The 144179-nt window shown below is 40.6% G+C and overlaps 5 protein-coding genes and 1 long non-coding RNA gene across 8 annotated transcripts; 2 read left to right on the top strand and 4 right to left on the bottom strand.

Annotated features, from left to right (window-relative positions):
* The first annotated feature begins 29081 nt into the window (after positions 1-29081).
* Positions 29082-68593, top strand: atp2b1a (ATPase plasma membrane Ca2+ transporting 1a). 3 transcript variants are annotated; one of them, XM_056424443.1, is made up of 22 exons: positions 29082-29172; positions 37643-38144; positions 47317-47514; positions 47817-48074; positions 48217-48342; positions 49718-49867; positions 50427-50465; positions 52379-52519; positions 53005-53219; positions 53964-54206; positions 54287-54528; positions 55113-55350; positions 56434-56613; positions 56699-56786; positions 56914-57020; positions 58326-58517; positions 59384-59597; positions 59712-59923; positions 60088-60195; positions 61399-61587; positions 62203-62292; positions 65443-68593. In XM_056424443.1, exons 2-22 carry the CDS (start codon positions 37952-37954, stop codon positions 65821-65823), a joined length of 3804 nt encoding a protein of 1267 aa, XP_056280418.1. In that variant the 5' UTR covers positions 29082-29172; positions 37643-37951; the 3' UTR covers positions 65824-68593. The 3 variants fall into 3 exon arrangements, with proteins under 3 accessions (XP_056280418.1, XP_056280419.1, XP_056280420.1); XM_056424444.1 differs by lacking the exon at positions 62203-62292; XM_056424445.1 differs by lacking the exons at positions 62203-62292; positions 65443-68593 and adding an exon at positions 63626-63681.
* A 957-nt stretch (positions 68594-69550) lies between these two features.
* mest (mesoderm specific transcript) lies at positions 69551-76183 on the top strand. Its single transcript, XM_056424733.1, has 12 exons — positions 69551-69771; positions 72171-72360; positions 72615-72694; positions 72798-72875; positions 73337-73473; positions 73570-73628; positions 73702-73742; positions 73851-73921; positions 74035-74136; positions 74242-74318; positions 74739-74802; positions 75605-76183. Exons 2-12 carry the CDS (start codon positions 72207-72209, stop codon positions 75720-75722), a joined length of 981 nt encoding a protein of 326 aa, XP_056280708.1. The 5' UTR covers positions 69551-69771; positions 72171-72206; the 3' UTR covers positions 75723-76183.
* An 18-nt stretch (positions 76184-76201) lies between these two features.
* On the bottom strand, positions 76202-84770 carry copg2 (COPI coat complex subunit gamma 2). The gene is made up of 24 exons (XM_056424729.1): positions 84661-84770; positions 84049-84101; positions 83854-83934; positions 83249-83320; positions 83042-83121; positions 82268-82343; positions 82029-82121; positions 81793-81879; positions 81464-81621; positions 81136-81269; positions 80953-81020; positions 80489-80677; positions 80167-80262; positions 79559-79802; positions 79319-79394; positions 79064-79167; positions 78787-78912; positions 78616-78684; positions 78281-78462; positions 77737-77866; positions 77472-77569; positions 77165-77303; positions 76898-76996; positions 76202-76552 (listed from the first exon to the last, which is right to left on the bottom strand). The coding sequence occupies exons 1-24, from the start codon at positions 84695-84697 to the stop codon at positions 76422-76424; spliced, it is 2622 nt and encodes an 873-aa protein (XP_056280704.1). The 5' UTR covers positions 84698-84770; the 3' UTR covers positions 76202-76421.
* Positions 84771-86883: 2113 nt separating this feature from the next.
* Positions 86884-87333, bottom strand: ucn3l (urocortin 3, like). The gene has a single exon (XM_056424734.1). The coding sequence runs from the start codon at positions 87331-87333 to the stop codon at positions 86884-86886; it is 450 nt and encodes a 149-aa protein (XP_056280709.1).
* A 3909-nt stretch (positions 87334-91242) lies between these two features.
* On the bottom strand, positions 91243-111987 carry col7a1l (collagen type VII alpha 1-like). The gene is made up of 40 exons (XM_056425473.1): positions 111923-111987; positions 111801-111836; positions 111566-111700; positions 111171-111260; positions 110089-110289; positions 109593-109700; positions 108860-108904; positions 108359-108436; positions 107975-108031; positions 107651-107752; positions 106829-106879; positions 105403-105456; positions 105272-105325; positions 105140-105178; positions 104838-105041; positions 103471-103497; positions 103273-103332; positions 102618-102743; positions 102417-102488; positions 101713-101748; positions 101482-101541; positions 101237-101281; positions 101096-101131; positions 100170-100205; positions 99927-99983; positions 99249-99320; positions 98978-99049; positions 98090-98125; positions 97911-97991; positions 97784-97837; positions 97612-97665; positions 97450-97512; positions 97313-97375; positions 96485-96601; positions 95289-95366; positions 95024-95077; positions 94887-94935; positions 93880-94056; positions 92695-92766; positions 91243-91855 (listed from the first exon to the last, which is right to left on the bottom strand). The coding sequence occupies exons 1-40, from the start codon at positions 111971-111973 to the stop codon at positions 91650-91652; spliced, it is 3108 nt and encodes a 1035-aa protein (XP_056281448.1). The 5' UTR covers positions 111974-111987; the 3' UTR covers positions 91243-91649.
* Positions 111988-122250: 10263 nt separating this feature from the next.
* On the bottom strand, positions 122251-122985 carry LOC130200440 (uncharacterized). The gene is made up of 3 exons (XR_008833015.1): positions 122928-122985; positions 122726-122797; positions 122251-122299 (listed from the first exon to the last, which is right to left on the bottom strand). It is a non-coding gene; the product is annotated as an uncharacterized LOC130200440 (long non-coding RNA).
* Between the last annotated feature and the right edge of the window lie 21194 nt (positions 122986-144179).

Genomic DNA, 144179 nt, shown 5'->3' with positions numbered 1-144179 from the left:
CTCATTCTGCAGGGCTACTTTAGGAAAGCAGTTTTTTTCTTTTTTTACAAAGTAAATTTAACTAGTAGCTGGCACGTTGTTGGATTAGTGCAACTGCAGAATCAGCATCAATTCTCACCAAGTGTTATGCAAATCCATAGTAAAGGGAAGTGATGCAACAGAAACAGAAAATGATTACGCAACGTAGAAAAATGCTATGATTGTTCACAATGAAAATGTTAACATGCCGAGGTTGACCATAAGCAGGGAGGCTAACGTTTGCCACGATCACCGTCTTAATTAAAGCATAATGTTGACATTGGATTCTGAGCACTGACCTAAAGTACGGATGAGGCTTGTGTGAATCCCCAGTAGTTATGCTTGTATTTGGTCCGACACCAATGTATTTGGCCTCGTATTTTCTCCTGATGATGGTGTTACAAAGCCATAACATCATAGATGATAAATCCTGTGGAGTGTGTGTCTGTGGAGCAGATATCATGGTTATCCATTTAATAACTAGAACGGGCACTCGGTAGAGCGCATACCTTCGCATATCACAAGATTGGGCATTGAATTATGAACATTTTGGCATTCGTTGCATGCCAATTGGATATAAACTGATCGCTCTGGTAAAAAGAAGATTTTGACCTTTTCATGACCTTGACATTGACCTTTGACCCGATCGATCCCAAAATCTAATCAAATGGTCTCCGGATAATAACCAATCGTCCCACCAAATGTCATGCGATTCGGTTTAATACTTTTTTACTTATGCGAATAACACGCACGCCACAGTCACACTCGCCGAGGTATTTCCGTTTGACGTTTGGACTAAAGTGGTGGACTGACCGGCTGATCGGCGGAAAGACCAGCTGACATTAGCTCAAAGCCGCACCACTAATGCACTTACTAAATAACAATTAGATGGTTCGGTCCGTCAATAGCTGGGCCTCCACTCTGACGTAATCTCCTCCACATCCTCAACACATCCTTTGGTGTTTGATGACTAAATGCAAAGCCCCAACCTGTGCCATGAGACTATTAAACAGCACAGTGCACTGTGTTCCTGGGCCCCTTGGATTGTTTTAGATCATCTATTTTAAACTTTGTGTGGTCGTATGTGAACCGGATAAGAGAGGCATGACTAGTGGAGAGTAGGCCAATGTGACGTTGTGGAAGAAGACTGCTTTAGTAATAATAGAGGGTCCTCAAATACCCAACCCCTCTCCAAGAAGGACCGCTTTGCCCCCAAGAACTAGCTGCACTAAAAGGTTATGTGCGTTTGTTTGTTTGTGTGTGCTGCCTTGGATTCAATCGCTTACCATTCGTCAAACGTATAGTTGCTGATGTCAGCGTGTTTTGTGTTGCATTTCTCCTCGAATATTCGGCAGACAATAAACATCTAAAGTTGGGAGTGTTTTCCGAAATCTAGCCTTCCCAGTACGGCGTGTGACTCTTTCCCGTGCATTATCGGCACTTCCTGTCATTAGCAGGAAGTCTGGATGTGATTGAAATAGATGGACACTGGAGTGCTATTGACATAGACAGAGACAGTAAGGTCATTATTGCTTTGCCCAGAGGAGAAAGACCTCTCCCAGGTCTCTTAAGTGCTTCTCCTTCTACTTTACCATCATCTGAATCCTCTTGTCCCTGCCGGCTGTGAGGAAGACGGGCTCCATCAAAATGAGAGCGGTATCGAGACGCGTCAAAGTCACGGCAGTAGATGCCTGTCATCGTTCGAGAGGTCTGATAGGTCGGTGTCACGGAGAATCACATTCACTGTGCCTGTCAAAGTGGATGTGAGCAGGTTATCTTTAGGAAACATCATCTGCCAGGATTCCTATGTCCAAGACTCCGAGGAAGGCCGCAATTAGTTTCAAAAAGTTTTTAAGCTCCTCCCACTCCGTCATTTTAGCAGGGGCATTCGCACTCGTGCTTGCTGCATGCTGCTGGAGTTTCATAACTTGAACATTGACATACAGACACAGTGTTTGACCCCACAGTCGTCATGCTTGACTGTGTTTGCACTCGCAGGCTAGCTGTGTGCTCACATACCATAATTAGCATTATGAGTTATTTATAGCCAGCTGTGGAATTAGCTGTGGTATTGCCAGGCAGCCTCAGGGCTGATTAAGCCACTTGCCAATCAATTATTTATGGCTTCCTGGAGAAGAGTTGCTTGTCCTCTTTTGTATGCAGCACCATGGCAACACAACAGGAAGCAGAAAGCCTGTGGAGAGGAAGTAGACCCTGTGATAGAATCCGCTGTGCCATCCCCCCCTCTGCACCGTCTCCCCTTCTCGCTCACATTCACACCCAACGCTCTAATCTAAACCATGCTTTTATTAGGAGCCCTCTATGAACTCCCTAAACTCAATATAAGGTGTTCATGTTCAGTATTTGAGGGGGAATAAATAAACTGGATTATTCCCAGTTGGCAAAATGGAATAACTGAAAGGCCTGTTTTTTTAAACGAAATCAGGTAAACTACACAGTTAATGAGGTTCTCAGGGTCACAGGAACTTCTATTTCACACTCTTAATTGTTTTGGGAGTGAAATGAAGCAGTGTCTTCCAAGCATTTGTTTTCTGTGTTATTCTGGCTTCAACAACAGAATATCTGCCATTGCAAAATTGTTAATCTATGTGAATTTCTTTCCTGTCATATTATGGTTGCCACATCCTCCCTATGAGTAAGGGTGAATCACTGGCTTGTCAAACTGGCAGCCAAAAGCAGCTGAGTATTTAATTTTTTTTTTGTAGTTTAGGGTACAGCAAAGGCTGCAAAATCAATCCCGGTTGAGAAATTCCCCTTCTGAAATGACATAAAAAAAAAAAAACTTTAACCTTTTCTTACCATTATTGGTATCCTCACTCTTCTCTTGTTTTCAGTTCCTCTCCACGTGTCTCACTTTCCTTACGACCACACGAACATTCACTCCCGCAGATCAAGGCAGAAACATCCACCAGTCGGTAAAATAGCTGTGCTTAACTAATCTAATCTAATCGAAATGAACGCAAGTCATGTGATGAAGTCCACCCTCCGCACGTCAGCGAGGGCAGAGCGTCTCTTTGAGGCCAATTTCAATCAGTCTGTCTCACTCCTACACAGCTAGTTGGCTTCTGGCTGTGTGGGAGGCCCACAGGACATCGCCATGGGCTGTATCTTCACAGATCTGCCACCCAAATGTCATCTCAAATATTCTGCAGTTGTTCCTTACTCACTGTTCACTTCCTCATTATGAATGTCGTGAGCAAACTAAATCTGTGCAAAGTTCCCCAAACAACAAACAGAAAAAAAACACATGCACACAATCTTATATTACATTTATTATATTACAGTGGATTATTACCTTCGCATTGAAAATGCGGAAGGTTATGTTTTGATCGGCGTGTATTTATTTATTTATTTGTATGCGTGTTACTCGCATAACACAAAAAGTATTAAACCGAATTGCATGAAATTTGGTGGGATGATTGGTTATTATCCGGGAACCATTTGATTAGATTTTGGGATCGATCGGGTCAAAGGTCAAGGTCAAGGTCATGAAAAGGTCAAAATCTTCTTTTTACCATAGCACGGTCAATTTTTATCCAATTGGCATGCAACTAATGCCAACATGTTCATAATTCAATGCGCAATCTTGTGATATGCGAAGGTATGCGCTCTACCGAGTGCCCGTTCTAGTATTATATATTATTGTATGTGCAGGACTATTTTTGCTCTATCTAAAGGAGAAAATGAAACATTAGCTAATCAGCTGCTGCTGTGGCTTCATATTCATTTTTTATATCCCAAAATATTCTTTTAAATATAAAACGTAAATTTATAAAAAATGGGATGACCCAAAGACAACCCGAAGGCCCGATTCCTCCTGTCGTTCAACGGAAGTAAACTTCTTCTTTGCAATGTGAAACACATTGTCATCGCATACTCCCATGTGTATTTTTTCTCACTTCCTGACTCCTTTTCTCACTTTCTTTCTCACATTTTTCCTCACGAAGCAGTATATTCTTTGACACAGTTGCCTTGCGAGGACATCTATTTGCCCATGGACTCATCAATCCCAGCATGCCTGGCTGGTCGCCCAGCTCTTCTTCCTAGCTGCTGTCTACTCGTTTGCTGACAGTCATCACTTTCTCATTCCCAGTGTTGAGGGAGAGGAGCTGATATACAGATGAACATGTACTTCCCGTGCGATGACACGGACATCCATTAATCAATTTAAAACACATTGATATTGTTTGTCTCAAAACTCAATCACAATAGGTTTGTCTGTTAAATGCAGCACACGTATACACGTCTTGATGCATGATCAGGATTTCTTTTTAAAGCACTCAAGAATAATAAAAAAGCTCTTTGTCTATATACCTATCAATCAGAAGAAAGAGCGCTTTATCTCTAAGGAGGAATTAATAAATAATGTGGTTTCAAATTGCGGTTCAAGATGAAACAATATACCGTATCTGAACGACTGAACATGAGTCAATGTTATTTTCAACAACACAGTTCAGTGTTTTTTCTTGTGTTGACTGTGTGTTCATGTATACCCTTTTTGTGATAAATATTGTAAAATGAGGGACGTTTTTGATGTAATCTGACATATGCGCAGCCAACTGTTGCTCAGGCCTCTTTCCCATTGCTCCCCTTGAGCCAGCATAACCAATGTACAGGAGGCATGCACCTGTTAGTCCTGTATAAGTAAGTAAGTAAGTAATTTATTTTCCATAGGTACATGCATAACATGTACATACTGACAGACATTAACAACAACAAAAATGTACGAATGGAGGACCGTCCAAAGACCGAGGTCTGTCGGCTCCTCTGAGATGAGGAGTTGGACGGCCCCGCCCCGAACCCTTTAGCCCCGCCCCTCCCAACTACTACAGGCACACAGATAGTACACACACATATGGATCAAAACATAAAATGTCGTACAAGCAACAACAACAACAACTACAATGGGCACTCGGTAGAGCGCATACCTTCGCATATCACGCATTGAATTATAAAAATGTTGTCATTATTTGCATGCCAATTGGATAAAAATTGACCATGCTATGGTAAAAAGAAGATTTTGACCTATCCATGACCTTGACCTTTGACCCGATTGATCCCAAAATCTAATCAAATGGTGCCCGGATAATAACCAATCATCCCACCAAATTTCATGCGATTCGGTTTAAAACCTTTTTTGTTATGCGAATAACACGCATACAAATAAATACACGGCGATCAAAACATAACCTTCCGCATTTTCAATGCGAAGGTAACAAAAACAACAAAAAAACCAGAACAGGAAAAAGAAAAAGAAAACAAAAAGAAAACGAAAAAGAAAGAGACATAGTAAAAATAATAATAAAGGCAAATGTGCACTACTGATAACTTAGAAGAAGAAAAAAATATCACAAACATCAAATTACGCATATACATTTTATTTTAAATATCTTTCCTCTATTGTACTGTGCCGCCAGGCTGTATATTAATAATAATAACTTTTAAAGTGAAGTGAGATGGCGTTTAAGGCGAGAACCAAATGCCTTGGTGGGATGTGTGTCACGGGGCTCTGCAGCTGCTCTGTTTACTTGTTGTATTTGTTATATTTAGGACCTTGCGAGTCCTGTTTGCTTGTCTTGTTATTTCTATTTCTTCCTGCGTTCTCCGGATCGTTGTTTCATCGTATTGTTTTATACAGGCGTATTTGACAGCAGGTTTTGTTATAACACATTTTCTTTAAAGACAACTTAGAAAAGGGTTTCACGTTTTGAAAATACTGCTTATTTCATGTGTTTATTTTTTGTTGACTGATAATTGCAGCACTAATACACATAAACACTGTCAGTACACAGAAATTCTCAGGCTTGTTTTTATTAAACCCTCGCACACACCCACAGCATTATTACCCATCTGTCTATTTTGTATTTTTTAAAAAATATTTGCATAATCTCATTTCTGTGATTAAGCAGTCACTAAAGTATTAACTTCAATTTAAACGGATTTACTTTCTTGTTTATTAGAGGTTTAACAGCCTATATAGCATTTAATTTGTATAACATTTAGTTTTTCCCCAATGACACATAAGTGTCTCGCAGAGCTCCACTGGCCATTTCGAGCAATTTAGCTTCCATTAATTACAGATCAATAACCACCAGAACAGCTTTAAAAGAGGCCTGCAAGCACAAACACACACACACACACCTACACACAAACACACACACAAACACACACATAATAGGAACAGAATATATCGGCAGTCATTATCCGAGCCTAGTTGGCCTGGTTCTCATTACCTGGAGAGCATGCATGTAGACCTACATCTCTCTCTCTCTCTCTCTCTCTCTCTCTCTCTCTCTCTGTCTCGTGCTTATGGTTCTCACTAATTTGAGACTTGGTTAAACATGTGGCAAATGCACGATGTCAGCACAGTGGCTTGTAAAAGGTCTTCTGAATTCCCAGATCAGCATCACCGGTCATGCACACAAGGAGGAAGAAGAAGAAGAAATGTATTCCATATTATCTATGCTGTGTTTTCTATTTCAGAAGCCACAATATGATTATATTTGTGTGTGCGTGTGTGCTTTTTTCTCTTCCGCCCTGAGGCACTATGAATCTATCGGCTACTGTTGATAGTGATTTCTTTTTAACCCGACATTAGATGGTCATGCACACACACACACACACACACACACACACACACACACATCTATTAACCCTAACTTGTTGACCGTACAGGTTTGTTTAACCTGAACAACCCACCCGCCTCAGACATATGCTCGTACATGCAAAGTCACACTCCGATACAAACCACAGACAGATACTACCACACATGTAATGTATGTAAATGTACAACGGCCAAGACAACACACACACACACACACACACACACATCTTGTAATGCATTTGAGGTGGAAAGTGAGTGGCCCTGTTCATTGCCTTGGAAACGGCAGGCTGGCCGTTGGAGGTAGTAGCTCTGATGTTATCAGGACCAGGGTCAGTTCAGGACAGACCCTGCAGACCTACTGTACACACACCCAAACACACACCATCATGCTGTCTGGACATCGGCGTTCTCTATGGATGGAAAAAAGGGTTTCAGTCAGAACATTAGAATTTTCCTATAAAGTGTGTGAATTCTTGCTGCAACTTGCTGCAAAAGCCAGAATGGAGATGGATCTCACAAATCTATAAAGGAATATTTAAAGTGCTTCTTCTATTAGTTCCCCTGCAAATACCTAATTTAAACTCGCACATTAACCTTAGGGTGTTGCCTTAGGGTCATTTTGACCCAAATCAATATTACACCCTCCCCCCGCCTTAGGATTAATTTGACCCCATTCAATGTTTAATGTCGGTGTTCTTTCGGTAGTCAACAAACAAACATAAAGTGCCTCACACTTAAACTTGGAAAACAATATTAATTCTAATAATTTTCTGGAGGTTTTAATTGCTGGCGTCAAATTGAACCCAAAGGGTAAAATATGTTAGTAAATATAAAGGTAACAGGAGGGTGTAATATTGATTCGGGTCAAAATGACCCTAAGGCAACACAAGGGTTAAAACATTAAGCGAACTAAAACTTATTTATTAATTGAAGCAAATCCTTTCGTGGATTTCCCAAAATATTTGAAAAATATGAAATATGTGAATGTAAATTGCATTCATAGACAAAGCAACTTATTTATGAAGTTGTTCTTCTTTTCAAAGCAGATTGTTAATTCCCCATCCACACTTTTTTAGAAACATGAAACTACGAAACTGATGTCTTCCATAGAGTGGGTGTTATGTTAATCAGGTGATTCATTTAAATGAAATCTGCAACTATGTTGATAATTGATTAATTGTGCAGGACATCTTCAAGCAAAATGTAAAAAAAATAATACAGCTTCTGAAATGTGCTGGTTTTCTTAATCTACCTTGAACAAAATATTTTTACTGGTTTTGGACTATTGCTCGGATGAATCGATGTCAGGTTGGGGTCTCGCTATTTCAGATCCGAAGATGGAGTTGTCATTTTTGCATCTATTGCGCAACACACATTGTCTTTTGAGATCTGCATCATATCTGTAGTACCTCCACTTCCTGCTATAAGAAAACATCTTAAAAAATGTGTTGAGACGATGAGTGAAATACACACACGCACACTCACATTATCATTAATTCCACAACTCGGGTAGAAAAAAAAAAGAATGTTTATTTCACATCTTTGGACGTCTTTTTGTCAGTCTGTCAACCTGAGAGATGAAGACGGTTGAAGTGGAAGAAAAGTGTCTTCCGCATTATTACCCCATGTTACACCTCCACCTCCAACTCCACCTCCTCCAGCTGCACCGTCTTCTCGCCAGTTCTCAACTCACCATCGGGGTCAATTCACATCCGATTCACTCAATTCAGAATACAAACCGGAACTTGTGTTTATTTACTCTTTCTTTCTCTCCCTCCCCCCCTTATTAGTGGCATTCTCCTCATTATTGTACAAAGTGTCCATCACTTCTGCGCCGCAACTAGGTGAATGGTTATTGTTCAGAAAATGGCATCTGTACTGTTAGGTTGTAATAGTTTATTTTGATAACATCTGCAGAGGTCTTATGTTTTAAATTAATACATATAGAAAGATATTATAATAGAAATATTAGGGAGAATATTGATATTGTTATTTATGTATTATGAAGCATAGGGGTACTGTTTACTCTATGCAAATGTAAATGGCAAGAATCAATGTATGTTGCATGAGAGTGACTGTATGTTCGTATTATAGATTGACGAGGCCGGTTGAATTCCGTGAAGTGACTTACAATAACAAGGGACTTTTATTGTGAAAGTTACTTTAATGCGGACAATAACAAGACAGGACTCTTATTGTGAAAATACTTGTTTAGCGACTTGACCGGAAGTGACGTTTTGACCGGGGCCAGGGACATTGAGTATGAAACTCTGTGAATGAGAGAAATCGGGTCTCTTCTACAGGTATCCCCGAGGCCGCAAGGCGGAGGGGGCGGAGGCGCCGGGAGCCGAGGAAGAGCGCCTTGAATGTTTGTTTTACACTTCCTGCCATTAAATATTGATAACTTAATTCACGCGCGTCCGGAAGCCTGTTTTCCATCATCTGCGAAGTGCCCGGTTTCAGAACTACTTTACAGTACCTTGTGCAGATCTTTCTTCTTCAGGAATGGATTGTTCAATAATCAATAAAGGAAGTACTTTTATATTGAGTATCTGCTGTTTTAGAGTCGGGAGCCAATAGATGTTTTAATTCGCCCCTTTAGCAGCTTGGCTTTTATAGATGGCGATTTCGGCGTTAACATGTTTACATGGTCACTGGGGACAGGGTTTTTGAAACTAATTTGTCCCTCACGGAGCCGCGTGCACGGATGGGAATCTTAAAAAAAACCAGACAAGGACTTATTTTTTTAATTCGCCTTCCTTTCAAAATTAACCTGATGAAAAAAAATACTTTAAACTTGTGGTAGAACAATTGCCAAACGTTAACGTTTGTCAATTGTTCTACCACAAGTTTAAAGTATTTTTTTTTCATCAGGTTAATTTTCTACACTATGGCTTCTTAAAATCTCGGGCGGCCACAAAAACTGTACTAATATTCAGAGTTTCTCTTTCTGTAGCTGCTCCTTCTTATTACACATGTTGACAGTATCTTAAATGTCCTCTGTGTGCGTGTGTGTGTGTGTACCAGCATGTGTGTCCATACTTGTGTGTTGGAATGATAATGTTAATGAGCCATGAGCATGTGTCTCTTAGTTATTTATAAAGTGTTTAGTGCTCAAGGGTAGGCACAACATCCCCTCCCCCCCATCCTGTTCTGTCCCAATGAGACACAGCAGCGCTCCTGTTGCTTTCCAGGGTTGTTATGCGTCTGTCAAAATAAATAAAAAATGCATTTGGGCATATAAACATGTGAATATGGAGATCACTCGTGTGTGTGTGCATCAGCCAGACTGAGAGTTGTGAAGTTGCGAGCGAGTTGCGCTCTACCTTTGATTGTATCACGGGGGTCGCATCCTCTCTACAGGCGCACAGCTTCCTGTCGTGTTGCCGTGGCGACGCCGCATACAATAAAAGGACAAGCTACTCTCTCCTCCTTGAAGCCACGAGCCGCGTTTGACTTGCATGTCGACGCACGGAGACCAACGCACCGAGACAAATGCGCACACGCGGCAAATATTACGTTATTGCAACACAAGAGACAACGTCTAGTTACCTTCGCATTGAAAATGCGGAAGGTTATGTTTTGATCGCCGTGTATTTATTTATTTATTTGTATGCGTGTTACTCGCATAACTAAAAAAGTATTAAACCGAATCGCATGAAATTTGGTGGGATGATTGGTTATTATCCGGGGACCATTTGATTCGATTTTGGGATCGATCGGGTCAAAGGTCAATGTCAAGGTCATGAAAAGGTCAAAATCTTCTTTTTACCAGAGCGCGGTCAATTTCTATCAATTGGCATGCAACTAATGACAAAATGTTCATAATTCAATGCCCAATCTTGTGATATGCGAAGGTATGCGCTCTACCGAGTGCCCGTTCTAGTTACAAGTTGTTATGATGACTTGAGCCGTGTCGGCATGCCAGCCGTGTTAACTTACGAGAAAATAGGTCACTATATTGAGATAGTCGCCAATCACATCACTGTGGATTACCAGATGCAGCCACAGCATATCGGGACATTACATATACAATATTAACCAGGGGGGGGATTTATAACAATAAAATAGTTTCTCATGATGTGTCTGATGAGACCAGATCACCGCGGTGGGGTGCAACTGTGTTCGCCACAGAAATGCTGTCGTGGCTTTTGGTCTTTTTGATGACAGAAAACTTGCGAGCAAGAATTCACAGGCAATCTGTTTTCGCTCATTTCCCCGAAACTTTCAGTCTGTGTCGATGAACGTGAAAGATTGCAAAGAGAAGATTACATATTTCACACAGAATAATGAATTAATTGTTGTTCTGCTAATCATAATCATTCCAGAAGCACTGAAAGCCTCTCAGAACGTTCAAATATCACAGATTTGCTCCAGCGGTGTAAGATGTTGTTTAGATGCACTCAACTCAGACTCATATACTCTAGTATTTATATTATACTCCTTTGTTTTTTCATCAAATCCATATGTGTTGGGCGAGGTGGCTGCTGTATTGAGATGGATGGTCAGGGAGCAGTTAAAGCTGTCTATTGCGACTGAAATGAAATGACCTGTCGGGGTAAGCAGCAGTGTGTCTGTCTATTTCAACTGAGTGGATACCTGCAGGGCCTGCATAAGTATGCTCATTTCCAACATGAGAACAGCTGCCATTTACCATGAATATGTTTAAATAAAGATTTAGATTTAAACTTAAATATTCCCAGCCCTGATGCCCCATTCGTGTCTACCCATAAGTCAGCTGGTGTTTCATCTGAGGAGGAATCGACCCAAGGGTGCATGACTCTGGCCTGTGATGACTCATCAATCACTGTCAGTGGTTAAACATCCTATCAGAGGGACCTTGCAAGTGTCACGTCCAATCAGATTGATGGAAGACGTTTCATTTTCCTGTTTAATCAGACTGAAGATGTCAAATATCGCTCCAAATAAAATATTTCATCTGCTCAGGGCCAAATAAAGACTTTACCACGGATGGAATAGTTTGTGTAAGATAGGTTGATTAAAATCAGATAATGGATATTTTCAAACATGTTGATGGTTCTCATATTTCACACAAATTACAGATTCAGACTTTGTCGTATAAGGTCTGGCAAACATTACATTTTTTCAGTAAAAATGCAAAAAAAATTATCTTTACAAAAACCTCAAATATTCATTTAAATTTGCTGCTTGTAGGCAACATAGAATTCCCTCCCTCGATGTGGGATAGTGGATTTAGACAGTGGGCTGTAAAAGGTCTTAAAACCATCAACCAATTATTTGATGGAACAGAACTCAAATCATTTTCTCAGCTGCAAGAACAGTATACACTTCCATCTAAGGACCTGTATAGATACCTTCAAATGAGACACTACATTACAAACCATAAAGACAGACAGTTAGTACAAAAAAAACCTAATGTAATGGAAGACTATTTTATTAGCATAGCAGAAAACGGCTTTCCAACTAAAAACCATGTCTCCCACATATATAGAAGGCTTACAGCTGACAAAACACAAAATACATTGAACATCAAGGAAAAGTGGGAATTGGAATTAAATGTTAGAATTGAAGATGCAACATGGGAAGATCTGTGCAACAAATGTCATAAAGGAATCAATAGCCAATTATGGAAAGAATTTGATTGGAAACTAAAAGTCAGATATTTTAATACACCTCTTGTAATCTCTAAATATGTGAAGGATCCTTCAGCTCCATTATGCTGGAGAAAATGTGGAAAAATAGGAGATCACACGCATATCTTTTGGGACTGCCCAGTAGTCAAAGGTTTTTGGAAAAATATAAAAAAAGAAATCAATAGAATTATTGAAGTGGAGGTACCCTCAGACCCATTAATATATGTGCTGGGGTCTATACCAAGAGATTTAGGGGACACCAATCTGAGGTATATTCTCCGTATACTTTTAATGATTGCCAGAAAAATAATAACTCTGAACTGGAAAGATGCTAAACCACCAACCATAACTCAGTGGAGACAGAGATTAAACCAGGTCCATACAATGGACAAAATGACTGCAAAACTACAATTGACATTAGATATCTTCATAAGAAGATGGGAGTGCGTGACGTTATATCTAGAGTCGATATTTGATGGAGATGTTATAACTGAGAGGGGTTGAGGTTGTACACATACAGTGCAACTGCAAAACAAAGAGGTCTATGAAAAATCTGGGTATGAAATGAATGTCTGTTGATTTGTTATTTATTTACTTATTTTTTACTTTTCACATTAATGCCTTTTACCTTTCTTTAGTTATTTTACTTTGTACTCCATGCTTATCATTTGGTTATATGTAGTTTGATTGTTTGGTCCTTCCCTCCCTCCTCATTGGGTCCTACTCTTGGAGGGTATAAACATGTGGGAGGGGATGGGTGGGAATCTTTGGCGGGTGTTTATGTGGATATGGATGGATTTGGATGTGTGCTGATTTTATTTTGTTGTAGATATATTATTTTTTTTATTTTATTTTTTCTAGATGTCAAGGAATAATCTGTTTGTGGAAAATGCAAAATAAAAAGTTATTAAATTTGCTGCTAACATTTTTGCTGAGAGTAAATATAATATATTTGGGTTTTGAGCTATTTGGTGGACGAAACAAGCAAATTGAAGGTATCATTTTGGACAGACATCACGAATGGCATTTCATAGACAAAACAATTAATCGATCAATCGAGAAAAAAAGTCAACAGAATAATATACAATACAAATAATGTTCATCATTTGCAGCTCCTCAATAAATGCAATCATGTAAAATGCTACATGCTTACCGTTTTAATGATTTAAGCGATAGATGTGCAGAGTGTGTGTTTTTATATTAAAAAAAGAGTAATCCGCTGATGGAAACCAGTCACTAAAGATATCTGAGTCAAGACCAGCAGTGAATAAAACGTAGATGCTCCAATAAGCTTTCAAAATGACTATAGATGGCATTCCTGCACTACGCAACGATACTATGTTGTAAGTCTTTTAAAGTACATTGCATCACAAGAGGTCCATTGGGGTGCAGCCACACAATGTGTCATCCAAGACTTGAGAAATGGATTTACACAAATCATTTCTCTGACATGACACTGACTTTGCAATCTGAGGGTGTTACATGGACGTGTGATTTCGCGGCCTTGCATTATCAGTGCCGCAGCAGAAATTTAACGGGGCTTTTAAAAAAAGAACATTTGGCTGACGTGCACGGCACGCACAAAAAACAAGAAGGCTTTGCATATTGCCAGATTATAAGTATAGTGTTGCTGCTCGTGCCGTTTCATATTTATGCTGTTCCTTGACCTTTTCTTGAATTTAAGAGCGTCCTAAATGCACCGAGAATCGCATATAGCCTTTCAGCCCTCGTGCATGCGGTTGAATGGCAGACAGCAAGGAACACTTAATAATAGACATCATTTGGCACAGTTGATAAGGCGCAGTGTGCAATCTGAGGACTGCTATGTTGCCAGTTATTATTTCTGTTTTGATTAAAATTATATAGACAACTAAAGCTGTGGGAGTTGGGAATCAGACATTTCTCTGGCTGTGTCAGACATTAATTCTTACTGTAAGTTACCAATACCAACTTTTATACGATTTTAATTAGAATAAAGTCTGTTTTCAAGTGCACCAGTTCAGTTAAGGGTGCCAGGTTCAGGTGTTCAGGTGCCTGCATGACTGTTATCAAGTATATATTTGCTGATGAACTTAACAGCAATCTATTGTCAAGTTTGGGCAAACAATGTGGCACAATGTATTCGACTTGAGTTCATGAAGCCTGAAACACGTCGTTACATGCAGATGAACATGCAGCTGAGTACATGATGTCTCCCAGGTCCACACACCGCACAGAGGGTGTAAGGGTAAAAGCACGACTCGTAAACAGGAACGCAGGAGGAGGATCTTTACTTGGTGATTCAGGCAGGGTCAAAACCGGGTGGTCCTTCCAAAGGGCAACAAATCCAAAAGGGGGCAGGCAAAAATCCTAAATCGGGTCAACAGGCAGATCAGAATTAAGATTTTGGAATATGCTGGAGGGCTTGGCAACGACACACAACACAATCTGGCAGAGGACGAGTGGAAGTGAGGGAGCTAAATGGTGAGGGACTAATGAGGGGAGGGGCTGCAGGTGAGAAGGGCGTGAGGACCAGGTGAAGGGAATGAGGGACTAACGAGGTGGTCAGAGGCAGGTGAGACGGGCGTGAGGACCAGGTGAAGGGAATGAGGGACTAACGAGGTGATCAGAGGCAGGTGAGAAGGGCGTGAGGACCAGGTGAAGGGAATGAGGGACTAACGAGGTGATCAGAGGCAGGTGAGAAGGGCGTGAGGACCAGGTGAAGGGAATGAGGGACTAACGAGGTGATCAGAGGCAGGTGAGAAGGGCGTGAGGACCAGGTGAAGGGAATGAGGGACTAACGAGTTGATCAGAGGCAGGTGAGACGGGCGTGAGGACCAGGTGAAGGGAATGAGGGACTAACGAGGTGGTCAGAGGCAGGTGAGACGGGCGTGAGGACCAGGTGAAGGGAATGAGACAATCAGGTGAGGATGAGTTAAATAAGCAGGCCGGCAGGATGAATATAACTATGAGGGTGGAGAAGTTTTGACAGAGGGAGGTATTCGTGCATACATCTGCTAAATTCCCATATACAAGATAACACATCATACATTTTCTTCGTTAAGTCTTTTAGTTTTTTCAGTTCCGATCCTAAGATGTTACAGTCCTCCTCCACAGCGTTCTCAGTTTGGTTGCTTCATATCCACTGAACCATGAATGTATCCGCTTGTTCTCCCAATCTCTTTCTCATTTTCCCTGATAGTCACACTCGCTCTGTACCAACACCTATTTCTCTCAGACTGACTCACGATTCATATGCTCACATGGTATCATGCCAGCGGGTGCGTGATCGATTTGATGGCAGATTTGTGCCTCCACAGCCACAGCCCCAAGCTTTGCTATGTAATCACACAAAGCATGTTGGAAATCCTTTTTACCTTCACACCTAAAGGTTCATCCGCTCTCCCCACTCACCGACGACATTACCTCCACCGACAGAAATCAATCGCCGGCCGCTTAGAAGCGAGAGGGCTCTAATTAAATAAATGGAGTGCATCATTGCAGGAGTTGAGGATGGGAATGAGGAACGGTAAAGAGCGCAGAGGGCAGCGCCGACTGTCTTTTTGGGAGCCCGCCCTCGGTGCAGCCGTTCAATCGGAATCTGAAACGCCCTCCGTTCCGCACATATACGCCTTCTTCATCACAGTCAGGTGTGTGACTAAGCATGCCATTGTCAGTGTCACTGAGAATGAGCCTCACTGGTTCACTAGTCCCCCCACCGTCCCTCGTACACACACACACACACACACACACACACACACACACACACACACACACACACACACACACACACACACACACACACACACACACACACACAGACAGAGCTATCCCTGTTTCCCATCTGTCACCCTCTACTCAGCAGACAGCAGTGTCGCCTGTCAAAAGTGCCGGTCATTGATTGCTACTGTAAGGTGGGATGGGCCCCGTGGTATCGCATTTCGAATGACTGCAGTGAATTGTGGGGCTGGTGTGGGCAGTGACAGCTGTTTGGGTACAGAGCTCCCTTTGTAGGGGCCAGCTGACGAAAAGATCTCATCACGGACCGTTAATACTTAGCTGGTGCATCGCAGGGTGATTCATCCCAGGCAAATAAGTTAAGTTATGAAGAGTAAATTGGTTAAATTGAAGGCTGCCTTAAGCAATTACTACTGCGATTCCCAGTCTGGGGGCCCACAAGAGACGGATACAAAAAAGAAGAGTCAGAAATGAGGCAGCTGTGTAGTATGTCTAAAGCTCTAGAAAATACACTTTTTATGATGCTGTAAATATGGACTTCATAGAAACTATCCGAATGTCCTCATGGCTTGAGTATCAGAAGCTAAACATTGAGATTTGCAATAACTGATTTGGGCAACTGATTTATTTTATTTTGGGGCTTTGTGTGTGTGTGTGTGTGTGGGGGGGGGGGGGTATCTTAAAAACGACAACAAAGTGGAATTGTTACCTTCGCATTGAAAATGTGGAAGGTAATGTTTTGATCGCCGTGTATTTATTTATTTATTCATTACCTTCGCATTGAAAATGCGGAAGGTTATGTTTTGATCGCCGTGTATTTATTTATTTATTTATTTATTACCTTCGCATTGAAAATGCGGAAGGTTATGTTTTGATCGCCGTGTATTTATTTATTTGTTTATTTATTTATTTGTATGCGTGTTATTCGCAGAACTCAAAAAGTATTGAACCGAATCGCATGAAATTTGGTGGGATGATTGGTTATTATCCGGGGACCAGTTGATTAGATTTTGGGATCAATCGGGTCAAAGGTCAAGGTCAAAGGTCATGAACAGGTCAAAATCTTCTTGAATCGCATGACATTTGGTGGGATGATTGGTTATTATCCGGGGACCATTTGATTAGATTTTGGGATCAATCGGGTCAAAGGTCATGGAAAGGTCAAAATCTTTTTTTTTTACCATAGCACGATACATTTTTGTCCAATTGGCAACTAATGCCAAAATGTTCATAATTCAATGCCCAATCTTGTGATATGCGAATGTGTGCGCTCTACCGAGTGCCCGTTCTAGTTAGCTCTGTTTTTGTTCTCTACCAACTCCTGAGGAAAATATCTGGCTTTCGCCGCTAAATGCTCCACTGAGGTCAACGGCTGCTCGATAACTGTGTGCGTCTGCTGCTTGGTCTTGTGTAGAAGGAGCGTGCGGTGGGTTTTCAAAGCTTCTTGGCTGAAAGCAGCTGCCTGTTGCGCAAGAAAATGTAAAAAAAAAATTTGAAATCCGTCGCAGGTCCTGAACTGAAACTCACTAGAAATAATCCTCTGTAAATGCATCTCAACAAGCAACTCCCTTTACACTGTCATTTGATACATTATAATAAAAATATAAATTATAGCCACTTTAAAGTTGATGTCACCCAATTTATATTTTAGTGCACAAATAATAATTACATGAACGTGAATTAAATATAAAGACAGCGGCACTTCTCTTTGATTACGCGCCTCCCCTGTCTTAATTGCAGTGTTCCCTCAAAAATGTAACCCCGGCCAGCTTGTTTGTTGAAGTGCGAATATGGATTCATCTGAGTGCTGCCATGTTTGTTTTCAATGCGGCCGTGTCTAGGTGAGCATCATGTTCCGTGTTTTCTGAGAACAGGGGAAGGAAGAGGAGGAGGAGGAGGAAAAGGAGGCTGAGGCCGAAGTAAGTCTCCATGTCCCTCACATCCTCAGGTTACTCACCAGCCTCATTCATTATTGCGGGCCCCCATCCATTATAGATGAGCAGGTACAATGCAACACGGCTCCAGAACCAATGCTCCCTATGCTCTCTCCTTCCACCACTAACGCCATCGCCATCGCCATCGCTGCCCTGCCAGAAACTTCCACCACCCCGGAGCTTCTTTATCATCGCGCTGGGCTGTGACCTACATAAATGGGGACGGCGTCTCAGAGAGATGGAGCAGAGACGCGATGGTGAGGCAGAAAACGAGAGGAAGGAGGTGGAGGATTGAAATGCCGCAGAGTGGTTATTCAACAGGAGGGTGATAAGATATACACAAGCAGGGATGTATGCAGTGATTAAAACCACTCCGAAAACAAGTCCTTGCTTTTATTTTCTGGGTGTTCCTATCAGTTGAGTCTTTCCATAATGATAGCAATTAGCGTCTACTAAAACTGTCTCTGTGCCAGCACATCGGACATTATGTTCCGCACGATAACATTAATGACGACTCGCAGCCTCACGCCAGAGTCTCCTCTCCGTCCCTTTTACCCTTTTATAGCAAAGAGTTCCTCGATGCTCCTGCTCTGGGGAATGTATTCAGTCACTGCTCCCCTGGATTTGACAGTCAGGAGACACTTGTTTGACATTGGGAAGAAGAACCCACGTTTCATTCCAGCCTGGAGCACATCTTGGCTCATGTTTGCCAAACAGACCTTGGAAACAGCTCGATGTGCACGACTAAAGGAGAGCTAAAACACTGTCACACATTCAGCAGAATAATTCTCACATCAAATGAAATCAAATAGAAACTAGAATGGGCACTCGGTAGAGCGAATACCTTCGCATATCACAAGATTGGGCATTGAATTATGAACATGTTGGCATTAGTTGCATGCCAATTGGATATAAATGTATCGTGCTATGGTAAAAAAAAAGATGTTGACCTTTCCATGACCTTGACCTTGACCTTTGACCCGATTGATCCCAAAATCTAATCAAATGGTCCCCGGATAAGAACCAATCATCCCACCAAATTTCATGCGATTCAAGAAGATTTTGACCTGTTCATGACCTTTGACCTTGAACTTTGACCCGATCGATCCCAAAATCTAATCAACTGGTCCCCGGATAATAACCAATCATCCCACCAAATTTCATGCGATTCGGTTCAATACTTTTTGGGTTTTGCGAATAACACGCATACAAATAAATAAATAAATACACGGCGATCAAAACATAACCTTCCGCATTTTCAATGCGAAGGTAATAATACTGACATGTTACGTGACTTAACTATATCTAAAACTGAGTCTCACGTTCACAAAACCCTATGTATGGCTTTTAGTTTGTGGAGAAATATAGGAGGCCAGACCGCCACGAACATCTTATTATGCAGTAATATCCCATAACTTCATCCTGTCAGGTTGTATCTCTACAAGTGCAGTCAATGCTCATTAACAGCCATGTGTCCTGTCGAGATGTCCTTGAGAAAGATCCTGTCAGTCACTCAGGATGAGCTTGTCAGATGGATTCCTGAAATATTCATGTAATATATCCAATGCCAGTTCTGGCTCTCTGTGAAAACTCTGACCACTCTTCCCGCTTCGTTTTAGGGCGAGGGCAGCTCCAGCGTTAGCTCAGAATTGCCATTACTTATTTGGAATATGTTCTCATGGAGGGACTGACTCTTCTGAGTGTCTTTGTAACTGGGCTACTGGCACAGAAAGTAGGCTAGCCCTTATTAACTAGGCTAATAGAAGACGACGCCGACTAGTCTTCGTGTTACTCAAATGAGGCGAACGTTTATTTCCCAAAAAGAGAATTTCACCATTGGCTTGTGACTTGTTGTCACTTGTATGCTTTGTATGTCAGATAAGGATTATTATTACCCCTCTCATAGACATGAAAGGGACAATAAAAATACCCGACAGTAAATATATAGCAGGTTAATGTAAGGTCTAGACTAGAACCTAGACAACTAACCCTAATCCTTCCAAAAATGACAACATCTGCCTGCCATCATCTTTAAGCTCACTATTTAACACCTTCTATCTTGTTTGTTTTAAACAAAAGACAATTTGCTGTTTTACTAGATTGATAGATAGATAGATATATACTTTATTAATCCCCAAGGGGAAATTTGTCGTAGCAGTAGCAGCACCAATAAACTTTACACACAAGAATAAAAAATAAAATATAAAACAAAATATAAAAAACAGGGATGAAAGATATAGATATATACAAGAAGTATACAAAGTAAAATATAAATGTATATATACAACATATATGCATACACAATACACAATACTAATGGCAAATTAAATTAAATATAAAAGTACTAAGTTCAAGATATAGTTTTTTGATCGTTTTACAAATGAAACAAATGCGATATTGCATGCTGTTGCAGCCCAAACTTACATCGCATTACATCCAAAACATCACCACTCATGGATTTGACTGGTACAAAGACTCTTTTCCTGATAGTTTATCAGAAAGATGAGTTGGTGGAAAATCATCTTCAGCTCTTCAAAATGTCACACCTTTTATTAATGTTATTTTCACCATTTTTTTTCTTCCTTTGACACTAAATGTGTGAGTGGACCAGTCATCTGCCACAGCAGTATTACTCAGTTCAGCTCACAGGACACTCTCCCGAGCATGAGAAACAAAGGCCAGTCTGTTTCTATGGTTTCTCACATGCTGGAGATCTGAGTGGAATTTTGCATGGACAAGTCTCATGGATGGACTGCACCAGCCGACATGGAACACATACCAAGGAGAGGTTTGTTGATGGAGAGAGAAACTGAAATGCTCCTTGACTGAATGTGAGCCATTGCACAGCACATATACAATTTTGAGTTGTTACCTTCGCATTGAAAATGCGGAAGGTAATGTTTTGATCGCCGTGTATTTATTTATTTATTTATCTATTTATTTGTATGCGTGTTATTCGCATAAGTAAAAAAATATTAAACCGAATCGCATGAAATTTGGTGGGGTGATTGGTTATTATCCGGGGACCATTTGATTAGATTTTGGGATCGATCGGGTCAAAGGTCATGGTCAAGGTCATGAAAAGGTCAACATCTTCTTTTTACCATACCATAAGTCATGCAGCTTATGATGCTCCAAGAGATGGACACAGTTGGTTGTAACCTTGACGATTTATGTTAGAGTGGAAAAATTCCTTTTTTTAGTTGGTAATTTGACTCTATATCCAATTGGCATGCAAATAATGCCAACATGTTCATAATTCAATGCCCATCTTGTGATATGCGAAGGTATGCGCTCTACCGAGTGCCCATTCTAGTTACTTGTGTCATTGCATCGCTCATCAGTGAAATGACGCGTCGTCTTTGCATCACAGAAGCTCAAAACAAAACAGAAAGCCCACCAAAAGAGCTTTGACAGGCATGCTGTCCTTCCTCCAGGCTCCTTTGTGCATCACACATTTCTACACACACAGCATCGGAAGCCTCCTGCCTTCTCCTCCTGCCTTGTCCTTCACATGACACACTAACAGAGGGGGAGAAGTGTCCACTAACCCCAAGACAGGGGCTGAAGGTTGTGACTTTAGAGGAGAGGGAAGACTGAAGAACAAGAGGGAAGGAGGAAATATTCTAGTCCAATTGAACGAGGAGACCGTGCGTGAAATGAATGGTGCAGTCTGGCAAGGAAATATTTATGTACAGGTTGGATGGAAAGAAAACCTTCACCAAGCAGTCTATTGAAAAGGTCATCTGTGCCTAAATAAATCCTAGAACGTTAGTAATTAAAGAACAGCAGATGGAAAACGGTTAAGGACCAAGTGCTTTTTCAAACGACTGCTCGGCATCACACGTGTTCTGAATCAGAGGAGTTGAGCCACGGCCTTGCTGAACCTTGTTAGTGCGTTCTGTAATTTAATTCGATGGCACGTTGTGTTCTTTTTAAACCTAAGTAGACCAAACTGACTTCCTCAATTGTAGTGTACCAGGTCAGCAGCAGTGTGTTCATCCTATAAGACAACTGAGATGTGTTCTGCTCCCTTTGAGTGGGCCTTTTGAAGAAGAGTAATCCTCACCCGAACCACAAAGCTGAAGCCATTAGATTATTAGTCATGCAGCTGATGATGCTCCAAGAGATGGACACAGTTGGTTGTAACCTTGACGATTTATGTTAGAGTGGAAAATTTGCTTTTTTTAGTTGGTAATTTCACATATCCATCTGCTGTGGTAGGATCATATTGGATCTCTCTCTCTCTCTCTCTAAATTGGGGAAAGGGGGTGTGTCAGTGGTAATGATGATGGTTACTTAACATGTAACTTAGCAGGGCTATGATTGTACCCACATGTACATCTCGTCTGGAGCAACATGCCATGTTGGTTTTGCACCGTAAAATAAAAGAAAGTTGAAGTTCTTGAAATCCTTTAATCCCATAAGTATGACTGTGTTTTTATGGACCGTGCCTGGTGTTGACCACATATTAAAGAGCCTCCCTATATTTGTGAGTGCGTCAGTTTAACGTTGTCTAAAAGCCGTTTCACACTGCTTGTGTTATGCTGAGTATTTGTGGATTTTTCTTCTAAACGAGTTCCAAGACAATAATTGCCTTTTTTTCATATTCCATTCAAATTCCATTCTGCCTCTCTTTGAAACCATTCACCGCTCTGTCACACATATGACGTTTTCCTCCCTATGGTAGGAAGGTCAGGGCCATTATCTACTGCAGGGCAAGGTGTGTGTTTGTTTGTGCATCGTGGGTGTGTGCTCGCATGTGCTCAAGGGTTCTATTGCAACAAGAATCATGATGTCTGTAACCCTCCTCTCTTCCTCTCTTCCTCGCCCTGCCTTCTTTCTCTCCCAGGGGAAAAGCCCCCATGCGAAAGGGAAGAAATGGGGTGTAAAGGGCACTGAGTTCCCATTGGATCTACTCCTCGATGCCCCATCTGTGCCCAGTCTATGCCACTCTGCTTTGGACACTGCAAGAGCTATGCACCGGCTTGTGGAAGAAAGCCCAATTAATGTGCCCCTTCTCTGGCTCTCTGCACATTCTGTGGGTGAAGCAAAAATCCGATGTGGTACTGTAATTAAGTTGGCATTAATTGTTTTGCCTGGTCCCCGGTGGCAGGGCACACACTTTGGGGCTGTTGGTCTCGACGCCTAACCGAACAACTTAACTCTTAATTACTGCCTGTCCAAAGTCACCGCTGGCAGAGAGCTAACTAGTCCCCTCTCTGTCTTGCTGCGCTCAAGCACACACATTTCATCTCTTTTATAAAGTGTCCCTTCTATCAGTAAATCACGTTTTCTCATCAAGTGCACATTAGGACTAGCCAGAAAAGGACAGTACGCCAGTGTTTGACGGCATTATTTGTGTCTGGTATATTTTATTTTCCACGTTCATTTCCGTTGGACTCTCATGAAAGCCCTTTCCATGAGTCTAAATGTGAAATCTCAGGTGGGTTTCTGTACCTTGGCCATAATTGAATCACGACTATTTATATGCCCTACATTTTTATGACATGTACATGTCCACTGGCCTGAATGAAATACACTTTCCAGCTCCACCGCTAGCCAAGCTAAATGTAAATATAGAAGATATCAACGGAAAACAGGCCATGGAAAACATGTCCTCGAAGGCAGTGGCACTTCCCCCTCAGCCCTGCTAACACCCTTCTATGGCTCCACTGTGACTTCACAAACACAAGTTTATATGGTGAAGGCATACTATAACCATACACTCGTCCACTCACGCACACCCTTATATTGGGCTGGGTGGGTTGCTGTACTGACAAAGTCTAACCTCAATGGGCACTTGAGGTGAATTATTGTTTGCGAGTGGAAACTTGGCCAGATAATCTCAATGCTGCTGGCTCAGGGCTGAGTAAGACCACTGTCTTTTTCCTTGCACACACACACACACACGCACACACACAAACACCTTATGCACACACATTGCTTTTGTTGAACCATCTCTATTTCCAGTCCACACATATTTGCTGAGTCTTTTACAATAACTCCTTGTCTGCCCTGTCAGTTGTTTTGCTCCATCTCTCTCTTCCTTTTCTACAACTTCTGTTTCCCTTTTTTTCTGTTTCTCTCCGCTGCTGTTTTCCCAACAACTCTGGCCTTTATCCTACTGGCCATTCACCTCTCTATGGCTGCCCTCGCCAGTGCCTGCAGTAAATTCCAGGGGTAGTTGGAAACACAAACATGCACGAGCCTAGGGCGAGCGGCTCAGTCACGATAGACCCCCTCCTTACCACCACTGCACCTTCCACCGCCACCTCTCTCTCAGCTTTCCTTCAAACAAGCAGCCTTTGTGTGTGTGACTGCTCCACAAGGTCTCACTTCAGAACTTCTCAGAGATGTTTACCTGCATCATAGGTGTAATTCATGCGTCTGCGCCTGCAGTTGCTTTGCCAGTCAGCAGAGTGTGTGAATGTTAATCATATAATTGATGATTCCTCCGGCAGACATAAACCAATGTTTGGCCTCTTGGGGATTTCAGAGCAAATGTGATTACAGTAATTGTGGCAGACTAATGACGTGTTAGATGAGAAAGGTTTGTTATTACAATGTGCGAAACCGGTCCCTAATATAAACTTTGTCTGATTGATATAACAACTGTCCTGCTGGAATAACAGGTCTAACAATAAGGTAATGGAGATGCACACATTCTCCAAACGAAGAAATACAAGCACAGAATTGGTTACCAACTGGACTTTTAATTCATTCACAATTGTAAAATGCTCACACGCCATCACCCCCTGATCAGAAGTCTTTCTCGAATCTGTGCAACGCAATTTGTCCTCTTCCTCTTCAAAAAAAAGGAAGCCCACTTCTTCCCCCTCTACGTCCAACTCTTCACCAATGTGCTGAGCCAGTGGAAAATCCAACGTACGTTCAAGAAGCAAAGTGGTGTTGAAAGATCAGTTGACCAAAGGAAGCAATATTCATACAAGCCTGTCCTTCCTGATAGCACCCGGTTGTGTAAGTCGACTCATGAAACATCTTCCTGTTCGCATTTTCCACATGCCCTGGCTCAGAGGCACATGATCTGCAAGTGCACCATAGGCATTTCCACTGCAGTTGTATGTTTAAACATTGTTAAGGAAATAACTGATAATCTCTCTGTGGCTCATGGTTTATTGTTTCCATTCAGTTTGGCTTTTCCATTGTGCATAGTTACGTGTGCAAATGGCTTAATCAGTTCACAGCAGCGCGCTATCTAAAACGGTGATAAGACGCAGAGTCCGCAACTAAGTTCTTCTCTCACAGCAGACGCATTCACGCGATGCCAGTTGCTAGACACTCTCCGACTGAACCTGCAATTATTCGTCAAGTCATCTTGTCTCTTAGTGTGTGGAGCTCCACCGCAGTAATTACAGTTCTATGTTGGGATGAACCCGCACATACACAGCACACACACACAGCACACACAGGATACACACAAACAAGGCAATCTTAGTTATTCTCAAATTTGGGTCACACTTTTGCCCACTTTTTATTTTCTTTCTCGGTGAAACCATATGTTCTCTTTCAACCTAAATGACTCTTTTCTGTTTCGAGTGCGTTTGAATGAATGCAAAAAGGTACCCTGAAGGCAATATTGGCTTTTGGGAAAGTTTTGGCGTGCCTCATCCGGAGTGCATGCTCAACACAACAGGAACAACACATTAGCATGCAAACAGACTAATGACACTTGACATTTACAGTAGTTCACAAGATGCTCCAGAGCATATGGCAAATTTCCACTGAGAAACTGAGTCAACAGGGAGACTTAGACAACAGCTGTTGGGGAAATGATTGGTCTCTCCAAATTAAGATAAAAACAACTTGAAATAAGTTTTTTTACGCAATGCTTAATTTCCTGAGGTTTCTGCTCACCCACTGTTGCAGATACATGTTACTTTTTTTCCTCCCCCAGAAGTAGATAATTAATCGTCTCCATTAACAAGTCACAAGAACAGACAGCCCACAGAATGTTGTGTGGATGCTTACAGCTAAAAGGTCTTTTGTATGGGGCTTCACCATCTTGATCACGTCTGCGGTCCCAAAGTGTTTAATTGGATTGAAGCGCAGATTAAGTGGTTAAACCGAACAAACAGCCTCTGTTGACACAAAGCAGAATACTGTCTATTTTCTGTCATATTTACATTTAGAATACACATCAGCCGCTGGCAAGAAGGAACATGTTGTCAGGAAAAATCTGCATGTTCTGCATGAAGGATGCTGTTCTTACTTTATACGCGTACATTTGAGCTGCTCTCTTCTCCGTTTTGCATGATTTATTCAGGTTTTACTGTTGTCTTTAAATATTTTGCATTTGAATTGAATAGTTTGACATTTTGAGAAATGTGCTTATTCACTTTCTGACGGACAGTAAAATGCAGAGATCGATGTCAGGAGGCTTCATCTAGCGGCTGCTTGACTTAGCTTCGCACAAAGACTGGAAACTGCCAGATTGAGCTAAGGTAGCTATATTAACATTCCTACCATTACATTCTTGTTAGCCGTATCTCGACAAATACGAAGGAAGATAATCAGAATGATGGTCAGCCAAAGATAGACAGAGATAAATGGATGGCATCATGTTAGAGCGTTGGCCAAATGTAAAACATTGCAGGCCGCCAATCAGGAAGCCACCAAAACCACTGACAGTGAACTGGAAAAGTGTGGTCGTAAAGATAGGTCTTGAAGGTCCATGGTGCAAAGCCTGTCTGCCGGTCCCAGCTCAGCTGAGGCCCGTTACTGTTGGATGTACGAGAAAAGGGGCAGCATTGAAGGTACTTTCTGTGCAGCCGCTCCAGTTTGATGTTTGACAGCAAAACATTGACTGACAGTGAAAAATGTGTGAAGGGTGCAGGGAAGCATATGTGACACCCACACACTCGACTGACTCCATCATCTTACTGATGGTTGCTTTTGTAAACATTGGTCAAAATGTAGAGACATTTTCTAAGCACAAGAAAATGTATAATATTGTAGAATCCAAGGTAAAATAACTAACATATTATCTATCTATCTATCTATCTATGAATATATCTATCTATCTGATTGTTCCTATTTTTACTTAAACACATGAGTCTTACTGATGGTTGCTTTTGTAAACATTGGTCAAAATTTATAGACATTTTTTAACCACAAGAAAATGTCCGATATTGTAGAATCCAAGGTAAAATATCTAATATATTATCTATCTATCTATCTATCGATCTGATTGTTCCTTTTTTTACTTAAACACACGAGTCTTACTGATGGTTGCTTTTGTAAACATTGGTCAAAATGTATAGACATTTTTTAACCACAAGAAAATGTCCGATATTGTAGAATCCAAGGTAAAATAACTAACATATTATCTATCTATCTATCTATCTATCTATCTATCTATCTATCTATCTATCTATCTATCTATCTGGACTGATTGTTCCTTTTTTTACTTTAACAAATGAATCAACTTACATAATTTGTTTTCCCCCCCTGATTCTTCTCTTCCTTTCCAAATATCTTTTCTATCCATGACAAAGATCTGAGTTGACAAGTTCTGAAAAAACCTTCTCCAGCTAAAGTTAAATTGCAAGCAGGGCATAAACGTGTTGAACTTTCCCCCTGTTTATACATCTGAAGGGAGCAACGCTTCCGTGCACTTGAGACGGTTGTGTTAATGATAAATCCCATTATGTCAAGACAGCAAGTATATTACACTGAGGTTTGACCTCAACCAAAGCAGTTTTCTGTGTATCATCTGCACCACTCGTGTCTTTTTCAACATAAGGTCCAACCACTTAGTTATAAAACTACAGAAAAAAAGGCAGTGTTTTAAACTGACTTGGTTTATGCAAAGAGATATCTAATGTATTATTCACCTTGACTTAAAAAAAATGCTACAACTGGTATCATGCTCATACATATATATATATATATATATATATATATATATATATATATATATAAATATATAACTTATATAACTTTGTATTTTTAATTAATTGACTTCTGCTCATTGGGCTTTGCACCGACTGTGCTATTACTATAAGTCCAAGGGAATAGTAAAATGACAGATTGACCTCTGCTTACGTTGTAATGAAACTGTTCATTGCATTTCAATGTCGGTCGCTCCCTGCAACAGGAAGGCTGATTGCCAAGTGTGTGGCTCGTTCTCAACGGGACGAAAGAATTGCAAAGAATAGAGGTATTGAATCCGTAGAAGAAGAGAAGAAAAAAAAGCGCAACATCATGGAAAGAATGACGTCAGGTTTGATTAGGCACCGAGGGAAGAGCCTCGCGTAGCCGAGGAGGAGTTCAGGCACGCAGACAGCGAAAAACGATGCGGCAGTGAGCTTTCGGTTTGTGATTTCTACAGGCTGCCTCGAACTGTTGAATAATCCCGTTATTATAAATCGACACGGGTGTAAAGAGGGAGCACGGGGGGATCATGACGTAACCGTTTCCATAGGCGACTGATATGCTGGATAAACCAATGGGAATCCACACCAGCGGTCCATACCCATCCTCCGCTTGACGTGCATCACATGTCCCCGGCGGTGTTGTGACAGAAAGGAACCAGGCGAGGCGAGATGATTCAGGTCGACCTATTTCCGCCTTGGTCAAAATCTATCAGAGAAACTGTACCGAGAAACTGGTTGTTTCTAATATTGTGTCCCATATTTATATTTATATTTATTTATTTTTTAGTATTTATTTTTGTGTTTTATATTTATTTTCATTGATGCTCTGTGATTTTTGAAATTTCCCCACTGTGGGACGAATAAAGGTATATCATATCTTATCATATATCATATCATATATGTTCACATGGGAAAGTGATGACAGCGTTACGAGAGAAACACATCTCATTATAAATATATATTTAATTTTAATAATAATTTGAATTATTTTAATATATTAAAAAGAAAACACAGATACTTTGGTCTGCACCTGTTGTAAGATAACATGATATTTTTATGATCGACGACTTTAATCACTTTGTATTAAGACGAGTTTGCTTCTTTTTTTGTGTGCCCGTTATTCGTAAACCTTTAAATCGCAGTGGTGCGCACGTGTGACGCGTTTCCGGTTAGATGGACGTGTGTTTCCATGTTTCTCAAGTGGGAGCGTAACTATCTTGACTGTTCTGGCTGGAGACTTCGTCTGTGGCTGTGACAGCGCAGTGGGCGGGACTGTACCTCAGATCAGGGGAGAGAGTCTCGTCTCTGAGACTGAGGGGGAGTTACAGAGGGAAAGGGACCCGGGGTGCTCTTCAGAGAACGGAGTGAGTATTTTTTTGGGGGTCATTTCTGTGCTACCGCGACAAAATGCCGCAACACGAGAGCTGCTTCCGAGCGTTGTAGATGTTTGCATAGAAAGACCCTCACCGGTTACGTCTTCATTTATGTGTGCAAAGATCAACGACGGCCACCGGTGGGCAGCTTGCCCTGGTTAGTTAGCTTTAAACCAAGCTAACATCGCTAGCCGATGTTATATCTTGAAGAAATAGCGTTACTGACATTGGGGCGTCTCTTTTTTCTTTTCTTTTTCTCAACCCAGGCACCGAGTCTGTCAGGATGCTACCGGATTTTCTTTAATTGTGCCAAGATAACATTGACTGGTGCATTACCCGGGGCCAAGTTTCCCGACTTGTCAGGCTTTTAGAAGTACCCTTTGTGCATTTCACTTATTTTCAATCAGCATAAACGAAGCCAAAGAGCTAGTGGGCTAACTGTACGCTGTAGCCTGGAAGGCTTCTTTTTTTTGCGCGTTTCGACTCCACGCGACAGTCTATCGTGCAGATTTAGACACCGAGCCTCATCGTTTGGAGACTGCGCGTGAAGAATGGGCGAAAAAAAATAATTACAACGAGGACTTCGTATAACGTCACGAGAAGGTTAACGTTACCCGCATTTCATTTGAACGTTTAAATCCCAGAGTTCCGGCGGCGCGCGCTCTCCGAGGTGTCATTTGTGCTATTACACGTCACGTGGGCTCACCTTTACCTGCGGCAGGCACGTTAACGGGCTTAAAACGCTCTTCTCCGAGTATCGGACTCTACGCCCTCACGCAGACTATTTCGGGGAGCTTTCAAGGCACATTTAAGTTATTGTGTCGACTGACCGTCACTGGAGACGAGTCGGTACATGTTTAATTTAACGAATATCGGTGACGCAACTAGCAGCGGCGTCAAAGTTGAGCATCCATTCGTTGAATACCACCCGGTGTTGGATGCGTTATAACGGAACGCATCACGTTTTCTCTAAGCTTTCCACCTAATGTAAGTTGATCACTTACAATAATGCTCTCGTGACCTTTTTTTTATTTTTTATGGACAATTTTAATATAGCGTCGCACCCGGTAATGCTGCCTGTGTGCAGCTGCTGAGCACCTTTCTGGTGTCTCGTTGAAGGGATCACTCCATATCCAATTAAATAGCACCCGGTTTGCTGCAGTGTCTTCCTGTGTTTGTGTAATGACTTGTGATCCTGCAGTGGTTTGCAGAAAAGTGTTGTTTTATCTGAATACATTTGAGTTAAGAAATAGCCTGTGAATCAATGAGACACGGTGTGCCAGTCACTGTAGATTAGAATAGTTACAATAGATATATTACGCAATATGGTCAGCTACGCTTTTACACTGGCAAGCATTCAAGTCAAATGACTGTTTTGCAGTATTTTCTTGCATTCATTTACCTTTTTAAATGGTAATGTCTGAATTCTGTTTTCCTGTTTGTGCAACGAGTGATACTTCATGTCGAAACACAGATGTAGGTTTGTTCATTGATTCAATCAAACACTATCTGTTGCTGTGTCTGAGCCCTTTCAACTCAGACTGTTGCTGTCACTCAAGAATGCCCAAAATATCCTTTCTTATTCCTTGCTATACCATGCCTTTTTCCATAATGGAAAACCATTGCCTGTACTGCTCGCCCTGAAGGATATGAGTCAGTATTTTTAAAAATTATTTCGGAAAATGGTAGTATCTTGGGAGCAAGATCACTTGACCTCATTGGCTGTGTGGTTCAGTTTGATTGTGTTACATTTCTAGACTTACAGCCTTTAAAGACCCTCTTTTCAGTCTCTGGGGTTTCATTCTCTATTTGGAGCACACAAGGTTAATTAGCCATGCAGTAGAGTCTTATTTCTACTAATTAACATCATAGCTTGCTGTTAAAATAAGTGTGGTTTGCTTCTCATGGCACAGGAATTTTTTGCAGTCACATAGCGATAGTCACTGCAAGTCTGTCCCTAACTCATCACGGATGAGTTAGGGACTGACTTGACTTTACAGCAGCTTGATATGGTCATTGTCGTGCCCTGCACTTCAGTCACTTACAAGTATAGCATCCCAAAAAAGAGTAATATTGTTAATAACAACTATTGCTGACACTTTTACTGCTTAATATATAACATTATTTTGAAGACGAGCCAGGATAGGTCAATAATTTTAGGTGACATTGACATGGAATGCTAAATATAGTCTACAAATGCAACATATTTATGGTACTATTTACTTATGACGTTTGACTTATCTTACTTTCTCTGTGTGTATTGTAAGTCCAAGGTTATACCAAACATCGTTCACTAATATTCCTGCAAATATACAAAGCAGTAGAAATGTGTGACTAAACATAAAAATGTTAAGTTGCAAAAAACAAGGTCAAACTAATTGGATAAACTGACACTAATATAATTATAAGGCGCACACTGCTAAATATCATACATTAATCATCAAAACAGCTGGAAGGGTTAACTATGCTCCGCATCAGTCTTGCAGACATTTATCCTAGTTTTAGCATTTCTGAAAAACTATTGGGCTTGACATGCCATACAACATGTCATTTTTAAAAGTAGAGTAGAAGATGTAGTTGTCCTATGAATGTCTGCAAACGTCCAAGGAATTGAAAAATAATTATTCAGGAAATTATTGACTGGAAAGTTGTTTCAGTAATCTTTTACACACATCCAAACTGTCGTTGTAGCAGTTTTCTGAAACCAGGTCGAGTGGACGATTTCAACCCCTGCAGGTCTCTTAATATTTATAAGAAATATCTTCCATGTCATGTAATATTCAGCATGCTGTAAAGATCTTGGTGACGTTACTTCAGTGTCGCTAAATAAAAATTGTCTGATGAAAATAAATGATTTTTATCAGACCTTTTTATAGATCAGGTAGAACGGATGGTAAGATTGAACCCCTCCAGTGGTATAACGGTAGCCTCTGTTATTTCGTCTTAAGACACCATTTAAACATTTTTATGATGCATGTTTATGGCAAGAATAAACATTTTTCAGCTGGTTTTATTAAAATTATTTAAAAGTGCCCTTTGCCAGCGTTCACTTTCAGACTTGAAGTGACTTTAATGCTCAACTCTAGTGCATCCTGAAATTGTAATGGTAAGGACAGTAAGGTCAGACAGGAGGAGCAAACGGCCGGGCGGCGTGACCTCAGGCCACTGAGCTGCTATTTAGAATAACACATAACAAAGAACACAGAGCCTCTCATCTTCAAAGTGCCTCGATGAAAGATGCTTAATTTTGGAATATTTTTCATCCTTTTGTACATGAAGGACTCTGTCACGACGAAATAAAACCATCCCTCCGGCCGTCCTTTCCTCTCACGGAAAAATTTAATTGTAATGCTATCACAGTCCCGGTTTAAAGACGACTCTACCATATTGAAAGGTTAGGACAAATCAAATTAATTATAAATTGTTTTGTATGATTGCGCCATATGGCATCTCACCATTTTCAAAGATTAGATTGCGTACTAATGTGAAGAAACGGTGGCATACGATACAGTTGTGACTAAAATGCTAAGTAAGTCATAAAAAGTCAAGCTTTCGCATTAGCTATATTTCATTGCCTTTATTGTGCCTGTCATGTTTAACAAGATCTCACATAAAAGGGACAACTCAGTCCCTTCATTTGAGCGTGCAATGATTGAATGAGATCTTTAATTAATCTTTTTTGACAGGCCCTTTTCATGGATTTGTTTTGACAATGTAATTATTTGCAATCTGCAGCAACTTGCTGGTCGATTTCCCCCCCCAAAATGTACCTTTTATGTGCACCGAGAGCTAGAACGTATGTCTCCTCTGTGTTATGATGTAAGGAGACAAAATATTGCACCAGTTTTATGCTAGCAATTGATTCACTTGCATGTATTTTGTGACCAAACTGTCCTTTTGTATTATTCCATGTGAGGAAAAACTGGGAAAAGATGTCACGCGTATTCTCTTCATATTCCTGTCACGTATTTGTTGAAAAAAAGGAGGACAAACACATTTTTCTTTGCAAAAAGGTTTAACAGCAAAAGTAGAATTATTTGTCGTAGCATAAAACAACTTCAGTGTTGCATGCAGGAAACATTAGTTTGGATGTGCATTATAAATGACTTAAACAATGGTTATTCTCAACTAAATCAGATAAAACTCGAATTTCAAAAGTATTCTTGTACACTGACTACACGTTTGTGTGTGCTGCACCTTTTAGAGTTAAACGATTATGGTTTATTATCATTTTACATTACGTATCCCTACATAAGGAGCTGAAGAGGACAAGTATGTTGATGGTGACACCTCTGACTGTTGGTCGGAGTTGGCAGCCCCACGGCCTTCGAGAGCCGTGTAGCGGGTCCAGTCCGGGGGGTGAAGTGGCGCTCTCAGATCCGAGCCGTGCAGCGCAAGGAGGACTGGATGTCTCTGCTTTGTACCCTCCACATTTACATGGCCTGACCCAGTTCAGCAACGACTCGCGGTGCGGGGGAAGGGGTAGTCTAGGGGAAGCTAAAAATACCACCCCTCGCATTAGGCAGCTCCATTGCAGAGGGATCCCTAGAATTGCTATCCTTGACTTGCATCGAGCTGTTGGCACGGAGAGGTGTCCAAACTGCCAGAGGGTTTCCTTAGCGTCGAAACAATGACATGTACCGTATGTATTCGTGAGATGGCCACCACTGTTCTCCGATCCACTTGTTTCCATTTGCAGAGACCTTTCTGCTGGGGGATTTAGTGTGCATGTGTGTGACGGCAGCCTTAAATAGCTCCGGTAGAGAGGAGACTTCCAGGACACTGGTCCTTTGGGACAACCACCTTGCGTTCACGCCGCGCTCTGGTTCTGCTGCCGTTGTGTGGAAAGGGTTAACCTTAGCCTCTGTCATTCAACCATATCATGCCAGCTGTTGGCTTGGAGATCCAATCACAATGATTTTTCCACTGTTGTGACATCTGACCTGCTCCGCAACCCGAAACTGTCGCGGCGCAGCAAATGTTGGCACTAACCTTCATCTTGGCGCTGTTGCTGCTCGTGGGGTTAGGGGGTGTGAATGTGGGAGAGGGCGCAAAGAGTGAGACGCGAGGACAGGGAAACGGGGAGGGCAGAGAATCGAATTCATTACCATAGGCTGCACATGTGCTCTGCCCATGTGGCACCAAAGACGAGTCAAATGTTCCTACTACTTGAAGACGTATCCCACAGAGTCCAATGAAACAACTGCAAGGCAACATGGCATTGCACGGTGCAAGATGACAAAAAGAAAACGTGACTCCTGAAAAACACTTGTCCTTTTGTTGGGATTTGTAAAAAAAGGGCTTCAGTTGGGCACAAGGAACAAAAAACTCTTCTTAGTAGTGAAACGGTGTTAGGATGTGATCGTTGAGAATTGGTAATAGGCTGCTGAATCATTACAAATTAACAAGTCGTTTTTTTTCTATGTTCTTATCGAGTCAGTTTTTCTACTTTTACTTTCTCTTAATTAAATTTGTAAGAGACAGTTTTATGGGAAATGATTAAACCGCACAAGCCATTGGAAATAATGGATGCAGTAGTGCCATCGTAGTGGTGTGTGTGGACTTACTAATAATATTACAGTAGCACGAAAATGCCGTTGATATTCAGTTTTTATGGAATTTGATCTGGGACAGAAACCGATACAAAATACTCTATTACCAAAGTCTGTCGACAACAATTAATGTTTGAATGTGTTCAGCTGTGATGAACATATTGTATGGATGACTCTAATCCAAGAGATGGGAGACTTCTCTTGTTAGTCATTGGGCAGCATAAAGATGTTGCATAACTGACTTACGGATTTGACAATTTTTAAACATATAATGAAAGAACATGCACGCCAATATGTCTGATCTGTCTCATAACTGAGCAAATGCCGGACAAGATGTAATAAATACATAAGGAAAGATGTCAACATGCATTGAAGACCTCCCCCTCAACCTGGGGTCAGTACAAGAGGTAAAGAAGTGTTTTCTCTTTAAAATAGAGATTTCTGTGATCTCTCCCACCTCAGTAATACACCCGGCCCTATAATTATGCTGTGTAATAAATAATAAATTCTGTCCTGTTTTCCATGGCAGATGGCTCCAAATAGAATCTCAACATGTGACAGAATAGTTTCCAAGAAACTCAATGGAATAAGCTGCAAGCATTCAGTTGTGCAGTTAGCAATACTAAATGCTGCATTTTCTCTCCTTCTGCATCGGCGTCCCGGTTCAAAGTTCTGACATACTTTTAGTGTTGGATGTTAGTATGAAGTTGCATGTTTGAAGTCCTGTTTGGTGTACAGACGGACGAATTGTGTTCTCTCAAACATCTTTTGGTGTTTGTTTTAACCGAAAATGTAAAAAGAGAGTAAAATCTCCCTAGCTGGGTTAACGGCGACGCAAAAAACGTCCCTGTATGCGTGCACTGGTGCCTTTCTTTATGGATCACATGACTGAGTCCAGGTTACCTGTGCAGTGTGAATAATATGTTTCCGTGGTTTTAAGAAGAACCGAGACCTCTATGAAACATTGCCACCTGCCCTACTTCTAATTTTCTTTCTCGTAGTTCTGTGTTTCTGTTTCAGTCTGAGCTGCAGTAAATTCCTCTCAACTTGGTGGACGTAAATGAATCGGCCTCATTGTGTTGGCTGATTAAAGCTGAATGGACAGCAGACTCTCATTACAATGGACTCTCCCATGTAGAGGACCATGGAGCTCCCTAATGCCACAGATAGTCTTAATTGGATTAAACAGAAGGCCTTTCCTGAGGTATTCAGTCATTTGGGCCCTGCTTAATAAGTTACCCCACCAGTTACACTGCTGGGGATTTAGATTAAAGATAATGTCTTTATCAATGACATGGCGGGATAATGTGATATAATCTTTTAAGTATTTATTGAAAGGATTTGACTGCAATGCTTTACTTAACACCTGATTGAATTATTCTAATGATCAATATATATCTGACAACATATGTAACGGTTAGTAATAAGATTTAAAAAAAAGAAAACTATAAAGCAATTTACTTTTTTCTTTTTACACACCTACTTCCTAAAGAAGTCAATAATTTGAAAAAATTGATGCCAACATATGTTATTTTTTCAAAAATTAGATTAATACTTCCGCCGAAAGGGAGTCCTTTCACCGTGGACGGAGATCAAAACTGCATTCATAGCAGCTGATCTGTTATTCACAGCAGAGGTCTGCCATGCAGAAATAACAGACCGGAGGATGCCTTAATTGCCCAATCAGAATGCAGTATTCGACAAAGCCTATATGGCCACCTCAAGCAAAAATATGCTGCATCCAGCACAAGCCACTCCGAGCGCTGCGAGCTGAAAAGCCCTGGTGACGTCACTGTAGAAAATAGAGAAAAGGCTTGCTTTTGCCGTGTAAGACAATATAGTAACAAAGACCATTTATTAAAAAAGCCCATTTGTTGAAATAGATTGACTGGGTTGAGACAGAATGTTGCTGGTGAGTGTTGTGCTTATATAATTTTAGGTTGCATCGCCGACTGATACTCCTTTTTTAGAGTACATACATTTAGAGCTTGTGTTTTGTTTTCAAGCGATCATATTAGACGAAAACAAATGTTTAATTTAATATGAGAATATGCTTGCTTTTGTTCAGCAGGTATGATTTTGTCTCATTGTTTGTTGGCCTTGAGTCCATCAAAGGTCCATGAGTAGGTTGCTTATTCAACAGCAAATTAGTTCCGACCAATCTAGTGTATGAAGTGATTTCAATGCGCATCCTTATCAGAAATGAGTAATTGCCTCGATCAGTTATCTTGAATAGTTATCTGTATTGTCATTAGTAATATTAAGCAATTACAATCAAATGCAGTAAACCGATTTGAATCCAACAAATGCAAACGAGGAGATGCCGTGGCTGTGTGTGAAACGGCTGCTGGAGGTTTTTATCAACAGTAGATGAACATCGCAGAGGGGAAAGGACGACAGCGTGTTTACATTTTCTATGCAGGAAACACCCTGTAAGCAGCTCCGAGCAGATTGATGACTGAATGCTAATGTACCGCTCTGCTGACGTCCTGAGAGCAGAGTGCACATTAACTGATAAGAGTTCTGACCAGACGACAAAATTATTATTATTTTATTACAACTCAAGTACAGCTAATCCAAATCTCTTGGTAATGGCTCAATATTAAAAGTGTCCATCTATAAAGAGCCACATTTGTTTGGATACGACGACAAAGAAATAAATCATGAATCCTTACATTGCAAGCCTTCTAAAATCACAGCGTTGTGGGCTTGCTTGCCTGTGAGAACACAGCTATTCAGATATGATGCATAATCCAGCCCGAGTGTCATAAGACATGAAATGACAGTTTGTGCAAATCCCAGACATGAGTTGTCGGTGTGATATTATTAAATGCATGGGGATCCCCGCTGTACATGAAATAACACTCAGTAAGGATCTGACACATTTTTTTGTTGCTCTTCTCTTTCAGATCTGCATTCATGGTGATCTCCGCCTCTGTGGGTGATCCTCGGTCACCATGAAAGACTAGGAACTCAGCTTTCCAAGGGAAATGGCTTATTTTGTAATATCCCTGCCCCGCTACCTGCCGTGTGACTCCAGCTTCCTCTGAAGAACCTGTCAGCTGTTTATGGGAACTACCACTGCGTTTGCTCTCTTGAGGATTTAAGCTTTTCCAGGACAACACTTTTTTTTTTTCCTCCTTCTTCTTCTTCTTTTTTTTTACTCCCACTGTTGAACCAAAGCAGCAGCACTTTTAGAGAGGAGAGGCGGCGAGACAATGGCGAAGAACTCGTACAGCGGGGTGAAGAACTCCATGGCGGAGGCCAACCACGATGGAGAGTTTGGCTGCACGCTCACTGAACTACGCGCCCTTATGGAACTGAGAGGCCCGGAGGCGATAGGCAAAATTGCGGATTCGTATGAGGATACTCAAGGACTCTGCCGCCGGTTAAAAACATCACCTACAGATGGTAGAGTAATGTTTCCCCTATACTCAATATAACGGCTGTTGTTTAATTGAATGAAATACAGCATGTTTTCACCTCGGTGCTCGGAGCGAGTGCTGTCGGAATGATAATGGGGTGCATACATAAATTCGGAGGCGTGTCATTGGCCATATCCTCCACCTTGTGGATACCTTGACATCACTTCCTTGGAAAACTCGTATGCCAGACAGGTGGCCGGGCAGGCGGGCTCTGACCTGGGCCAGTCCTGCTCTATTTCAAGGATATGTGGATATGTCCCTCACACCCTCCCTCCCTTTTCACCTCTGTGTGTGCGTGTCTGTGTGTCTCTGTGCTGCAGACATACCAGCTGTCTGCCTGGGCACAGCACCAGGCTGCAGGCAGGTCAATGTCCCACATGTGGCGGACAAAACGGGAGGCTGTAAGGCTGGTTAGTAATGACTTGAACATGTTCAAGGGAAGGAGTGAGTTCATCTTTTGGATGTCTCCTCTGCGCCACCAAACTCCTCACCGTGAAGATCGAAGGGAGTTTCGGAAACATTACACAAGTTCTCCTGCAGAAGAACCTCGCTAAGGCGGTGGTGGTTGACTGCCCCTCTCTTTTTTCCCTTCTCTCTCTCTGAGTTGTTCCTCTATAGACAGTCCGCCTAATCGCCAAAATGACCTTGACTGAACTCTTATGGGAGGGGATTTTCAGTTTGAGCCCAGATTAAAACGGCCCCGCATATTCACTGTAGCTGCAGTATTCCTCTGTACGCAGTGTCTCAAAGCAAGCACAACAAAATGTCCTGTGCTACATTGGATCAAAAAGAAAAGCAGTGGATACCAAACTATATGACTGCTCTAATAATCTCTCATTCAAGAATTGCTACGTTTACTTCTTGACCTTCTAATTCCTTGAGAACATGGTGTACACGGCACACCGAGCAGTCTCCTTGGCTGCTTTCATTGTCTGTTATACAGGCCGGTAAACCAATGGGAACTGGAGAGAAAATAGAAGTCGAGTGTGAGATGTCCAAACACGCATGTAGCTGTGTGTGAGTCCCGTCATATTTGTGGTATGAGTGACATCGGTGGTTTCGTTGAAGTGAGAGTGTACATGTCCTTCCCCGTTCATTCAACCTAGGCTGTGCTGCAAAAAAAAGTGTGGATTGTCATCAGCTTTTTCAGCGTTTTGATCTTTCGCACAAAGACGCCGTGGCACAGTATTGGATGCCGTGTACAGGGTTCGTACGGTCATGGAAAACCTGGAAAAGTCATGGAATTTTAACATGGTCATTTCCAGGCCTGGAAAGTCATGGAAAAAACGTAAATCATAAAAGTTTTGGAAAAGTCAAGGAAATGTGTTATAATCACATGTTCATTTACGGCGTGTTTGAAATAATTAATATGTTTTTTTAAAGAAAGACGCTCAAAATATAAGCCGGCGTACACTCTCAATAAATTGTTCATGATTATACCGAGATTTCAGTTTTGTCATGGAAATTTGGTTTAAAGTCATGAAAGACACTTATTGTAAGTCGCTTTGGATAAAAGCGTCTGCTAAATGACTTGTAATGGCATGGAAAAGTCATGGAAAAGTCATGGAAATCCATTGGTCAAAATGTGTAAGAACCCTGTGTGTAGGTTTTAGAGGAGGTAAGATAATAGTGCAAACATGTTTGGAATGTAAAACTACTTTAAACCTCTGCTCTGAATGTACACTCTTTATATGTATTCTGCACATCGTCAGTTTCTGTATCTGCAGATATACATCAAACATGTTTTAAGAATATGTTGGATTGTTTTTAGATTCCTAATGAAAACAGTTTTTTTATAAAATGGCCTGCTACTTTACAAAATGGCATTTTTTGTATTTTTTTGGTCCACATTTAGCGAGCGCTCGCAGAAGGTGCAGTTCCAATAAGTACGCAGCCACTGAGTTTTGACACTTCCAGTTTCAATCGGCCCATTCGTCATTAGCTTGGGAAATTAAGCCGTCGTTTAAGATTACAGAAGCTTGACAATTGAAAAGGGATTTCTAATTAGTTGGTTGGTCGTTTCGCGAACAATCCTTTGCTAATCCTTTACATTTCCAAGCTAATTTTTTTTTGGTCCAAAAAGGTTTGACTGAACTTCTGTTGCACTCTACTTTGACTAGCTTTCAGCATGGCCTTCCTGAAATAGGTCTAATGTAATTTATCAGTACTGCAATTCTTCATGTTACCATATAAGGCTGGTTATCTACCATTCCCAGTTTAGTTAGATTTCAACTCACTGGGCTGTGATTCAGATTTATTTTCATAAGTACATACAGTGCTCTGAGTTTGAAAATAGCTAATTACTGTGCTTTTTAAGGAGTATTAATGTACATTGTTAAAATCTTATTCAAATCTTACCTTTCAGTCTGTTTGACTCATACACCATTAACCCAATCACACTGCTGTACAATAATATAATAAAAGCCTGAAGCCCAATAATCAAGAGTAGAACATATTATAACTTTTTTCAAGGTCATACATTTGTAAGACTTTTATTGCCTTTATTAGCTTGAGAGAGATGGGATGACACTCGGCATTATACAATGGTCTGAATTGATTTTAACCAACTGTGTTTTAACATTTCTCCTGCTAGTTTTGCTCGTGTGCTGTACTTCTCAAAACAAATCCCGTTTCCATAGTGGTGAGGATCCCCTTGTGTTGTGGAAAAAGAGAGCTCACCAATACCTGAAGCTCCCGCAGGTGGCCTGTTGTTATCTTCCTCTGTGCATGCAGACGGTGTCCTTTTCTGGCGCTCTCTCTACTTCAATAAGTAAACGGAATAAAATAAGTACGAGCTAAGTCTCGGCTCCCCCTCCCTCTGATTATATGTTTCGAAGATTTATATAACCGACGAGAAAAACCCCGTCACGTTTTGACGCATCCAAATCAGTTTACTCGTCATGGGGAGGACTTCTCATATTAGTAAGCAAATTTATAATGTGGCTCTTGTACGAGCTTCGTCAAACACGCATGCGAAAATAACACCAGTGATTTGTCACCAGGGTAACCTCGGCTTGGGCTTGGAGGTGACACATTTTAACTGGAAGCCTCCATGTCATACTTGGGGCAGTGAGATTGAATGACGTGGGTGTTCACCAGGCAGGGAGGGTCCTGTAAAAAGGCTCTATTGAGTTTCATTATGGAGAAGAAAGTATGATATGATGTATACCTTTATTCGTCCCCTTTATTTTATTTCTTTTATTTTATTTCATTTTTTAATTTTTAATTTAATTTAATTTTTTAATTTTTAATTTTATTACATGTATATTTTTGATGATAGAGGGCCTTTAAGTTAGTATAATTACACAACACAAAAAAGCAGTATTTCATTACTATTGTAGATACTAGATGTACAGAGAGACAGACAGACAGACTCACAGAACGTAAAAAACAAACATTCCTCGTGTTTCTGCTTGCAAATAACTTTATATTTTCACGTAATATACACTTATTTACATGAATCAATATATAAACTGTTCCTCTCTCTCTCTCTCTCTCTCTCTCTCTCTCTCTCTCTCTCTCTCTCTCTCTCTCTCTCTCTCAGCGGGGGAAGCTACTGACTGTCGGCGTGGAACAGAAAACATTTAATAATCACAACAACGATAATAAAAGCGATAATAAAAAACAACCCTTAAAGTAGGCAGAGCTGGCGTTCTTGTCAATGGCAAGTCCCACATCAAGGGAAGCCATGCTGCCGCATGGCGTCCACTTATTGTTCACGGTCTTCTGCTGAATCAGTTGTGACCATTCCTTTTTTAATTTTTTTATTTGTCTCTCGTGAGTCCCCCAGCTGCTTGTAAGAGCGACACTAAATCACTGCAGTATTGTAACAGAATTCCTATCCTTTTACCACATTTTCTCAGCATTTAATGTCACAGCTCAGGGTCATCCTATTGTACTCCAAAGCGTACCCAGATGTCTGTGTTTAGGCTTGGGATGATTTATTTTGGGCAGCCAAACAAGTTGATGCTTAAAAGCTGGCCCGTAGATGCCTAAACATGACTAAGAAAGATACCTGCAGAAGTGGAGGAGTCATGAGTCATGACAGAGGTGCAACGCATCTGTAATGTGTAATCTATCATTTTGGGAAATGAATAAACACCATAATATCAATATTTTCAGCAAACTGTACTGACACAACAGCATTTGTATTTATTTCCAAAGGGATCTTCTGTTTTCTCTGCATAATGAGACTTGTCAAATGGGCAAGGTCACTTGGCATTAATATTATTTTTCCCCTTTCATAGATATTCCATGTTGATTTGAGATTTCTGGTCAAATATTCGGGGTCCAGCCTATTGATCCAGTCGGCTGAGAGGCTTATGTAATTGGTCTGCAATTCTCAAAAGCAGACAGGCTCTCTGTATCTATCATTCTTCACCCCTTCATGCAATGAGAAGCTGTTAAATTATAGTTCACACTTAGTAATTCAGGGGATCGGAGTCGCTTGTCTTCATGTCTGAATTCAAAATGATGTGCTTAGATGGGCTTTAGCCAGTAAGTAGATGAAGCATACGGCGCGGCCCTACACCGGTTACTCGAGCTGTTAAGTGGGAACTGAGGTGGTGCAACGATCAATTTATAATCTTTGTTATAAACTGTGATTTGTATTTTACCTTGTATTTAGTTATTAACAATGATTTTGGTGATTTTAGAACATTCAGATGCAAAATAGAAAACAATTCAGTCATGATTTATGTTGGTAATGTCTATTTGAGTAGTTGGTCAGATTCTTTAGTACAAACCATTCAGATGTTTGGTATTTTTGTCGATTCGTAATCTAGCCCAGCCTGTTTCCAGGATGGTTTACAAGGCACAGTTGTATCCGATTCAGTGGTGTTCCCAGAATGCAGAAGTAGGGTTTTTTGCGGGGTTTTGTGCGTTAAATATTTGGTTAAATTACCCGATAATACCCATTTTACACTATTTTTGGAGGTAAAATGATTATGCTCTAGTAAAAAAGGGGGAGAGGTCTTGCTATTGGCACTATTGTTCCATTTGTTGAGCACATAATCTGCTTATGTGCAACACGCAGAATTCCCTGATCACTTGTAAATGGGACTGTGAAGTAAAGGCAGTACGAGTATGATTGATAATGTAAGTTTTCCAAAAGAAAAATGACCTCAAAGATTATTTTTGTATTCATAAAACCCAAGTGATTTTCTAAAATAATAGGTAAAGTGAAATATGTACCTTGTTGAAGTGACCAGACACTTCTAGCATGTGACTTTGTCTCCCTCGGTGCAGCATTGTTTTGTTGCTCCACCTGGTAAATGAAATATTTAATTAATTTGCTACCCAGAAGTACCTTTGTGTACAATCTAATAATCTGCTCTTTACATGATTAAAGTAATACTATAACTTGAGCAGCTATTATGGGAATCCAAATATCCATGTTAGACTCTGATGAGCGTAATATCATATTACCATACCCAGATTTTGGGTTAACCTTTCAGCAATGTGAACATCTTCTTAACAAAACACACACGAACGCATTCTTAAGTGAACTAGCAATTTAGTGGACGCTCTTGTGAAAATCCAAAAGCACAATGTAAACGCTCTGTATGCACTTAACATGTCACTGCTGGCGTTCGGGAGAAAGTAAAGTAGTGCACACTTCTACTGCAATTATTCTCATCAAGAGTTCCCATCTCGGGGGTCTGGTTAAATCCAGATTTTCTGTTGAAGTCTACCACAAGAAAGAAAACAGGATTTCCCTCTTTGCTACATTCTGTTTACACAAAGCAGCGTGTTATGTGCATGAAACCTATTCTCTTGGAAGTGAGATTGCTTTGAAATAGTTTGTCCGTGAGCAGGGTCTCGACTCTCATTGTACTGAACGAAGTGTGTTGGCACATCCCAGCCTGCGCACAGTTACACCACCGTTCAAAAGTTTGGGGTCACCCACCCAGACAATTTCGTGTTTAACATGAAAACTCACACTTTTATTTATCAAGTGATTTGCAAAATGAATAGAAAATATAGTCAAGACATTGACAAGGTTAGAAATAATGATTTTTATTTGAAATATTAATTTTGTTCTTCAAACGTCAAGCTCAAAGGAAGGCTAGTTTTATAGCTTCTCTAACCAGCATAACTGTTTTCAGCTGTGCTAACTTAAAAAGGGTTTTCAAGGGTTTTCTAACCCTCCGTTAGTCTTCTAAGGCGATAACACAATGTACCATAAGAACACTGGAGACAGGCCTCCACACACCTATGTAGATATTTCATTAAAAACCAGACATTTCCACCTAGAATAGTCATTTACCACATTAACAATGTATAGAGTGTATTTCTGATTAATTTAATGTTATCTTCATTGGATAAAATAGTGCTTTACTTTGACAAATAAGGACATTTCTTCGTGACCACAAACTTTTGAACGGTAGTGTATGTAACTGCAGTTAAAGAAGAATTGTGACCCCGTTTCATTCAATTGCGACAGGCCCAGAGCGAAGGCGTACCTCCTTGACCCCTTCGCTGGAGTCTGAAGTGACGGTACCTGGTGGGGTCAGCTGGGGACAAGCATCCAAATTAAATGGTTAATGATTAGCTGCTTGACTTGAGACGCACTCTGGGTGCTAAAATGATGCGAGGGGCCGAGGCCGACCTATTTTCTGTTCGTGTATCCAACGGAGGGATCGTCCTCTGTCACTTGTATTTATTTCTCTCGTGCAAAGGAAAGGTGTGGTGTCAAATTGAACGGGGTATTAGCTGTCAGCGTGTTTCCATTAGATGCGTAGAGAATCAAAGCAGACGGTGAAAGACACCCAGGGAGCAGCAACAGGCATGCAGGATTAACCTCATAGCCTTTTCAATTTGCCGTGTGAGTCATCGTTCTCCGCCCCCCCCTTAGAAGAGTATGTGTTAGTGTCGGGTTGTAATGTCAATTAATTACGGTTTATTTTCTTCAATCAGAAATATTTTCAAAGTGAGCAATAAGTAAAGCAAGATGATCCGGATAGACCTTGTTTTCATTTAATTAGATCTAAATACATGATATAACATGGCATGCACCAGTCTGCTGAAATTACAGAAATGCCTTTTACATCAACTTTGATCATATTGTTTACGCTGTAAGTTAGACAAAACAACCATTTGGTGACATTTTTGCATTGATTTATCTCAATTTACATGCTGATTTATTCATATATAACTGTTGAAGTGATTAATTGGTAATGAAAATCTGTTGTTGCTTCCCCATTATTACTGTATTTGTATTGTATTATCCTGGTCATTACAATGATGGAAGTTGTAAAGTTTAATTTAGAAAATGACTCTCAAACCAGATTCAAGCATCATTGTTAGATTTGGTATGAAACCATCACTTTAATGTTGATTTTGTCAATCCACCAGGCAATCCCAAAATACACTTATACTGCAGTTTAATAACAGTTGATGGGGGCTGGACATTTCACCTGTTTTCAGAAAGCTATCAACATTATTTATAACATGACAAGAAGATGGGATTGATGGTTGCTTGGGTTGGATATCAGAAAATACACACAATTATGGTCACAAATAATATCCAGCCAATATAAGTTATTTGAGTGCTCTTATATTGTACACTATTGGAGTGAAAGGAAAGACTAATATGTTTAATTTAACTGAAAGAACCCAAATCTAACTGCGGTCTCGAACTGCAACCAACTGTAATTTTCATTTTTGATCTCCAGATTATTGTTTAATTCTTTTCACAGCGGCCCAATTAAATCTATTCATGTTGCTTGTTTTAAAACATATATTTCTGTTCCAATCATGATGAGAAAAGCTGCCAGCCTTCACATTTGAGAAGCTGAAAACAGACGATACGCCCTCGAAAAATGACGAGAGATTCTGTTGACCGACTCCTCCATCCCGGCTCTAGTTTGACAGCGCTTCCGAAAGGGAAATGTTTCATTTACAAACAAACAACGTGCTTCGCTCCCTGTTTTCACTGCACACACTCGTTATCCAAATGTGTCGCGATTTGTGCTTCTCGTGCGCCCGTCTGTCCCTCTCTCCGTGCGTCCGTACGTCGACTACTGATCCCCCGTTAAGACGCTGCTATTTCCAAATGCAGCTTCCCTGCAGCCAAACTGGTCGCTTCGCTCTTTTTTTTTTAGTCTCAGTCCCTTGCACCCTCACCCCGGATCCCCACCCACCCCCATTTTCCGGTCCGTAGCAGTTTCACACAGTCACTCTTCCCTTACCCACCCCCACCCACCCGATTCTGCGCCACCATCTCTCTGCTGCACTACACACACACACACACACACACTCCGCTCCATCCAGTCTACACAGCCACCCACGCACAGTCGGCATGAATAGAACTGAAACGACCGTCACGCATCATCCGATGTGCGAAGGCCCTTTTGAATCTATGACTGTGCCTCGAACGTGGAGGCATTTGAATGGCCGGCTGCAGAATGCGCTCTGTGCACATGGATGAATGCGTCTCCAGCCAACCACACGTGTGACGTGTCAGAGAGGTGACGCCACAACAGGACAGGGCAGCGGGAGACAAAAGCACCTGCGAGTCTAAAGCTGATTCCAGCTCCCTCGTCCGTTGGGCATTGTATTTGTAAAAAAAAAAGGCAGTTTATGGGATTAGACATGACGTCTGGTTTCACTTTTGTTGTTGTTGCACACCTGAAATCAATTAATTAATTAATTACTAATTAATTAATAATTAATTAATCAAATTAATCACTACCTTGTATATATATATATTTTGTATTCCTCTGTACATTTAATATTGTATTTTGTTTATTAATGCTCTAATGTGCACCCGCTGCTGTGATCCTGCAATTTCCCCATTGTGGGACTAATAAAGGATTATCTAATCTAATCTAAAGAGGTGAACATGTTTGACATGCACACAGAATGTGTGTCATTGTCGTTCAGCATTGTCACCTCCATTGTGTCTGGTCAGAAATGCTGATTCTTTTTCGAGCATAATGTTTTTGGAGGCCCAGGGATGAGAGTCCAGCTCACTGGCTTTTACTTTTTTGAGACGAGCTGTCCTCCTGTGAACCAGGATGTGAATTTTGGGTGTGAATATTTAAGCTTCGTATGCTAAAACACGAACATTAAACGTGAATATTAAATTCAAGACCGATTTTAAAATGAAAATCTTACCAATCAAATGCTTGTGTCCTGTGTTTTTCCCTCCCTAGGTCTAAGTGGACAGCCTGGAGATATTGAGAAGCGGAAAACAGTGTTTGGGGAAAATATAATACCGCCCAAAAAGGCCAAAACTTTCTTACAGTTAGTGTGGGAGGCGCTACAAGATGTCACACTGATTATCCTAGAAGTGGCAGCAATACTTTCACTAGGACTTTCTTTTTATAGACCCCCAGATGCCGAAAGAGAACGTAAGCATCACTTCATTACAATCCTGTTTACTCTTCTTTTTATTCATCCATGTGACGGTTTGAAATGGATAACATGTTCTATGTTCAACAAATGTTTGTCAGTTGACTCATTCGTCTAATTTATTTACTTCATGGTACAATCTTATGAAATAATGTTTTCTTAATGTTTTACACTGCATTTAGTCCTCTCAATGTGTACATGTAATTGTGCCTGAGCGATGGGAGGATGTGATAAGAGAGGGTGATTTATTGGGAGAGTTGTTGGTGAACTTGTATTCCGATTGGCCCCTGTCCCTCTGCAGACTGTGGAAGGGCAGCTGGCGGTGCGGAGGATGAAAATGAGTCAGAAGCAGGATGGATCGAGGGCGTCGCCATTCTTCTGTCGGTCGTCTGCGTGGTGCTGGTGACGGCGTTCAACGACTGGAGTAAAGAGAAGCAGTTCCGGGGCCTACAGAGCCGCATCGAGCAGGAGCAGAAGTTTACCGTCGTCCGTGCAGGACAAGTTATCCAAATCCCCGTGGCTGAGATCGTAGTCGGCGACGTCGCACAAGTAAAATATGGTAAGGAGGGATAGCGATTTGTATTGGAGTCGTGTTTCTTTGTGGGTTAATGGTTAATGCCGTGTAATCCAAGGTTGATTTTTAAAAAAAAATTACAAAAGCAGTTCATCTTCCAATTTAAAGTTGTGTTTTTGCGTTTCAGGTGACCTTTTGCCCACTGACGGAGTCCTGATCCAAGGCAACGATCTTAAGATCGATGAGAGCTCACTCACGGGGGAGTCGGACCTTGTCAAGAAAACGCAACAAAAAGATCCCATGCTGTTATCCGGTAACGTGAAGCCTCGATTTTAATTTACATGAATTAAATCATTGAAGTTCTCGCTGTTTATTGACGGAAGACAATGAAGGTTGTGATTTGATTGAAAACATCACATTGACTGTTATTTTTTCAGGCATCTTAATACTAAAAATAAACTATTTATAATGAATAATCTATCTGTAAAACTGAGCTGAAGAATTTAAATAATTCAATACACATCTTTAATGTCCCTCAGCTTCTAAAATATACCTAATATAGACAGGCATTCTGACAGAGGCAATTGGATATTATCATGTTGAATTTGACGCCTACGTTTATTATTTAATGATCACCAATAATCGTGCGATATGTACAACGCTACAAATTGAAAAACGTTGAAAAGAATTAACAAGGAATTATCATTTGCAGCTGCAAATTGAAAATGATTGAACCCCAAGAATTCATCAGTGTTAAGTGGAGTACACATCTCCTGCCCCGATGTTAATTTGCAGGTCTCGAGTGACGAACCGGATTAGAATTAAAAGTTATATGGGGACCCTATCCTGCTGCTCGGTGTTCAATTAGCAGCCATGCCAAACTCCCCAGATGCAAAGTCGTGATGGACTCAGTTTTGCTGTGAGGAGTCCGTGTGCACAACGCTGTCGCATAGCTTTGTTTTCACTTCACCCAGAACCCTAAAAGAAGTGTGTAGGAATTCCGCAGAACACTTCTTGTTTGGTTCATCTGGCTCTCTACTGGCACGACTCCAAGAGTGAGGCAGTGCGTGCATTGCTCCAACACTGCTTTTTGATTTCCCTCCAGAGAGGCTCTATCCCTTCTGCAGTCACTTTCACGAATGAAAGGAAGGCATCCTCAAATTAACGGGCATGAGATAACTTTTAAATGCTTTGTACTTTTCAGTCTCTCGCTCTGTTTACACTCCCTTTTTCATCTGACTTGAACTTGTTTTCTCTTCTGTTGTATAAATCGACAAGATGTTCCTGTGTTCTCAAAATGATGCACACCCAGAGATCTCTGGAGAGTCCTGTTGTAGCCTCAGATTCCCGTTAATTCACCCAGACTGACGATTGGCTTTTTGATTAATGGTTCGGAGAACAATTGCATCGGTGACTGTTTCTTTTTCATGCGCACCATTTATTTTGTATTCATCATCTCTATTTGAAAACCTATTTTCTTCTTGTGTGTAGCAGAATAAGCCACTTGGAAGTGTGGCTAAACCACCTTCTCAGTTAGCAGGGGAGTCTTGCTCAACATTTAGTCTAAACCTAAATAAAAGTGAAGCAATAAATTAAATCTTGTGTGAGCAAAGTCTCAGTCAGATACTATACATACTCTCCCTCCCTCCCTCAGTGACTTACATTTTATTTTCCTCCTCTGTCCAAAGGCACCCATGTGATGGAAGGCTCAGGGAAAATGTTGGTCACTGCTGTGGGTGTCAACTCTCAAACTGGAATTATATTTACTTTACTTGGGACCGCTGAGAATGATGATGAAGAGGAAAAGAAAAAGAAGGAGAAGAAGAAACAGAGAAAAAGTTAGTATCCTTAACTTATTTCCCATCCTTGTTCACATGTTTGGAGTTTTTTCCCACATGGTTTTGTATTTTGAATGAAAAAATCCATCATGTTCCATGAAAACCTTTTTTATATTAAAAACAGAAAGGGATAAATAAGCCTGTGCAAAAAAGTGTAGTACTTGACAGAGTTGCATGTGAATTAATAACACAGGTGTGACTACTTAAACAAGTTTGGGGCCCTCTTTAGGAGCAGATTCTAGGTCGAGGGCTGAGCTGAAAGAGATCCTGCAGTTACTTTTCATTATTGATTAACATTACTGCTTTTCGTATACAGAGTTTTAAAAATGAGCTTTTCTAATTTCCATCAGTCCAGGCTGATGCTGGAAAGGGTTTGATGTTCTGTCATACAGTCACAGATTTACTGCTTTGCAAGAACGATCAAAAACAACTGACACTATTATCCACAAAATATACATACATACTATTTGAAGTCGTGGCTAAGAGTAAATTGACTGTGTGTTGCCCATCAATTGTTTTTTAAGTACTACAACTGACTAGACGGTGCATTTTTCCACAGTCAAGAAGCAGGAAGGATCTGTGGAAAATCGTAAGAAAGGTAAGTTGCTTGACCGCACACACGTAAATATATATATATTTATATATATAAATATATATGTGTGTATATATATATATATACATACATATATTTATATATATAAATATATATGTGTGTATATATATCCATACATATATTTATATATATATATATAATTGCCTCACAAAGCTAATCACTTACTAAAGTGTTAGTCTTCCTATTTATCAATGGCTCCCTCTCATGTAATAGCACTGGATATAAGTCAAAGCCTCAATTTGTTTATAATTGGCTGGAGTGGCTTTATGCAATTAATGACGAGTTGCATGTTTTTGCATGTTATTTTATTGGTACTTACTGTAATTGCCCATATCCATTGTACTGTCTGACCCTCTCTTCTGTCTATCTCCTCTTTTCTCGTCCTTGCCTGGCACATTGCGCTTTAAACAGCAGGTGCAACTGAATCCAGTTATAGCGATTAGTGATGAGGAGATTAAAGCCATGCAGCAATTCTGGTGCCAGAACATCTGCTTTCCTACCCATCTCTCTCTCTGGCCCCCACAATAGTATTTCTATTGATGCCCCAATTTGAACTATTTTGAATCAAACTCTAGGATCTGCGCAATTCCACACGACTGACAACAATGATAATAAGGCCGTTTAGCGGTAACTCGGCCAGCTCGCCAGGCGTGTAGTCCTGCCGCGACTCTATGATCAGTTGTGCTTGGGTCTGTGACCACAACCCTGGCGCGAGTCCCTGGTGCACAGATTCCCTCTGCCTGCCAGGAATCAACAGTAATCCTTTAGACTGAGATTACACAGGCCATGTAAAAGCAAAAGAAGCCTCAGTCCACAGCAGCTGCAGTAGCCCAGTGTTAATGCCCTACCTCTTCCCGCTACATACATTCATGCACAACACCGTGCATCGACAAATTGGACATGTTCAGGTATGACGGCCAAAAAGTAATAATTTCATCAAAAGTGAGAGATCGAAAAGTGTCAGCTGCCTCTCCCCCCTCCTTTGCCATTGGAGGCTTTGCGTTTCCAAGGTTACCTGGTTAGATGTGGGTTTGGGATTCCTGTCAGTTCGGCACACAAGGGACCGGGGTCCTGAGGGATGTTGAGAAAGAGATGAAAGAGATTTATGGGGAATTTAACGGGCAACAACTGCTGCGGTTTTCTGTCGATTTTGAGGAGGTCATTCCTCAGATTGATCCCAATGCTACTAGCGAGTTCACCTGTTCTTACTTAAATCTCGAGGTGGGTGTATGGTAATTAAACTTCCAAGTCGGATCACTGCAAACATCATTACAGTGACATTTCCCAAGTCTCATGGATAAAAGGGAATCAAAAAAGAAAAGATGCTTCGACTTTTGAGTGCTGTGACATCTCTTTTTACGTGAAATATAGTGCTTTGTTGTGTAATACAGTATTTATTTGTATTCTCATCTGACGCAACTTGCTGTGACGCTAAATCAGATAATCAAATAATCTTGGTGTCAGATCTAGTGCCAACCTGTTGATAAACGTGTTACTCCTAACACAACCATAACAAGAAGTATAGCAAATTAGAATACAGTTTTGTCATTTAAATGAAGTAAAACACTATTCTGTTTGCTAGTTGACGGAAAACAGTTAATTTATTCACTGGTGTAACAGCAACGTTTTTATTTCAGGTTTTCTAAAGGCAAATCTAAATCGGCTCCGCGCGGTGGTTGATTGAAGCCCGCAGCTCGTGTGTGTTCTTTGGGTTCTGCTGATGTGTTACAGCGACGGGTCCGCTGCTTTTTAATAAATCCTAGAATGTTTGACTATGAAAACCAAAATCACATTTCATCCATTAAAAGTGCGTGCGTCACTCGATTCCACTGCCGTGTCATCACGGCAACGGTCGGGTTGTGTCATTGAACAACTTTTTATCGTGTTCCTCGCTGCAGCTAAAGCACAGGACGGCGCTGCGATGGAAATGCAGCCGCTGAACGGTGATGAGGAGAAGAAGAAAACTGGCCCGCCAAAGAAAGAGAAGTCTGTCCTCCAGGGCAAACTGACCAAACTAGCCGTACAGATTGGCAAAGCGGGTGAGTTGGACAACAATATGTTCTACAGGGTTCGTACGGCCATGGAAAACCTGGAAAAGTCATGGAATTTTAAAATGGTCATTTCCAGGCCTGGAAAAGTCATGGAAAAAACTTAAATCATAAAAGTTTTGGAAAAGTCATGGAAATTTGTTATCACGTGTTCATTTACGCCGAGTTTGAAATAATTAATATGTTTTTTTAAAGAAAGACGCTCAAAATATAAGCCGGCGTACGCTCTCAATACGCAACATTTTCTTTTTCTTGTTTATACCGAGATTTCAGTTTGGGCATGGAAATTTGGTTTAAAGTCCTGGAAATCCATTGGTCAAAATGTGTAAGAACCCTGGTTCAATAATGTTTGATGTTCTCGGCCGATAGCCGATAATTTTTACAATCGACGGACTCTAGCAAATGAAGATATTATTAATTGACCCTCTTCTTCTTTTCTTCTCCTTTCTTTTCTCTCGTTCTCTTATTCCCCTCAGGACTGTTGATGTCTGCCATCACTGTCATTATCCTGGTGGTGCTATTTGCAGTAGACACCTTCTGGATCCAGAATCTGCCCTGGGTCAAGGACTGCACTCCCATTTACATTCAGTTCTTTGTGAAATTCTTCATCATTGGCGTCACTGTTCTGGTGGTGGCTGTTCCCGAAGGCCTCCCACTGGCTGTCACAATCTCCCTGGCATACTCCGTTAAGGTAAAGTGTCCTAGCCAAGTGGCTTGTGGCCAATCCTGACCAGCTTACACTTCAGCCTATTAAAACTAGCCGGCCAGGCTAAGACAAGGAGACTTTGCTAATTGATACCTTAAATCCAAGCTATGATCCCTTGTGCTGAAGTTGTTGGCCACCAGACGGCTTCATCCAATCAAGGAACTACTCGTTTCAAGCTTCTAGCCTTTACACACACTTATTTTTCCCCAGATGTAAAAGTTTTGTCCAGTGCAACAAATATCCTGTTAAATCTCTGCTTTATCGCACTGAATTTAGGTGTGTTTAATTATTTGTTTTTTAAAGATTTATTTGTATTAACAAAACATTTTTACAGGATATTTATGGTGAAATAGCAAGCATTTACAGTTTTTTATACTGAAATTCTTATTTTACAAAAAAGAAAATACACAAATTTATAACCTTATAGAAACACCACACAAGGATGATGGTTTTTTTAACATTAGGAGAAAACAAGACAAAACAAAAATATTACACAAACTTTTCCCCATCCCACCCCTCCCCTTGTATGGCTCTCAATTTCCTTTCATTTATATATCTACAGTTTACATACACCCATCCGTACACATTTACATCTACATAAACCAATACAGTATTCACAACATATACATCATTGTGGACCCCCCCCCCCCCCCAAAAAAAGAACCTGCAGCGGGCTAATTTGCCGCCGGTCCAGGAAGGCTAATTATTTGATTCATCATATTCCCGCAGAAAATGATGAAAGACAACAACCTGGTGCGTCACTTGGATGCCTGTGAGACGATGGGCAACGCGACGGCCATCTGCTCTGACAAGACGGGTACGCTCACCACGAACCGCATGACCGTGGTGCAGGTCTTCATCGCGGAAAAGCACTACAAGACGGTCCCTGAACCAGAAAACATCCCCGCCTCCATTTTAGACATCCTGATTCTGGGTATCGCAGTCAATTGCGCCTACACTACTAAGATCATGGTAGGCCCGATGAAAGCAATGCGTCGTTTTGGTTTCTTCATGAATTTTCCCGACTCACTTCTTCCCACCTTTTCCGTCAGTCTCCAGAGAAAGAAGGGGGCCTGCCGCGGCAAGTGGGCAACAAGACGGAATGTGCCTTGCTCGGCTTTTCAACCGCCCTGAAGCACGACTACCAGGCCATACGCAACGAGATCCCCGAAGAGAAACTGCACAAAGTCTACACCTTCAACTCGGTCCGCAAGTCGATGAGCACCGTGTTGAAGTTGGCTGATGGCAGCTACCGTATGTTCAGCAAAGGGGCCTCAGAAATTCTCCTGAAAAAGTAAGAAACATTTTTTTTTTCTTCTTTGTTTTATGTATTTCGTTTTATGGTTTTATTCGTGTTTCTCCTGGTTTTTTAACATCGATGTGAAATAAATATTAAATTATCCGCTGATGTGAAAGTGAGATCAGTTCTGTCCACATTGTTCTCAATTAAAGGTTATTCCAGTGATTTAAAAAAAAAAAAAAAATGTTTGTTCCAGCCGGCCAAACTTTGCAGTAAATGATATATGTTATGTTTTAAGCAGCTAAGAAGTTGAACTGCATCCCACCTGAGCCCCTTACTTTGAGATTTAAAAACAGGCGCTGAGAGAATGAGCCGGTAACAACTCAATAAGCCTCTTAACCAAGCTGGCTTCTTCTTAACCCACAGAGGGCTTAGTGTGAACTCTTATTACTGCAGCTCACCAACGCTTTGTCTTCTCTGCTGTCATCTAAATAATATTATTAATTTAGGATACTGCACCCATCTCCTCCTCTATCTACATTACTCAAATGCCTTTCTCCGTCTGGATATACTTTTGACCTGCTTCTCTACACTTTTATATTAACATAAGATATTAATATCCCTGTTTCACCTATCAGGTGCTTTAAAATCCTGATGGCAAATGGTGAAGCCAAGGTCTTCCGCCCTCGAGACAGAGATGACATTGTTAAGAAAGTGATCGAGCCCATGGCCTCAGAGGGTCTGAGGACCATCTGCCTCGCATACAGAGATTTCCCTGTCTCTGAGGGGGAGCCTGACTGGGACAATGAAAATGATATCCTCTCTGGACTGACCTGCCTCTGTGTGGTGGGCATTGAAGACCCCGTAAGACCCGAGGTTAGTGGCTACACATGTACGGTCGCTTACGCCACAGTTGTTTTACTGTAACCGTGTACAGAAAACAGCTTATTTACAACCGGCTTGTGGGTACACTGAAAGTGCATGAATATCACTAATGCATGTCACAGAGTGCCGTTAACAGACCTGTTCAGTCCAGCATTAAAGATTAAAACCTATAGTGGAGCAAGTTGGAGGAATTGACTGCTTTTTCAGTTGCGCAAATGGATTTTGGGCCTTGACTTTATCAGCACCAGGTATTATTCTAGCCTCCACTCCCTCAGGATCAGGTTAAAAAGACTGAAATAATATCGGCATTCTAATTATTATAACTATAAGGATTTTTTTGTTGCCTATTTTTTGGTGCCCCCTCAGGACTCGGTGCCCTACGTAGTGCGCGTTATGGGAGCGGCGGCGCTGGGAATAGGTGTGAATGACTCATGGAAAATTAAAGTGACATTGGTACACTGTGCCCCGTATTGTAACTCCAGAGAGGGGTCCGGGGAGAGGCTTTCCGAAGCCGTTTGACGATCAGACGAGCGCTGTTGAAGAAGCATAGTGGCAGCTCAGTGGGTTAGCTTGGACTGTTTGGAATCAAAGAGTATTCTGAGTAAAGCAAGAGAATTGCAGGACAGGAGATGCTGCATCGGCCGCTTCTGAACACGAGGAGCGGCTCCACAGCACGCGCATGATATTGAGGCGTTTGAAGCACACAATGAGACAATTAGGTGGATGTTTGAATTGGGACTGGGTCATTATCTTGCTAGATGCTTAACTTCCTCAACTCGTTTACTTTGGCTTGCTGCCATTATGTGAGCGACGGGTAGCACACACCCGACTTGCTTGCTGGAATCACTACCCTGTGGTTTTTAAGGGGCTGATAAGAGTCGTGATATTCCAGAATACATTCCTTACGTAAATCTAAACCTGTGCAAAAGTTATGTATCGAGATTTTGCTTAAAGCTGCATATTTTGATGTTACTAGTGACCACTTCACAAAACCTGAACTTTAATTTTAATACCCCCACTGATACGCAAAACCCTTTTTTTCTTTATTCGTCGTGTTTTCCCGCTTTCTTTCAGGTCCCAGACGCCATCAAGCAATGCCAGCGCGCTGGTATCACAGTGCGGATGGTGACTGGGGACAACATCAACACGGCACGAGCCATCGCCAGCAAGTGTGGCATCCTACTGCCTGGAGATGACTTCATCTGCCTGGAGGGCAAAGAGTTCAACCGGAGGATACGCAACGAAAAGGGAGAGGTGGGCCTCGGCAAAACAGTGTCCATCCGAGGCTGTTGAGAATGTTCTGTTGGGATTCTATTCAGGTTCTGTCTCATGTTTCTAGATTGAACAAGAGCGCATTGACAAGATTTGGCCCAAACTACGAGTACTGGCTCGCTCTTCCCCCACAGACAAACACACCTTAGTGAAAGGTAAAAATCATAATGACAATATAATAAAGGTCTGTTATTCTGGTTTGAGAAAAATGTGTTATTATCATTAGTGCATCGTTTTGGGCTTCACGGTTTCATTTTGATTCTTCATGTCATACCTTCCCAGGTATTATTGACAGCACAGTGATAGAACAAAGGCAAGTAGTAGCAGTGACAGGAGATGGGACTAATGATGGGCCTGCCTTGAAGAAAGCTGATGTTGGCTTTGCGATGGTGAGTTCTCGCTGTTTTTACTCTCGTTACCTTCGCATTGAAAATGCCGGAAGGTTATGTTTTGATCGCCGTGTATTTATTTATTTATTTATTTGTATGCGTGTTATTCGCAAAACTCAAAAAGTATTGAACCGAATCACATGAAATTTGGTGGGATGATTGTTTATTATCCGGGGACCAGTTGATTAGATTTTGGGATCGATCGGGTCAAAGGTCATGAACAGGTCAAAATCTTTCACAGAACTCAAAAAGTATTGAACCGAATCGCATGAAATTTGGTGGGATGATTGTTTATTATCCGGGGACCAGTTGATTAGATTTTGGGATCAATCGGGTCAAAGGTCAAGGTCATGGAAAGGTCAAACTCTTTTTTTTACCATAGCACGATACATTTTTGTCCAATTGGCATGCAACTAATGCCAAAATGTTCTTAATTCAATGCCCAATCTTGTGATATGCGAAGGAATGCGCTCTACCGAGTGCCCATTCTAGTTAAATTATGTTTTGACCGCCGTGTATTTATTTATTTGTATGCGTGTTACTCGCATAACTCAAAAAGTATTAAACCGAATTGCATGACATTTGGTGGGATGATTGGTTATTATCCGGGGAACATTTGATTAGATTTTGGGATCGATCGGGTCAAAGGTCAAGGTCATGAAAAGGTCAAAATCTTCTTTTTACCATAGCGCGGTCAATTTCTATCTATGCAACTAATGCCAAAATGTTCATAATTCAATGCCCAATCTTCTGATATGCGAAGGTATGCGCTCTACCGAGTGCCCATTCTAGTTACCTTCGCATTGAAAATGCCGGAAGGTTATGTTTTGATCGCCGTGTATTTATTTATTTATTTATTTGTATGCGTGTTATTCGCAAAACTCAAAAAGTATTGAACCGAATCGCATGCAATTTGGTGGGATGATTGTTTATTATCCGGGGACCAGTTGATTAGATTTTGGGATCGATCGGGTCAAAGGTCAAGGTCAAAGGTCATGAACAGGTCAAATCTTCTTGAATCACATGGAATTTGGTGGGATGATTGGTTATTATCCGGGGACCATTTGATTAGATTTGGGGATCAATCGGGTCAAAGGTCAAGGTCATGGAAAGGTCAACATCTTTTTTTTTACCATAGCACGATACATTTTTGTCCAATTGGCATGCAACTAATGCCAACATGTTCATAATTCAATGCCCAATCTTGTGATATGCGAAGGTATGCGCTCTACCGAGTGCCCGTTCTAGTTTAATATGTTGTGATGAGATGCAGGCGTTGTTCTTGATCATCGTGTTTGTCTCCAGGGTATTGCCGGCACTGACGTAGCCAAGGAGGCATCCGACATCATCCTGACCGACGACAATTTCTCCAGCATCGTCAAGGCCGTCATGTGGGGACGCAACGTCTACGACAGCATCTCCAAGTTCCTTCAGTTTCAGCTAACTGTCAATGTTGTGGCCGTCATCGTAGCATTTACAGGAGCCTGCATCACACAGGTTAGCACCAACAGTTATTTGTGTGTTGATTTAATAGAAAAAGGCTCTAAAAAAATGTTTTGTTCACTTCCAAGCAACAGACTAATGCAGCTATTTTATAGTAATATGCAAAAGGTAATGCAAATATGTCTCACCTGCTCAGTTTAATTCTCAGACCCAACAGTCTTGATTTACATAAGAAGCCCGTGTTGTTACCAGAAGTCATTTTCTCATCATTTGCATGGACAGAAACCAAATGGCTGACAGTTGTGCTGCAGACAAGCAGATCATTTGTTACCTTCGCATTGAAAATGCGGAAGGTTATGTTTTGATCGCCGTGTATTTATTTATTTATTTATTTGTATGCGTGTTATTCGCAAAACTCAAAAAGTATTGAACCGAATCGCATGAAATTTGGTGGGATGATTGGTTATTATCCGGGGACCAGTTGATTAGATTTTGGGATCGATTGGGTCAAAGTTCAAGGTCAAAGGTCATGAACAGGTCAAAATCTTATTGAATCGCATGAAATTTGGTGGGATGATTGGTTATTATCCGGGGACCATTTGATTAGATTTTGGGATCAATCGGGTCCAAGGTCATGGAAAGGTCAACATCTTTTTTTTTACCATAGCACGATACATTCTTGTCCAGTTGGCATGCAACTAATGCCAAATTTTTCATAATTCAATGCCCAATCTTGTGATATGCGAAGGTATGCGCTCTACCGAGTGCCCATTCTAGTTTCTAACATGTAATTAGGTTCACGTCATTTGAAAAATCTTGAATAAATATTCAGAATTTCCATTGTGTTTGAGATTTGAGGGACAGTGATATGTTTTATTTGTATTCCTCAGTCTTTACCCCACTCTTCTCTCTGCCTCCAGGACTCTCCGCTGAAAGCAGTGCAGATGTTATGGGTCAACCTCATCATGGACACCTTTGCGTCACTCGCCCTGGCCACAGAGCCCCCGACAGAAGCCCTGCTGCTCAGGAAGCCATATGGCCGCAACAAGCCTCTCATCTCTCGCACCATGATGAAGAACATTTTGGGTCAGGGAGTGTTCCAGCTCGTCATCATCTTCACTCTGCTCTTCGCGGGTAAGAAGCTTCAGTTCTTCATGTACACGGAGCCAGTGGACTTAATGGGCACTTCCTGTATATATGCGAATGTTTATTTGAACACATTCTCTCTCTCTCTGGTTGTTCCTGTAGGAGAGAGGATTTTTGATATAGACAGCGGCAGAAATACACCCCTCCATGCCCCGCCTACTGAACACTACACCATCGTCTTCAATACCTTCGTGCTGATGCAGCTTTTCAACGAGATCAACGCTCGCAAGATCCACGGCGAAAGGAATGTCTTTGAAGGCATCTTCAACAACCTCATCTTCTGTAGTATTGTTTTTGGTACCTTCATTATCCAGGTAAAGTAGCATGCGGAGTTCTGGGGCTAACTTGTGGGGCTTGTGCTGAATGACTCATACGGGAGAAAAAACCCATCATCCGGCCCACGAGGCGCGCGGCTTGCAAATGTTAGATGTTAATGTTTGTTCTGTAATTAATTCCGCCTCTCTTCCTGCTCCTCTAGATCGTCATAGTGCAGTTTGGTGGGAAGCCGTTCAGCTGCGTGGCTCTGTCCATAGACCAGTGGCTATGGTGCACTTTCTTAGGCTTTGGCTCTCTACTATGGGGACAGGTATGATGTGACTATACAGCCGAGCTTCACCTTCAGTTGGCCGGAGACAAAAAATATGGTATGACACTGCCCCCCTGTGGTGGAGTTGGTATAGTGGGTGACAAATGGTGGCAGGTGTAACACGACAGTTCTGTTGCTGTGAGGAGATGAGTTGACTCCTACATTTAAATTTAAAATAGAAGTTATTAGCGCCAGTCAAGCTTATATTTGGATTTAGTTTATTTATTTATTCACAATGTCAATTATATTTTACATTCATGGAATCTTTTTTCCTCTTTGTGAACAAACTGAATATACATATGTGATTGAAAGTTTGATTTTTAACTTTTAGAAATAATGTGGAGTTTGATTATTCCACTTTGTTTGCCCGATTGTGCATAAAAAATAATTTTCTGTTTGTAATTCTTGACAGTGAGAAATTGAGGGTTGAGATTATTCAATGCTGTTGCTGACTGACAGTCAGAATACATGTTTGATGTGCAGTATTTACAGTTGGCTCACACTCATCCGACAGAGCGGCGCACATATGTCATTATCTACTCTCGTCAATTCATCGAGGATGTGTCCGCAACATATTTTGACAACACACAGGGTTCGTACGGTCATGGAAAACCTGGAAAAGTCATGGAATTTTAAAATGGTCATTTCCAGGCCTGGAAAAGTCATGGAAAAAACTTAAATCATAAAAGTTTTGGAAAAGTCATGGAAATTTGTTATAATCACGTGTTCATTTACGCCGAGTTTGAAATAATTAATATATTTTTTAAAGAAAGACGCTCAAAATATACGCTCTCAATACGCAACATTTTCTAATTTTTTCATGTTCATACCGAGATTTCAGTTTGGTCATGGAAATTTGGTTAAAAGTCATGAAAAAGTACTGGAAATCCATTGGTCAAAATGTGTAAGAACCCTGAATACACAAATAAACAGGGCTGAGTTCATGTGTGTATAACTTGTTGTAGGACTGCCGCTGGCTGTGGTGCCTCAGCTTTTAGTAACTTCCCGTGGGGGAGGGTCAGGGAGACATCGAGCAAACCAAATGACATCAAACTGGCTGCCTCCATCTCAATTTTGGCAGCTTATTTCAGGCTCACCGTAGCCCAAAAATGTAGCTTGTTTTGCCGCAACCAGATGCCACTTTGAGGAGCGTGACGTAAGTCATCAGTCAGTGCTGCTCACGTAAATCCTGATGTCTTCCAGGTAATCTCTACGATACCCACCAGCCGCTTAAAATTCTTGAAATCGGCAGGCCACGGCACCCAAAAAGAGGAGATCCCAGACGAGGAGCTGGATGAGCTAGAAGACAACGAGGAGATCGACCACGCGGAACGGGAGCTTCGCCGAGGCCAGATCCTCTGGTTCCGAGGCCTCAATCGCATCCAGACTCAGGTAACGATCTCCAGGCGATCTCGCGTACCACCGAGCACGGCACCCAAACACCACGGGAACCAAAAGCCATAAACCCTCTCACTCTATTGCTCTCCCAGCTTCAAATCGATGTGTCTTTCTCTCTGCATTCTTAAAGAATGGCTCGTGCCCTAAAAACGAAAAAAAGCCTTTTCTTTAATCGTTCTGTTCTGCTTCTGAACTAAAGCAGGTTCCGATGCCGACGGCATTTCGGAATCTATCTGCTAAAACGCGACGAGTTTTGAAGGTGCTGACGAGAAGCAATTGGATCGGATGGGAAGCACAACAGAGCAGCTGAATGTTCAAAGAGTATTGGCATGGCTATAGCAGCTGGAAGTATGGAGGCATTCTGCAGAGAAAAGAGTGAAAGTGAGGTCAGAGCTCCCTCTGATTGGTGCCTTTAAACCCAACATCCCTTTCTGCTCTTTCTCTTTAACTATAAAGCCTAAACCCAATTTCCAAGTGACATTTTTTTTCGTACGAGTGCCTTTCCATTATTATTCTTCTCCTTATTCTTATTATTTTCACTCGTTTCTCTCCTCTGGCTGCTTTATTTCCTCTGGGCTTTCTCCTGTCACGCTGTCTGATTCTTTGCAGATGGATGTAGTGAGTGCGTTCCAGAGTGGAGCTTCCTTTCAGGGGGCTGTCAGGCGGCAGGCCTCCAACTCCAGCCAACAGCAGCACGATGTAACCAATGTTTCTAGCCCTACACATGTAGCCTTTTCTACCACTACCACTTCTGCCGCTGCCGCCACCACCGCTTCTGCCACTGTGGGGTGTGAGTGCGTGTTCTCCTCTAGTGCATGAGAATTTATTTTTTGTGTTGATCTCTTCTGTTCTTCTAACATCTTCTTCTCACTTAACGTTGACACTTTGACTCTCTCATGCCACTTCTAATGTCCCCCTCCAGTTTTACTGTCAAAAGAAACGCCAACAATACATCCTCCATATTGCTTTTGATAACACCGCTGTATATACGTGTACCCTGTGACCAGGTGGCTTCTAGTGTCGAGGTGCTTTTCTCTGTGCCGTCGTTGTGCTTCTGCTTCGGTCTCAGAAATGGGAGGGAAAAAAAAGGTTTTACTCTCAGAGGGAGTGAGATGATGTGCATCTATTTGACACAAAAAAATATATATTTTCTGACTTGACCGTAACCAGGTTTGTCTGCAGCTGCCTCAGTCTGCTCTGTGCCCCCGTAGCGCCCATGGGTCCGTGTCGCGGCTAAATGTTTTGAGTATATGCCCATGATCACGGCCCAAAACAATAAAGACAAACCCGAGTGTCAGTGGTCTTGTCAGTCAGTAGAAGAATGGCCTTTTCTTCTCCAGCTGTGGCTGTTTCTGGAGTTGTGTGTGTAAGTAAGAGGAGGCATGTGACGGGCTCCAGAAGCACCCTATAAATGAGCAGCTGCAGTCGGCTGGTGTGTCGGGCTGCCAGGCTGCGCATAGCTTCTTAAAGGTCTGACGGCCTTCACGCCAGTTGTCCATCCGGCGTAGAAGACCAGTCCGTCGAGGCCGGACACGGATCATTCGATCATTTGACGACGGTATTCCCAAAGGCCTTCCTCCCGTGCCCTTCCGAGAACCGCGTGGCTGTTGACTCTTTTTTTTTTTTTCTCTTCCAGATCTTCCCAGGCCGACCATCTGACCAGCAGGGGATTTTAATGTCTCACAGATGTCGTGAAAGGAGCTTAATGGAATACATGACTGTGCTCTTGATCGTAAACATGTGGGACTTTCCCAGACGCATTCACAGCAGACCCAATGTTGTTTTCCCCTCGGCATATCGAAACATTATGCAGCGCTCCAGTTATGTTTAAGTCTCTTTCTCAGGTGGGACACCTTGACATCTCTTTGAGCGGACGGCGTGCTCCGCTTCTAAACTCTCAGCTTTTCCTTTCAGGTTGCTCTCAAAAAGAGTCTGAACTTTGTCTTTTTCTCTGTGAATACTGTTTGTTGGCAGAATGTGTCCACCTGGAAAAAGAATGAATCCCACTGACTCCCCACATATTCTTCTTTAGATTCTGTGAAATGTGTCATGGGCTATACTCAAAGGTTTACTCCCATTGAACACAAGGTAGCGCCACGCTCTGCATGGGTTCAAAGCCTCTGGTCTCGTTTGTGAGTTGTTTTAATCTTTGTGCTGTTTTTGACATACCAGCTTGTAGAAATGCTTGGCTGCTGCAGCTTCTTTGTTTTTACTCCACACACATAAACTGTAACTGACCATCCCTTTCTCTCTCCCTGTCTCTGTCTCTGTCTCTCTGTCTCTCTCTCTTTCTGTCTTTCTTTCTTGTTTCAATTTCTCTCTCCCTGTCTGTCTCTTTCTCTCAATCTCTGTCTCTTTCTGTCTTTCTTTCTTGTTTCAATTTCTCTCTCCCTGTCTCTGTCTCTCTTTCTTTCTTGTTTCAATTTCTGTCTCTTTCTTTCTCTCAATCTCTGTCTCTGTCTCTTTTTCTTTCTGTCTTTCTTTCTTGTTTCAATTTCTCTCTGTCTCTTTCTTTCTCTCAATCTCTCTCTGTCTCTCTCTATTTCTGTCTTTCTTCCTTGTTTCAATTTCTCTCTGTCTCTTTCTTTCTCTCAATCTCTCTCTGTCTCTCTCTCTTTCTGTCTTTCTTCCTTGTTTCAATGTCTCTGTCTCTTTCTTTCTCTCAATCTCTGTCTGTCTCTTTTTCTTTCTGTCTTTTTTTCTTGTTTCAATTTCTCTCTCCCTGTCTCTCTCTTTCTCTCAATCTCTGTCTCTCTCTTTCTGTCTTTCTTTCTTGTTTCAATTTCTCTTTCTCTGTCTCTTTCTTTCTCTCAATCTCTGTCTCTCTTTCTTTCTGTATTTCTTTCTTGTTTCATTTTCTGTCTCTTTCTTTCTCTCAATCTCTCTCTGTCTCTGTCTCTTTCTTTCTCTGTATCTTTTTCTTTCTGTCTTTTTTTCTTGTTTCAATTTCTTTCTCTGTCTCTCTCTTTCTTTCTTTCTGTCTCTTCCTGTCATGTCTTTCTCTCCTCACTTTTTCCTGAGCATGTCCAACACAAGTAAACTTGTGTCCAGCCTCTGTCCTTTGTTCTTTTTCTCTCTGGATGTGTTCTCGTCTGAAGAACAGCGTTCCTCTTGTCTCGGTTTTGCATTTTGATTAATCGGACAGAGGCCTCTACCACGTGTTTTGTGACATCCTACTACTGCACTCACAAAAGAAAAAAAGCAACACACATTGCATTGGGTTTGCCACTGGTTTGTACCCTTCCCAAGACATTGGCTGATTTACTACACGAACCTTAAGAATAGTCTTTCGACGAGCACAAAGTCAAATATACGGTTTGTCTCCACCGGACGCAGCTTTCTCTGAAACACTGCGATAAGAACTGTCGCACGCCACGGCTACCTGTCGTCTTTTCACTAGCTGCTGCTTTTACTTGTAGTCCAGATAGGGTTTAAATACGGGGACACGTCACGATTTAGATGTTCTATATATTTGGGACGGAGGAGAACAAAGAATTGGAGAAACGGGAAGTATCACACAGACGGAAGTTAAAGTTTAATAAATTGAACTCCAGAATATCGGCTGCTCCTGTTGACGCTGCAGTCGGATGAACTCCCAGATAGTTGTGAGGTTAACATAGTCCAGACATTGTTCGACAACATAGTTAATCGGTCCGACGCGTTGTGATCTGCACACCTGCACGAGAGTTTTCCCCGTCACCCTAAAACTCACCTCTTATTGACCCAATAAAAACCTTCGGCCTCTTTTGTCGCCGCTGTTGTCGTGCCGGTGTTCACCTTGAAAAGGCCACCGCTGGACGGGACTAAAACTCTGCTCCCTGTCCCCTCCTCCCTCCCTCCTCCCTCCAGATCCGGGTGGTGAATGCATTCCGCAGCTCCGTCTCCCTCTATGAGGGGATGGAGAAGCCCGAGTCGCGATCATCGATCCACAACTTCATGAACCACCCGGAGTTTCGGATAGAGGACTCCGAGCCCAATATTCCCCTCATAGACGACACCGACGCCGAGGACGACGCTCCCACCAAGCGCAACTCCGGCAGCCCCCGCAACGCCACGCCCACGCCGCCCTCGCCCACCACCGGCGCCCCCCCCACCGCGCCCATCTCTCCCTCCCTAAACCAGAACAATAACGCTGTGGAGAGCAGCAACCACCTCCTCCCAGAGGGGCCCAAATCAGGAACCCCCTCGGCCCCGGGGAGCCCCCTACACAGCCTGGAGACCTCCCTTTGATCTGACCCCCCCAGACCACCACCACTTTTCTACCCGCCACCAAGGAGCTCAACTCAAACGAAGGAACACTTGGAGGAGAGACGGAGGGCGAGGCGGAGGGCGGAGTCTCGTGAGCTCGGCGTGGGCCGGACTAAAAGAGCAGCAAACATTCAGAGGGATGTGCGGCTGGGTGTGGATGCTTTGGTCTTCTTTTCTTTTTTGGTTCTTATTCATACCCCACTGCACCACAAGGACTCGGTCTCCACCCCTCCCTCCTTGGTAACTTTTTGTTTTTCTCGGTAAACAAGGGGCGATTTTAAACTCGGATTGAAAGTGACCTGTTTTTATTATTCTATTAATATTATTATTATTATTTTAATTGAGAAGGGGGAGGTCCTCCTCCCGGCTTGAAGACCGTCTGTAAGAATTCTGAAAGAACCTTTTCGCTTCTCTTTTATCTGAATGGTGTTGTATATTTATCTCTTTGGCCCTTGCTCATTCAAAACTTATTTCTGCTCCATTGGCTGTTAATATTTTGAGTTATTTATGTTTTTGGAAAACGCAGGTCTGTTTACAAAGTTTGTAGATACTTTTTTTCAGTTTGTAGGCAAAAGAGCTTCCTGATGTATGATGCAGAAAACTGGGACAAAATTTAAATAAAAAAATGAATGAGAGGATTATTTCAGATACTGCTGTATTTTCAGGAGAAAAGGGTGTTTCTATTGAAACTTAACTATTTTTGCCTGCAAGTTTTAATTGTTATATATTTGTAGATAAATGTAGAACCTTCTAGCCAAACCGATAAACACTAAGGCTTGTATAGAAAAGAGGTCCACCAGGGGAGGTGTCGTCACGGGAGACGGGACGGGAAAGACATCTCGGGCCTCTGTCCACTAACATTGCTATAAATATTTACTTCCATTTCTTCGATAGTTTTCATGTGCACAAAAACCTTCTGGAGTTCTGGATTCTCTTTTCATTCATTTTGTTGTGTTCAAAGATTTCCACGTGTTGAAAGGTTCACTAATTAAAAGGGAGTTAAGAATACACCTGGGCCCGTATTTAGCAAGCATCGCAGACTGACGCCTCGAATCAAGCTGAACAAAGTCTTACCTCGGAGTTGGACGAAGCCTCCCACAGTCGCCGTCAGCGGGAAGGAGAAGTCGAGTTTTGTGCTTTTAGTTATTAGTCACATTCAAAAGAGGCCGATGGAGATGATCTGATGCAGGGAACACGAGTGTGTGAGCAATGGATGCATGTCAACGCTTCAAATTAGTTTTTGCCAAAGCTCGTGAAAACACTAAAATTACTTTTTCTATTACGACCATTTGAGTTCAACGTAACGCTACAGCTAGGCAGTGCGCTTATTTATTTTTCGATGAGTTAATATAGACTGAATGTGCCTTGGCTCCAAGAACAAGTTAGGCGATGCTTTGTCCCGTAATATAACTCCTCACCGATGTCGCACTGTTCCTCCTGCCGCTAAACGGAGGACTACGTCAGCCTCATTCTGATCCTACTTGGCCAGTTGTGAACGAGTTTCTCTCTCTGGATGCTTGATAAATATGGACCCCGGTCATCGATGTTTTTTTGGGTTTTTTTTAATCGGTGCATTTCATTTCTGTTTTTGTTTCTCAGCAAAACATTCGCCCCATGCCAATGTACAATATTGACATTTGTTTACTCAGGCATAGAAAAAAAGTATTCCATTTAAAAAGGAATCTTAAAAAGAAAGAACCTTAACTTCAGACCTTGTGTATTTAGAAAGTAAATTATTGTCTTGGTTAAAAAAAAAAAAGCAAGTGAATTATTTTTCAGATTTAATTTGATCTTTTAAGTTCATGCCTTAGGGAATACTTACTTTTACTCCTCCGAGTTCTAGTTTGATATTTTAAAAAATATATATATAAAAGTATTTTTTCCAACCCTGTCCATAAGACTCCGTTCACCATGGATAAATGTTGCTGCATTTGATTTGTTTGTAAAATATTTTTGACACCTGATGTACTGGAAACGCTAAAGAATTGGACATGTACATTTTTCAAGAATAAAGACTAGGCATACACTGGTATCTATCTGCACAGGGTACTTTATTTCATAGCGTTCCTTGGGGAAAAATAATTTTGATACAAATCATAATAAAAAGTGTACCTTTGTATTTTTATGACAATACTGATGATACCTTTCGTCACACTCAACCAATTTTGGATGATTTGACACCAATCACGTTATACGGGGAGGGTTCTGGCCACTAACATGTGTGTTGTTCTAGAATATTCATCTCAGGGTGCAAATGGTGTGAAAGAACAAGCCTCATTTAGTTTGTATATGATTACCACACTTGGGAAATGTTTGGGGCGTGCTCGCCGGCCACACAGGAGGACGCGGGCGGCGGGCTGCACGTTCTTCCTGCAGCCCGCTGCCCGGCTCCTCCTGGAGTGGACGAGGGAAGGAGCTCGAGATGTTAAATCACAACGTCCCCTGGGGAAATACTTTAGTTTTACAGATGACAAAAAAAGCAGCTATTACATACAAAGTGAGAAATTGAAAAGGCAAGCGGAATACATATGATTTTGTTCTGGAGCTTCTTCCTGCAATGGGAATGAATGGGTTTTTTTCCATCTGTTTTATGGATTTTTTTTTTTTTTTAATCTCTTAATATTTGGAAATAAAAGTTCTTCATGTCTGTTTATCTTGAGCATTTTAAATGGATATCGTGATTGGATTTACATTTGAAACTTGTCGAGTAATGTGTATGGTTTTTAAAAATAAAAAAATGTATTTAGCCTAACTGCAGGGCTATGCTTTTCATTTACCATGCAGTATTTTATTGGAATGGAGTTTTACGTTTACTTTCTGCAAGTGAAGGCAAGCAAACATCTTGCAGGAAATGCAGGTCTTGCGTGAGGGGGGGTTTTCACACAAGAACGCTGCTCAATTTCCAAATGTAATATAAACATTAGATAATAGCTATGCCTTTTGTTTAGAACAAAATAACGATACTATATGAGACCTCCATCCCAATCAAATAAATCCATAATCCATTGGATGAGTGCAGTACCACAATCCATCCACTAGATGGAGGCATAGACCACATGCCATGCAGACGGCTACAATCAACTTCAGAATTACGGGTTTATGGATATAATTGAAGTTTATTATTTCTCTTCTTAGGCTACAGTTAGTCTCAGCTTTCACAATGACAAGAATGTATGCAGGTAGCATTAAGTGGTACAATATAAGATGTCGTAAAACGTCCTAAAAAAGTAATTGTATGTTATGAAGAAAAAAAAATCATGAAAGATACAAAGTTACAGCATGTTAAAAAAAAGTAAAAAAAATTCATGAAGTATTATGTCGAAAAAAAGGCGTGTACATATAGTGTATAGTCTAGCCTGTTAAATAAAGTCATTACAAGGTCATCGAATAATATGTCGAAAAAAGTCATAATGAATTCATGCCAAGGGATTTACATTGACAATAAAAAGAGGTAATTAATTGAATAATTAACAGCTTATCATAATTGTTGGCAGTAAATTTTCTGACGAATAATGAATTAAGTCGTCGATTTATAATTTCAGTTCTCAATCAAATGTACAGGAGAAAGTCAACGCTACATGTCGTTTCAAACTCTCCCCAGCAGGGGGCAGTGGACTCATCTTTTAGCTCTTTAAACAAAGATCGTGTATTGTTGAGGTGAGTCGCTCAGTCTCGGCTTCTTGACTAGTTTAAAAACGCCCTCAACAAGGTTCGCCGCTAGGATTTCTCACCTGGCAGCATATTTTAACTCGACGTCTTTCATTTTGATAAACGGGGGTGGAACCCGGAAGTTGCAACCGAGTAAAACGTCCGTGCTTTTCCTCCTTGTTGCAAACTGTGGTTCCTTTCCGCTCTGCATGTATTGCTTCTGCAGTAATGGACCTGAAACACTGGGCGAAGGTCTGCTAACCACGAAGTCGCAACATTTCTGTAAGTCCTGCAGTCTTCTACAGTGTCTTCTGCATAACCTGCAATAGCAGCCGTGTGGTGAAGTATTACAGCGGTGATCGGCTCTCGTGTATTCTATTTTCTTTAATCGCTCAGTTGTTAAGCTGATTTACTGTAGCTGTGCATCCCTTCCTGGTCATGCATATTAGATTATCATGCTGTATATTATTGTATCGGGGCTCAGTTGCAAGGAGATTGAATCTGCACCCAAAAGATGAACTCCTGAACAATCTTAAACTTTGGACCTATAAAATAGGACGGGGTGAAAGATGACCTTCCACAAATCTTGAGAAAAGCAATCTAGTAGTAGGCTAACCGAGTTTAAGTAGCCTGCATAGGGGTAACTCTCGACTCCACCCTGGCTTTTACAGTTTTTCTCGATTGATTACACACAAAACTGGAACTTATAACACAATGACCACAACCTGTAACTCATGTGCCAACTCCCTAAACCAATTCTGCTAAACTATAAGCACAAGTATCTGCTTTAGACACAGATTTCAATTGTTAGCCACACTTTCTTCAAAACACTAAACACCATCCTCTCTACTTTGCACACTTCATCAATGCCAAAACCTCCTTGTGTTCAGACAGAACACACTGCTATTCAATTGGCAAAACTTCCATTTCCATGGCTGTTGTGCAATTTGGAATCGAGGCTTTAGCAATATAAGGGCCACAGGTGACCTCCTGATTTGAAGAAGAATGGATGAAAACATGGAAGGTAGAGGAGACTAGAGAGGCAGATGAGTAAGGGTAAGAGGACGAGGATGAAGAGGAGGAAGAGTTGGAAGAGGAGGAGGATGTTGATGAGGTCCTGTGGCCAGACAGGACAGGACGAAGACACCTTTTTTTCGTCCTTTTTTATTTACACTTTTCTTTCTTTTTTTGTTGACTTGTGGTCTATTTTCTATTGTTTATTCTGTGAAACAATTATAAAAAAGAAAGAAACATTTTTGTTGAATATTTGTGTGTTGTTTTATATTTTGAGTTAAAACACTATACATTTACAATATTTTACAACAGGAGAAAGCGTACAGTACCACTGGACATGAAAAGGCATAATGCTCCTGATGAGGCCTTCATGGTGTTTTCCCATTTCATAGTCGTGTTTTCCATTGAGCACATCAGTGTTCAATCGATGCTGAGAATGTCTACTCATATAATGGGCTGTGTTTGTCATTTGAAAACAAAATACCCTTTTGAGGGGACATAACACTGTTTTGAAAGCAAAGTTGCATTTTGCAGGAGATATAAAGGGTTTTGCATTTTGTGTGAGTGGTTTTGGGATTTGTGTTTAGAGTTTTGAGAAAACGAGGCATGCTTTCAAAAAATGTGTTTAAGCAATCGAGAAAAACTGTAAGAAGAATGTCAACAAGGGAGCGAGCTACATCAAATTCAACCTACTAAACATCAGGCACATCAGAAACAGTTTGACAGAGGCAGCAGGACATTCCTACATCCATGATCGTACACATGTAGTGTCTGACCAGCTGCCCACTCACGTGCACAGCAACACTCAAACCCAAAGCACATCTGTATAAGAGATCACTCAAAGTCTTCGATAAGAATCCGCAAATTCATCATCACTGCCACATCCTGAACAAACATACACTACCGTTCAAAAGTTTGGGGTCACTTAGAAATGTCCTTATTTTTCAAAATAAAGCACTGTTGCTTTCAATGAAGATAACATTAAATTAATCATAAACACTCTCTCTATATAGTTAATGTGTAGATGACTGTTCTCTGGTGTTTAATGAAGTCTCTACAGAGGTGTGTAGAGGCCCATCTCCAGTGTTCTAGTGGTACATTGTGTTATCGCCTTAGAAGACTAGCGGAGGGGTAGAAAACCCTTGAAAACCCTTTTGATGTGAGCGCAGCTGAAAACAGTTATGCTGCTGAGAGAATCTATAAAACTGGCCTTCCTTTGAGCCACAAGAAGAACAACATTAATATTTAAAATACAAATCATTATTTATAACCTCCTCAAGGTCTTGACTAGATTTTATATTAATTTTGCAGTTTAATTGATAAATAAAAGTGAGTTTTCATGGAAAACATCACATTTTCTGGGTGACCCCAAACTTTTGAACGGTAGTGTACATTTTAAAGTTAAGCCAGCATCATTTCCAAAGCCCTAAATGGCCTGGCACCTCCTCCGCTGACCGAGTCCATCAAACAGAGACCTGTCTGCGGCCCTAAAGTCACCAGAGCCTTTTAATTTAAAGAGTTCATCAATGCACATTGTCCCTCTCGAACGAATAAAAGCTCGACACTTGAAACAATGCCGGTTTGGAGGCAGCATCCCTCGCGATTACGCCTCTGCTCACTCTCCTGTTGCTTTGTCTTTCGTGGTTGCCGGTGACTCCTCCTCCCAGAGGCAGGAATGAGACTCCCCCACCGCTGAGCTCAAGATGAGAGAGTGGTGGGTTCACGTGGGCTTGATCTGCATCCCGCTGGTGGCCGTCTACCTTCACATCCCTCCCCCTCAGCTGTCGCCGTCCCTGCAGAAGTGGCACACCGCCGGGGAGCTGTTCCACTTCAGAGGCAGCGAGATCTTCTACCGGGGTAGGAGGCCTCCTCGCACATCGGTCAACAATATATCGTCACAAATGAAGTTCTCTGTTGTTTTATTACTTTGCTTTTTGTCTGTTAAAGCACTTTCTAAACTCAGTTTGTAAAGGTGTTGTATGAATAAAGTTATTATAACATTCTGACATTGACTAATTGATTTGTTGACTATTAATTGAAGCGTTAAATGGGACTTTTTATAGACCTGATCATAAATAATCTTTCTTCTAATTCCTTTTGTCCTGGTATAGATTCCTATGGTGCTTTGGGAAGCTCTGATGTCATCATTCTGCTGCATGGCTTCCCTACCTCCAGCTTCGACTGGAACAAGGTACCCACTGCACACACTCAGTAGCTAGTAAACACACCAAAGCACCTTTAAAAAATAAATAAAACGTCTCCATGTAATACATTTGTTCTTATTGTCCATGCAGATCTGGGAGCCGCTCACTCAGCGCTTCCATCGAGTCATTGCACTGGACTTCTTGGGTTTTGGTTTCAGTGACAAGCCAGTGAGTCCATTTTGTGCCAGTTTAAATGTCTTTTTACCTTCGCATTGAAAATGCGGAAGGTTATGTTTTGATCGCCGTGTATTTATTTATTTGTATGCGTGTTACTCGCATAACTCAAAAAGTATTAAACCGAATCGCGTGAAATTTGGTGGGATGATTGGTTATTATCCGGGGACCATTTGATTAGATTTTGGGATCGATCGGGTCAAAGGTCAATGTCAAGGTCATGAAAAGGTCAATCTTATTTTTACCATAGCGCGGTCAATTTATATCCAATTGGCATGCAACTAATGCCAAAATGTTCATAATTCAATGCCCAATCTTGTGATATGTGAAGGTATGCGCTCTACCGAGTGCCCGTTTTAGTTTTATATGTATTTGTTTTCTTATACTTCCTGCATGATGCTCTGTTACTCCTCTTACCCTTGACTCATTTTTTCACCTGTGCGTAACCTTACCAGCGACCCCACAAGTACTCCATCTTCGAGCAGGCCAGTGTGGTCGAGGCCCTGGTGGCTCACTTGGGTCTGAGCAACCAGCGAGTTAATCTGGTGTCCCATGACTATGGAGACACTGTGGCCCTGGAGTTGCTCTACAGGTGTGTGTGTTAATACATTCATCTATTCAAATATTTAAAAAAGAGTATAAATGATAGATTGCTAACCACTCCTCCTTTCCGTTGTTTTTTTTCCAGAAGTGACCAAAACCGCACAGGTCACCTGATCATCAACAGCCTGTGTCTTTCCAACGGAGGTACGATGCCGTCTGTTGTCTTTGGGTCACGTTGTAGATGGCAGGTCAGTGCTGACTCTTTTATTTCCAACAGGTATATTCCCAGAAACAAATTACCCACGTTTGCTTCAGACGGTGAGTCACCGTTGTTTTCCTCAGCTCAAATTTTTTTTTTTCAAAGTTACATTTGGTAAATTGTCTGTCAAAGTTGTCACTGAAACCTGTTTGTTGGGCCTCCAAAAGCTTCTGAAGGACTCTAGTATTCTGGCTGCGGTTCTGATGCGTCTCACCAACTATAAGATCTTCCAAAAAGGGTAAGAGAACCAGGGTTCTGTTTCAAATTGGTTGATTTAGATATATGCTTGTACCAGTATTTAAGTGCATGAATACATCTGTTGATATTGTTTTGTTTCCTGTTGACTGGTAGGATTGGAGATGTGTTCGGTCCGTACACGCAGCCAACAGACACTGAGTTCTGGGACATGTGGACAAGTTTACGCTACAATGATGGCAACTTAGTGTTGGACAGGTGCGTGTGTGTGTGTGTGTGTGTGTGTGCGTTTTGTATTCAAATGGCTTTAATTATCTTTGTTGCCCTTCATCTTCAACTTATTTTGTCTTCTTCATCTCTCAGTATTCTGCAGTACATCAACCAGAGATCCGAACACAGAGAGCGATGGGTGGGCACCGTCACTTCCACCATCATCCCACGTGAGTTCACCGTGTCGTCATGGCTTCGTGTGTTAACGAACAATCCCTTCCGGTGTATTAACCCAGCAGCCTCTGATTCTAAGCTGCTTAGCGTCCATCTGTGAGCTCACGCTCAGGAGGGGCGTGTGTGTGTGTTACCGACATAGACCTCATGTCAGATCCAGCCAAAAGGCATTAGCCGGGGTCTGTGAGTTAAATGTGGAGGGTGGTTAACCAAATAGTGTGTCATCCTGCAGTATATAAGTGCTCAGATCAAATTATCCCTGCACCAAAAACTGATCTGTCCACACAGAAATATCTGAATATATGTTATTTAACTTTAGGCCTCATATTCAAAATGTGTCTTTACTACAATCTTCCATTTTCAGAATGATCCGCCCTCCTTTTTGTATCACTCCTCCCTCCATCTTTGTCTTTCAGTGCACATGATCTACGGACCTCGGGACCCGGTCAACCCTCATCCTCAGTTCATCCGTCTTTACAAGTGAGCGCCGGATCCTATTTGAACTCCAAATCTTTATGAGCCAGCAAGATTTCCACTAGAACACGGTGGAAATGTAGTGTTCCTCATCTTAGTCACAGAATCATACAGTATATTGTGTTTTTTACGAATCATTGGAATGACAATGATGCAAGTTTACACTACCGTTCAAAAGTTTGGGGTCACCCAGACAATTTCGTGTCTTCCATGAAAAATCACACTTTTATTTATCAAATGAATATAAAATGTAGTCAAGACATTGACAAGGTTAGAAATAATGATTAATATTTGAAGTATTAATTTTGTTCTACAAACTTCAAGCTCAAAGGAAGGCCAGTTGTATAGCTTATATCACCAGCATAACTGTTTTCAGCTGTGCTAGCATAATTGCACAGGTTTTCTAATCAGACATTAGTCTTCTAAGGTGATTAGCATTAATTTACCACATTAACAATGTATAGTGTATTTTTGATTAATTTAATGTTATCTTTATTGAAAAAACAGTGCTTTTCTTTGAAAAATAGACATTTATAAGTGACCCCAAACTTTTGAACGGTAGTGTATATCAACAATAATTTGTATTCTCCACAAATAGTGGTATTCTAGTAGTGAGATAACATAAAATAAGAATGAACATACAACAAAGGTCCCCAGACTGACTTGAACCTGTAACGTAGTGATTGATGGTCAGCGTCATGAACCTCTCTGCAACAGGACGTCGGCTGTCAGAACGCTGAACTTCCATCTCGTCAAACAGTCAGCGGGGCTTTTGTTTGCAGTAATGTCGTTTATCTTGTTCCTGCAGGCAGCTGGTTCAGAGGTCGACGATCACCATTTTGGATGAACACATCAGTCACTATCCTCAGCTGGAAGATCCCACCGGCTTCCTCAACGGATATTTAAATTTCATTCACTCTTTCTGAGAGGTTACCAAATCGGGATGTTCGGGAATTAATTCACTCTTAACTTCGCGGCACTTATTCAGTGATAAAAGGTCACATGTGACGCAGAGACCTTTGCTGATGATGCTGCAGCTTATGCATCAGTTTGAGATGTAATCAAGAGCGATGAGCTCATTCACCAGCCTCTATTCCGAAATTGTCACGTCACGGAAGGCATCTAATGGGAGGTAGAAACGCGATTGTACGTAATGCGAGTTAATAATTAATCTGATGGCGACTGTTAATTACGAGATCATCTTTCAGTATTATGCTGAAAGTTATTTTGGCGTGTGCGATTATTGAACATATAACGCTTTGGTTCCCTCCATTTGTCTTGCACAGCTGCATTCTGAGGGAATTCTTTTCTACATTTCTCCTGATGTCATTGAAAAGCCTAAATATCAACCTTTCTTTCAATAAAGCTAGTTTTTGAAAAAAAATAAGCATCGAGTGAAACTTGATGTACTTTGACAGAATTTATTGAAGATTTGACAGAAGAATATTCTTCCGGCAAAGAAAACGCAAGAACCAGCAGACAGCATGAAGAAAGAGCAAAGAACCACTTTTCTAGAAGTAATAAAACATTTACGTTGTTGTCCATGTCAGCATGATATATAACACAATACCATTATACGTTTGACTTTTAAGAGCTGTGTAAAAGGAGGAAGCGATGAAAGGTCTTCAGCCCACCGAGGCCAGGATCACGTCGACCACCGTCTCTTCCCCGCTGCGGACCGTCACCTGCATGGTGACGCCGTCGGCCAACGCCAGGCGAGCGCGAACCAACACGTCGTGACCTCCCCGGAACACACCTGAGCGGAGGAGGCGGGAGCGCCGTCAGTAGCCAATCAAATCACACCAGAACCGTGATGCACCCGGCACGTCAAATTATATAAACTTTACATTGTTTTATAGAAAGGGTTTCTAGATCATAAGAAAATGTTTTTTAAATGATTTGTTCACAATTCCTGTGGTAAATGGAACTTCATATAATAATATTTGGGAATTCACTTGAATCTAAATTAAATCTGCTATGTGTAGTTATGTCATTCAACGTCCAAAACCTCTTTAAGTTGCACGAGAGACAACTTTATGTAATAAAGCAATAGAAAAAAGACCAAACGGCGACCGAAACCATCCTGACAGCCGACACCCACCAGCGAGGAAGAGGACATGCGAGTTCTTGTTTTCGGGGACTTTGTCGGAGCGCTCGCACGGCTGCATTCCCAGGAAGCTGATGATGTTCCCCACCGCCTCTGTACAAGAAGACCACAGATGAGTCACAAAACTAAATGTAATCAACCGTGGTTGAGTCCACAGTGGCAATGCTGAAAATTCAACAAAAATAAAACTTCTGTAAATTGACCTTTGACTTTTTAATAATAAAGAATAATAAATTATTTCAGCCTCAATTTCTGACTTGCCGTCTAGAGTTCGTACAGACGCCAGGGCAAAAGTCTCTTCCTTCTCAAAATCATCTCCTACTTCGTCCCACGCCGCTGCAAAGTTCGGTTTCAAAACCTTCTGGATGTGGTCGGCGAGCGTCACCTCCAGATCCTCCAGCTGGAGACGAGGCGGGCAGGAGAGGAAACACGAGGACGATGGACGGACGAGAAAAGAGCAGTGGAAAAAAGAACCAAAAGGAATAAGATCATTTACATTGATGAGAATGCAAAAAAAAAGTTCATCGTCCACATTTTTAACGTTTGAGCATGTGCTTTGATTACGTACCACGTATTCATCGTCATAGCCGTCATCGTCCGGCACTCCTGTGTTGGGGTCGCAGTCTTTGACCAAGTACTTCATAGTACAACTAAACGTACAAGACACTGGAGACAGAAAGGACACATCGAAACACGATTTTCTTAAATCTTCTTATAAGAAAATCAATTATTGTGAAACTTGTAAGTTAATATGTCGCATAAAATCATAGTATCAGTTTCTTTGACAATCCGTCACTGCTCCCACTAGCCCAATCCCGCCCCGGTGCTCCTACCGGCGGTGGGGTCGTCTTCAGGCAGGCGGACCAGAGTGTAGCAGGAACCCGGCTGACTGTACGGGAGGCTGGAGGCGGGGATGTAGGTCGCCACCTCGTAGGACTCCGATGGCTCCATCTGCACGACGACCTGACACAAACATTCCCGTGTTTTAGTTCAACTACTGTCTGAAACCCTGAGACTATTCTAAATATTGTGTTGACTGTTCTGGTTTTGTTTTCACAGCAAAAACTGATCAATGGTCCAAATGAAGAGATTAGAAAATATATAACTGGATCTCCAAAAAAAAAAGCAAAATTAATAAAAGTAAAAGGACCATGACATCAGGCTGCACAACAAACTGCAGTAGATCGCTGGAGATCCTGGCAAACTCTGCACTTTACTTTACTCAGCACTTTACTTTGTTTCCCCCCTGTATATTTAGTATTAGTATTTAGTTTTGTGTTTTATATTTATTTTCATTGATGCACCACTGCTGTGATTTTTGAAATTTCCCCCCTGTGGGACGAATAAAGGAATATCATGACACATCTCAGCCGGTACCTTCTGCAGGAGCTGGTCGTTCAGCGTGTTTGTGCAGTCGAACTGGAACACCATGTGCCCGACGAAGGTGTGTTTGACGCAGCGCACCACGTATTCCGTCTCCGCTTCCGTCAACTGCACCTGCTCGGAGGACTTGAAGAGCGGCCCGAGACTCTGGAACTCGGGGATGGCTGCCAGTTGTTCTGTAAAACGTTGGAAGCGTAGAGACCGATTAAAACCAAGAGGACGGACGAGACTGGAATTCTATTCGGTGACATCGAGCACGGAGGCCGGTGTCGGTGTTTAACGGCATCGTCTTCAATCTGATGACGGAGACAGACGGTTCACAATCTTACCCTGATAGATATCCTGGCGTGATGGGGTCAACTTATCTGGCAGTTTGCTGCTGGAAATAGGGGTGATCTCTGGAGAGAAAAAACACATTAATAATCAGATTTCGGCCTTTAATAGTTTCTCGGTGGATTATAAAACCATGTGCAGATTAGTTAATAGCCATGTAGTTGCACCTAATTTGTGGTCTGTGAGAGGAGTGGTGGCCAGAGGGACACTCTTCATGTCGAAAGGTTTCTCTGTGGGCTCCAACGTGTACTGGTGGAGGGACTTCTCCAGTCCGGGGATAGAAACCGACAAACCTGAGAGCGACAGACACAAGAGGAGATGTTAACGTGAACATTTATGACAACACCTGCAGAGTGTAGGCATGGTTTGTCGATTTTGCCCAGCAGACACACACAGTTAGACAGTGTGCCCCGAGTATGTGTGTGTGTGTGTGTGTGTGTGTACCGTTGAAGATATAGGCAGCATTCAGAGCCTTCTGCTTCTGCTGCAGCACGTTCATGTAGAAAGTAGCTCTGTCCCGCACTTCATCATCACTGTCCATCATGCACCTGTGAGAACCAGCACACGTGTTTAAGTCAGATTATAAATCACATTTAAGGAGTCTATCGCCAATCATTTGACAAATATTTTCATTTTTTTATGTTTTATATTGCAAGATGAAATGTCAGGGTGCAGAGTCACACAGGAACCAGCGAGTACCTCTGCATGAGAACGAGGACGCTCGGCAGCAGGTCATCGTTCTGAGCTCCGAATTTAGCCAAAGCGCTGACTGCGGCTGAAAGAAGAAACAAACGCTTCAACTGGTTATAAAATGCCGTGAAAATGAATATTAACAAGCAAGAAGTCTCAAATGTGCCGCCTTGGACATGAGAAGTCAGCCGCTGGAGTCAACTCTGCGGGACACATCCTGGCTCACGTGGTACCCGTGCTGTGGCTCACCTGCACGAACAGCCTCGCTCTCCAGCACCACTCGGTTGAAGATGAAGCGGATGTACTTGGAGGGCTGGGGGGTGCGGGGGCCCTCCTTGCCCAGCAGGTGCAGGATCTTTGTGGCGAGCACCGTGTGCTCGCAGTCCTCGATGAACTCGCACAGGTGGGCCAGGCCCGTCTCCTTGCTCTCTGGGTTCTCCTCAATGATGCTGATGATGCAGTCCACGATGGCCCGCTTGTACTCGAAACCACCCTGCAGGGAGAGGAGGCGTGTTCACCGGGAGTCCTCAACACAACATCCACTAGAGGCCTCAAATGACGAATAGTAAACACTACATATAGGCTTCACCCACACGCACGCTTTGGACTGAACCTTTCTGATTCATAATGGTGGACATATTTTCAGATTTTAGTCTGATTTATATTTTGCTAAACACTAAGTCGATTGGGTTTCCTTCTTCTAACATGTCAGCACTTATAAACCAGATCCAAGGCGATCGAATACTAAATAGGCCAACTACGATGACATAATGTGTCTTTATGGATAAGGATATCTGATAAAAGAGGCTCCGAAGACCAAAGTGTGAAGGTCGACGGTCTGTTAATGATCCACTTACATCATCTCTGAGCATGTTGGACAAGAAGTTCATCATGACGCTGTGCTTCCTGGGATACTTCTGGCACAGAGCGCTGATGGCCTGCACCACCACCACCTGGAATAAAAAATAAAATAGAACAAAAATAACGGGATTAAAAGGGAGACGAAGCCGTGAATCTCATATCGTAAATGAATATTTTGAGCTTACAAATTCTGTAAACCGTGGTGATAAAAAAAAAGGAAAAAACTAATCATGACACATTCTTAACAAGTATTACATTACAAAGCCAACACAACATCCAGACGCGGGGCTTTAGGCGCCGCATAGCTCGGGGTCTGACCTTGAACTCGTCAGAGATCTCGGAGACGAACGAGGAGATCTGTTTCATGAGTCGGTCCACGCTGCTCTCACTGCCGGTCTTGAGCAGAGTGGTGATGGCCAGTGTGGCGATGCTGCGGTTGGAGTCGGTGATCAGGTTTTCTAGGTCCAAGTTGCACGCAGTCACGGCTGATGGATGCTTCATGGCCACCTAGTGGACACAAAAGAAATGTCAGAGTAGTTCATTCATTGCAACTTTCTATTTTTTTTTTTTTTTTATCGCAGCCGTGTCAAGACAGATGAATAATAATGACTTTGGCTTAATACCAGAGTAGTAAAAAATAAATATGATTTTTTTTAAACTCCAGCTACTTTTATACTTCCTTAATACTTGTGCAATTTCTGAGCGATCCGACATTTGACTAATTAAAGTGATTTATGACCGTGCTAAAAAAATAAAAACATGTGACAAGAGTGAAGCTGTACCTTGTTGAGGGTCCTGACTGCAGCGTATCTCAAGGCTGCTTTGGGGGAGCTGCAGAAGAGCTGCAGCACTGCAGGAAGTAAACAGTCACAATGAGACTCGCCAAAACACATCTTTCTATTCTCAGTCAACTCCACAGTTAGAAATGAAAATATTACGTAACAAGGACAGAGCAACCTACTGACCGGACACAGCAGGGGCCAGCTCCCGAGCCGTACAGTTGGGCATGTGGACAATGGCAGAGGACGCCTCGTACACCACCATCTCGTTCTTGTTCCTCAGGCAGCTCTCGATGAAGTCGAACAAGGGGCTGTCGTGACTGAAAACACAAAGACAGGAAACAACCCTGTAAAAAAACGACACCAATCCACGCAGTTTGCCTGTATTATGTCCCTGTGTTAAGAGATTCCTTAGACAACAACAGAAAATACATCGGTGGGAATCGGCTCTTCAACGCAAGTACCCAGATGTCCTTGCGTGTTTCTACGTGAGCATCGGGGGAGGCCTACTCACCCTCCCTCCGTCTCGTCCAGCAGTTTGCTAGCGATCCTGATGAGCATGCAGTAGGCAAAGGGAGACTTGAGACCAGACTTGGTGAACTTGTTGAGCATCTTGGTGACGGCGAGACGGTCGTTCTTCCTGAGGTGATACAACAGGCCCAGTGCGTGGTACTGGAATAAAGGACGCACGCAAGAAACGGCCATGAAATTGAACTCTTCGAGGTTTGAAACACTTCAGTGTATTCGGAAGTAACAGACGTTTCTTTTCCCTGTACACAATCACAATAGATGTTTCACAATACCAATATTTCACACGTCTTTATGCACGTCTATATCACCCACCTGGACCATGACGTTGTCACTGGAAGCCGCCTCTTGGGCTTCATTCACCCAACGCTTCACCACGTCGTAGCTCATCTTCACCATGTGCTGAACACGCACAGAGAAAGGATTACCCACCGAAAAGGATATGATATAATCATGATGTAGAAGAGTTCTTCATTATTTTGGATACTGTAACTTTATGACATACTATATATATCATACTTTTAGCTTTGTAAATATGAAAATAAATGTACCAGTGAGGAGACGAGGGCTGAGCTGGAGACACTGGGCACCTTGTCAACAATAGCCTGTTTCATGTACCTCTCAATGGCCTGCAGCATGGTTGTCTGTAGAAAAGACAAGGATAACATAACAAACAAATAAGTATAGCTAAATAATACACTCGGGATATTTTCTTTCTTGCATGAGATGACATGGCGAGGGAAGAACTGGGGAGGCCGGACAAAGAAGAAAATAAGGCAGAGGGGCTCACATCAGTAATCCTGCAGAGAGCTCTGATAGCCGGTCCTCGGTAAACATCTTCCTTCCCGGTCATGTCTTTGGTCAAGCTGTTGAATAACACACAAGGAGTTAGAGACTTGTTTAACCCTCCTGTTACCTTTGGGGTCAATTTGACCCCATTCAATGTTTAACGTCTCGAAGAAAATGATTGACATCATTTGTTTTGATTCGTATTTCACGACTTTTCCTAATTTATTGGGGACAACTGGGAACACATAAAATTCACATATGTTTTCAATGTCCTGTACAATTTGACCCCAGGCTGTTTTTCACTGTGTAAAACATATAAGAAATATCAACTTTTTTATTTATTTAAAGGGATATTTAGGTAGTCAACAAACACACATAAAGTACCTCACACTTAAACTTGGGAAACAATATTAATTCAAATAATTTTCTGGAGGTTTTAATTGCTGGGGTCAAATTGACCCTGAGGGGTAAAATATGTTAGTAAATTTGAAGGTAACAGGAGGGTTAAGACATTTAAACAGTTACAAAACCACATTTACAGAGTTGTTCTCCACTCTAAAAAAAAAAAAAAAACAGTGACATTTGATAACACCATGAGATACATCTACGTGTTATATATACTGGATATTAATACCAGCTGGATTACAACAAATAAACTACTGTGAGCAAACTGTTCCTGAGGTAATTCCGCTGAAAGAAAAGACACTTCCTGGGAGAGATTTCAGTTTTTGCACACAGTTGATAAGTCAAAGCGATTTAACGTCATGGTACAAACCTGCTAGTGACAATAATAACATCCTCAGAGATGTTGGCCATCTCTTTGATGGTCAGGTAACACATCCTTCTGAGGGTTTGCTGAGTGAAAAAGAAAGAGTATAAACTTACTGTAGTTACATTTTACTACACAGACTGATGATATGCGACCGAAGCTAGAAATGTAATCTAAACCTTTAAAAAAGAAATATTTAACCGAGCAACTCACATCATTGGACTGAAAGAGCCTGGTCATCGCAAAGAAGGCCTCCGTGGCCTCTGTGGTCCCAAAATGCTCTCCCTTAATAAACAAAGACATGCGAGTGAGGGGGGGTTTAAGATTAGTGCACGGACACAATCACGTCATTTGAAAGCTACTTCACATTTTTTGTTGAACATCATACAGGGTTCTTACACATTTTGACCAATGGATTTCCATGACTTTTAACCAAATTTCCATGACCAAACTGAAACCTCGGTTTATACATGAGGAAGTGAGAACATTTAGTATTCCAATGTGAATTCCATTGCATACAGTATACCTTAAATTAAAAAAATGGCCAGCGAACTTTCCAGTTAAGGTGCGTTCACTTGCAACGTGAAAAAATAATAATTGCGCCGTCAGTAAGAGAGCGTATGCCGGCTTATATTTTGAGCGTCTTTCTTTCAAAACATATTTATGATTTCAAAATCTGCGTAAATCAACATGTGAATATAACACATTTCCATGACTTTTCCAAAACTTTAGTGATTTAAGTTGTTTCCATGACTTTTCCATTTTAAAATTCCATGACTTTTCCAGGTTTTCCATGACCCTACGAACCCTGATCCTACCTGGTTGAGGAGGTAGATGATCTTGGTGAGAATGTGGAGGCATCGTTTTGGGTTGATGGGGGTCTCGTTGAAGATACGCGCCTGTGGAGAAGGAACACGTCATGTCAGTGGTTAGGTTATCGTTTCTTTGGCTGATACTTGTCGTCTTCTATACGTGCAGATGTTTTAAAACAATATATAAAGTGCAGACTTTACCTCCTGCAACACGGCACTCTTCTCCAGATGCTGGAAAGGGTTCGACCCGCTTCCTAAATGTCAAAACAGTAGAGTCAGACGTCTGTGAAGATAATGCTTAAACCCTCTTGTTACTTTACTGAATGAAATGCAAAACGCAACACTCAGAAATGACGTCGATGCCAGCTCAACATCCGTGTACTCAACACAGATGGTTAAATAACTAAAACGCATGTATGCTAAGCAACATTTCTAAAGATATCATCCTAACCACTGCAGCACGATTAATGCATCTGTAATTTAAACTCCTGCTCGGAGAGAACCCAACTTTTATTGAGCAAAACGAACATCACAACATCCAGCTGGTTAGCTCGCAATGCTAACATGAGCGTCGCTTGAATACGGCGTTAGCTGGTATCAACGCGACATTAAATAGGACAGGTAACAAACTAAAAATGCAACTGTAAACCGGGTTAAATTTGACCTGCATAACCGGTTAAATAAATATATATTAGCCTGAAAGCCACGATTTACAAACGTAAGTTTAGCTCGTGAGCTAACTAGCTTCCAAAGCGTCCATTATATTGTCATTCGAGACATTATTTCCATTTTACCAAAGCTATCTAATCTTACCAGACTCCTCGTCCTTCTTGTCGAACTTTTTAATCATGATGTCGGTGTGAAGCAGGCGGTCGAGGGCAACAACTGCTCTCAGCCTCGATCATAAGAGAAGCTACTTCCACGTAACCAAAATGAAAACTCACTTCCGGTTGGTGCGTCCACGTCAACGGAACAAGCGTCAAAACAGTTTCGCGCCACGTCCAGCAGGGGGCGCTGCAGACTCAACATTCACGATACGCTGCATCGCTCAAATTAAATGACGTGAAAAGTATAGAAATATTAAATGAATTCTGAAAAAATTTAGCAGGATTTATCAAACAAATAAGTCAGTTTTTCTTTCCCACTAATGCTCACTCTCTTTGTTTGGCAGCTTTATTGATAAGAAGAAAAGAAAAAAAGCCAACCATGTATGCTTTGCCCGTTTTGTTGTTGTAGTTCTGTTTGTAGTTTATTATTTATTTAGGAATATGCTCCGCGTGCAAATGAATTACATGCATTACTTGTATTCTTTATTTCAGTTAGTGTTTTATTTTGGTCTTTAGAAAAATGTTTGACAGTAATCGAACAACATATTAAACCTGCACATTCGGACCCCTGATTGTGTCCCAGAGCTGTTGCCCACTTTGCCGATTTGGTAATCCATAGGACAGTCTTGACATGAAAAGCTTGTATGAATATATAATATACACTTAACCCTCCTGTTACCTTCAAATTTACGAACATCTTTTACCCTTTTTGACCACAGCGATTAAAACCTCAAGAAAATGATTAGAATTAATATTGTTTCCCAAGTTTAAGTGTGAGGTACTTTATGTTTGTTTGTTGACTACCTAAATAGCCCTTTAAATATATAAAAAAGTTGATATTTCTTCTATGTTTTACACAGTGAAAAACAGCCTGGGGTCAAATTGACCCCAAAGAACACCGATGTTTACAAGTTGTGTTCAGGACATTGAAAACATATCATCATGTGAATTTTATGTTTTCCTAGTTGTCCCCAATAAATTAGGAAAATTCATGAAATATGAAGCAAAAAAAAAAATTTAATCATTTTTTTAGAGACGTCAAACATTGAATGGGGTCAAATTGACCCCAAAGGTAATATGAGGGTTAAATGTATTCACCAGATTAGCAGAGTGACCTTTAGGACGCGCACCTGCAGCGCTGACTCACTTCCTGGTATGTGTTTAGGTCAAATGGCCACAAGATGTCGACATGGCAGTGTGTCTTGCCTCAGAAAGGGGAACTGCATGAGGTTTAGAGGCAGCAATAAACAAACTTCTCATCAACTCACAGTTGTTGGTAATGTTGATATTTTAGATATGATAGTCGTATCACTCCAGCTCTAATATTAGCCATAATGATAGTAAAATAATTGATAGGAATATTTCATGATCCCTTTGTTCAAAATTTGGTATATAAAAAAAGGCAAATATCTTTAGTTACATCTGCTTTATTTGCGGAAAAATAATCCTTTATTTTGAGTACAAAAATAACAGACATCTGATGACAACATGTATTCTCATGCACTTGCATTTTTACTGTGTTTTAGGATCTTGCAGTTGGTTTCAGGATTTGAGTCAGTATAATGTGGTGTTTTGGCCACTGTCGATGTTTCACACAACCTGGAATCATTGACAATTTCACCTGTTAATGCAAATCATGTTTCATGTTTTCTTGGCGGAAATGTCCATAATATTGATACAAGTAAAATAACTCCATATTGCTATTGAACTTATTTCTTGATTACAAATAGTTAATTTGTTGCTACAACATTCCTGATATTGATAAGAAATACATGTATTATTCCCACTACTAAGATGCTGTAGACTACAAATAAAACTTTAAACCGTAAAATGAATAGTACATTTTGGAAATGTTACAGTTTTACAATATGTTTGCAACCAAATATTGTATAATTCTTAGTTTAATGCCACGTTGTCCAAAAACATAAACAAATTCAGATATCATCATCCAACTTTTAGTCACAGAGGTTCATTAGCTCACATTATGTATTGTCCATGGAGGTTTCACCAGTGTTAAAAAATAATGAATAGAAGACTTTCGAAGCACCTTTCACAAGAGAGCAACTGAAGTATATTTGAAATGTTTCTTTTTCCTGTAATGTGTGAGTGCAAAGAAAATAATCTCCCCTGGAGAAACAAATCAATACCAATAGCCTGATGTAAAAGTGAATTAGGAAGTGATTCATGGTGTTCAATAAGTTGTCCAACTTCACTTCCTCCGTCCAATATGAGCCAGCAGGCGCGCGTTCTCGGCCGCCTTAGCGCGCAGGTTTTTGGCCTTAGCGACATCAAAGAGGACGTTCATGATGTTGGTCGGCACGTCAAGCGACAGGGTCAGTCTGCTCCTGCGGTCTCCTTTGCTGCTGTTGCGGATCATCTGCCCTCTCAGCTTCGTCCGGCTCACGAAGCGGTAGTTTGCGGGACTTGAAGTCCTTTTTCCCCGGCTGGATTCGACAGAAGAAGAAGAAGTTAAAGAGGAAGAGAGGTACTCCGCGGACTGCATCAGGGACCCCCAGCCATCCACGTCGCTCCGGACCCCGACTGCCATCCGGTCGTCGCACAGGAGTTCGTCGCCGGTGCGGTAAAGGCGCAGGCACAGACCGGAGGTCGGCGTGCACAGGACCGAGAGCAGCAGCAGGGTCTTCAGGGACGAGAGCATGCTGTGTCCTCTGGGACCAACACAGGTGAAGAGAAATGTTCACTTATTCCATTTGGTTTCACATCTTTACACCATCTCAGACAAGCTATTTTATTTGTAAATATTGTATTAATCTAAAAGCAATTAACATATGAGAATAAAGTGGATGTCAAGATATGCTGTAGTCTTCACACTCAAAATATGGACATTTAGATTGAAATTAAGCGAAATGGTCTCCAGACAACTTGTATGTCTCCCTTCTGTCATTAAAAAGAGTGTGTGCGGGATAATAGGGTATAAAGAGTATTTTTTAGTTTCAATATCGATAGTTCAGAGTAAGTTCAGCCTGTGTCTTCAAGCATTTTTTTGTCGATTTTGGACCACAAGACAATAGTTTAAAGGCACAAACAAGGAAGTAATAATTTTCGTAAAACTTACCACTCGTGTCCGACAGTAACGGATACAGTAAGAAGGGTCAACCAACACGTAAAGGGAAGGAAAAAAACAACAAACAGGCAGAAATTCCGTGAAACTAAAATGTGATAAGATATCCTGATGAACCGATACTGTGTGCGCAGGTCAACAGTGCGCACTGTCTGACCAGCAGCGTGTCTTGCTCGTCCATTCCCACTGCATGCATTTAGTAGGAGCCATCAAACTGCAGCCCTACGCCAGCAACGACGTCATCGCGATGACATTTTGGTTTGCTCTGAAGTATCCCATTGGTCGAGATGCAGTGATGTATATACAACAGTTTGTAAATATGACTTATCACACAGACATCACGACCACAAGTACAAAGACAGATTGTTTCATGCAGTCATGAGTCATGATTGTTTTTTTGGGTGGCCTGCAAACTGATCATATTCACACTTTGCTGGCCAAATAACATTATTTAAAAAAAAGACATGTTGGCATGTGTTGACATTGCTGGCTCAGGTTCACAGACATCTTCCAAATAAAAACACGGACACTTCCATAACTCCGAACCATGGACCAGGTAGTGCACGGAGTCATCGTGATGCCCCCCATTGGTTTCTGGACTGCCGTTTTTTTTGAGCCTCCAGTACGACGATCATGTTTTTTTTGCAACCAATGACCGGAGGTTGTATTCGGAATGCGCAGCGACCTGCAGACGGTTCCATTGGTCAGCACCACGGACGGCTCTTATTCAGAACCATGGACAGTTAGACTGTTCAGAACTATGGAGAGCTCCATTCCAGAATCATCGGCAATTCTTATTTAGAACCACAGACAGTTAAATAGAACAGAACCAACGGCAAAACCATGGGCTTTCCCCATTGTTCAGAACCATGTGTAATTCCACAATCTAGGTAACACTTGCTTCAACATAAAGCAGTCGCCTTAGTTAATAACATCATCAGTTGGCTCGGCTACTATTCTGATAAGCAATACATTGTTTTTAGAGATTTAAAATATGAGTTTCTAACCTCTTCAACCATTATGATTTGATGCTTTTCTTTTTCATATACAGTATGATATAGTGCATTTAATATATTTTAGTTTTTCAATGATGTTTGGACAAAACAAGCTATTTGAAAATCATCTTCAGCTGTGAGATTTTACGATGTACACTTTTCACTATTTCCTGACAATTCATCGAAAAACAATAAATCAAAGGAGTAATCAGGAGATCAACAATTTAAATACATATTAATTTATTGTTGATAAGTTAATAACAACTGCTGCATTGATTGGACTTAGCTGATGTGTATCCTCTTCTGAAAGGCATAACGTTTTTATTTTTTCAAGCAAGTTCATACATTTTTCATAAGCCATCAAGTCTTCAGTAAATAATACATTTTAAGTCAGCACATGCCCATAGGCATCTCAATGTCTGATAAACAATATATAGTATAGCCTGCAGTTTTATATGTTGAAAGTAAATAGTAAATGGAAAATCAAGGATGGGCTTGCCTTGATAGTCTATGCACCAAAGAATTAGCTAAAGGAGAATAAAGTACAGTCAATTATCTTTTTCATAACCTGGTACAACCCAAATGTGTCTCTATTAATGACATACATTGGTAAATAAGGTAATAACCTAATATAGTCATTAGTTACAGCTTATAAACCTTCAAATGTGGCTCATTAGTCAATGGTAACACTTCTTTTAACACCGTTACAATGTTAATATTAAAAGTGACATTTACTAATCAATTGGATTAGTTTTTGGAGTCCTGTAAGTCTGTTTAATTAAATCATGTCTTTTATTAGCATAACACTCCTGGCATTACTCATTGTGCATAACACTTTAAACCTGGCAAAAGAAAAGGTCCATTGTTACCTCTTTCAAACCTGAGACCCAGAGAACATTGTATTTTAATTAAAACTTTGAGTGTTCACACAACACATTGTAACCGATGTGGCAGAGGATCAAACGGTGTTGGGTCAAGCTCTAATGAGCAACTTCCTTGAAGGATTAATATGACTGTAAGTCTCAACAGCAGGAGCAATCACAGTCTGTGACACACTGTGATAAGATGTCCTCCCACTCTTGCTTCCACTGTGCAATTGATCTTTGAGACGGAATTAATTGCTCTTCTTCGACTTCAATGGAAAAACTCCACTTTCATTACCATGCTGGATTGTGTTCTTGTTAGTCACTTGACTCAAGATATGTTAAGAATTCTGCTCAGCTTAAGTGTGAAGGGGTATTAGTTGGTATTAAGTCTTATTTCTAACAAGTAAGATCATTCTTTCTGGATGGAGCTAACATTGTCTGAACCTTTTTCTGAATCGACAGTTTGTTATGAGCGTTGGTCCTACATGAAAATGAAAAGTTCAAAACTTAGATGAGCTACACCCCCGCCGAGGTCCCCCTTGAACTCTGTCACCACTGTCCCAAAAAATACATACAAACATGAGCCTGTACAGTTTCACAGTTTCAAGATTCCCTAAAACCACAATTTTCCTTGGTAAATCTAAAATCCATCTCAATAGATACAGGTCAAATTTGGCCTGAAATGTGAAGCATCTGTACAAAAGTTAAAAACATTTAAAGCATTTTAATGTTTGTGTATTTTGGGTCACAATTTCCAGCCCAAAAAATGACGTTTAGGTTTTTTTATTTTTTTTTACTGCTGTCAAATCTGTCAAAACGGGTAAAACTATACCCAAACAAGGGTTACGGCTTAAATCAATTTTCTTTGGAAGCAAGAGACATTTTAAGCAAAGGTAGATATAGTTGACTTTTAGAACGTATTTAAAGATATTTGCAAATGATCTAAAAGCTAAATTTACAATTATAACAGGGGGTGTGGTTTAGCAAGAACAGCCTGTCACTGAGGATTGCGTAACCACAGATCAATGAAGCATCTTCGCACGTGGGAGTATATTACAGTGCAGAATCGTGACTAATATACAGAAAGCCTCTGGAGGCTTGGTGTTGAAAGACTTTGTCAAGAATCTGCCACTTTGAGGCAGATGGAATTTTAGTATCTTTTCAGTGAGCTACCTTTTGGGGAATTTACTTGGGGATGGAGCATGTTGCACATATGCCTAACACGAAGGTTTCTTCTTTAAAAAATCAACCAGTGACACCCTGAGAATCCAAGTTGTGTCGTGTATTTTCACATGTCACACTGCCAGAAAGAAAACGTCATTGTGTCCTGCCCCCACATCAACACCCACGCGGGAATCCCCTGGTACTGCTGCGACGGTCTGAAGAGAGAGTCCTTTAAAACAGTCTCTATGTGCTCTCCCTCACTGGGCTCCTGTTGGTCACTCATCTGACTCCCAGCCTGACCCATAACACCCCCTGCCAAAGGAACATATGTTGGGATGAAAGTGGCAGCAGGCCATCAGCTACAGATTCTACATGATGCAGGGCAATTGACAAAACGGAAGAAGTGTAACGTAGAGAGCCGAGAGAGGAGAGACGAGCACGACGCAGACACGCACAAAAGATAGATTTAATATGTCAGTCGTGTTAAACAATGGATTACTTTTGACGCAGTCGTATGTCTTAAGTCTATTTCAGAAACATGTATAAAAATGACAAAATTAACATTTTGAATTTCAACACAATTTGTCCATAAAACAAATCAAGATCTGTTGAAATATATAAATAAATCCAGTAGAAAATACAACATTATGACATTTTACACAGTTATGTACAATAATGATCTTCTCAATGTGCGTTGCTAGTTTCCTCGACAGAGTTTGGTACTTGTGGAAGTTTAAATATATTTTTGTTACAAGGAATAAAAGGAGGACAGAATATTGTAGTATCCTCTCATTCATACTGTACAACCAAAACTTGTAATATATTGTTTTAATGTGTTTGTACTCATCTGACATTGGTACAATGTAGGCTATATTTCATCTGACTGGTTCCCCCTCCCTCTCTTCTCCATCCTACACCAACTGTGGCACTCTTGTCTTGAGGCAAACTGGTTTCTGTTGCCACCACAGCCCCCGAACACAAACGGTCTGCATTCACCGGATCGAGGGTGGAAGTACCAGAGCAGAACATATTCTGAACAGGCCCCCTCCGACATCGGCTCCAGGCAGTGGTCTGCTGCAGGCATTGCATGTGAGGTGAAAGATGAAAGGGTTAATAATACACCCTACAAAGATGCTGGACATTCACTATTTCCCCCCTTATGTCAGATGTTGGAAAAGCAGAAAAAGTTTAGGAAAAAAGTTTTAGTGTGTTTGAGGAGTGGGATCCATGACTACACTGTTCCTGCATGGAGTCTTTCACTCTCTGGAAAATAAATATCAAAAGACCACTTGGGGCCAGTAGTGTGCAAAATGTCGGGTACAGCTATGACTGAACGGGGAGATATAAGAGTACCTCTGACAATATTTCACAAATTACAACTGCAGTACTATTGAGACGTGTTTGTGTAAAAAATATTCTTTTTAGTTGTTGTTGTTGTCTAGTCACACCCAGCGGATTTCTTTTGGATTTACTGGTTTCCTGCGATTAAAGTATGTGTGCTAAGGTAGGCGTAGCACCCATCATCTCCAACATCTCTGCTGTCAACTCAGAGACGACACCGATATCGATCTTCTCATTTAACTCCCAAGAGACGGCAAATAAGTGATCGTCTCAAAACATCAGATCATTCCATTTATATGAATAGGTATAGATATATTTTCACACAGGGTTAAGTGTGAAACCAGATTCTTCAGTACAATTACAAATAACCATTTCCCTGCAAAAGAAGCACCTCGTGAAATCCACCGGCTGTCAAATATGCATGGAAGTTTTACATATGTTTTACTCTTTTTTCTCTAAAACCTTGTGCATTTAATGATTCCAGCAGCTCCTCGCTCATATACTGTGAAAGAGACACAGAGTAAATGAGATTTAAAAAGAAAAGAAGAACATCAGTTGTCTTGGGCACTCACCAGTTGTGTCGGTTCCAAACATCCCTCTTTTCTTCCTCTGTCCCCACTCTGCAGTCCCTCCCTCAAGAGAATCTGAACATCAATGACAGATTTTACAAGTTGGTGGATTCAACCGTCAGGAACCAAAAAGGATCAACTTTTAATGAATGCCAGTTGTCTTTTGACAAAATCAGAACGATCAACAAGTTGCTGAGCTACGTGGAGCGTTCAATGTTCGTCTTTTTGATGCCTTTGTGAAATCATCCTGTACATTTGCAACCCTACAGACTTAGTTTGAACAAATGACAGATTGCAAGTCATATAACGAGAGACAGAAGGAGACATTAATAAACATTAAAACGTGATTGAAAGAGCTGGATTAAACCAATATACTGGCACTAGTTTCATCCTTATCTTAGCTTTAAAAATACATTTTTACTTGGTAAATGTTTCTTCAATGGAAGGTAACCATAGAAACATGATTCAGGCTACACTATCATGTACCTCAGTGTTAAATTTAAAGCTCTTCCTTCATATGAATGACCATACAGCATGATAATACAATCTGAGGTGTCCCACAATAAGTAACACAAAATTAGATGGAGGTGAAGATTTGGTGATAATCATGTCCCGATATCTTTCTTCCTCCAAATACCTCAGAGTTAATTTATACTGATGTGAAGCCCCGATTAATACATTAGAAAACTAGAACGGGCACTCGGTAGAGCGCATACCTTCACATATCACAAGATTGGGCATTGAATTATGAACATTTTGGCATTAGTTGTATGCCAATTGGATAAAAATTGACCGCACTATGGTAAAAAGAAGATTTAGACCTTTTCATGACCTTGACCTTGACCTTTGACCCGATCGATCCCAAAATCTAATCAAATGGTCGCCGGATAATAACCAATCATCCCACCAAATTTCATGCGATTCGGTTTAATACTTCTTTAGTTATGCGAGTAACACGCATACAAATAAATAAATAAATAAATAAATACACGGCGATCAAAACATAACCTTCCGCATTTTCAATGCGAAGGTAACCACAGCTGTTACACATAAGTATAACATTTGTAATCATTTAGCTGTGACACACACTCAGTCATACTATATACATCTGCAGGCATCTGTGTGCTTGGCCCATGGGCTTGGACAGTTACTTGTTTCGATGTATAACATGGAGATTATTGTTATTACCTGTGCGGTTTGGTAGGATCGCAGGGTCAGGACTGGTATTTCTTTCCAGTGTGTCTTCATATTCATTCACTTCTTCTCCTTCTTCCACTTCCTTATCACCTGGCTCTTTTTTATTCTTAATCACTGCCGTTGTTCCATCTGGATCCACAGACTTTACCATGAATTTGTATTCCAACCCTGAAATGATGCAAACATGATACAGACAATCATGAAAACCACGAGCATGGTGTTTAAAAAATATATTTTCTGTCTTGTACTATACATCAACATTCTTTTTCTCCTTAATTACATTTTCAGTGGCAAAGTTAGGGTCCATATATGAGCCATTTTCAGTCTTTTGATCATCAGATTATCATTTTAGGTATCTAATACCTACGTTTTAGTTTTTTAGTTTATCCATTCAGACCACTTTATTTATTATTTCATACTTTACAGCAGCAGTGAAATGCAAAAACGGGTTAAAAAACATATTTTCACCAATTTATTCTGTATTTGACAAATGACAAATAACTAACAAGTGGATTCGTTATTGCTCGAATATTCTGAATCGAAATCATGTTTACTTTCTGCAAATAATAAGTATTTGAAAAGCAAACGGGCAATGTATCTGCAATGTCAAAATGTCTTGAGTGAAAAAGGTTGACAATGCACAGAATTGTCCTTTAAGTGTCTTGTAAGTGTGAAGTGGATTCTTAATGTGAATGGCTCCGCTGTTGCTGGGCCCATGGTGAGTGTTCCTCTGAGAGAACATAACAGATGGCAAAACACACACGGGTGCCATGCTGCTGCCACGGGAGCTCTACAACAAACAACCAGACACACACACACACATACACACACACACACAGACACGCACGCACACACACACGCAGCCTGTCCAGCAGCACGCAGGTATTCACACAAAAAGGGTTCAAAATGTACAAGTGAATAATGTGACGGCCCCCCTGCCCACATACACACATACACACACATACACACACACACACACACACACACACACGTCTTACCACACTTTTCTGTCACCTCCTGGGTGACTATCTCCATTACATCTTCAGCCTTGACACAGAGAATGACAATATTCAAAGTAAGTTAATCCATTTATCGAACTTAAATGTGTGTATTTGTGTTTGTGATAAACACGCACTGAGAGTCCAGGCTCCCCCTTCTCCCCTTTTCCTCCTTCAATACCCAAAGTGCCCTGCAGAAAAAAAGCACATTCACAAATGTATGAGCTTAATTATATATTTAAAGCTATAATTATTTGTACAAAACATTTTAATCTGAACAATCCCACTAAAAAGAGTATATAGTCCCACCATGCTCACAACCGGCATCTGTTACCAAGATTAATACCACATTCAAGTCATATTGTGTGTGTGTGTGTGTGTGTGTCCATGTAAGATTCTCACACTCTCTCCTCTTAGTCCTGTCGTCCCGGCCCCTCCCTTCTGACATGGCTTCGATCTGCCCCTTCTGCCCCGGTCCCCCTGGTCAGTGAAAGTGAAAAGAAAAAACATCTTTAAATTATTTTAAAGAAAACCTGCCGGGCATCATGAAAGAGAGACCAATTCGCTACAGCCTCTGTACGTCCTCATTAAAAGATCCCAGCCAACACTGAACATCTGCTAATTGTAGCTGAAAGGAGCTACTTGAGTAAGATATTACTTGAAAGCTGCAGACGGGAATAAACCTCTGCTTATGTGTACGTATGCTGCGAGTCTCTCTGAACAAGACACAGACATGGCGATGACTGTAATCAAGCTCACCTCACCATCCTGTTCACTGTGGTCTGTCACATTCTCAGTGTCCTACAAAAACCTTGTTTTTTTAAACAAAAATATTAATTTTTAGAGGCTGCCAGATACTGTAGCTGCATTTGTGCATAAGTACCTGCTCCCATTTCTGCTCCGATATACGGATAAATAAGTATAGTGCTTTAGGCATTTAGATACTTGTATTATCAAAGATGTAAAGCGGAAGTTAATACGAGGGCATTGAACTGCAAAACTGATTTTATTGTACCCTAAAAGTACAAATTAAATTAAGACCCTGAATCCTCAATAAAATGTATAGATATATATTTCCCGCCAGAGAAATACTTTACTGTACACATATGTTTATAAAACCCTCTGATTTGGATTTTCAGTGCTGCCATAGTTCAAAGGCAGCGGAGGTCAGGCTTGTTCTTGGACGCCTATGCTGGGTTGGTGGTCATGGTTGCAAAAAAAATGATCGGGCATATTGTTGTGTGGTAGTATTTTAGTGATGTTGAATTACTGTATTTCAAGAAAATTACTTACAAATTCATTATTTATATAATAATCTTTTACCGTACCGCATTCATCACAAGAAATAATAAGTTATGTTCTTGTCATATCAAACTGTGATTTCATACATTAAATCACAACTTAATGAAGTATGCCATTATTTTAAGAAATATAATCGGATGCAGGCAGAGATGACAGAATTCATATTCAAATAAGTCCTTATTAAAGTAGAAAACTATTAGAAAATAGTCTAATAGTGCCTTCATTCTTGCAATTTATCATCACAGTAAAGCATTATTAATGCAGTTTAATATATACGAGTCAGTATCATACGGTACCTTGGGTCCTGTGACCCCTCGGAGTCCTGGAGGTGCTGGTGGTCCCGGATCTCCAAGCTTTCCTGGATTCCCTGCAGACCCTTTAAACCCTGGAAATCCTGCGAAGCCTGTTTCACCCTGCACGGAGTAAAGAAGTGAAATAACACTTTAAGATGTCTTTTGTGTATACAGAGGAAGATAAAAACACAACGTTCTTTTCCCTGGGAATTTAACAATATACAACTGTGACAAGCACATAAACAGTCCAACGTGAAGGATAATAGCCGATAATGTCGAATGAAATATACTGTAGTATATTTTCATATACTCTGTAATATCAGATTATCCAAAAACATGCAAAGTCAGAGCTCAAAGTCGAGAATCTGGGAGACGTGTCTCGACCTTGGGAGATCACGCCACTGGGTGCAGGTTAAGAACATGGGCGCGGGGGCTAGAAGATAGTTTCTAGAACATGACGTGATTCTACCTGTATTTTAATTGAGTCACAAGGCCTAGTTCAGCCTTGAATTTAAGGGGTTCCAACGTGTCTGGGTTCAACTCAATTCAGTTCCTCAATGAGGTAATTTTGCATGAAAGTGATTGGTCCACGAAGGCCGGGAATAATAAACTCCTCCTATTTTGTTTTGCATAAAACGTATGGTAAAATGTATGTTTAGTAGACTTCTCTCAATTCGACTTCCTGAGAGTCTCCAAACGTCCTTGCAGGCGTTTGTTCCTGACCTGTGCTTTTTAAAGAATAAACCCAATATTCTTGTTAAAGTGCTGTTGTCCCTCCAATCTCTTCAAACCATCACGGTCGGCGGGAAGAGAAACAACAATACGACCCACCTTGTCTCCTTTCCCTCCTGAAGCACCGTCAGCACCATCGGTGGCTCCCTGTCCCTTATCGCCCTGAAGGGATGTCATAAGATGAGCAGCGTGAGCTTGTTTACATGTGGGGAAAAGATAAAGAGAGTTGTGTTTACCTTGCGCCCGATGAGTCCATTCAGCCCGGGGATACCAGGGGTACCGTGTAAACCCATATCTCCCTGCAAAGGCGAAATAATCTAGATTACAGGCAGAACTTCTCCACATGATGATGTTATATAACGTGTGACTTTGGTCTACGGTGCTAATTCAGGCCTTACCTTTTCTCCATCCAAGCCTGGACTCCCAGTGCGTCCCGGAAAACCTCTAAAACCCTTTAGCGACAGGTCAAAGAAATGAAAATACAGCGATATCGTGTGCGTAGAGAACCTGAAACTCTAGAAAAGTTGTGGGGGGGGGAATAAATATGTGGCAAATAATAACTGCTTCAACCTTTTCTCCACTTTCCCCTTTGACTCCTGGGAAGCCTGGTTCTCCGGGATCACCCTGTGAAAAAAAGAAGAAGTTTAATCTCTAAACTAAAGGATCACAATTGGTAATATATGGATTTTCGATGTACCTGATTGCCCTTCTGGCCCAGAGGTCCTTTGTCTCCTTTGTCCCCCGCGGCCCCGTCATCTCCATGATCCCCATTGCGACCCTAAAATCACATTGTGTGTTGTACTGTGTGTAAATTCATGTTGGCTCAATGTATAAATACTGAGCGAGCGTTTGCTCCTGTTTGTATTGCAGCTCTACCATCACTCCATCAAGGCCCGGCTCTCCTGGATCTCCCTGCAGGAGAAGAAGAACATTTTCAGTTGAGTTGAGTTTGTTTATTTCGATCAGCAACATATATAACCATCAGTAATAAACAAAAGAAGAAAGTGGCTGACCGAAAGGGTCAAGGCTGAATCTATCTAGCTTATAAGTGCCCTAACCTATGATTGCTTAAAAAAAAACCTATTCAAAGAACCATATATATATATATAATATAAAACAAAAACAAAACAAACTATAATGGGCACTCGGTAGAGCGCAGACCTTCGCATATCACAAGATTGGGCATTGAATTATGAATTAGTTGCATGCCAATTGGATATAAATTGACCGTGCTATGGTAAAAAGAAGATTTTGACCTTTTCATGACCTTGACCTTTGACCCGATCGATCCCAAAATCGAATCAAATGGTCCCCGGAAAATAACCAATCATCCCACCAAATTGCATGCGATTCAAGAAGATTTTGACCTTTTCATGACCTTGACCTTTGACCCGATCAATCCCAAAATCTAATCAAATGGTCCCCGGATAATAACCACTCATCCCACGAAATTGCATGCGATTCGGTTGAATACTTTTTGAGTTATGCGAGTAACACGCATACAAATAAATAAATAAATAAATACACGGCGATCAAAAGATTACCTTCCGCATTTTCAATGCGAAGGTAACAAACCAGAAATTCAAGAACTTGTCCCCATTAAGCGTTACTTCTTATGCTTCATCAATACTGTTAAGTCTATACTTCTCCAGAGTCGTGTTTTTAAAAAAAATCTTGAATTTCACACACAGTACTAGTAAAAGTGTTAAATGGTTGAACTAGTGTTGTTGCTGTGTAAACATATCAATATGAACAATTATTTACCTTCTGGCCTCCTGGTCCTCGCGCTCCAAAGCGCCCCAATGCCCCCTTTGCGCCTGCGTCCCCCTTTATGCCCTTCAGAAATACATTTAAAATACTTCTTTTGCAGTGCCATTTATTAGAAATGAAAGTAGGAAGCAAACTGATGATGTCTATCAGATAATTGATAATGACCAGTATAACATCACTGTTGTGAATCATATTTCAATGCTCTAAATGTGGAAAGTGTTCTTCTCTTGAGCAGTTTCATCATGTGGACATCAGGATGTCTCACCTTGACGCCAGGAGGACCATCCTCGCCCTTTTCTCCTTTATCGCCATCAAAACCTGGTGGGCCTCGCTCACCCTGAAACAAAACATCTATGAACTCTTCATCGCTCTATTTATGTGCTTATTTTTGTGTTTGGAGTGCATTTCATATGTTTGGACATTTATTAAAGCATTTTCATCTAATTACAAGTTTAACTAGAACGGGCACTCGGTAGAGCGCATACCTTCGCAAATCACAAGATTGGGCATTGAATTATGAACATGTTGGCATTAGTTGCATGCCAATTGGATACAAATTGACTATGGTAAAAAGAAGATTTTGACCTTTTCATGACCTTAACCTTGGCCTTTGACCCGATCGATCCCAAAATCGACTCAAATGGTCCCCGGATAATAACCAATCATCCCACCAAATTTCATGCGATTCGGTTTAATACTCTTTGAGTTATGCGAGGAACACGCATACAAATAAATAAATAAATACACGGCGATCAAAACATAACCTTCCGCATTTTCAATGCGAAGGTAATAAACCCAGTAAAAAAACAATTGTTTTAGCTTTGCCATTAAGGACGTCTTTTGTGTGTATTTGTCGACCCGGGTAGTGAAACGAGCCCTCGTGAGAACAAATAAAGTTGCATTGAAACGTGTTAATTTGTGTTAATATAATAAATGATCTCACAGCCTCTCCTTTGGAACCCTTAAATCCTCGGGCTCCATGGATTTGAAGCCGACTGCCCTGGAGGAAAGGATCACATTTTGAATACCAGCAACACAAAAATGTAATCTGCAATAAATGATAAAGCACCGATGCGAGTTTCCGTGGATATTTATGGAGCCATGAATACTGTCTACTTCTTGTTTGATCTCATATGACACACAATGTGAAATGTCAGCAAACAAAGAACCACGGAAGTCCTCTTACCCTTTCTCCTCGGACTCCAGGTGACCCGGGATTACCCTGCGAAGAAAGATGCTTTCAAGCAAGACTATTTACACTCCAGATGTCAACAAAAGTACATATGTTACTTCACAGCTGTTGTTGCTCTGTAACAGGAAAAATGCCGAGCGCACAGAGCAATTTCTGAAATCAATTCTCAATATAAACTCTGTATGTCGCCTGCTTCACCCAAACACCAACCGACTGTCTTCCCTGCTGCCGACCGCGTGTCTTTGCACCGGTGATGCAATCATTAAGGATTCAACTGTGGGTGTCTTGGTAGAAAGAGCATCGTTTACCAAAACATTGCTGATGGCCAGAGGCATGCAGACATTGATTGACATGCAACAGGTGGTTTGCATGTGTTGTGTCCCTCTCTCAAAATCAGAAATGTCCTCATAAAGTCTTTTCTCAGTCCCCAAATTGGCATCAAACATCATAGTATTCCAGTTTTTATAATTTTCAGTATATGGTTAATGAAGTTGGTGAGTGAATTAGTGAATAGTAAAAGAAGATGCATTTCTGTTGTAGGAGTCCAATTATGGAATAATGTTGAAATGGATGTAAGAATGGTCAACTCCTTTTTGGTTTTCAAGGGAATTATTTATAAAACAATTCTTGAGAGTTATAAATGTGATTAAAAACGTATTTATATGGAAGATGTATGTGGTAGTATATATAAATATATTTTGTTTTTTATTTTGTTTGTTGTTCTTTTTCTTTATTTTATATTAATTTTCTGATTTATTTTGATTTCAATTTAGGATAGGAATTTATAAGCATTTTTTGCTTCTACCTTTACCTTTTCAGACTTTCTCTTTTGTATATTATATAGAAAAATATTGTACAGTATTTGATTTGATTGACTGAATAAAATACACAAACAAACAAACAACTGGAGGAAAGCTGACCTTTTCACCTTTGCTGCCATGCCAGCCTTTTGGACCCTAGTGAAAAAGGATCAAATAGAAGGATTTTTTTACAACAGTAAAACTCGAAAAGTCTTAAATGAAATGATATACTCAGTTGAATGGTTTTGAAAAATTGCTTACGAAAGCCCCAGGAGCTCCTTTAATACCTAACGGGCCTTTTTCCCCCTGAAGGAAAAGAGAAGAAAGGAGTCTGCTGAATGTGTAAGGAGGCTTTAAAGGTACAAACCGGGAATAGATCGGATAAGCTGCGACACAAACCGGTGAGCAAAGTGACCGTGTGATGTTTCACGTAGATGACACATGGTTCAAACTGCTGCTCACTGTCACAGGGTTGGCCTGTGATGAATGAACTGAGCTTGACTCACCCTTCTGCCTGGGAAGCCAGACAGCCCTCTGGCCCCGGGCTCTCCAGGGGCACTGTGGCCCTGGAGAGGGAACATAATAGAGGAATAAATCCAGGGTCGACATCCAGCGCACACTTGAACTTATTGTTAACAGTATGCTGCTGCTAGAAATATAGAGTTCTCATAACATTATGTTTGAGTCGTGGGTCAATCAAAAATATACAGCTTTAATCATATATGCAGGATATGCACCTTTTCTCCTTTGACTCCAGACAGACCAGGAGGACCCTTGATGAGAGAAAATAAAATATCGTGACACATCTTTTCCAGTTGATAGAACATCTGATAAACACGATGCAAAGTTTGTTAGATTATAAATTTATTTCTCGGACTGAGTGAACAGCCCCATGACAAACTAGAACGGGCACTCGGTAGAGCGCATACCTTCGCATATCACAATATTGGGCATTGAATTATGAACATTTTGGCATTAGTTGCATGCCAATAGGATAAAAATTGACCGTGCTATGGTAAAAAGAAGATTTTGATCTTTTCATGACCTTGACCTTGACCTTTGACCCGATCAATCCCAAAATCGGATCAAATTATGAACATTTTGTGTCTAAATCTAATCAAATGGTCCCCGGATAATAACCAATCATGCCACCAAATTTCATGCGATTCAAATAAGATGTTGACCTTTTCATGACCTTGACCTTGGCCTTTGACCCGATCAATCCCGAAATCTAATCAAATGGTCACCGGATAATAAGCAATCATCCCACCAAATTTCATGCAATTCGGTTTAATACTTTTTGAGTTATGCGAGTAACACGCAAACGCATACAAATAAATACACGGCGATCAAAACATTACCTTCCGCATTTTCAATGCGAAGGTAATCACTCAAATCAGACACGCCTGCAAAGATCGATGAGCTATTCCTGTGTTCTTACCTGAGGTCCTGCTGCTCCTTCGGTTCCAGGAGATCCGGGAGATCCATGTTTCCCCTTTTTCCCCCGTCCCCCCTGCGTCATTAACACACATCACGATGTACGTCTCTATTTTAAACACCCAAAGCACAAGCGTCGTCTCTGTCCATGCCACTGACTCCATGTCTACACGCCAAACAAAGCAAGCTCAATGTGATGATGTACCTCCCTGCTCGGCTCTCCTGGGTCCCCCGGGCCACCCCTGAGTCCAGGGGAGCCCTGCATGCCTGTGTTACCACGGATACCCTGGATGCCCTGAGCGCCTGGAGGCCCTGGCTCAGCTGGTTCACCCTGAGGAATATAGAGGAAGAAGAAGAGGAGGAGGAGGAGGAGGAAGAAGTAGAAGAAGAAGAAGAAGAAGAAGAAGAAGAAGAAGAAAGGAGGAGGAAGAAGAAGAGGAGGAAGAAGAAGAAGAAGAAGAGGAGGAGGAAGAAGAAGAAGAAGGAGGAAGAAGAAGAAGAAGAAGGAGGAGGAGGAGGAAGAAGAGGAGGAGGAAGAGGAAGAAGAGGAGGAGGAAGAAGAAGAAGAAGACACAGCCGCAGTTGAAGTTCACTTGTTTCATGTTGTGTAATAATTTAGCTCTTCTATTACTTTTGAATAATTGTCTTCAAATAAACTTTATTGTTTCCGTGATCAGTCAACATGCTCAAACACAATTTTAAATGAGCGAGTGAGTCACTGAGACAATTACATTTGCTAAATCAAAACAGCGATGAGGAGCAAAGTCAATCAAAGCCAATGTGATGGAAACGACTGTGGGGATTAATTGATTTGGAAGGGATGTTATATTTAAGAGATTGTTGAATTTGTGTTCTTGAACCTTCCGTCCTGGAGCCCCCGCCTGGCCTTCTGGACCTCTGTGGCCGATACCCGGCTCTCCCTAAAAACACAAAACAACACGTCTACGACCCATTTCACCGGCATTCCTTTCAACATTAAAGCACGGCGACCAGATTTCACCGTTAAAAAAACCAAACACCTTGAATAACTACGTGAATGATAGTTCACGAGAATTTACCTTTTGTCCTTCTTCACCAATCTCCCCCTGAAAAGTGAAGACAAAAAGAGTGAGAGAGTGCACCTCGGCAAATTGTTTTTCATGAGCAAAAATAACAAATAAAAAAAGGAGAATTGTCAGCATGTTTAATGACGATAATGATGCTTTAACCCTCCTGTTACCTTTAGGGTCAATTTGACCTCATTCAATGTTTAACGTCGGTGTTCTTTGGGGTCAATTTGACCCCAGGCTGTTTTTCACTGTGTCAAACATATAAGAAATATCAACTTTTTTATATATTTAAAGGGCTATTTAGGTAGTCAACAAACAAACATAAAGTACCTCACACTTAAACTTGGGAAACAATATTAATTCTAATAATTTTCTGGAGGTTTTAATTGCTGGGGTCAAATTGACCCCGAGGGTAAAATATGTTAGTAAATGTAAAGGTAACAGGAGGGTTAAAACGTCTGTGTTCTCAGGAGGGTTAAATTAGTATAATAGGTAATTACATCTTCCGCCGGAAACTAAAAACACATCTTTTCCGACTATATCTGGATTAAAACACATATTAGCACTTCAGTGGCTCTTATTATGGTACTTTTGTAGTTCGACTATGTTGAGGAAATGTTACTTTCTGTATTCTTGTTGTTCTTAGTTTGTACTCTTGGTTGATTCACTTATTGTAAGTCGCTTTGGATAAAAGCGTCTGCTAAATGACACGTGATGTAATGTAAAAAATGTGACTCAGTAAAATCCTGGCTTTACTTTAAATCAATGCTGCCAGCATTTTAACGTTTACATTTTCGTATTCTAATTCTCATTAAACAAATGTGTCATTCACGCACTGTGAGATTAGAGCACCTGAAATCAACGTAATGTTCGATTCTTCAAAATAGTTTTTCTTTACAAAATGTTTAATCAAGTTTTATTCAAAATATCTTCAGTCACCTTTGGTCCCGGTGCTCCGTTCTCACCTAGTTGTCCCTATTGCACAAGAAATGTAGAGGGCATTAAAAGCATTGTGTAATTGGATATTTAAATCGCCTACTTTTGAATAAAACACAAATTGAGTCATAATGATGAGCGTGTTTTGAAAACATTGTGCATTTACCTTGAGGTAGAAATACTCTGGAGGGTATGGCTGTCCAGTTTCTTCATCATAACCCCGCTCTCTCCCCCTCTCCATCTCCTCCCTCCTCCTCTCCCACTCCTCCCTCTCCAAGTCTCTCTCCCCCTCCTCCCTGTGCAGCTCTGTCTCTCTCTCCATTTCCATTCTTGCCCTCTCTCTCTCCCGCTCCAGGTCCTCCTCCTCTCCTCCTCTCTCGATCGACGTCCTCCCCTGTCTCCCAATCGTAGTCGCCGCTCCTCTCCTCCTCCCAGGAGACAGCGTCAGGGCCTGGTTCTGCACTTCCATCCGTCTCTCCTCCTTTCTCTTGTTCCATTTCCCACTGCTCCGCTTCAGTCGCTTCTTCTCCTTGCGTTCCTGTGTGAATCTCTCTTTCTGTGTCGCTGTATCGCTGCTTCTCCTTCCGCTCTCGGCTCTGCCTCCTGGAATGCGTTTGAAGGTCAGCGTGTTCTTGCTTCATTTGCTAAAGGAACACATGTTTTAACATAAATCAGCGTATTTATAAGCCAAACCATCTTCTTTTGAGTTCATACTTATTTTATTGAATGATTGATGACTTACATTCCAGCTGTCGTAACCTTGAGCTCCAGAGGACAGATGCTAAAGGGACAATAACATATATTGTCATACTTTAATTTTTGAAATCCAAGTGACATGAAGGACATTTTAGTTTTGAAGACTGGAAAAACATACTTTTTGTGGCTCTTTGAAATGACTTCTTCCACCAGGGGCACCAGGCATGAACACCTACAATGAAAAAATATTTTTACTGCCATTTTCTATTATTTATCGATCTGTTATTTACTAAAACAGGGGGCGCTTACCATGGTGTGGGGCCAAGGGGCGCTTTTCTTCACCCTGATCTGGATTCGAGGCACCTGTCAAATCCCCCAAAGCTTCTTATGAGCAAATGAACCATCTGTATTAATGTGTGTGTTCATGGTTCAGAGTTAAGAAAGGAAGACACACGTTTGCTTAGGAAGTCAATTCAATTTGTTTTACTGAAAGATACATGCACAGAGATTTCGAACAAAAAGACAAAACAATGTAATAAAAGAGAATATTTTCACCAGTAAAAAGAGTGTTTGACCTTGCTTCAGATATGATTATGATACCACTACATTCTGAATTCAATTCAGTTTATTTTTGTATAGCCCAATATCATTATATAATAATATCATTGGCGTTTAAAGATGATAAGGGAAGTAAAAACACAACATATTTCCAAGTTTCAATAAATAAAATGTCAGTACAATTTGGAGAGATTTTAAAGTAAATATATTTTAAAAAAAAGAATATTTAAATTGTTGGTACAAATGTTGTGTTTAATCCGATGTGTTATTTGTTACAGACGAAATATTTGTCTTAATAAATAAATTAAGAGTTGGAGACAAGATTTAGGCTCCACTGAAGAAAGTGAAGAATGAGAAAATAAACTGGACATGGGTAAACAATTCATATATTTGAACAGTGTCTGATTTTCTATATAGATCTATTCAAAATAACATCCGCCATACAAGATATGAACTTTGGTATGGCCAAAGGTTTGTGCGAGTGACATCGTCTCTGTGTGGAAAGAAGTCCTTCCTCATGAAACGTTGGTCAGGTTCAGGGCTCCTCCCCACCAACCGTTCACAGTTTATTCACACGCTCCATGTAGTGTGTGCTTATGAATGCTTAACACCCTATATGCACAGTGTCTTGGGACTTAAGAGACATCCTGTTTTAAAAAATGAGACAGAGAAAGTATTACTGGAGTTGTTTCTTTACCAGTAAATTCTTTCACGAAGAATCGGACTAGGCTACTATTTCTGCTCATTCCCATTCAGGCAAGGTAGAGAAATCATGCTAAAAGCATGCCGCTCAGAAATGCTCTCCTGTCTCATGCTTTAGTAATGTCTAAGATGGTATATATACTGTATATTCCATTCCCACTGTATTAATATTAGCCTTAAACAAATGTGCACTTGGGTTTTGCACTGGTGAAATTTTCAGAGGAAGTCGAAAAAAAGAAAAAAGTCTTGATATGATGGCAAGTGCTTATTACTTAAAGCATGGCTTATTTTTGTTATTATATATATTCATGACAGGGAGAAAGTGAAGCCCATCCTTAATTTTGTGAAAGCACTTGTCCATCATTTTTTAGCTGTCTTGTGTTATGTGTTAATACATTTGCATTCCAAGACATGCAAAGATCTTCAGACACATTCAGTGAAGATTCAAGTCTTTCAAATCAAATCAAAGCTCTACCATGTCTGGTTCTTCTGTTGGGACGGGAGGCGAAGGAAGTGACACTTCATCCTGGTCAGAACAACAAAGGATACATAAGATTGTGACAGTGAAAATAGAGTCTAAAAGTGAAGCACCTCGTTGATGAATAACTCCATATGTGAGACCAGCTGCCCCTCTACCTTTTCTATCTCAACTGTAGGGTAAGATAGGGGCTTTGTACAAAAATTCAAAAGGAAGAATTATAAATAAATAACACATTTATATAAACAAAAGCATCATATATATTTGAGAGAGAGGTTTGAGAGAATATAAATCAACCTTCGCTGTTTGTTTTAAAAAGGGTATCAATGTAATGTTTTTTTTCTTTTTCTCCTTGTTTTCATCTTATGTTAAAAAAACAACAACAACATCATCCTTGTGTGGTGATTTCTACAAGGTTATACATTTGTATATTTTCTTTTTGTAAAATAATATTTTCAGCATTACAAAATGTAAATGCTATTTCACTACAAATATTTTGAAAATTTGTTTTTTTTGTGAATAAAAAAATAAAAAATAAAATACAAATAAAAAGGGTATCAATGAAATAATCTCCTGCCTTTATTTAGGGGAGACATTTCCACTACAGCCGTAAGATTCAGCGTTTCTTGGCATTCATGGACAAGTATTCTTTATTCCGTGTAAGGCTATATGGGGATGAGGGATGTTTACCTGTTTTCTTGGTCATTGTTTTCTGTTAAATATATGTTTAATATGTAAAATATGTAAGAAACAATGTAAGAAATGTAAAGACATTGTTTAGTGTTTAAGCATGAAATCAGACATTAAATGTATTTTCACCTGTGCGTCTATTTGTCTCTCTGTAGGGGATGTTAGAGGACGACTGGAGGCTCCCACCAGTAGTTCTAACGGAGCAGGACTGTGTGTGGGTAATTGTTCCTCCTAAAAAAGATGAAAACAGCATCAGTATGTTATCATCTTTCACAACTGAGCTCCGCTGTCTCTGCTTCCCTTCCATCAGAGTGCAGTCTTGCAAAAGTGAATTACTTTTATGTGATGACATCATCTGGACGACAGATGATGCATTAGTTGTGTGAGCTACCAAACCTTTAAATCCCAATGCAGCTGAAACAGATGAAAACACGCTGTATGACTCAAATGTACCTGTCCGTTGTGTTTCCTCTCCTGAGGAGCTGAAGAGTCACTTTGGGAGAGTTCTTCCTGTTTAAAAAAAGAAAAAGAAAATCATTTCAATATAACTTTGAAACTTTCCCAACCCACAGAGACTCCAGCTGATGATGTGCAGAGCAGATGCAGGAAGCTGTAATCACAAACTAATTTATTCTTAATGATTAATTCAGGTAGTGGGTGTGTCTCTCTCCAGTTTTTAGTGTGGGCACAAATGGGGTGCTGCTATAAAAATCATGACAGGTCTGTTAGCAAGAAGCCACCCACCACGACAACACACTCCAAAGCTGTAATAACCACATCATCACTTTAAGTTTCCCATAGTTCATGAATTAGTCATTCATCACCGCAGCAGCCTACCTCGTACTCATAACTGTAGTCTTCACTGTTATAAAACTCCTCTTCCTTTTCTTCTTCTTGCGGGTCCTCATCATTTGTCTTTAAATAAAAGAGAAGTGATGTTACATCAAAATGTAGATGGTGTCGATGGCCGGAAGACGACAATGCCAAGCGATTACAAAAGAGAACTTTTATGAAATCTATTATTAATATAACGATAAGCACAAGGACATTAAGACACATGCATGCTTTTAGTTTTACGAGCCACACCACCAATACAATGAAATTAAAATGATGCTTGTTAAAGCTTAACAATGTTAGTTTACTATGATTAATTTTTTTTTTAAAACAGTTTTAGTGCTTGAAGCTGTTATTTACACACAAATAATGTTCTGTTCATGTCATGTTAGAGCCAGGGTCACTTGACATTTTGCAGTGTTAGTTGGTTTTTATTTTGTTTCGTTGGAGGAAAAGATAAGTAAAGTTTTCAGGTTTAGTTTGGACCCCTTGAAGGACATTTACCAGGCGTTGTCTCTGCCTCTTATGTCGTCCTTTATTTCCTTTGCCCTGGTTAAGAAGTTCACAGTCAGAGAGGGAAAAAAAAGAAAGGTGTCTCATGCTTCAGATGTTTATGATTGAGTATGACATTATGAGGTTGATACTGTCAGTTGAGGGTGATATAAAAGGGGAATAGGGAGTTAATGAATGTCAACAATTGAAACACCTTTACATGAAGAGGTTTAGGAGGCCTAAGTGTTAAAGTTATAGGACCATACTGGAGGTGTTGCATGTTTCTACCCATTTATTACCAATCAAATATACTTGGAGGCATTCCATGATTTGATTAAATTATCTCATTAGTTTTTTATATATTCTAATGCAACTTGTTGCTGTATGCACTATAATTTCAAGCACATTTAATGAAATGTGCTCTATGAATATGAATGCCTTGTCTACCTTCCAGGCAGCTCCAGTATTTGTCTGTTTTATGAAATTGTTGAACTATACTATACTGAAGTCAGTTAATACTTGAAAAGTAGGAAGGGTGAGCTAAAACATGCAATTCTAGTATGCTCCTTAAATATTATAAATTAAAGATATCAATCAAGAAACATAATTTTAACTTTTTAAAAAAATGATCAAAGGAGTATTCTATGTTTTATGTTAAATATAATCAATCGAACAATACTCATGCGTGTTTTTCATCAGTCAGTGTCAAAGGCAGTCCCAAATAAGATGTCCATGTAAGCTCTACCTTCCCGCGTTCCCTGTTCTTCCTCTTTTGTCCCGAGGTCTTCTTCAGGGAGTCTTCCTGAGTGAGGAGAACAGTCTCCGACACAGTTTCTGGTAACCCTGAAACCGTCTAACACACACATTTGTGTTTTTATTCTTTTGTAATCAGCAGAACATAAATGTTTTGACAGGTTTGTAGTTCTTAAAAAAATCAAAAAAATCAGGCAGAGTGCCATGAGAATGACATTTTTGGTTTCAAGGACACTAATAACGCTAATTTTTTCATGTCAACGTTAACAGTAATGTAGGCCACTGAGATCGCACCGCGCTCACATTTAGAAACTGCGAGGGCTCAATATACACAAATCGGTTTAATCCCATGTTGCTAAAAAATAATCTTCAAACTAGCTCTGTCGAAACACAAATGACGACCATGTTTATAGTACTCAGCATGTTTTCAACAGTTTAGTAGAATTGTAAATTTAAAGTTGGCATACTTTGTTGTAAAATGTCCTCACCTCCTGTGTCGCAGTATGATTGAATGTCGAATTGACTACTGTCAGATTCATTTTGAGGGGAGATACTTCTCCACTGCTCCCATCTACCACCTCCTTGCCTCTGGAGCCCTTTGACTTGGAGTCAATCCCGTCGAGCTCCTGCTCTCCGTTCAGGGTGACGGTCCCTGAACTCGGCCTCTTTGAAGTTTCACTTAAAGGGTCCTTGAAATAAAAAGACAGACTATTTTGGACTACCTGAGCTAAAAGCATATGAGTCACGCTATACAGTACACAGTTAGGGGGATATCTGAGTGAATTGGTAAATATTTATTTATTTGCTTACTTTTTAATTGTATTATCTGTTATGTGTTGTATGATGACCCTGAAATTTGCTGGTCTCCCACTTAAGTACTTATACTATAAGTGATGCTGGAGTGGGAATGGGCCCACAGCACCGTGTCTCCTGAAAAGGTTTTCAATATGTTTGATGTTTTTACACTCATATTGAGCGTTACGGACTTTTCTTAACCCTCTTGTTACCTTAGGGTCAATTTGACCCCATTCAATGTTTAACCCTCCTGTTACCTTTATATTTACTGACATATTTTACCATTGGGGTCAATTTGACCCCAGCAATTAAAACCTCCAGAAAATTATTAGAATTAATATTGTTTTCCAAGTTTAAGTGTGAGGTACTTTATGTTTGTTTGTTGACTACCTAAATAGCCCTTTAAATATATAATAAAGTTGATATTTCTTATATGTTTGACACAGTGAAAAACAGCCTGGGGTCAAATTGACCCGAAAGAACACCGACATTAAACATTGAATGGGGTCAAATTGACCCGAAGGTAACAGGAGGGTTAAAACAGAAAAATAAATCTAACGAGAGGTTAGAAACTACTTGTTCCTGATGTATACTTTTTGATTTCAGGGATCTTCTTTCATTGTCAGCTTGAATCAAGACGATGCAGCAAACTACTCAAAAATATCAATGTGCTCTTGCATTTAGAAAACTTAATATCCGGGAGACAAGTTGATTTGTCTTGGAAACAGAATGAATAATCTCATACGACAGAAAGACTTCCTACGATTTTACTTACAACCGTCAAAGACGCTGCATCTAACTCAGGGTCCTCAACGGTGTCCAACTCTTTCAGCGGCTGGCTGGTGAGGTCAAACTTCATTGAACTCTGTTGAAACAAATAGACCAAAAAATAATCAATTGTTTCTCGCATTTTTTTATTTTACTTTCAATGTAATATAAGGAGTGAGTTGACTCGGGATTAAAACAGTTGTTTGAAAAAGAGACCATAGAACTGACAATTGAGAGCTGAAATAATTGAAAGTTAGCCATCAGAGTTTAGGAAGAAATCATTCACAGCTAGCGTCCTTCAACTTTGTTCTAAAAATATTGATGTTTTCCCGAAGTGTCTTATAATCCCATGAGACATGAGCTGCATGACACTCTCACACTTCTTCCCTGGAGTCTACGTACTGTGTACTCAGTGATGACGTTGGAGGTGTGAGTTTCTGTGTTTTCCTTTGTTCTCTTGGCGTTGCCGAGCACATGAAGCAGCTCCTCGATTCCATCCTGCAGCAGCCTGTCAATCAAAGTCTTCAGCAAAGGCAGCTGGGGAAAACAAGTGTTCATTGAGAAGGTGAAACTGAACCGTACTGTTTCCAATTCTATTAAAGCAAAAAATGTAAACTATGTCATTCTGAGAGCTCACCCTTATACCGTAGGCTTCAAACATCCCTTCAATGTCCTAAATAAGAGGAAAAGCATATGTTCAAAGTGAAACACCAGCATTGCAGCCCAGACGAGAGATTACTGCACCCTGTGTTCGTTCACCTTCATCTCAATATGTTTTCCAGGAGCTCCAGCATCACCCTGGGGAGACATTCAATGAGATTATCATAATGTGATTTTCCTTTCCATTTACATGTGTTTCTGTGTGATAACAATGAAACACTACCGTGTCTCCTTTATCTCCCTGCATCGATGAAAAAAAGAAAAAAGACAATCGAGCGACAACATTTCTGTTTTTTTCATAATTCAGTTCCAATATGAGCCACATTACCATCTTACCTTCATTCCTGGTGAACCCTAAACACACAGAAAGAGAAAAGCGAGTAATGGGAACATGCACTTACAATGCATTTCAAATAAAAGCCCGATTCATTGCAGCCCACGATCAAAGCACTAAAGTCATCGCTGAATGACGACTCAGATTTCATACAGGAAAAATATGAATGATGCCATTAATTAATGATGCGCCATTATTCATGAGCTTTACATATCTAGACACGTGTTCTGTGTTCTCATCAAACTCACAGTAGCTCCTGGAGGACCCATTGGGATTGGAAATGCTTCTCGGATGTCATCAGTGGTGGCGCTCTGTGAACGGATCCATGTCAGCATCACTACAGTTTAAGCTGACTGGCAGGTTTACGTGGTCCTGAGTTAAACTACCCTTCAAAAGTTTGGGGTCACTTAGAAATGTCCTTATTTTTCAAAGAAAACCACATTTCAATGAAGATAACATTACATTAATCAGAAATACACTCTATACATTGTTAATGTTGTAAATGACTATTCTAGGTGGAAACGTCCGATTTTAATGAAATCTATAGAGGCCCGTCTCCAGTGTTCTAATGGGACAGTCTGTTTGCTCATCGCCTTAGAAGACTAATGGAGGGGTAGAAAAACCTCGAAAACACTTTTTATGTTAGCGCAGCTGAAAACAGTTATGATGGTGAGAGAAGCTATAAAACGGGCCTTCCTTTGAGCGACAAGTTTGATGAACAGAATTCATATTTAAAATAAAAATCATTATTTCTAACCTTGTCAATGTCTTGACTATATTTTCTATTCATTTTGCAACTCATTTGATAAATAAAAGTGTGAGTTTTCATGGACTTTTGATCGGTAGTGCATATTTGTCTGAATCACCAAAAAACAACAATGAGCCAAGGTGACAATGATTATGGGTACAACCCTGAATTCACAGTTTACATCAACTGCTTTTGAAAGATGATTTGAATGATAAATCAGCATCCCTCTTGAACAAATCAATGCCGGTGGTAATTGTTACCTCTGATGTGACAAGAACCTGCCGACCAGGCAGCCCTGGAGGTCCTGATTCCCCCTTCCTGCCATCTTTCCCCTGAGAAGGAAGACAAACTCAATCAGTTGATCCGTTTCCTCACAAACAGAATGTACATTATTCTTATCTCATAACCACTTACATTTGCACCAGAGTCTCCCTGGTTCCCCTGGAATAAAAGGAAAGTTTTGTATTGTATTTTTTTTTAAACGCTTCAGAAATTTGTAGGTGTGTCGAAATAAATGTCAGTAACCTTTTTGCCGTCATCTCCTTTCGGTGCTCGCTCTCCCTGTGAGTAGATAATACATTTTCAATTTGAATATTTAATTTAGTAAGAGATTTAAAAAAATGTGAGTAGTCAACATATTACAGACATTAAGGAAAAAAAATAATTCAGTGGGTAGCATTCAGTCCAGAGCTGTAATTGTTTGATGAACATGTCTCTCACATCTTTTCCCGGCAGGCCTCTCTTCCCGTCCACGCCGGGTCTCCCCTGTAGAGCAGATGAAATAAAGCAATAACAACCTTTGGAGATATTATCGAGATGGATTATCATGGTGGAAAAGCAGGTGGATTGGGCTAATTACACACCTGAAACAGCGATATGTTATGTTGAATTGGCTTTTATGTCACCATAAGAAATGCATAAAGGATGGATATTTATTGTTTCAGTGATACTCACTGGAGTTCCCGGTAAACCAGGTATTCCAGCAATGCCAATCCGTCCGTGGTCTCCTTTATCTCCCCTCTGTTCACATGCACACATACAGAAACGAGCCTCTTCATCCATATACTCTTCATAGTATTACAAAGTATTTTATGCTCGTAAAAAAAAAAAAATACGCCAAATGGCACATCTATACAGACACCCGTCAAAATAAAGAATATATTTCTGATTTGAGGAAAATATTTTTTGTCATACTTAACTGTGTATTAATTAAAGTGACGGAAAAACATTGGTATAACTCACCAGGCCAAGCTCTCCTTTTTTCCCCTGGTCTCCCTGCAGTGATAACGAAATGTCTTGTGAGTAAGCGCCTACATGTAAATGCACAACGCTCAAAGGATTTATCATTAATAATAGAGGTAAAACAAGTTGGTATTACCTTCGTTCCAGGTTTCCCTGATGAACCATCAAGTCCATCTCTTCCAGGGCCACCCTGCAAAACGACAAGTTTCTTACATCAAGACAAACACATCACCGGTGACACAAACACAACCAGAATAAATGCAAGTTATAAACGGACCAGAGATAATCCCGGTAGTCCGGGTTTCCCCTCTGGACCCTGTGGAGAGAGATCAATATTAGGATTATTCATTATAATTCTCTCCTACAAAATACAAAAAATACCAAATAACTTTCCCAAAACATAAAATTACAATACAAATGAGAGAAAACGAGCAAACTGCCACAATTGAGAGGCTGGAACTAGAAAAAAAGAGCATTTTTATTGTTAAAAAATGACGAGGAATTATTTGATGAACTAACTGTTTGCAGATTTAATTGTCTGCCAATTGACGAATCGGGCCGATTGTTTCAGTACTATCTGATACTTTGAGAGATTTCCCTGCTATCCATGGTAGTCGTGATCATCAGTATAAGTTTGTGATATGTGAAGATAGGGTCCTCACTCGTGGTCCAGGCAGACCTGGTTCACCATTCAAACCAGGCTGACCAGCCTCTCCGGCTTCACCCTGACGGAAAGATAACAGAAGAGGAGAGGTGTTCAATTAATAGTTGGAAAAAAAAGAATAAATAAAAATAAAGCATGTTACATGTTATTATTCAAGCTACCTTAATAACTCTGGTCAGTATGTTGTTCTCTGTAACAATCTGGTAGGACACAATCATAAATAAAAAGTTAACTTCCGAATTGATGAACAATTTCAGCAGCATGAGAACAGAAATTAATTTCGCAAGGTCTCATGGGAGAGTGTTTTTTTTCCTCTCCTTTTGTTCTTGAAAGGCTTCGTTACAACGAATGCACTTGTCAAACATGGCTGAACTGATGAGAGGCTGTTTAAAAAAAAAGAAGATAATAGAGGTTTGTTTACTTGTCCTCCCGGCGGTCCAGGTTTTCCCTTTGTGATCAAAAGAAGAGCACAATAACACCGAGTTAGAAATCTAACGTGTCACACCGCTAAACACAGTCCGTAGTTACAACACAAAGGAACGAGAGTAGGTGCACTGAAGGGTGGCACACACAAAAAGCCCAACTTAATTAGTAAACAAACATATCAATATATCATCAAGTCATAGAGGGGGAGCAGGTTTTGAAGATGGAGACCGGATCAGAAGGCGTCAGCCGGGAGAAACCATGAACATGCTCATCCATGAGAGAGAGAACTTATCCTAGTCCACGGCTTGAAGCAGAATTCAACAATATATATAATTGTAACATAATATAATACATTCCCTTATATAATATAAATGGAGATGTATGAGTGGGGTGGGGGGTGGGCGTCGCCAACCGTGGGAGGGGAATAAAATATCAGTATTTATGTGTGTGTATGTATTAGGGTATGCAGGTATGTGTATATATATCTATATATATATAGATATATATGTTAATATGTGTGCAGGTTTTTGCATGTCTTCCCGTATTTATATATATATTCTTTTTTATTCTTATTTTGTATTTTAATGTTCTTTGTCTGAATACCTTTGTATACATACCATGCGTACATGTGCATAACTCGAAAACCAATATAAGATTTGATCACGAAAAAAATAAAAACAGAGAGAGAGAGCGACGGTGAATACAAACGTACCTGCTCCCCTTTGTCGCCTTTCTTTCCACCAGTACCCTTCAAAAACAGACGATCACAAGTTATCTTGAGACATTTCTGTTCGAGCGGATTTCTTTCCAGTTATTTATGATGACATTCGCTCCACGGGAACAAACTACAACTCAGGATTTGATTCAACAGAGACATAACTGTGAAAGAGAAGTGAATAGACGAGTCTATTTAGTTCTCGCTGTATTCATCTTCGTTGCATGAAATTCTTACAGACAGGCCAGGCGTCCCAGTATCTCCTTTGTTTCCTCGGTCCCCTGGTCGCCCTGGTAACCCCAGTGGACCCTGATGAAGAGCAATTAAAAAGAGCATGGCCTTACAAAGGCTTAATAGACACAACATCAAACATGTTTGATACAGACTGATGTGAGCAGATGTGTGTGTACAATTGCTGCATTGTGATGTTTGTGAGTCCTGGCAGACATTTTTGAAACAAGCTCTTATTAATGATAAAGTGGCACCCTAAAATAAAGATATAAATGCAATATAAACAGAGCAAATCCACTGTGCATACAGTACTACACAGTTACGACGAATCCAATGTATTTAACACAACTGAACATCTGGTCCATGCCATATGCAGACTCCCAACCACATTATTGATGTGTTAGTCCCTATGTGTCCGAGTGAATGCTATAATATGTTGATGAGACCCTTCTTTCATGACACAGGTGGTGAGTAGAAAGGTTATTCGTCAGATCTGCAATCACTGAACTTTTTTAACTTCTTTACAACAATTTGTTTTATTTATAATACAGCTTTTGTCTTTACTGTTATTTTGTCGGAGTATTATATGTATATTTATATGCGTATTATTCTGTCTTTAGTCTTGGAATACACCAAATAGATACCCTAATTCCTCTGTCCCCGGGATGTCCAGGTGATCCATGCTCTCCCTGTGGAAGACAAAACAACGTAATCACTTAAAGTAAGTAAATATAATCTATAATATATTAATAATGAATTATCATGGAACATGCTAACCTCCTGGGCAACAAAACAAACACAAGCATCAGTTAGACATCCTGACTGTACCTTAGCTCCTTGCTGTCCAGTAGCTGCAGGTGCCCCCTACACACAAAGCCAAAGGTCATTGTCGTCACTATGAGACGGTTCACGTCAGTTCATATCACATATACCACATACTGTGTGTTTGTCTCATATTTCAACTAAAACGGGCACTCGGTAGAGCGCATACCTTCGCATATCACAAGATTGGGCATTGAATTATGAACATTTTGGCATTAGTTGCATGCCAATTGGATAAAAATTGGCCGCGCTATGGTAAAAAGAAGGTTTTGACCTTTTCATGACCTTGACCTTGACCTTTGACCCGATCGATCCCAGAATCTAATCAAATGGTCCCCGGATAATAACCAATCATCCCACCAAATTTCATGCGATTCGGTTTAATACTTTTTGAGTTATGCGAATAACACGCACGCACGCATACAAATAAATACACGGCGATCAAAACATAACCTTCCGCATTTTCAATGCGAAGGTAATAAATACCATGAGCTTTCTCCTGATCTAGTGTTTACTAAAGAAAACACATATGAAATGTTCTGTAGAGTACAAACAACTCGAATCATTGCTGTGACTCAGGATTTACTTACATCTTTACCTCTTAATCCTGGTTCTCCAGGTGTGCCGGATAACCCAATGGGGCCGCGTTCCCCTTTGGAGGCGTCACGCCCCTGAACAAGCACACGACTCGTGTTTTAGTCGCAATAACAACCAGGAAACGTGCAACAGAACGCCCCAACTCCTTTTGAGACCAAAAGTAAAAAATAAAATTTGAAAAAAACAAATAGCCCCTAGGGCAGTGGCTCCCAACCTTTTTTTAATGATGTACCTCCAGTAATATATTCACTCCCTAACCAGCGGAAAGCCTTTTTGGTTGAAAAAAGATGTGATACCCAGCACTGTGTCTGATTTAATATAGAATATATAAACATCAGTTTCTGAACTTACACTTGCTTTTTAAAGGATTTTTGAATGGATGGTAATTTTAAATATATTTTGAAAAATCCCCAGGGGTACATGCAGTATACCCCTATTTGAGAACCACTGCCCTAGAGGCTAAACCATTATTGTTTGTGTATTTTGTTTGTGTATTTTAGTCAGTCAATCAAATCAAATACAATACAATATTATTCTATATAATATACAAAAGAGAAAGACTGAAAAGGTATAGGTAGAAGCGAAAAATGCTTATAAATTCCTATCCTAAATTGAAATCAAAATAAATCAGAAAATGTATATAAAATTAAGAAAGAAAAAAAATATATATATATTTATATATACTACCACATACATCTTCCATATAAATACGTTTTTAATCACATTTATAACTCTCAATCATCAGTTTCCCTCAACATGTTTACCCTGAACACAGCTGCTGTGACTGATGAGGGCAAAGTGAACCAAACAGAAACATCTTCGCATTCACATGAAAGCTAGAGTTTAAGGTCATGAGGAAGGTCAGGTACATTTTGCATTTGACTCATTTTTTATATTACAAAATATTGATTCGAGCAGCTTTAAGAAGGAAGTCATTGTTCTCTTACTTTTGGTCCTGGTTTTCCAGACAAGCCAACATTTCCCTGTGAAACAAATCATGAATACAATAAACAGCTGTTTTCTGCTTTAGATATGATGAGACCGAGGTTTAAATGTTAAATGAGTAAATTCACTTTTTTCAGATGACTCACCCTCTCGCCATTTTCTCCTTTCGGTCCCCGCTGTCCTGGAATCCCAAAACCAGGACTTCCCTGACACAAAACAAACCATACCTGTATCTTCATAAACAGTTTTTCAACCCAAACTAATTCATTATTTTCTTAGTAAATCTGAAAAATGACAACATGAAGAAATGAAAAATTATGATAATTATTTATCATTATTTACCTTTTCTCCTTTGTCTCCTTGTTCACCCGTTATTCCCCGGGGGCCTGAGGGGCCGTCTGGACCAATGTCTCCCTGACACACAAGAAGTATATATACACACACACACACACACACACACACACACACACACACACACACACATACACACACATACACACATACACACACATACACACACACACACACACATACACACACATACACACACACATACACACACATACATACACACACACATACACACACACACACATACACACACACACATATACACACACATACATACATATACACATATACACACACATACACATACACACACATACACACACACACATACATAAATACATATACACATACATACATATACACATCCATACATATACACATACATACACATATACATATATACAAATACATATATACACATATATACATTTACAAATACATATATACATATATACACACATACATACATATATACACATATATATACACACATATATATACACATACACATATATACACATATATACACATACACACACACAGACACATGCATACACATACACCCAACACACACACACACATACACACAAACACACACATGCATACACACACACATACACACACACACACACACATACACATACACACATACACACATACACACATACACATAAACATATACACACACACACATACACAATTACACACACACACACATACACATACACGTACACACACACACACATACATACACACACAACACTCACACATACACATACACACACAAACACATACACACTCAGTTCCACTTCAAAAGCTAACGAGAGAACACCTTAAGACATAAAACATTCAAAGAATCACTTCCCTCTGGCTGAATGACTTATTTCAAACCAGTTAAAATAAATACATGGAGGCAAAAAAGTGAGTTTGTGACAATATTTAACAAGGTTGGATTATGTCACTAGTTTAAATTTCTGGGCTTAATTGGGAATAAACACTTTCTAACAACTCCTCAAACCCCAAATCTGAAGTTAATGCCGCTCAGTGGCCAACAGATGGAGACCATCGCAAACTTTTTTAACAATTAAGTTTTAATTTGATCAGTATTTCTTGGAAGCACAGCGTCTCTGGAGCCAAGGGTAATCTTATTTGTTGAGTGAAACGTAAGTAGGTGGAGCCTAATATCACATGTTTCTATGCACCAATCAGAGTTCAGCAACATCTGAATGAGATTTGGGGCGGTGTATTTGTGTTAACAGGCCACTGTCAATCAAATCAAACCCGCACGGTTCTGATAGATCAGACTAGCAGAGTTTGAGTGTAAATCTCTTCTTAAATAATTACTATTATTAACATTCGATGTAATCGAGAAAAACTGAAACGTCCTTCTCTGTTTACCTCCGTATACAGCAGCAAAGAATTGTATGACAAACTAAATTTCCACCTGCAATGAAGAAGTGCTCCACAGCTCAGAGGTGTTATAAGATAAAGAGAGCCATGATGCTACCACAGAGTAATATGTTCCTGGATTAATATGAGTTTAAAAAGTTGACTTTAATTACTTACCCTGACACCCTTTTTACCAGTTGGCCCAATGATCTGTTTTGATGGAAAAAAAGAAAACTGATTGTGAGTCCAAAGTCTCTTTTATTTCTAAGGTTTATATGAGTAAAGTCGTTTTCTTACGCCCTTGGCATGATCTCCAGGGGTTCCCCTCAGACCCTCATCTCCTTTTAACCCCAATGGCCCCGTCAGGCCCTGGAAAATTGAGGTAAATAAAACATATTTCTGAATTCTACATTGACGTTTTTGGTACTTTATATTTTGAGCAAATCGACAAATCAAATCTCTTGTTTACTTTCAGTTCTTAACTTCTAAAATACCATAAAAAACATAAACTATCACAACCTCCTTTGTCTTCTGTTAGCCATAACGTCATTAACCGTCCTGCTCGAAGCTGAATTACAACAAGACAGGAACATGGTCCTCATGACGTACATTTTTTTGTGATAGTCACTTCCAAATGATGAACTGCATCAAATTAAAAATCACCGATGCAGGGAGAATGGCCCTTTTGATAGAGAGACCCACTGAGGTATGACAATTTGGCACATGATTGTAATCATAACCATCTCTGATGAGCCTAGTCTTGAAACCCCAGAACAAAAGGGCTTCTCTATTTGTTCATATATCATAATCTAAATGGCTGTTTTGAGACATTAGAAAACACTAATTATATCCTGTATCCCAGTTGAATACATATATAAATATTGCTTCTGCCTCAGGCATTATTTTTAATTAAAAAATGAATTTGTGTGTGTCTTTAAAGTGTCTTTAAAAATTCTCAGGTGCGTCAGTGGCAATTATGATTATGTTGGTTTTGTGTGCAGGAAATATGCAAGTTATGAGACATGGGAAGGAGCAATTTATGTGTATCGTCAGGACGTAATCGTCTCTCACTGTCGGTCCTTGTGGTCCTATTCGGCCCATCTCTCCTCGTTCTCCCTAAAAAGACAAAATATATAAATATGTAACACTGAAAACTTTACACGTTCTCAAACACCCACATTTATTCCGTTTTGACGCCGGTATTAATAAAACAAGTACAGACTTTCGGCTGAAATAAATAGATTATTTTACTTTTTCTTATTGATTATAAGGCACATATGATAGACTAGTGAAGAGAAAGTGGACATGTGTGTCGGAATAACTCACCTTGTTCCCTTGCTCCCCATCGATTCCCTTCTTTCCCTGCAGATAAAAATAAATCCTCGATTCTTACACAATATTCACCCTTAAAACCCTTTGAATTAATTTTAGGGCACAATATGCATGAACTCATTGATAGCTCTTGAACAGAAAATAATGATGAAATGCACACCCGAGGTCCGGTGATTCCTTGGATGCCGTGATCTCCACGATAACCCTTAAAAGATGAACTACAAATGTTATTTTACAGACATGGTTTTTTCTTTCCTCGCGACATGTCACAGAGTGTTAAAAAAAAGAAGTGTTTTTCATATTTATTTTACCTTTGGGCCAACTGATCCCGGAAACCCAATATTTCCCTGCAAAACAACATTTCAAACACTGAAACAAAAATGGGATTTTACATTAATGCATCCAGTGATCGTGCCCCGCCTTAAAAATCTTCCCCATAAAAAAACAACGAGCCTGTTTTCACTCTCTTAGTCGATAGAAACTGCTATGTCGGCGTTGTGGACACTGAACAGAAAACTGACTCCAAAAATAAAAACAAAAAATCATCTTCTACACAAAATAAAATTAGAATAGTCCATACTTAGGGTTAGTTTATTATTGTTGTGTCCATTGTAATGTACCTTCTTTCCAGGTTCTCCACGAGGACCTTGAATACCGTGTCTACCAATTCCCTCTTTGCCCTGCAAACAAGAATATTCATCAGGCCAGTTATATCTACTCTTTTACTTTATTACCTTCGCATTGAAAATGCGGAAGGTTATGTTTTGATCGCCGTGTATTTATTTATTTGTATGTGTGTTACTCGCATAACTCAAAAAGTATTAAACCGAATCGCATGAAATTTGGTGGGATGATTGGTTATTATCCGGGGACCATTTGATTAGATTCTGGTATTGGTTGGGTCAAAGGTCAAGTTCAAGGTATGAAAAGGTCAAAATCTTATTTTTACCATAGCACGGTCAATTTTTATCCAATTGGAATGCAACTAATGCTAAAATGTTCATAATTCAATGCCCAATCTTGTGATATGCGAAGGTATGCGCTCTACCGATGTCCATTCTATTTATTCAAGTAAATATACAGTTCAAAATGTATATTTTATTTACCTTCTCCCCTCCCTGACCTGGAAATCCTGGCACCCCCCCAATGCCAATGGGACCTGGTAAACCTGCAGCACCCTACAGGAGTTTTGCATATGAGACAAAGACCAGAGAAAAACCCTTTCAGGAAGCAACTCGGATTTATCTTGCAATTGTGTTCCACAACATCTTTTGCCACTTCTAATAATGTTATCAACAATGTGCTTACATCTTTTCCAGACTCTCCTTTGTCTCCATTCACACCCTGCTTCCCACGTATGCCCTTTCACAAATGAATAGAAGTATTATCAGATGAAAACGAAACAATGAACATTTCAAAGCGGGTAACATTTTCATTAATTAAAAATAGGCCTATTATAGACAAAATGTATGATGCGTGATATTTATGCGTTGTTAAATTTTTCCAGTGCAACCTTTTAAAAAGACAAATAAAATAGAGACTTACTTTTTCTCCCAGGTCCGCAGGCTCTCCCTACGGAGGGAAAAGAGTCAAAAATAACTGGTTCATTTGTGTTTGGTGCATTATGCGACACTTCATATTCCTTACTGTAGGTTGTAGACTTTAATTTATGCAATTTGACACCATGAAACAACACAAGATCATCATTGCAATGCACACTGAGCAGATTTTTTAAATTTGAATTTAAAATCTGATCCAAATGACCTTCACAGATATTCCCGGTGCGCCTGGTGGTCCTGGCTGGCTAGGTAGACCAGGAGATCCGTTGACCCCCGATACGCCAGGAGGCCCTTGGGGACCCTGTAACATGATTCATATTTGTATTATCCTCATTTTAACTCAAAACTCCAGAAGAGGTTTCTTTTTTCAGGACTCACTGAAGATCCGGGCTCTCCTTTTCGACCAGGAACGAAATTTGAATCTGCGCCAGCGATCACATATCCAGGCTCTCCCTGAGGGGTAACGAAAGGGAAACAGAACACATCTGGATTCACGACGGATCGTTTTCATCCTTTCACAGAAGTAGAAACATCCAGCATGCAACGTGACAATAAGCTCAAATCAATACAGGAAGCGATCATCCTGAAGTAAATACACATGTTGGACTTACTCTCTCTCCTCTCTGCCCCTTTGGACCAGTGACTCCATGTAGACCCTACCATGGAGAGAGGAAGAGTGATTATTAGATTCATTTGTATAAAAATTATCAATAACAAGTCATTAGTCTGTGTCGGCAATCAGATTCTGGTGATCTCTGTTGCTCTCGACTGTCGACACTCTATTAAAGGCAAACAGGCCTAAAAATGGTGAATATAAAACTGAAACTTCCGTGAAGGACAAAAAAAAGTTGCTCGACGAAGATGAATGATATTTAAATTATTATATGACAATCTTCTGTTTGTCTGCCTTTTTTCTTTTTTGAATAAAGCTTTATTTAACATGCAGCCAATGTAAGGCACCACATTCAATAACAGAACATCTCATGTATATGATCAGAGTTTAAGAGAGCAACTTAATGCACATAAAAAAGTGTTGGCCCCTGAATGTATTCGTCATGTCGGTCTTACCATGTCACCCCATATGCCTTGAGGGCCCTGAAAAATAACAAATAACACGTTCAGAGTCAGATGTAACTTAAATAAACTTTCACCAGGTCGATGTGAGGTTGACTTTTTTTCTGAATTAAGTTACCCGTTGGCCCGCAGAACCTGGGGGTCCGGCTCTCCCTGGTCGTCCTGGCAACCCAGGTATGCCATCTGTTGCAGGAGGCCCCTGTCATATTAAAACATTATGGTCTTGGATGGAAAATAGAATAATAGACACGCAGAGCAAAACCACAGTCACAGCTATCCGATTGGATACAGTTAAAATTAAAATTAAAATAATAATAATAATTATTATTATTATTGTTATTATTATTATTGTTATTATTATTATTCTTATTATTATATTGTTGATCTACTGGACCAATGGAGACAGACGTGTCAACATTCATTATCAGTGAGTCAAAGAACAAATAACAGTAAACAGACTTAACAGCACTGACATTCAGCTCTCGATTTACTGGTTGATTTACTGGACTAATTTAATGAAGAGTCTACTCTGCATCTCCATCTTATTTTCTTTTTTTAATGTATTTGATTATATATGCGATAAACAGCACTTTTACATTCATGCTTGTCTCAATGCGTGTCACTGCTGCATGTATGATATAATGTCTCCTCAGAAAATATTGATATTGTGATCTTTATTTTTATTTTCAAAAAAAAAACAAAAAAAAATGCATGTTCATGATTCATTACAAATCAAACTGAAAATATTGCAAGCTTTTTATTCTGATTTATTGATATATGGCTACAGCTTAAGAAATTATAATAGTAAGTAGTAAGTAAAATAAATATAATTGAAAGTATACTAGTAGGGTATTAAACAAACCTGCAGGGTTTTCTGAGCCACTGAAACAGCTGTTTTTTTTTTTTTTTTTTTTACTTGAGGACATAAAAAATTTATGAGATTGATTTTAGAGTTTTTTAGTTTGTTGTTAATAATCAGCTATATTAAAAATAAAAGGCTTGCAATAAAATAGTTCAATTTTTTTGAAATGATCCAGAATGCATGACATTTTTGTTTTTTTAAATTGCATTACAGAAAATAAAGAACTTTATCACAATATTCTAATTTTCTGAGACAGTCCTGTAATGTAGATGAAGATTTAAAAAAAAGAAAGCTTACAGGTCGGGCTATCTTGATAATTAATGACGACAACGACGACAATGGTGGTGGTGTGTTTTGGATGTGTGTGTGTGTGTGTGTTTGGTGGATGTTGATTCTTACTCTTTCTCCCCTCTCTCCTTTAGAAGAAGTGAAAGGATCATACTGTCCAGGGCTTTGCCGAAATCTCTACACAGTCAAAACAAAGACCACAAGTTATTCTAAAAGTTGAATTATGAACAATAAAGGTACATTGATGCAGAAGAACACTTGAGAAGAATCAAAGAACACTTAATAAAACTTACCAGACCACCAAGACCAGAACCGTCTCCCTGAAGGAATCAGAGCGAGAATACAAAATATGAATAACACCTTTTGTGTACATTCCCAATTCCTTATAACCAATAACACATTTCACTGCACTTACCCGTTCGCCTTTCTGACCCTGGATGAACAAACAAATGATGTGATTAATCAAGAGAATAATTAATTAATCAAACTATTGTTTATGTGCGAAATCGGTGATCTTTAAACCAGGATGCACATACAGAAAAGACACATTGTGCTGCTGTTGAATCCCCGTCCGAGAACAAAAGGCAATAAACATATCCATGTGTATTCACAGTGAATATTCTTGTCACGATTTGTATCATCTTTCATATTTGGTTACCGATATGATAATGTGATAATGACAGAGATGAATGACGTGGACACTGATGACGAATGTAACGGGGGAGGATGAGGATGATTCTGTTCCCACCTTCACACACTGGGATGAGCAGGGACCCTGAGGCTTCAGCAGCTCCCCGGGGTCTCCGGTCGCGGGGTCCAACTGAGCGGACTGCAAATTGACACGAGGAGAAATAATTGAATGATGGACTCGTTAAAAATAGTGTGGCCAACTGACATAATATAGAATAGCGATGGCAGATATGTCTGTGTAAAGCCTCCGCAGTCATACCCTCCACCGCTTGACGTCTTATCTAAGACAAATCAGCTGCAGGGTTCCTTTCGGTCTTTGTGAGTCAATTAAAAAGGGATTAAATTCCCTTTTATATAAAAACGTGGCCATCTTTCATGCATAACCATCACCAGTGGTGGTTCGGTCGACCTCTCCAACACGTTTTCTACATGCATTTACTTTACATGTGTGACCTGAGTATGCTGAGTATCACTTAAAACACATGTCTGCCAGAGGTTGGCTTTAACCCTCCTGTTACCTTTAGGGTCAATTTGACCCCATTCAATGTTTAACGTCGGTGTTCTTTGGGGTCAATTTGACCCCAGGCTGTTTTTCACCGTGTCAAACATATAAGAAATATCAACTTTTTTATATATTTAAAGGGCTATTTAGGTAGTCAACAAACAAACATAAAGTACCTCACACTTAAACTTGGGAAACAATATTAATTCTAATAATTTTCTGGAGGTTTTAATTGCTGGGGTCAAATTGACCCCGAGGGTAAAATATGTTAGTAAATGTAAAGGTAACAGGAGGGTCACATGAATACATTATGTTGTTTAAAATTCCATCTCAACAAGTATGATTGAACTATAAGATATCTTGGTGTAATAACAAAAAAAGAAACTAGTTTTGCTCGGTCTGTGTCTTGCCTCATCGTTAGGTTTGAACTCGGAGAAGACCTCCTCGCTACAGATGGTATTGATAAATTCTCTTTCTATGGAAGGGAAGTCATCAAACGTCGGCGAGTAGAAGATGTTCTTGTAGCTGGTGGGTGCCGCTATCTTATTCAGCTCATCAATGTCTGCATTGGAAACTCCAACTGCCAGGACACTGACACCTAGAGAGACACAGACTCAAAACATGATAATCCTGTTCATCATATATTCACGTTATATATGATACGGTATTTGGAACGCTATCGTATATAGAAAGTATTTCTGCAGGAAACATCATGTTGGAGTTTTTCCAAATATTGTTAAGCGATGATTTTACCGACCCAGAGCACGTGCGATTCTGGAAGGTGGCATCACATCATCCTGAGCCCTGCCATCCGTAATCAGAACCAGAACATGGGCCACATCCTGCCTCATCCCCAGAGACTCCTGGAACAGTTCCTGCAGAACGTAGCTGATGCCTTTTCCTGATGGCACACAGAAGTATTACACTTTTGGGAGTTTTACTCAGTCATATGCTGGTAGACTAAACATACTTGTATAAAAAGCACTGTGTTGAGGTACTGCAGTGATTCATCATATAGAGCAAGGATGTCAAACTCATTTTCACCGTGGGCCACATCAGCATCATGGCTGCCTCTTAAAGGGCCGGTAACACTTTAGAAGCTCCTCGAACATATTGTTAAATAACTCTCTTTGCTTTTGATTATTGTTTATTTGAGTGTAGATATATTGTACATCAGAAAATGTCTCTAATATTATAACAAAAACCCATTTAATTTGAAACCTTCAAAATAAAAGCACGGGATATTTTTCTTCAATTTCTTTAAGAAAAGGTGATCACGTGTCTTTCAAGCCGTCAGGGGCCACATAAAATGATGCGGCGGGCCGGATTTGGCCCGCGGGCCTTGTGTTTGACACCTGTGATATAAGCAATGCACACCTTCAACCCAGGAATTTGATGTATGAGTTGTTAGAGGCTGTGACATCAAAAGCAGGACCTACATCGTGTCATGGGAGTAGCCTGCCAACGGATGACAGGTGTCACTGACCTGTTTTGGTGTTGCCTCCTCCATAACGTAGTGCTCTGAGCGCCTTGAGCACAGAGTTTCTGTCTTTAAAGTCACGTAGATGGAATTCAATTCGAGGCTCATCACTGTAATGAACCACTGCAATCTGAGAGAAAATACACATTGTCGTAACATCGTCTAAATTGCGCGCGTTGCGACTTCGAGCTCTCGTTCTAATCCTCCTCCTCACACACGCTATGTTTATTGAGAAACAAAAGAAACAATCAGGGAAAGTTTGACTGAGAAACCAACCTGCGTGCCCTGAGGACCAATGACAGGGAAGTAAGTGGCCACCCGGAATAGGAAGTCTTTGATCTTGATAAAGTTGTTGGCGCCAATGCTGGAGGACTCATCCACAAGGAATACTATATCTGCTTTGGTCTTACCACACACTGAAAAATACATATTCACCATTTAACCCTCCTGTTACCTTCAAATGTACTAACATTGTTTACCCTTGGGTTCAATTTGGACCCATAAATTAAAACCTCCCCCCCCCCCACCCGATACATCCAGAACACTTGTTCACGACTTTGGCGAAATATGCAGATCACCATTAAAATCTCACTGATTGACCTCAACTTGGAAAGAGATATCTTTTTGGTGTTTTAATAGCTTTATATTACTTCTAAGTACATATTTTTTATATCAAATTGACCCCAAAGAACACCGATGCGTACAAGTTGTGTTCAGGACATTGAAAACATATCATGTGAATTTTATGTTTACCCAGTTGTCCCCAATAAATGAGGAAAAGTCATGAAATGTGAAGCAAAAAAAAGATGTTAGTAATTTGTTTAGAGATGTTAAACATTGAATGGGGTCAAATTGACCCCAAAGGTAACAGGAGGGTTAATGTCTAAAATATGTTTGTATTATGTGGAAACTATATACACGCTTTATTTTTGCATAAAATATTTTCACAGTAGATCATGGAGCTCAAGCATTATCTATTAATGAATAAAAAATACCTGTTTTTGGTGGAGCTGTTGTCTCTGCACGGCGTGTGGTTAAGTGAAGAGAGGGGACTCCTGCTGCTTTTGCTCCGGGATCGTTTGGCTGACCCGGAGGCTTCTTGGTGGTTATGGATTTAGTTGGTGAAACAGCGACGGGGTGCCGGGTGGTCCTTACGACTGCGTGAGTGATGGTGTTGGTGATGGAGGCAGTTGTAATATGAGGGGCGGCAGTGGCTGGCACAGACTGGACTGTGACCACCGGGGGTTCCTCTCCCACTGAGTTGCACAGAGACATAACATAACTGATTAAAAGAAACTAAATCAAACTCGAGTAGTTTCTCGGTTTCAGCAAAGAAACAGGTGGTGTTCATACTTTATGACAATTAGCATGATAGGTTCATGATTATACATTGTTTTTATTATTCTATATAATTGCAAGTATGCAAGATAATAATAACTTTATTTATATAGCACCTTTAAAAACAATGTTTACAAAGTGCTCCACAGAGAGTCAAAGCAAAACAAGTGGAATAGCAAGAAATCAATATTACATTTAAAAGTATATATTAAAATTAGAGATAGAGGTTCTGCAATGTTTCACAGAGATAATCAAACCATTGAAGTATTGTCTTACATATTCTCTGATACACGGTGCTTATAGGGCCTTCCACTTCTCCATACAAAGGTCTGATGATAAAAATATAGGTTCTTCCATACAGCAAATCACTGATTTTATAGGAGCTGAAACCAGGGCCCAGGGTCTCTGTTTTAGTCTCTAACACTGAAAAGATAAACACAGAAGAAGTTATTGTTGCAGAGCAATCATGGAGATTATTTCGTTTTCAGGAATAGGAATAATAACCTGCTGAATGTTAGTCTTAGTAATGAATGGAAACAGCGATTGTCAAATTAAATAAACAAATATATACGTCATCATACATTATAATCTACTAAAAAACCAAACAACATTAAATTGTGTTTCAGTGGGAATAGATCTACAAATATTATGCAACACCTGCACATTTATTGATAAATATAATTCGTCAAATGTCATCATTTATTATTTTTGAGAATGGCTTAGTTAATATTTCCTTTTTCAAGAAAAGAGACTTGATACACATTGCAATAATTTATGGCAAACTACTTATAAAAACCCAGAATGACACGATAGTCATGTTGTTCTTGGAATTAATTAATTAATCCAATTGATTTCCAAACCAATTCCACTTTTAAACATGGTGGGGACCGGCACGAAGGTTAAATGCACAATTAAATGCAGCTTACGCAGTATGGGAATTAAGTTCTTTGCGACTGACAAATTGCATGATGGTAATTAAAGGTGAAACTCTATCAGACCTGAGATGTGCCTCCAGGAGAGGCGGTATCCAGAAACAGCAGCCACACGTGTCCAGTTCAGAACAGTGCTGCTGGCTGTGGTGTTCAGAGCAGCAAAGCCAATTACTTTTGGAAGATCCACTGAAACAGAAAGAAACACATGGATAATGAATTTTAAAAAATTTAAAAAAGTCAGGTAAAAAGAGGTCAGGGATTGTTGTGATGCACAATAAACCTCTGCAGCTCAAGGAATAAATAAGCGAAACAATTAATTTGATAACGACAATGACAAAGAAGCTGTATACTACAACGCTATAGACACATCTATACTATCTGTTTTCTCTGCATATAATTGTATGAATATCTCCCTTAAATCTGTGATGGAGAGTCCATCTCATACTGTTGCTCATTGTTTCGGGTAAGCAGGACTCACAGGTGCGTGCAGTGAGCAGGACTGGGCTTCCCTCCCTTTTGCCCACCATGGAGGACACCTGGATCTTATAAGCGGCGCTCGCACGCAGCTTGTTGATGGTGTACGTGGAGGAAGCAGCAGATACCACCTGGGACTTCTCAGTACCCCCTGGAGAAGGGAATAATAATAAAATCCAAGATGTAGAGATAATGAGAGTGTGAAACAATCCTGTTGTGTGTTTATAGTTAAAAGTCCAACGCATGTTCTAATAGACGCTATGAATAACTAGAACGGGCACTCGGTAGAGCGCATACCTTCGCCGCAGGCACTTTTTGGGTACCTTTTCATGACCTTGACCTTGACCTTTGACCCGATCGGTCCCAAAATCTAATCAAATGGTCCCCGGATAATAACCAATCATCCCACCAAATTTCATGCGATTCGGTTGAATACTTTTTGAGTTATGCGAATAACACGCATACAAATAAATACACAGCGATCAAAACACAATCTTCCGCATTCTCGAATGCGAAGGTAATTACCAAGTATGCACAATAGTAACAAGTTGTTGAAATGATGTTAATATGCAAGACAAATTGTATATCTTTCGTCAATAACATTAAGAGTGTGGGAACAATACATTTTGTAGTAACATAGGTAGATGCCTGTGTACACATGGATGCACGTACAGTATCTAAGTATTAGGCTGCAAGTGCACATGTTTGACTATCCATATGGTCCCTTACCAAGGAAGGGGATCCATGAGATTTTGTACCCAGAAGCCCTGGGAGTTCTCCTCCACGACAGGGTGAAGGAGTTGACTCCGATGTCCACAACCTTCACTTCCCTCACTGCCTGGATTGGCTCTGAACCTGAGACAGCAGCTGCAAAATAACACCATAACCATTCAAATGTGTTTTCAAAAGTATCACAACACTCATCCTGATCAATTCCAATCATAATGCAACACAAACCTACACAAAAAACATAAATAAGTTTAGGGCAATCTAAAGTCTCCGCGCTGAATGAGCTGGCGTTGACACACCCTATCATTTGCCGTAGTAAGCGTAGCACTTGGGGCTTGGTGAAACACCCTAACTTTGACACTGATAAAGTGATAGCAGCTCTGCTGACTGAGACACAGTGACAAGGGCAGGAACTGTGGTTAAAATGGGAAGACCAAAGTACATGTCAATCAAACCAAGACTGCCCGAGGGTGCGGCGGTACGGGATGAGGAACTTTGTCCTCCCGACCCATTTAATTACAATGGGGGAAACAGCTGCTGCACAGAGCTATTTAAATGTAAAGATAAATCATTCAGTTTATTTTCTATAGCCCATTATCACAAATTACAAATTTGCCTCAGAGGGCTTTACAATCTGGACACATAGACATCCCTGACCTTTGACCTCACATCGGATCAGGAAAAACTCCCAAAAAACCCTTTCACAGGGAAAAAAGGGAAGAACCCTTCAGGAGAGCAACAGAGGAGGATCCCTCTCCTCGGATGGACAGATCAATAGATGTCATGTGACCAGAAGGAATCATTTCAGAGTTACAACACATTCAATGAATATGACAGAGTGATCAATTACAACAAACTGTGAGATCTCCCTTCCTGTACCTGTGAGCTGGGATAGGGAGATTTCTGGTCCCTCGGAGTTGCCATAAACTGCGTAGATGGTGATCGTGTAGGCAGACTGTGGGTTCAGGTCTTCGATACGATGGGAAAGAACACTGCGATCCAGGTAATGGGTCTGAGGGCTGCTGTCACCTGCAAGCATGCAAGTATACACACAACACAATATTACATACAGAGTAGGGATTACTAATTGCATTCATTATTTTAGACACACATTGGATGTAAAGGCTTTAAAAGGGCTATGTTTGTTTGTTTGATCGACCCGTGAAAACATGTTAATAGTCCCCATGTCGGCCGGAGCAGACAGACTTGAGTAGATGTGATCACCTGTGTTCCAAGTGAGTTTGAACTCAGTCGCTCCGACGATCGGACTCCACTCTACATCCACGGAGGTGCTGGTGTACGACGACACCTTGAAGTTGGACACATAGCCCAACGGAGCTGAGACAGGAAAATAAAACATGAATAACCTGCAGTTGTTCTTGTATAAAAGCATGGTTAATTCATAGACATTCTGCCATCTCTTGGCTGACCGTGGTGGTGAGAGCCTTCCTGGACCGGCGTCAAATTAGCCCGCTGCAGGTTCTTTTATTTTTGTTTTGTTTTGGGGGTGTGGGGTATATGATGTTGTGAATATATTATATTATATAGATATGTGAATGTGTACAGATGGGTGCATGTACACTGTATAAAGACTGTGTTGATATATAAAAAAGAAATTGAGAAGAGATACAAGGAAAAGGTGTGGGATGTGGAAAAGTTTGTGTAATATTTTTGTTTTGTTTTGTCTTGTTTTGTTTTCTCCTTGTTTTTATCTTATGATGTTAAAAAAACCATCATCCTTGTGTGGTGTTTCTATAAGGTTATACAGTTGTGTATTTTCTCTTTGTAAAATAACACTTTCAGTGTAACAAACTGTAAATGCTATTTCACCATAAATATCCTGTAAAAAAATGTTGTTAATAAAACAAAATCTTAAAAAAAAAAAAGTGTGATATGTGGGCTGTGAGTATTAATAAATAAAAGAAAACTTAAAAAAGCATGGTTAATTAAATGATGTCATCAATGACATGCAACCGAAAGATTCCTGACGAATTAAACAGATTAACTTTCTTCTTACGAACGTTTCTCGAACCGAGTTCCTGTCGTTGAGTTTTGCTTTCAACACACAACTACACACATTTTGGCCTGAGAGCTCTGAGAGATATTCAATAAAACACGCCACCATTGTTTATTGAAGTTTCTTATGCGGCTATGTTTATGCACTTCTTAAATATATAGAGTATTTCTTCTGAAAATGGGAAATCGTGTATTTGCTGACCTCCAGTGGTTTAACTTCTCGACCTGCTGCAGTGACAGAAATATTGGCACACACAAATATAGTCCATTATAATCACTCCTAAACCTCAGTGTACTTCCGATGGGAGGGAGACGTATTGAATACTGTTACTCACAAGTTCTGAAGGTGGCACTGACGCCGGGTCCCACCAGAGGTCCGAACAGCACATAGAGAGACAGGACGTACTCTGTGTCATGCGCTACGTTCCTCAGCTGGTGCTCTGTGGTGCTGCCATTCAGAGCCAACTGCCTGGGACGGTCCCGACCAACGAACTCTGGAAATGATATCAACATTGACAGTGCAGTCACAACCTTCTGACCTCCCTCTTAACTCTGACGCAGCATCAGAGCCCTCCTTGAAACATCATCATCCTCCTTTTCCTCCAACATGTGTATTTCTTCAAAGTAAGTCGCCGTGCCCCATGTCACACCCCTGTGGCAGGATGGATGTCCAATGTAACAGAGGTGGCATTTCAAAAAGCTCTCGTCAGGGCAAGGGAGCATTAGAACCAAACCTGGACATGCATGCATACACATATAACACATTGACATCATTTATGTATACACGAGTTCTGAGAGGTATCGCAAGAAGAACCGGGACATGGATTTATGACGTAAACAAATCAGGGAGACTGAAAATGAGAGAGTGGCAGAATAAATCACCTGGTGTGGGTCCCCAGGCCAGTCTGTATCCTGTGGCTCCTGGGACCCGGTTCCATGCGATGACAGCAGTACTGGTGCTCACAGCAGACACCTTCACAGTTTGTACTGCGCTGCTATCCACTGACACAAAGAGAGACACAGAGGGCGACTTCAAATCTAATCTAGTCTAGGTCTATGATACTTCTAAACACATGCCTGAATGTTACTTCTTCCTAGACGTTTCCTCACGCTCCGCTGCCACAAGGACAGATACAGGAGAACATTCCTGCCGACGGCTATTAGGCTCTATAACAGATCACCTCTTGCCAGATCCTAGTGCAATAACTGTAATAATAACTTAATATTTACACTATGTTGATCTGCACTTCACACATTTCATTTTCATTTACACTACACACATACTTTGCATTTTGCACACTCTGTCTATTTTTTATATTTTTATATTTAATTTAATTTTACACTGCAGTCATTGTATTGTGTATGCATATATGTTGTATATATATCTACATATATATTTTATTTTATATTTTACTTTGTATACTTTGCACAGTCATTGTATTATATTTGTTTGTGTGTGTGTATATATATATATACATATATGTTTCATTTTATATACATATATATACTTCATTTTGTATTTTATATTTTACTTGTATACATCTATATCTTTCATCCCTGTTTTTTATATTTTATATTTTATTCTCGTGTGTTTAGTTTATTGGTGCTGCTACTGTGATGACAAATTTCCCCTTGGGGACTAATAAAGTATATATCTATCTATTTATCGATCTAGAAAGCGGCGTCCTAGTTACATGTCTTGACTTTGGTGGAGGTGATGGGCCCCTCAATGTCTCCGAAGATGGGGTTGATGGTGATGGTGTACTCAGAGGCCGAGTGGAGGCCCTGGATCATGTAGAAGTTAAAGTTGTCGCCGAGGTTTATGTTCTCTATGTGGCCGTCTGAAAGACACACAGAAGCACAGAGGCTCTGATGTCACACTTTTGGGCTTTATTTCACAAACAAAGGTTATTTATTTTTTGCAACACCCTTGAATTTCATTATGTAACAGAGAGTGAACATTACCTTGGGATTCCCATGTCAGGCGGTAGCCTGTGGCACCCTTAACTGATGCCCACCTGGCCTGGGCGGTGTCTGTGGTGGCGTTTTGGACCAGGAACTTCTGAACTTGTACCAGCTTTACTGTGAAACACACCCACATCCACACAAATACCAACATATACACAGAGTCACACACACACATCCAATATTTCATTTCTAAATCACGTCTTCGGAATGCCAGAAAGTATAGATATTTCTTCAGATTTGTGGTAGCAAAAAAGGTAAATTTAAAGGAATGGAATGCAAATAAAAAAGCATAGAAATCTAAATGAATTAAAATCAAAGTAAAATCCCAATCGATATTTCTCTAGTGTACCATGAACATTGTGATAAAGTAGTCCAACTGTATGTAATAAACATAACGCTTTTATAATTGTTTTAAAACAACAGCACCATGCTGTGGATTTATTGCAGTACTACACCTTGTCGTGCACTTTCTTTTTTATATTAGCTTATTTTATACTCCATTACATGCCCTGTAATTATTGCTTATTGACAGCTATCAAAGTTATTTCCCTGTCATTTTAGTGACTTATTTGGTAAATAAAATGAACTTGAGTGTGAGAAAATTGAAAAGGAAACTTATATAATCACGGCGTAAAATGATGACGTTTTCAAGCAAATACACTTACATGTCTTTCCCACTACTGAAACTGTTTTACTGTCTCCTTGGGGGTAAACAGCATAAATACTGATGGTATACTTCTTATCCTCCTCCAGGCTGTCAATCACGTGAGAAGAGGTTTCTCCGGGAAGCAAGTTCTCATAAGTAAATCCTGGCCGGTTGGCTGCAGAGGAAAAAGATCCATAATAATAAATGAAATATACATTCAAACAACTTAATAATTTTAAAAACAGTCTGATTATAAACACTCCAAACACATTTTAATACTTTTTCTGCAACGTGTCCTGAGTTAAATAATAATAATCGAATGGTGTAATGTTAGCATACATCTTGGGATGAAGATCTTGAATCCGTTGAGTTTCCCAAGAGGGTGTGTCCAGCCCAAGCGCAGAGAGAACAGGCCCTCCTCCATAACGCGGAAGTTTGACACCTGAGGCAAAGGGGCTACAAGGCAAGGATCGATGGTGGATCAGCGAAGCAAGATTCATCCTGAACAAATGTGCGGAAGTACTTGTGTGTTTCCTAAAAGGTGCATGAGCATGTAACGACACCCACTTGTCTGGACGGTGATGGTCACTGAGTCTCCTGTGAGGCCGGGGTAGATGGCATAGACAGTGAGGGAATAGTCTGTTTTAGGACTCAGCTCCGTCACTACTGCCGTGCTTACATCTGCCTTCAGATCAACCTGTCACACAGGGAAGACAGCAGAATGAAAGGGGAGTGTGTGTGTGTGTGTGTGTGATATTTGAGAAGCTGGTACCAATGAATGTTTTACAGATCATCAAAATAGTAATAGAGAGAGAGAGAAAGAGACAGAGCCTGAGAGAGTGGAGGGAAATGACGGATACAATGCAATGATATATATATATATATATATATATATATATATATATATATATCTCTATATATATATATATATAATATATATATATATATCTCTAAATATATATATATATATGGAAATATATATATATATATAGATATATATATATATATATATTTCTTCTTCCCGTTTTACCTCAGTAGACCACTTCGGTCCAATAACATCATCTCCATTTTATTCAAATTTAGGTGGCATGTTTTACAAAATATTCCTCTTTTGGTGCCGTACCATAATTATCTGTCTGTCGAGAGTATAATCACGGTGTTATCATGGAAACAGTGTACACGTGCATAAACAGAAGCCCCGATGTTGTTGGAGACGCGGATATCGTACTGGTCCCATTAATGCATTGTTGTGGACACACAGATGGAATGTCACAAATCACTCAGAGATGACTCACTGCATGTTAGTGCTGCTCACAAAAGGTCACATGCAGTTTTGGTCAATAGCAGAGGAATTGAGGGATGTACTGTCGTGGATGTTTTTGGGGTCGTAAAAAAAAAAGAGTAAATGCTCCGTTACAAACCAGCTCAATTATTATTATGCATATGCGTAATCCCTCACATGTCTTTGTTGTAGGGGGAGGCGTCCGCTGGTGCTGAGAGGGTAGACCAGGAGACGATACCCGGTGACATCTCCTGTGGCCTCGCTCCATGTCAGTCGGAGGGAGCTGTGGGCCAACTCGCTCACTTGCAGGTCTCTGGGACCCACCGCACGTTTTTCAACTAGGATTGGGAGAAGGTGCGGGAAGAGGGATGGGAAGAAAATGAGTTGTGTTGAAAGGAACAGGGAACATAAAACATGGATGTTAGGCTGGATTTTAATTTTGGCAGCAAGATAAATACATCTTAGTGCGATAAATGCAATGCAGAGTGATATAAAGAAAGCTATTAAAGATTTTTACTACTCTTCAAGCTATGAACCATCAACATAAAAATGCAAACAGCTGTCAGTACGAGAGCAGCTTTGAAAGGATATCTAATGTTATGATCAACTTTGCTTTCATACTGCGTGTGTATTGACTCACCAGGCGGGGAGGTTTTCACAGGAAGTGGTGGTTCAGAGGCAGTAAAACACACTCTGCGTGACAGTTTGGGAAGGATGGTTTGAAGGAGAGCGTAGTCAGTGCCCATTAAAATGTGCTCCTCATGCGGCTCTGATACGATCCTCCTCAGCTCTGACTCATCAGCTCCCGTAACACCTGGTCACAGCAGGGACACAATAATGTACAAACACATGCACACACACACATACGTACTGTCGACAAACGCAGCCTTTCAGAGCGCTTTTTGGCACTTATGTCAAGTGATGGCACCCGATAAAGACTCTAACCCCCAATTACCTTCATGTGAAATCTGCACCTGAGCAAGATGTGCATTTATTTTTTCTTACGAGCTGTTTGCAACAAACGTGGTATCAGTCCTATACAGGCTCGATCGGCATGTTGGTTTTGCTCGAGTGCACTTGGAGCTTCTCTTCAGGAGTGATGAAGGAGAGGAGCAAGCCGCAGTGTCAGAGGTGCAGATGGAGGACACTGAACCGTCTAATGAATAATGGCTGCGATTACCACACCATTGGCTAATGAGCAGTAATTATTGCACCGCTCCCAGCTGAGGAGAGTACGTTGTTAGCTTGTGTGCTCATGCGTGTGTGTGTGTGTGTGTGTGTGTGTAGGAGAAAGAGGGAAACATAAGTGTAAGTACACTTGTAGGTGAACAGCGGTATTCATGAGTGGGGGAAAGGCGTAGGCCTACTTTATAGGATAGAGAAGGTTTGCTGACGCAACACATAGTATCAAAGTTAACTTTTACATACGCAATATAGGAGATGAATACATATTTACCAGATGTTGTTATGTTTGCGCATGCATACACAGCGCATATACCTGCATGGGTGCACTCAGGCACTCAGACACACGAATCTATCACACGTTCACAAATAGCCACACCGAATCCAATGAATTCAAATGTAGGACATGCATTTCTGACTGCAAACACGGCAGATAAGCCAGCAAAGCTTGGATGAAATGTGAGAGGCCGCTGCAGTGAGGGCGTTGAAGGGATTCACAACACCAACTTCCCCACTCACCCACTGCAAAGAGAGAAATCCCATTGTCGGCTACGGCTCCGGCTGCGGCAGCGACCTCGTCGTCTGAACGGCCGTTTGTGATCAGAACAGCAATCTGTGCAATAGAGACAGAAAAACTGCAGAATCACTAAACATAATGTAACCACGTCTTTCTCACGCAATCATCTATATCCAACAATAAGATATATATATATATAAGTTATATGATTTGTATATAATACCAGCACGGTTAGTTTATGTAGCTCGGTTTCGACCTGTACTTTTGTGAATGTGTGTTGTGTTTTGCTAAATCTATGGTTTGCAAGGTTGATCCTCTTCCATACACAATGTCCTTTGGTTAATAAGAACATATCGTTGATATCAGAGCTCTGCTTTAAAAAGCCCCCGAAGATACAGTATGTGAGATGGTTTCGCTCATAATTGAATACGTAATTAAATAATTCAAAAAGTGGAATTCAATCAATCAATTCAATGATGCTGGTTAACAACTGAAACTGATCATTTTCCCATCGAGGAAAATTGACCCAGTTCATCCAAAGTTCATCCCTCCGTCACTGAAGAAGATATGATCGATATGAAAATAAGAGCTGTTGGAAGAGCATTTGGATATTTGACGACGCACGTGTGAGACAAGTATAATTAAGTTGATGACGATGGAACTTGGGGTCCAAAGTTAAGACCAGTACCAGTTTGATGCATGGTAGGATCCCGAGGCTAAGGAGGTTAATCTCAGACCATCAATCGGTCTTGTTGTGGAGTGCCTGGCACCGTTGGCGTTCGCGGTCCCTTCATCGACAGCCATTCGAGCATTTTGAGTCTAACCAAAGCCAGGCAAAGAATTTCTCCTTTCTACCTTTCTAGTTTGTATCCCAAGTGTAAAGCACGAGCGTTAATCAGATTCACATTGGTGTGAAAATAGGAGACCAGTTTGTTTTGTTGTATTTTCCTGAATGTCCTTTGGAACATGTACATACTTGTGACTCGTCATTTCCTTTCACACAGGGCCATAACAACACACAGTGTATGCACGTCAGTGGCCAGCTGGGAGCAGCAGTGTGGGTTGTAATCCTGAATAATGTCCACGTTGCTTGTGTGTTCACACTTCGTCATACATTTAACAAGATTAAAGCCTTTCAGTTATTAACATGCATGAAAGAAGTCGAAGTACCTCATTCGCCTTTGCTTGCTGTTACCGAATTACGTAACATTAGGCGTAGTCAGCTTGTGACAATGTTTAAAGGCTAGAGGATAGATGTTTCTATGTAATCCATATAGTAAACCCTGGATTGGTTCTCACATCTCTCTGGTTGAAGCATTGTACCTTTGGGGCGTGGTCTCGACTCAGGACCGGGCTGAACACGGTGTCAACCAGAAACTGGAGGGCATTGCCAATCCTCCTGGATCCACCCTCATAGGGAAGGCCTTTGATGGCTCTGAGAACCTCCTCCGGTGAACTGTAGTCAGTCAAAGCGATCTGCATCCTACAAGGGACACATTACAGAAAAAGCCGAACTGGATCAAGTAGAAATAATGGAACAGCTAATACAAACATTATTTTATGTGTACAATTCCTCTGAATAAAGTTGTGCATGTGTTTATAGTTGAGTTTCACCTTGGCACATCTCCAAAGACAGTGACTCCAAAGCGGACCCCCTCGTTGCCCATCACACTGGTCTGGAAGGAGGAGATGATGGTTGAGATGAAGTCTTTGACCCTGGTGAAGCTGGTCACTCCTACACTCCATGACTCATCCACCAGAAACACTATGTCTGCCTGCCCCACCGTCCTGCATGCTGAGGGAAGAAGAATGCGTGAATCAGTGGGCGCACGAATGCTAAAGAGTGAGGCTCAGGAGGGTGCATGTTTACAAAATCCAGACAGCTGTATGCTCTCTCCCTAACGATTTACACTCAATATAAGTTAGGACAATTCATTTTTTTAACTGGGTAATTCCTAACTATTCCAAAGCTGACCGCCAGATGGCAGTCTTGTTTCATCATGATGAGATTTTTTCCCTTTTTACTTGCATCTGCCAGCCAGAGCACCGCACACATCCCCATGCATGTTTAATGAGACACAAGTGAGCCAAAGAGACCATCAATATTCTGAGCACTCCAGCAATAAAACTTTAGTACAGCGAAGAGAAACGCTTAGAATAATAAGGTAAACACACCCAAAAATCAGGGTCAGTTCCCTCACTCAACAAACGTTTTTTAACATAAGGATCTGCTGCGTTTGGCAGGATTCAGATGCCTAGTAATGGGTAGTTAAATAGCAAGATGCATTGACTACACTCACACACTCACACACATACATTAGCCCTTGCAACTTACTCTCAGATACACACCGCTGCACATATTCCCACATAGATATACAGTACCGTTCCAGCAAATGCACACACTGCTCACATAAATCTGCTGTATGTGCAAACACCCTCTGAGTCAATATTCTGGCATTACATATGCAATAAACCACAGTGGCGACAGCATTGATTAGGCTTGTGAATAAGAGATCGGCACAACTGATTGTTCTGTAAGTGATAACTCGAGCTTCTCTGGTGTCCTCTATTTCATTACAGAGCTTTCCCACCTCTATTATCTCGCCCTTCTTCCTTTGGCTGGAATCCCAGGTTTCACTGGCAGGAGACATATGTCTCCAGCCCATGGCGACCTAACATTATGTTCTCCCTCACACACCTATACATCTCTGGCCACACACCAAGGAAACAACATATCCTTGTGAATACCTATCAGCTGGTGCTGAGCTACTATCTCTGACGACAAATAGCTTCATTGTCATGTAGTTTTACAATAGTGGATTTAACAGTGATGCAAAAACACAGTAAAAAACACTGACGCAGGATTTAATAATGGTAGTATGCATATATTAGGATACATTTTCAACTCCACATATTTCTGTCAAACCTCAACACATTGTAGAGCTTTGTGCAAGAAAGCAACTGGAGTCTGGTCCCTGTCAGACAGATAAATTACCCAGAGGTTCGTCTGTCTGGGCAGGAAGGTGAGACCCACGAGGCAAGGATAAGAAGACATCATACTCAGGGATTAGGATTGGTTTTCTTGAAGGTTATCTACGCTGATATCTCAAAGGTTGTGTCCACCTGTTAGACCATTGATGTACACCTTAGATGTAGCTCACTGGATACAGCATATGCGGCAGAAAATTCTGCCAGGATGAATGAAATGCCCACGATATCATGATGCACGACTGCAAACCATCAGAGATCACAATTCAAAGGGCCGTCACGTGACTGATTTTATCCGGACAAATGAATGTAAAGCTTCATCGAAAAAGAAGAAGAAGAAGAAGAAGAAGAAGCAGAGATGCTACAAAGAGGAAATAAATGTTCATTAAAAAAAGTGTAATAAATGTGTAATCGTTACTCTAAGGTGTGTTTCCAGTGACATGTATCGGCCCCGTTGGACAATCATGGGGTTAAAACAAGGAAGTCAATCTCCTCCTCTCCTCTTTATGTTGTGGTTCTAATTTGAATTTCATGCAGTTGAACGATAATGGAGAGGACCACAGAGCCACTAACCAGCTGCTGACACATGGATCAATGAGAGAGAACAATTCTGCATTGATTGTTGTTTCTGAATCACATGTCAGGAATAACATCATTTTTTTCATAACTATAGGTTGTTTCATGCTGAGTTTCTGAACTCTGTTGACTTGACTTGTGGCCTTTGTTTAGCATTATTACTCCATATAATACTTATAACATACCCCTCATCCCTACTGAGCATTTTTGCATATTTTTAGACTACCTGCCCAGCAACAAACGACAGAATCAGAAAGTTAACAGCACGGCGGTGCAGATATTTCCCTCGGGAGTTTGTGGAGAAGAGAGAAAAGATAAGAGGAGAATGAATATTGGATTGTTGGGTCACCAGGACCATGACTCCAAGTGAATGCTAATGTTGCTCTGTGACTGCTGCATGTGTAAATACATGAACAGTTTGCTAAGATGTTCGCCTCACCGTATCATGAGTTGATAAGTGATAAGGTGATTAGTGAGTGTTGTGTTTAAAGCATGCTATTGCTGCCCACTGCAGTTTTTAATGCACTGCACATGTGCATATTGTGTTGGTAGGTCCTTCTGAGCGGTGGCTCTATTTGTCGGAATTGACCCTGATTTCAGTCGCATCGCAACCTATTACACCAACAATTAAGTTTAAACACGCATACAGAAACTGCTTAGCTTTACGTCTTTCAGATTAATCTGTGCAGATCACATTTAAAAGAGAAACAGTATTTCTCAAATACTGTGCTGTAGCTTATTTCTTAAACACCTGAACTCTTTAGGCTATGTTTGTATCTACTAGGGTGGTGCACAGGGGTGACGCAGACGCTGCTTGCAAGCCAGAAGATATGGCATATTTAATAGGCGACATAGTTGTGTTGTTGTGGGCCTTTTATATAATATTCTTTTTAATAATCGGATACAAATACTATTAGTTAAGATATATAGTCAAAGTTATACATTTAATGCTCTGCCAATACCGCCAGATTAAGTTATCAGGTCGTTATGGCAAACAATGTCTTTTATCTTTACACATCCATGGAGTAGTTAATTTGTAGTCGTGTTTATGGCCACCTGACATTCAATTTGTGAGCGGACGAAAAAGAGGTTAGAAAGCTCCCGAGAGAGTGGGGTGAACATTCTCTTTAATTCGTTGTTGATATGAAAGCATGAATAACTAGAATGAGCACTCGGTAGAGCGCATACCTTCGCATATCACAAGATTGGGCATTGAATTATGAACATTTTGGCATTAGTTGCCAATTGGACAAAAATGTATCGTGCTATGGTAAAAAAAAGGATTTTGACCTTTCCATGACCTTTGACCTGGACCTTTCACCCGATTGATCCCAAAATCTAAACAAATGGTCCCCGGATAATAACCAATCATCCCACCAAATTTCATGCGATTCGGTTCAATACTTTTTGAGTTTTGCGAATAACACGCATACAAATAAATAAATACACGGCGATCA

The sequence above is a fragment of the Pseudoliparis swirei genome, chromosome 10 (genome assembly GCF_029220125.1).
Source record: "Pseudoliparis swirei isolate HS2019 ecotype Mariana Trench chromosome 10, NWPU_hadal_v1, whole genome shotgun sequence".
Lineage (NCBI taxonomy): Eukaryota > Metazoa > Chordata > Actinopteri > Perciformes > Liparidae > Pseudoliparis > Pseudoliparis swirei.
Note: the sequence above shows the minus strand (reverse complement) of the source record. Positions and strands in the feature narration are given on the sequence as shown.

Coding starts and splice junctions, on each gene's coding strand:
- atp2b1a (XM_056424443.1), top strand. CDS start 37,952: ATGGCGAAGAACTCGTACAGCGGGGTGAAGAACTCCATGGCGGAGGCC. Junction 38,145..47,316: donor AAAAACATCACCTACAGATG/GTAGAGTAATGT, acceptor TTCCCTCCCTAG/GTCTAAGTGGACAGCCTGGA. Junction 55,351..56,433: donor AAGACCCCGTAAGACCCGAG/GTTAGTGGCTAC, acceptor GCTTTCTTTCAG/GTCCCAGACGCCATCAAGCA.
- mest (XM_056424733.1), top strand. CDS start 72,207: ATGAGAGAGTGGTGGGTTCACGTGGGCTTGATCTGCATCCCGCTGGTG. Junction 72,695..72,797: donor CCAGCTTCGACTGGAACAAG/GTACCCACTGCA, acceptor TTGTCCATGCAG/ATCTGGGAGCCGCTCACTCA. Junction 73,474..73,569: donor GCCCTGGAGTTGCTCTACAG/GTGTGTGTGTTA, acceptor TTTTTTTTCCAG/AAGTGACCAAAACCGCACAG.
- copg2 (XM_056424729.1), bottom strand. CDS start 84,697: ATGATTAAAAAGTTCGACAAGAAGGACGAGGAGTCTG. Junction 79,395..79,558: donor GAGCGAGGCTGTTCGTGCAG/GTGAGCCACAGC, acceptor TTCTTCTTTCAG/CCGCAGTCAGCGCTTTGGCT. Junction 76,553..76,897: donor GCATGTCCTCTTCCTCGCTG/GTGGGTGTCGGC, acceptor TCCTCCGCTCAG/GTGTGTTCCGGGGAGGTCAC.
- ucn3l (XM_056424734.1), bottom strand. CDS start 87,333: ATGCTCTCGTCCCTGAAGACCCTGCTGCTGCTCTCGGTCCTGTGCACG.
- col7a1l (XM_056425473.1), bottom strand. CDS start 111,973: ATGTCTCCCCAGGGTGATGCTGGAGCTCCTGGAAAACATATTGAGATG. Junction 111,261..111,565: donor ACGTCATCACTGAGTACACA/GTACGTAGACTC, acceptor TTGTTTCAACAG/AGTTCAATGAAGTTTGACCT. Junction 92,767..93,879: donor GATCCTACCAAACCGCACAG/GTAATAACAATA, acceptor ATTGATGTTCAG/ATTCTCTTGAGGGAGGGACT.